The 141,389-nt window shown below is 45.6% G+C and overlaps 4 protein-coding genes, 2 long non-coding RNA genes, 2 other non-coding genes and 2 pseudogenes across 30 annotated transcripts; 5 read left to right on the forward strand and 5 right to left on the reverse strand.

Moving 5' to 3' along the window:
* Nucleotides 1-2,829: 2,829 nt before the first annotated feature.
* Nucleotides 2,830-2,902, forward strand: TRNAM-CAU (transfer RNA methionine (anticodon CAU)). The gene has a single exon. It is a non-coding gene; the product is annotated as a tRNA-Met (tRNA).
* A 4,616-nt stretch (nucleotides 2,903-7,518) lies between these two features.
* LOC138930275 (uncharacterized) lies at nucleotides 7,519-25,266 on the forward strand. 2 transcript variants are annotated; one of them, XR_011446144.1, is made up of 4 exons: nucleotides 7,519-7,593; nucleotides 19,585-19,878; nucleotides 24,080-24,140; nucleotides 24,427-25,266. It is a non-coding gene; the product is annotated as an uncharacterized lncRNA (long non-coding RNA). The 2 variants fall into 2 exon arrangements; XR_011446143.1 differs by lacking the exons at nucleotides 7,519-7,593; nucleotides 19,585-19,878 and adding an exon at nucleotides 13,894-14,146.
* A 17,316-nt stretch (nucleotides 25,267-42,582) lies between these two features.
* On the reverse strand, nucleotides 42,583-55,735 carry SUV39H1 (SUV39H1 histone lysine methyltransferase). The gene is made up of 6 exons (XM_070290122.1): nucleotides 55,440-55,735; nucleotides 53,240-53,385; nucleotides 51,181-51,843; nucleotides 45,200-45,346; nucleotides 44,983-45,112; nucleotides 42,583-44,252 (listed from the first exon to the last, which is right to left on the reverse strand). Exons 1-6 carry the CDS (start codon nucleotides 55,456-55,458, stop codon nucleotides 44,119-44,121), a joined length of 1,239 nt encoding a protein of 412 aa, XP_070146223.1. The 5' UTR covers nucleotides 55,459-55,735; the 3' UTR covers nucleotides 42,583-44,118.
* Nucleotides 55,736-59,983: 4,248 nt separating this feature from the next.
* On the reverse strand, nucleotides 59,984-73,406 carry WAS (WASP actin nucleation promoting factor). 3 transcript variants are annotated; one of them, XM_070290100.1, is made up of 13 exons: nucleotides 73,066-73,406; nucleotides 67,063-67,228; nucleotides 66,569-66,709; nucleotides 65,362-65,448; nucleotides 65,157-65,259; nucleotides 65,011-65,052; nucleotides 64,864-64,917; nucleotides 63,921-64,095; nucleotides 62,906-62,948; nucleotides 62,549-62,702; nucleotides 61,926-62,338; nucleotides 61,552-61,666; nucleotides 59,984-60,292 (listed from the first exon to the last, which is right to left on the reverse strand). In XM_070290100.1, exons 2-13 carry the CDS (start codon nucleotides 67,192-67,194, stop codon nucleotides 60,237-60,239), a joined length of 1,515 nt encoding a protein of 504 aa, XP_070146201.1. In that variant the 5' UTR covers nucleotides 67,195-67,228; nucleotides 73,066-73,406; the 3' UTR covers nucleotides 59,984-60,236. The 3 variants fall into 3 exon arrangements, with proteins under 3 accessions (XP_070146201.1, XP_070146202.1, XP_070146200.1); XM_070290101.1 differs by lacking the exon at nucleotides 73,066-73,406 and adding an exon at nucleotides 72,450-72,617; XM_070290099.1 differs by lacking the exon at nucleotides 73,066-73,406 and adding an exon at nucleotides 72,024-72,326.
* Nucleotides 73,407-77,545: 4,139 nt separating this feature from the next.
* On the forward strand, nucleotides 77,546-77,739 carry LOC138929928 (H/ACA ribonucleoprotein complex subunit 3 pseudogene; annotated as a pseudogene).
* Nucleotides 77,740-86,764: 9,025 nt separating this feature from the next.
* On the forward strand, nucleotides 86,765-86,871 carry LOC138931318 (U6 spliceosomal RNA). Its single transcript, XR_011446560.1, has one exon. It is a non-coding gene; the product is annotated as a U6 spliceosomal RNA (small nuclear RNA).
* Nucleotides 86,872-90,825: 3,954 nt separating this feature from the next.
* Nucleotides 90,826-90,938, reverse strand: LOC138931235 (U6 spliceosomal RNA; annotated as a pseudogene).
* Nucleotides 90,939-115,701: 24,763 nt separating this feature from the next.
* On the reverse strand, nucleotides 115,702-122,495 carry WDR13 (WD repeat domain 13). Of its 13 annotated transcripts, none has more exons than XM_070290133.1 (10): nucleotides 122,378-122,495; nucleotides 121,867-121,946; nucleotides 120,969-121,175; nucleotides 120,115-120,224; nucleotides 119,866-119,996; nucleotides 118,968-119,275; nucleotides 118,113-118,293; nucleotides 117,639-117,780; nucleotides 116,398-116,516; nucleotides 115,702-115,975 (listed from the first exon to the last, which is right to left on the reverse strand). In XM_070290133.1, the coding sequence occupies exons 1-10, from the start codon at nucleotides 122,478-122,480 to the stop codon at nucleotides 115,791-115,793; spliced, it is 1,566 nt and encodes a 521-aa protein (XP_070146234.1). In that variant the 5' UTR covers nucleotides 122,481-122,495; the 3' UTR covers nucleotides 115,702-115,790. The 13 variants fall into 13 exon arrangements, with proteins under 13 accessions (XP_070146234.1, XP_070146233.1, XP_070146239.1 ...); XM_070290132.1 differs by having other exon boundaries at nucleotides 122,291-122,495; XM_070290138.1 differs by having other exon boundaries at nucleotides 120,969-121,209; nucleotides 122,378-122,472.
* A 12,196-nt stretch (nucleotides 122,496-134,691) lies between these two features.
* Nucleotides 134,692-138,634, reverse strand: RBM3 (RNA binding motif protein 3). 8 transcript variants are annotated; one of them, XM_070290147.1, is made up of 7 exons: nucleotides 138,427-138,634; nucleotides 137,760-137,879; nucleotides 137,417-137,523; nucleotides 136,671-136,776; nucleotides 136,462-136,567; nucleotides 135,777-135,843; nucleotides 134,692-135,007 (listed from the first exon to the last, which is right to left on the reverse strand). In XM_070290147.1, exons 2-6 carry the CDS (start codon nucleotides 137,860-137,862, stop codon nucleotides 135,783-135,785), a joined length of 483 nt encoding a protein of 160 aa, XP_070146248.1. In that variant the 5' UTR covers nucleotides 137,863-137,879; nucleotides 138,427-138,634; the 3' UTR covers nucleotides 134,692-135,007; nucleotides 135,777-135,782. The 8 variants fall into 8 exon arrangements, with proteins under 8 accessions (XP_070146248.1, XP_070146252.1, XP_070146253.1 ...); XM_070290151.1 differs by having other exon boundaries at nucleotides 135,777-135,840; nucleotides 138,427-138,579; XM_070290152.1 differs by having other exon boundaries at nucleotides 135,777-135,840; nucleotides 137,760-137,931; nucleotides 138,427-138,553.
* On the forward strand, nucleotides 138,121-139,500 carry LOC138930278 (uncharacterized). Its single transcript, XR_011446145.1, has 2 exons — nucleotides 138,121-138,576; nucleotides 139,096-139,500. It is a non-coding gene; the product is annotated as an uncharacterized lncRNA (long non-coding RNA).
* Nucleotides 139,501-141,389: the final 1,889 nt, after the last annotated feature.

A 141,389-nucleotide genomic window follows, 5' to 3' on the forward strand; every position in this document is an offset into this window, starting at 1 on the left:
CTGCATTAGCAGCCAGATTCTTTACCACTAGTGCCACCTGGGAAGCTGGCAAAAACTGCACATTTGGAACCATTTTTCTGCCTCAGTAACTGGTTCTTTGTCTTTTTCCTTGTGTCCCTCAGCATGTGGGATCAAACTTGTGCTCCCTGCATTGGAAGCATGGAGTCTTAGCCACTGGACCACCAGGGAAATTCCAATATTTGCTTCTTAAATTGCTAAAATGGCAACACTACTGAAAATCATACCTCCCCAAACAAAGATCTGGAAAATCTCTTACAGTTGCTCCTGCAGGTTTGAGGGGGGAAAGACCAAAAAGGGTGACTGAGAATGAAAAATACACACTGCAGAAAGGAAAAGGCTGTTTTGTGGGCAAAGTCTCAAGTTGTGACCAGGTAATCACCATTTAGATATAACTTCAGCTGTGTTCAGGTGCTTGGAAAATCAGCCAGTCAGGAATAGCCTCACCCCAGGGACTATATTTGTGGACTTGGCACATCAGCGACAGGCCCAAGCTTCAAAAAGTGGACAAACCATCTGAACAGGCAAATTACAGAAGACATTACAGATGTCCAATAAATGTGAAAGGCATTCAACCTCATAAATCACAGGGGAAATGCAAATTAAAACCACAATAAGGAGCATAACATAATATCAGATTGTTAAAAAAGAGAGAAAAGAAAAAAATTCAAGGTAATTCTTTGTGCACTGCTGGTGGGAATGTAAAATGATTGAAGCATGTCAGAAAACTATTTGGAACTGATAGGTTGCTGCTGAGCCATGAAAGATGCCAGAAATGTTGGCCTCTGGAGAAGAGGAATTCAATCCATAGCCAGTGACAAGGCTTGATCTCAGAGCTTTTGCATAATAAAGTTTTATTAAAGTATAAAAGAGATAGAGAAAGTTTCTGACATAGACATCAGAAGGTGGCAGAATGAGTGCCTCTCTGCTATTCTTTAGAAGGAAGTTATATACCTACTGAAAATGAAGTAGCTCAGTCGTGTCCGACTCTTTGTGACTCCCGTGGACTGTAGCCTACCAGGCTCCTCCTTCTATGGGATTCTCCAGGCAAGGAAACTGGAGTGGGTTGCCATTTCCTTCTCCAGGGATCTTCCTGACCCAGGGATCGAACCCGGGTCTCCCACATTGCAGGCAGACGCTTTAACCTCTGAGCCACCAGGGAAGCCATATACCTACTAGCAGGCTTCTAATTAGAGAAAGGAAATGTCTCAAAACTCAGAGAGTGGCACCAGGCCCCTCACCCACAACATGCATTTTGAGATAACGTTGCCACAAGGTGAGTCATCCCAGGCCATTCATGATCGACATGAATCTTGAAGAAAGGTGGATTTTCAAGCAAATACATAGACTCATTAACATTGAGTAGGAGAACAACTGTATGAGTAAAACATACTGGTTTCTTCAGCCATTATGGGTTCTGAGTCTTAGGCAGAACCAATTTGAAGAAAGAGAGTCTAGGGTAAATACATAGCTCATTAACATAGCTTAAGAAAAACTCATTGGTTAGCTCAAGGTTTGAGAAAAGTTCAGGTGGAACCAGGTGTCATCATGGCAACATGGAATTTTAAAAGAAACCTCCTTTTAATTTTGTATAGAGAAGGGGAAAAAAAATCTATCACTTGTAGTTTGTTTCCTCCATTTGGGGGCCTCTAGCCTTCCTGCCTGTTACCCTCTCAGAATCATGTAAGAAAGTTGAAATATACGCGTTTTCTGTGATCCAGAAATTCTGCTTCTTCAGGCATATTGGAGAAAGGATAAACAAACTGTGGAATAATACACCCAATCAATTATCCCTGAGTGACTAATGGCCAATACTAGAGTCAGCCAGTGGAAAAATCCTCCTGACTATCAGCCAATCAGAGACAACCCCACGTTTCTACAGAACAGTCAATCAGCAAGTGCTCACTCCCACAGCCTGTTCTAAAGTAGACAGTTGACAGCAGCCTTACTCCAATCATTGCAGGAACAGGCTACAAGTCCAATGATGCTTCCGTATTCTTGCTTCTCATGTCTGCCATCCCTAGATGCCCAACTCCTCCGAACCTTCTCAAAACTCTGGCTTCATTCTGGAAATCTGTGCCTTATAAAGCACAGATTGCCCTCACAGGTAAACGGAAATTTCACCTTAAAAGAACAAAGCTAGTGTAGGTGATGGAATTCCAGCTGAGCTATTTCAAATCCTAAAAGGTGATGCTGTTAAAGTATTGCACTCAATATGCCCACAAATTTGGAAAACTCAGCAGTGGCCACAGGACTGGAAAAGGTCAGTTTTCATTTCAATCCCAAAGAAAGGCAATGCCAAAGAATGTTCAAATTACTGTACAACTGCACTCATTTCATATGCTAACAAGATTATGCTCAAAATCCTTCATGCTAGGCTTCAGCAGTACCTAAACCAAGAAGTACCAGAGGTATAAGCTGAATTTAGAAAAGGCAGAGGAACCAGAGATCAAATTGCCAACATGCTCTAGATCCTAGAAAAAGCACGGAAATTCCCCCAAAATCATCTGCTTCTGCTTCATTGACTACCCTAAAGCCTTTGACTATGTGGATCACAACAAACTGTGGAAAATTCTGAAAGAGATGGGAATACCAAACCACCTTACCTGTTTCCTTAGAAACCTGTATGCAGAACATGAAGCAATGGTTAGAACCAGATGTGCAACAACGGACTGGTTCAAAAGTGGGAAAGAAGTACGTCAAGGCTGTTTATTGTCACTTAGCTTATTTAACTTATATGCAGAGTGAATCATTCAAAATGCTGGGCTGGATGACTCACAGGCTGGAATCAAGATTGCTGGGAGGGGGACTTCCCTGGTGGTCCAGTGGCTAAGACTCTGCACTCATAATGCAGAGGGCCCCTGTTCAAGCCCTGGTCAGGGAACTAGATCCCACATGCTGCAACTAAAGACTGAAGATCTCACATGCTGCAATTAAGACCTGGTGTAGCCAAATAAATAAATAAATAAATAAATTTTTTTTTTAAAGATTGCTGGGAGAAATATCAATAACCTCACATATGCAGATGATAGCACCTTAATGGCAGAAAGCGTAAAGAAACTAAAGAGCCTCTTGATGAAAGTGAAAGAGGACATTGAAAAAGCTGGCTTAAAACTCCACACTCAAAAAAAAAAAAAAAAACTAAGATCCATGGGGATGATCCAGAGAGATGATATGGGGTGGGAGGTGGGAGGGGGGTTCATGAACTCATGTACACCTGTGGTGGATTCATGTCAATGTATGGCAAAACCAATACAGTATTGTAAAGTAAAATAAAGTAAAAATGAAAAAAAAAACACAAAAACTAAGATCATAGCCTTAGGTCCCATCACTTCCTTGCAAATAGATGAGCAAAAAATGGAAACAGTGACAGACTTTATTATCTTGGGCTCCCAAATCACTGTGGACATTGACTGCAGTCCTGAAATTAAAAGACGCTTGCTCCTTGGAAGGAAAGCTATGAGAAAGCTAGACAGCATATTAAAAAGAAGAGACATCACTTGACTGACAAAGGTCCGTACACTCAAATAGATGGTTTTCCCAATAGTCATGTATGGATATGAGTATTGGACCATAAAGCTGAGCACTGAAGAATTGATGCTTTCGAACTGTGGTGCTGGAGAAGACTCTTGAGCATCCCTTGGACTGCAAGGAGATCAAACCAGTCAATATGAAAGAAAATCAATCCTGGATATCCATCATAAGGACTGATGCTGAAGCTGAAGCTCCAATACTTTGGCCACCTGATGGGAAGAGCTGACTTATTAGAAAAGACCCTGATGCTGGGAAAGATTGAGGGCAGGAGGAGAAGGGGATGACAGAGGATGAGATGGTTGGATGGCATCCTTGACTCAGTGGGCATGAGGTTGAGCAAAGTCCGGGAGACAATGAAGGACAGGGAAGCCTGGTATGCTGCAGTACATGGAGTCGCAACAAGTTGGACACGACTGAGTGACTGAAGAACAAAGAGGATTTTGGCTTTGTAATAATTTTTAGTGGTTGCTCTAGGGATTACAATGAATATACCTAACCTTTCACAGTCTTAGAGTTGATATTTTAGCACTTCAGGTAAAATGTGGAAGCTTTGCAACATGTAGTTCCTTTACCCTAGTTCTTCTGTTACATTGTCAACTGTATTACATTTGTATACTCTGAAACATCAAGAGACAATGATAACATTTTTGTTTAGAAAAGTCATTCATATTTTAAAGCATATATGAGGAGAAAAATGGTGTTCTATGTTTACCCAGGTATTTACCATTTCTGTTGCTCTTCCTTCATTCCTGAAGTTCCAAGTTTCCCTCTGGTATCATTTTTCTGGATCATTTCTTGTAGAGCAGGTCTGCTGTTGACAAATTCTCATAATTTTGTCATCTGAAAATGTATTTTGTCCTCAGTTCTGAATGTCATTTTTGCTGATTGGAACTCTGTGTGACTGTTAAAATCAAGATGTTGTTCCACTGTCTTTTGGCCATCATATTTTTGATGAGAAATATGTGGAATTTATATCCTTTCCCTCCTATGAGTAATGTGTGTTTTTCTCTAATTGCTTTCAAGATCTTTTGTTTTTGGCAATTTGATTATGATATTTCTTGACATTATTTTCTTTGAGTTTATGCTGCTTGAAGATCGTTGCATTTCTCGAGTCTGTTAATTTATGTCTTTCACCCAAGTCGGAGATGATTTTCCTATTATTTCTTCAACATTTATCAGTATCATCCTTGGTTTCTGAGACTCCAGTAACATGCATATTAGACCTTTTGATAATTTCCTATAGGTTCCTGAAGTTCTCACAATATTTCCTTTTTGTTCTTCAAATTGGATAATTTCTATTCACCTATCTGCAAGTTCACTGACTCCTCTGTCATACCTATTCTTCTATTGAGACTATCCAGATAATTTTTAAAATTCTAATGTTGTATTTTTGGGTTCTAAAATTTCCACATGGTTCTTTGTTATCATTTCTCTATAGTTTTTACATACTCTGTAGAGTATTTTAAAAAAAATTACAGTCTTTAAAACAGGTGCATGCGTGCATGTTAAGTCACTTTAGTCTTGTCTGACTCTTTGTGACCCTGTGAACTGTAGCCTGCCAGGCTCCTCTGTCCATGGGGTTCTCTAGGCAAGAACACTGGAGTAGGTTGCCATTTCCTTCTCCGAGGTAGCTTCCTGATCCAGGGATCAAACACGCATCTCTTATGTCTCCTTCATTGGTTGGGGAGTACCTTACCACAAGTGCCACTTGGGAAGCCCCTTTAAAACTTATTTCTCTTCCAAAATCTTCTAGCATACCATTCATTTCAGGTGTCTTTTAAAAAGGTTTTGAGAATTCTAACATCTAAATTTTTACATGTTGTTATCTGTTGTCCAGTCTCTGAGAATTGGCTGCATTTTCTTGGTTCTTTGTATATACAGGAAGTTTAGGTTATATCTTGGATATTTTAAAGATTGTGTTGTTTAGACTCTAGGTCTTTTTAAGTTCCTGAAAATAATGATTTATTTGTCTTACCAGACAATCCACTTGTTTAGGTTCAAACTACATGTTTTATCTCACCTTTTGTGGACTGTAGTATTCAAAGCTTTGCTATCCTTATGCACGTACAGCTCAGGAGCAAGCCTGAGACTTGTGTCAGTTTATACATCGAATTAGGGGATTCCTTTCTCTATCTCTCTTCTGTGGAATTTCCCTTCCCATTCTGCAGCCTTTGGGAGCTTGTTTTCTTGGTCCTCTGGCCAGAATGGTGTCATTTCTCTTGGATATTTAGCTGCCTACAGTGCTGCCATATGGTTCTGGAGTGGGGCCACCATTAGGGGCAAACCAAGAAAGAAAAAGAATCCCCAGAGATTCCCCCCCACACTCTTCAAATTATAGTTGGGTACTGTGGTTCTGGGTGAAAGATCCTTATACTGTTGAAAGTTCTTCCTAAAGAATATGTGATCACTCAGATCTTTGGGGACTTTATTTGAATTAGAATTTAACTATTTGGGCACCTGTAGCAAAGAATTTTGGAGAAGGCAATGGCACCCTACTCCAGTACTCTTGCCTGGAAAATCCCATGGGTGGAAGAGCCTGGTAGGCTGCAGTCCATGGGGTCGCGAAGAGTCAGACACAACTGAGCGACTTCACTTTCACTTTTCATTTTCATGCATTGGAGAAGGAAATGGCAGCCCACTCCAGTGTTCTTGCCTGGAGAATTCCAGGGACCGGGAGCCTGGTAGGCTGCTGTCTATGGGGTCGCACAGAGTTGGACACGACTGAAGCAACTTAGCAGCAGCAGCAGCAGCAAAGAATTTGAAAACTCTGGATTATGTGTGAGTGTCTCTGTCCAGTGGGTGACATGTCTTGGAACCATTGGTTTCTGTGTCCAATGACCTGAGTTCCCTAAGTTGTTTAGGGGTATATTTCCAAGTGTTAAGTCTCTGTTCCTTGCAGGGGTGGTGGTATCAGTTCCAGTGTGTGATGTTATCAATTTATTAAAGTAGTTTCCAGTGACTGAAGTCTCTAAGCCATTTATGGACCTGAATCCCAAGGAATGAGCACTCTAAGCTGTTCATAGTTCCTGTATTTGAGTGTGAGATCTCTCAGTTGTTTTGGTGTCCAGATCTCAGAATGTAAATTCTCAGAACTCTTTTGGCATCTGTCTTGCATGGTACAAGGTTCCTGAACCATTTGAGGTACATTTTTAAGCACAATATATCTGTTCTTTTTGGAAAATCTCAATTCCAAGGTTGATCCTGTGTGCCTTATGGTATTTTGTATCTGAGCTCTTTTGGAATGTGTGTCCAGCTGTGAGAGATCTGAAAAATATATGTATTTTTCTCAAGAATTGAAGTCTTTGAAATGTGTGAGGTATTCTGTCCCACGGTGTGAGGTCTCTGAGGCGTTGAGGTGGGGATGTGGGTGGAGGGTGAGGGCTCTGTTCCAAGAAATGAGGTCTCTGAGCTGTTTGAATTATAGTGTCCCTGGGTGTGTTCCTAGTGGCTCAGACAGTAAAGAATCTGCCTGCAATACAAGAGACCCAGGAACGATCCCTTGGTTGAGAAGATCCCCTGGAGAAGGAAATGTCCACCCATTCTAGTATTCCCAACTGGAGAATCCACATGGACAGAGGAGCCTGGTGGGCTACAGTCCATGAGGTCACAAAACTGAGTGACTAAAACTTTCACTTTCACATTGGGTGTGTTCCACAGTGTGATGTCTTGGAGGTGGTTCTATATCTGTGCCCCAGCGCTTGAGGCTTTTGAGTTTCTTTGGGATGTTTGGTAGTGGTACAATGGTTATGAATTATTTTTTAGTCAGGATCCAAGAAATGAGGTCTTTTAACTGTTTGAGGATATGAGCTGTCTGAAGGGTATGAGGCATCTGAGTTCTTTTTGGTGTATGTTCCATGCCATAAAACTCCTGTGTCACTTAGGGTATTCTCACACTTTTGGTGGTTTCTGTGTAAGGGTGTGATATCTATGACTAATAAGTGGTCTGTTAGAAAAAGGATCAGGTTTATGTCTCAAGTTGGAGTTGTCTTTGCCATTTGGTTTCCATGAAGTCTGTGAATCTGTTCGAGATCTGTTATCAAGGTAGGAGGTTTCTGAACAGTTTTTGTTTTGTTTTGTTTTGTTTGTGTTCTGTGTCCAAGGTGTGAGATGTCTGAACTCTCTAGGTGAATTCAGACTCTCTGGATTCAGACTCCCTGGTGACTATGATTAGGCTGCAAGGACTTTCTGGGGGACCTGTAACCCATAGTGTGAAATCTCTGGGATATTTTGGATCCTGGTTCCAACACAGGGGGTCTGTGAACTCATGGGCATCTGTGTTCATGGCCTGACATCTCCATTTGTTTCCTGGCCTCTGTCCAAGGGTTCAAGTTCTCTGAGCTCTTTAGGGTCTGGGTCCCAGGATGTGAACTTTCTGCAGTTTGGGAATCTGTGTTCAGAGTATGAAATCTGTGTGTTTTTTTGGGGGGAGGTTCTGTGTCTCATGATGGGAATTATGAGCCATTTGGGATATGTTTCCAGGTGCATGAAGAGTCTCTTCCTATGGACAATCACTGATAAGGGTATGATGTCTCTGACCTCTGTTCCATTTCTAAGGGGTGGAGTCTGTTTAGTCATCTGTGTAACTGTGTGGTATCACTGTTTGTCCGTGGATTGGGGTTCCAGAGTGTGAGACCTCTGAACTGTTTGGGGTTTTATGTCATGTCCTCTGAACTGTTTTGGAGAGCTGAATCTCAAGGAGATGAGATCGCTGAGGTACTTGCCACTGATGCCCCTAAGTGAATTGCTTGAGCCCTTAGGGGGTTGTGCGTCCCTAGGGTGTGAATTGCCAGAGCTGTCTGGGGTATGTGTTCAGGTCTGAAGGTCTCCGACATATTAGGATTCTATGTGACAGGATGTGAGGTGTCTGCTTTGGATTTTTTCTGAACTCGCGAGGTCTCTGAGGTTGGCCAGGAGTAAGGGGTGGAGAGAGTGGACTCAGTCCAAAGCTTGAGGCCTCAGAATTGTTTTCTGCTTTGCCCACAGTGTAAGACAAATGAGCTCCTTGGGACACTGTGTCTCAGGGTGTGAGGTCTCTGCAGTGTTTCCGTATCATTGTCTCAGCCTATGAAATCTCTGAGTTTCTTGGGAATCACTGTCCAAGGCCTCAGAATCATGTTCTGTGTCCAGCTGTGTGAGGTCTTCATGCTTGAATAGTGTGGTACCACAGAATGAGATTGTTGAGGTGTTCATAGTTTTTGTTGTTGTTGTTGCATTGTCAGTTTTCTGAGCTGTTGGGAGTGTATTTTCTGCATGTGTGTGAGGATTTGTGCTTTGCGGGGGGATGTGGGTCCAGAGTTTAAAGTTTCTTAACTTTGCAGAAGTCTCTGTCAGAGATGTGGGACCTCATAACTCTTATGGGTCTAAATCTTACCACATGAAATCTTTGAGCTATTTGGCAGACGTTTTCACGTGTGAGGTCTTTGATGCTTATGTGGGTCTCAGGTGCAGGAATGAGGTCTTTTTTGTAAAAAAATAAAATTATTGAAGTATAGTAGCCTTATTTTTAGCTCATGGGTTTCCTTGGTGGCTCAATGGTAAAGAATCCATCTGCCAGTGCAGGAATGAGGGTTCAATCCTTGGGTCAGGAAGATGCCCTGGAGATGGAAATAGCAACCCACTCCAGTATTCTTTTCTGAGAAATCCCATGGACAGGAGAGCCTGGCAGGCTACAGCCCATGGAGTCACAAACGTGTTGGACATCACTTAGGGACTAAAACAGGAACATCAACAAAACAACAAATAGTTGTTTAACAATGTTGTGTTAGCTTCTGCTGTACAAGAAAGTGAATCAGCTATATATATACATATATCCCCCTTTTCTGGATTTCCTTCCCATTAGGGTCACCACAGAGCATTGAGTAGAGTTCCTTGTGCTATTCCATAGGTTCTCAAGAATAAGGCTTTTTATTTATTTCTGGGTTCTGTTTGCAGGGTCTGGGTCTCTGAGGTATTTTTGTGAGTGTGTCATGCCATGATGTTACACCTTTAAGGAGTTTCAGGATCTGTGTCCTGACGTGTGAGGTCTCTGAGCTGTTTAGGGTCTGTGTCCAGGGTCTCAGTTTCCAGAGCTGTTCCAGTCTTTGTGTTTCAGGGTGGGAGGTATCCAAGCTCTTTGGATTCTGAGCTCCATATGGTGATATCCTTGAACCATTTGGAATGTGAAATCTCTTTTCCTTTCAGAATTATCAGTCCCAGGATGTGGTGTCTTTATCAACTGTTAAGAGATTACTTTCTTTCTTTTTTTCAATTTAATTAATTTTTTTTTTTTTGGCCACTCTGCACAGCATGTGAGATCTTAGTTCCCTGACCAGGGATGGAACTCATGCCCCTGCATTGGAAGCATGGAGTCTTAACCACTGGATTGCCAGAGAAGTCCTCTTTCTTTTAAAAAAAATAATTCACTTTATTAAAGTATAGTTGATTTACAATGTTGTGTTAATTTTTGCTGTACAGCAAAGTGAATCACTAGATATTACTAAATATAGTAATATATAGATATATATTCTTTTTCATTCTCTTTTCTGTTATGGTTTATCATAGGATATTGAATGTAGTTCCCTGTGCTGTACAGTAGGACCTTGTTGTTTAGCCACTCTCTAGATAATAGTTTGCATCTGCTAACCTCAAACTCCCAATTCATCCCTCCTCTACCCGCCTCCTCCTTGGCAACCACAAGTCTGATCTCTAGGTCTCTGAGTCTGTCTCACAGACAGTCTCATAGATAGGTTCATTTGTGTCATATTTTAGATTCCACATATGAGTGAGATCATGTGGTATTTGTCTTTCTTTCTGACTTACTTCACTTAGTATGATAATCTCTAGGTCCATCTATGTTGCTGAAAATGGCATTATTTCATTCTTTTTAATGGCTGAATAATATATATATACACATACATACATCTGTCAATGGATATTTAGGTTGCCTCCATGTCTTCCATATCTTGGCTATTGTAAATAGTACTGCTATAAACAGAGATTAGGGCTGCATGTATCTCTTTTAATTAGAGTTTTCTCCAGATATATGCCAGGAGTGGGATTGCTGGATCATCTGATAACTCTATTTTTAGTTTTTGAAGTAATTGCCATATCATTTTTCTGTCGTGGCTGCACCAATTTACATTCCCACCAAGAGTGTAGGAGGGTAGGGATTACTTTCTTGATTATGATGTCCCTGCCCTATTTGGGGTCAGTTTCCAAAATTATTTATGGGAATGTGTCACAAAACAGGACATCGCTATTCTCTTGTCAGGTCTCTATCCCAGAATGTGCAGTCTTGGAAATGTTTTAGAAGTCTGTGTCTAGTGTATAAAGTCTGTCAGGTGCTGGGTACCCATGTCTGGAGATCTGTGAGTGGTTTGAGATTCTCGGTTTTAATGCGCAAGCTGTTTGAGGTCATGTGCATCCTGAGTTATAGGATGTCAGATTTTTGAGTAAGCTGAGTTTTGTTTCCAGGCATGAGGTTTCTGATCATTTTGGTGATCTCAGTTCCAGAGACTGATGTGTCTATATTAGGGTCTATGTCTGAACAGTGAGGTCACTGAGTTGTACCAGTGTCCCTTTTCCAAGGCATCTGTGTTTTTTGAGTGTCTGAGTTCTTGAGTATGAAGTCTCATAGGCTATTTGTGGTTTATTTCTATGAAGTCTTCTATTTTTTCATTTAACTTGTGTTGTAAGGTCTCTGAACTGTTTCCAGGTCTGCATCCAAGGTATGAGGCCTCTATGTTGTTGTGAACTTTGTGTCTTGTGTTTTGGGGTACCTGAGATATTTGGGGGCCTTTGTAACAGAGGGTTATATCTCTGCAGTGTTTTGAAACTTCTCTTCCAGGGTGTAGGGGGTCTATGAATATTTGGATGTCGGTGTTCCTGAGTATAAAGTCTCGTTAGCTATTTAGCAAAGTGAAGTCGCTCAGTCGTGTCCGACTCTTTGCGACCCCATGGACTGTAGCCTACCAGGCTCCTCTGTCCATGGGATTTTCCAGGCAATAGTACTGGAGTGGATTGCCATTTCCTTCTCCAGGGGATCTTCCCAACCCAGGGATCGAACCCAGGTCTCCTGCATTGTAGATAGATGGTTTACCCTCTGAGCCACCAGGGAAATCTAGAGACCTGTTTCTGGAGTCACAGGTTGCTGTACTATATTTATTTATTTGGTCATGCTGCATGGCATAAGGATCTTAGTTCCCCCACTAGTTCCTGAACCTGTGCCCTCCGCAGTGGAGGTGTGGAGACTTAACCACTGGACCACTGGGGAAGTCCCCACTATTCTATTTTTTTTGGGACAAGACACCCTGTTTTGTCCCAGGGTGTGAGAGTCTCCTGAGTTGTTTGGGAACTTATGTGCAGGATGTCACCTTTTTGAGCTCCTTGGGGTCAATATCCTAGGGAGTGTGATCACTGAAGTGATTATAATTTGGGGCACAAGATTTGTGTCTGAGTTGTTTCTCTGAGTTGTATGGGTATAAGGTCTCAGAACACTTTGCAGGGCCAGTGCTCATCTCATGTCTTTGAGCATTTTTTTCACTTGCATTCCTACTTGCTTTCCCATTAACAGTATGTCTTTTAAATGGTCCCTCCAGCACCCTCATTCTGTTTGTGTCCAGGCCTCTGAATTGTTTTGTGGTCTATGTCAAGAGCCAGAGGTCTTTGTCTAGATTTTTAATGTAAATCTCAGTTGACAAGATCTCTGAGCTGTTGGGGGATCTGTGTTTGTGGTATGAGGTATGTGAGCTATTTGGGGTTTGTGTCCCAGTGTGAGGGGTCCCTGAGGCATTTTGGTGTCCCAGGGAGTAAAATCTCTAAGATGTTTATAGGAGTCTGTGACCAAAGGATGAGATCTATGAACTGGTTATCTATACCTCATCATGTGAGTTCTCCAAGTTCTTTTGTGCTATGTCCTATGATGTGACATTCCTGAGCCATGTGGGGTATGTTTCCAGTGTTGAGGTCTTATTTTGTCTCACAGCCCATACTCTGTGGTATTGAAGAGGAAAAGTTAAAACTTTACATAACCTCCTGCTCTTTCTGCCTCTGTAACTCAGCTTGCTCCTTGCAAAGTCTGGATCACGTCAGTCACATAGTCTCAGAAAGTGGGGACTTACAATACTAGGAACTGGAGCTTATCTCACTCACCCTTGTCCTGCTCTTTGCAATCGCCCAGTGCCTGCAAACCTGCAAACCCACTTAATCATGCCTGTCCGTATAGAAAACTCTGTAACCCCTTTGGTCACGGCTTAGAGCTTGGGCCCACTCTGGGCCCAACTCCTCTGGGCTCACTGGCATAATAAACCTGAGTTCTCCAACTCTCCAAGTGTGGTGCTTGGTTTCTAGATTACTTTGTTTCTGCAACAGTATGACATCAATTACCCTGCGCCCCAGTTGTGTGTTTCTCATATTCATGTGCACACAAACCTGCGCATGTGTATTTCCTTAGAACGCATATTGAGAAGTGGAACTGCTGGGTCAAAGGACTCAATTTATTCAACCCCCACCCCACCCCTCTTTGAGCACCTACTGTGTACAGGGCACAGTTTTAGGTGCTGTGGGGACACGGGGGAACTAGAAATCTATATACACCCTGGTAGTACTGACATTCTAGTAGGAAGAGGTGTCTTTAAAAAAAAATTATAGATGCTGGCACATAAATGCACACTTCTATCAGTGGCATCAGGGGAACGAATGCCTTTTTATGGGCCAGGGATCTGCAGCAGAGGGTTGGATACCTCAGCATGGCTCTCAACAAGATCACTAGGCTAGGATGCTCTATTGAGGGACATTTGAGAGGGAGATGAGGGATGGAACATGGGCAAGGGGAGGAAGATATGAAAGAGAGAGACAGTCTGTAGTTATGTCAGCGTGAATCCAAGTGTGAATGATCCTTAGAGTGTTGACATAAAACAGCTCTTTTTAGGTCACACACACAAAGAGCGTCAGGTTTGGGAATGAAGTTACTGACGAGACTGCACCTCCGGGACACTCCATCGCGCGACGCAGAGATGGAACAGTCCGCTGTGGGAGGTACCACGGAGGTGGGTAGGTAGTGTACTTTGGAAGAAACCACTTCATATCTGGGGACACGAAATATCCCGCGCGTTTATCGGCCCCTTCCCCAGACTGAGAATAGCGATGCCCTGGCCGACCTTGGCCCTGGGATCCCGGGTAGGGTAAACTCCACCCTCAGCCACCGCCGTGATCTTATGTTTGATCCCGCTTGAGTTGGCTACCGCTTCTAAGCAACAGCGGGGTGGGTGGAGTGGGGTGAAAGGTCGTGGAGTGATGATTGGGTCCTAGATGAGGAGGGCGGGATCAAATCTTGCCCTGAGCTTTGATTGGCCGCCGCTAGATTGCCTACAGAAGCTCTTCCAGGGTACCGAGGTTTTCTGGAATCTCTTAAAGGCTACGAGCCCGGGGTCCACCGGCTCCGGGATGCCATTGGCTGCTGGTTTGGCGCAGGCGCTATGGCTCCCGGGTTGGCGTTCGGGATTGCTGAGGCAGGGCTTTGGCTACTGGAGACTGTAGGTTCGAATCCCATCTAGGAACTTCAGTTTGCGCACCTGTAAAAGAAGCTGGTATTATTGGCTGGCACAGAATGTATTGGGTAATCTTTTCTATTCTCTTCTACCTGTTGTTTCTCTTTTTAGAACAATGCATATTGCATCCCATTATATTGATTTCAGGATCCACTCACCATTCACAACAGCAACTGAGAAAAATTCTTCTCCAGGGTTCCTGACATCACTGTATTAGGCTGCCTTTGTAGGTCTGAGTCCAGCAGAGAAGATTCAAGGCGATCTCATGATCCTCCTCCAAGACATCCCCTCCTCCCCCGGGAGAGGATGACTTGGACGTTTCCTACCCCTTCTGGACCAGGCCTGACTCAGGGTGTGTGGCAGTGTGTGTGTGTGTGTGTGTGTGTGTGGAGGAGTAGGGTGAGGGGCTGGGTCATAAATGACTACAGAGAGATGCATGATTTCACGCTCTAGGACAGAAGGATGTGTGACAATTAAAGGAGAATTTTGAAGGGGAGAAAGACAACTCAAAGGAGTAAACTTTGATGATGGGATTTTAAGCATCAGGCAGGGAAGGTGCTTGGCTGAGTGTAAGTGAGTAGGAGGAAAATGATTTTTAAGTCAGTCGACTTATAATTATTACATGCTGTGTGCATTTTGGAGGACTGTGTTCAGAATGTGAAATCTCGTTGTTTGGAATCTCAGTTCAAGGTATGATGTCTATGGCCCTACAGTGAAGTCTCAGCTGTTTTGAGGCTCTTGTCACAGGGGTTGTGGTTTTACAGACGTTTGTGGATCTCTGTCCCAGGGTATAAAGTCTCTAAGCTGTTTGAGGGTCTTTGTCCTTGGGTAAGTGGGTTTTTTTCCCTTAAAGTTGAATTCCTTTTTTTTTTTTTTTTTGGCATTTCTTTGACTAATAGAGGTGCATAATGTTGTTTTCTGAGCTTGTGGAACCATGTATTTAAGGTTTATAAATTCCTTTCTATGTCCTTTGATCTTTTTTCCTTTAAAAAGCTTATTTTAAAAATAATTTTAGACTTAGAGAAAAATTGCACAAATACTGCAGAGTTCTTGTATACTCTTTGCCCAGCTTCCCCTAATGTAAAGCACTTACATAAAGATGATACAGTTCTAGAAGCAGGAAATGAATGATACTATTGTTCTTGAGCTGTTCACTTATCTGGTGTGTGTTCAAAGCATGAAATATCTGAGCATTTTGGACCCAGAGCTCTCTTAGGTTTCCTGTCCCATACTTGATGTCTCTGAGCATTTGGTTTCTGTTTCTAGATGCTAGGTTTTTCATCTTCTTGGTGGTCTCTGCCCCAGAGAATAATGTTTTTGACTTATTAGGGGTCTCTTGAAGGCATGTCTTCTCTGAGCTGTTTAGGCTTCTGTATTCAGGGTGTGAGGTCTTTGAGCACTTTGGGGGTCTATGTACAAAGCTGTGTGTACTCTGCTACTTTTTATTGGTCTTTATCAGAGATTCTGAGGTTAGTAAGTACTTTGGGGTTCCATGTCTAGGGCGGGATTCTTCAACCTCAGCACTGTTGACAGTTTTTTTTTTTTTTGATATTGCTTAAATTTATTATGTAAGTGAAAACTCAGACCATGAATCTTAAGATTATGATATTCTACGTAAATTTCCCCCAAATCAAGAATAAGTGGATATGTATAGCATAGGGAATTTTACTCAATATTCTTTAATAACCTATATAGGAAAAGAATCTGAAAAAAGAATGAGTATATGTATATGTATAACTGAATCACTTTGTTGTACACTTGAAACTAACACAACATTGTAAATCAACTATACTCCAATATAAAATAAATTTAAATTAAAAAATAAATAAAATGCGTGAAAGGAAAAAACTGTGTTTTAAGCCAATGTGAGTAGATTTCTGTTATTCATAATAGAATTAAATCAACTGTTAAGCTTAAAAATAATAAAAAATAAAGAGGAATACACAGAAAAAATAATAATTGGATAAATAATACATTTAAAATTGAAATATAATTGATCTACAACATGATGTTAGTTGCAAGTGCATAGTAGTGATTTGATATTTCTATACATGACAAAATGATCACCACACACTATTGACATTTTGGATTGGAAAATCCTTTATGGAAGACATTGTAGGATATTGTTTTCATTTGCTAGAGCTGCTGTAAAAACAGCACCACATCAAGGGCAGGAACAGAGACACAGAGATAGAGAACGGCTGTGTGGACATGGGAGTGAAGGGGCGTAGGATGAATTAGGAAAGTAGTATTGACATATATACATTACTATGTGTAAAATAGCTAGCTAGTGGGAGCCTGCTGTATCATGCAGGGAGTTCAGCTCAGTCTGTGATGACCTAGATGGGTGGGATGTGGGTGGGGTGGGAGGGAGGTCCAAGAGGAAGGGGATACATGTGTGTGTATATATGTATATAGCTGATTCACTTCATTGTACAGCAGAAACTAACAAAACATTGTAAAGCAACAATAAAAATTTTAAAATAGTATCAAAACCTCAGTATCTCAAACAACTGACATTTATTTTCTCACAGTTCTAAAGGCTGGAAGTCTGAGATCAAGGTGTGAGTCCAGTTGGTTCTTTGTTGGGGGGTGAGAAGGAGAATTTGTTCCATGCCTTTTTCCTAGCTTCTGGTGGTTTGCTGGCAGTCTGACATTCCTTGGCTTTTGCTGCATCACCCCAATCTCTGCCTTCATCTCCATATGGCATTCTCCCTGTGTATGTCTGTGCCCAAATTTCTTTTTTTATATAGACACCAGTCATATTGCATTAGAGGCTCACCCTACTGCAGTATGACCTTGTCTTATATTTGTAATGACCCTACTTCCAAATAAGGTCACATTCTGAGGTCCTAGGGATTAGAACTTCACCATGTGAATTTTGAGGGACACAACTGAACTCCTAACAGATGTTTAGCATGAGAAAGAAAAGAAAGGAGGGAGAGAGAGAAGGAGCAGTCCCCAACATCCAGAAGTTGTCCTGGCACCCACAGGTAGGCTGTTATTCTCTTATTAGACATAAAAAAATCTCATAGAATACTAACCTCAGACAAGGTTATTCTGAGACCATGCCAAAATGAGACAAAGCCAAGCCATGTTATAATGTTGTCTGCTGCTACTGCTAAGTCGCTTCAGTCGTGTCCGACTCTGTGCGACCCCATAGATGGCAGCCCACCAGGCTCCTCTGTCCCTGGGATTCTCCAGGCAAGAATACTGGAGTGGGTTGCCATTTCCTTCCCCAATAATGTTGTCTAAGCATAGGCAAAAACAAGGTCACTGTGCCATCCACACGATAGCAAACATCCCTCTCTCTTGGTTAAAATGAGTCGGCCCTTCACATCAGGCAGCCAAAGTGTTGGAGCATCAGCTTCAGCTTCAGTCCTTCCAGTGAATATTCAGAGTTGATTTCCTTTAGGATTGACTGGTTTGATCTCTTTGCAGTCCAAGGGACTCAAGAGTCTTCTCTAGCATCACAGTTTGAAAGCATCAATCCTTTGGTGTTCAGCCTTCTTTATGATCCAGCTCTCACATCTGTACGACTACTAGAAAAACCATAGCTTTGACTATACGGACTGTATGGAAGAGCTGACTCATTGGAAAAGACCCTGATGCTGGGAAAGATTGAAGGCAAAAGGAGAAGTGGGTGACAGAGGATGAGATGGTTTGATAGTATCACTGGCTCAGTGGACATGAATTTGAGCAAACTCCAGGAAATAGTAGAGGACAGAGGAGTCTGGCATGCTGCAGTCCATAAATTCACAAAGTTGGACGTGACTAGGGATTGGACAACAACTTGGTTAAAATGAGTGACTGCTACTTTTCTATCAATTTCAGCATTATCCTTACTCTAGGCTGCCTTCCTCATAGATTTAAAGGCTTATTGAGATACCAAATAATAAATCTGCTCTCACTTTCTGACAGCATCCAATCTGGAGTAAGCCTGCAGTTCCTTAGACCCTTCCCCAAACCACTCAACCTAAGCCCAGATTCTATGATTTGTTCTCTCTAACACCCTGTTAACCTAGATGCCCCACGGTTCCCCACATTCTTGCTCACTGCAATGAGTAATAAACCCAACTTGTGTAACTACAGGTATATTCCTGGGGGTGGGGGGTCTTTGGCTAAAGGGCAATGACAAGCAGCATCCTTGATCTCCACCCTCTAGATGCCAATAGCACCTCCGCCCTCCCAACTGTCCCTAGATGTTGTCACATATGGTGGCTCAGACGGTAAAGGATCTGCCTGCAAAGCTGGAGACCCAGGTTTGATCCCTAGGTTGGGAAGATCCCCTGGCAAAGGAAATGCCTACCCACTCCAGTATTCTTGCCAGCGGAATCCCATGGATAGAAGAGCCTGGCGGACTACAGTCCATGGGGTTGCAAAGGGTCGGACATGACTGAGCAACTAACACTTTCACTTACTTTCAGACCCTGTTTCAGAGTCTGGAACTCCTAAGTCCTGGCTGGATGGTAGGAGAGTCTAACTTTTTGAATCATCTTTCTAAACCTTGATTTACTGAAGTTTTAGAAGACTTAGCTCTGAGTCAATAGGACAATATACAGTCCACACACCTACACTCCCTTGACTTCTGAAAGCAGAATTCAGGGGTAGGGGGAGGAATGCAATCCAGGTAAATGCCATCTCTGGTCAGGGGCCAGTGTGGGTCTGAGATTGTCTCAGTTGGAATGTAGGAGTAACATGCATGTATTATTTACTATAAATGTGTGTTGGATTCAAGAAAGAGTAAATAAAATACTCTCCAGAATTGTGTCTCCATCTCTACAAAATTCACAATTGTACTTCACTTGTTCTCTTGAGAACAGACATAATAGACTGTATACCATGATGCAGGGGTGCGCAATGAGGAAAAAACATTTTCTCTTGTGAAAACTATAAATCTGGTTATAAGACAGACAGGTTTGTGCATTTATGCAAGAGGTAGGTTCTGAGCTCTGGAGAAAGGCTTTGGGAGAGGGCGCAGAGGCTTAAGGGGCTTCCCAGGTGGTGCTAGTGGTAAAGAACCTGCCTGCCAATGCAGGAAATGTAAGAGGTGTGGGCTTGGTCCCTGGGTGGGGAAGATCCCCTGGAGAAGGGTATGGCAACTCACTCCAGTATTCTTGGCTGGAGAATCCCATGGACGGAGGAGCCTGGTGGGCTACAGTCCACAGAGTTGCAAAGAGTTGGATACGACTGAAGTGACTTACCACACATGCACACAGAGGCTCAATGAGTCAAAGAAGCCTTAAGACAAATTTTTTTTTAATAGTTTGAACTAAATAAAAATGAAACTAAAACTCCCTAATTTGTGGAATGCAGCAAAGCAATGCTTACTTAGTTGTTGTTCAGTCACTAAGTTGTGTCCAACTCTGCAACCCCATGGACTGCAGCACACGAGGCTTCCCTGTCCTTCACTGTCTCCTGGAGTTTGCTCAAACTCATGTCCATTGCTCAGACTCACATCCAACCATCTCATCCTCTGTTGCCCCCTTCTCCTTCTGCCCTCTAGGGAAGTTTAAAAGGCATTTTGGCTTCTGCCTTGCTCTTTCTGGGATCTCTTGCTTTAGTGGAAGCCATCTACCATATTGTGAGGATACTCAAGCAGCCCCTTGTTGAGACACCTGTACCACATAACTGAAGTATCTCAGCCAAAAGCCAGCACTAATTCATTAGCCATGTAAGTGATCCAACCTGCAAGTGGAGCTTCTGGGTCCACTCCAGCCTTCAGATGACTGCAGCCCAAGAGATCCAAAGCCAGAACTGTGCAGCCAAGCTTCTCCTGAGTTCCTGACTCCTCAAAACTGTGTGAGATGATTAACATTTACCATTGTTTTAAGCTGCCAAGTTTAGGGGTAGTTTGTGGTGTTTCTGAGCTCTTTGAGAGTCTCAGTCCAGGGTTCCAGAGTCCTGAGTTTCTTGTAAACTGTATGCATATCTGCATGTTGTAAGCATTCTGTGCTTCACACTTTCAGGTCTCTGATCTCTGGGTTCTCTCTCTCTCTCTGTTTTAGATGTCTGAACTAATTGAGGATCTAGGTCTAGAATTATGGGAGTTCTGGGATGTTTTTCTGTTCACTTCCAGAATGTGATCATAACTACTTGGGATTTGTGATCCTAAGGTATAATGTCTCTAAAATACCTTGTATTGGGGTCCAGGATTTGAACTTTCTGAGCCCTCTGGCAGTCTGTGTTCTGGGTGTGAGGACATTGAGGCCTTTAGGAGTTTGTGTCTCAGATTTCACAGCCATGAACTCTTTGGAGGATGCATACAGGTTTTGTTTGTTCTTTGAACTATAGGGATTTTTAGGACCCAGAAAGAGATATCACCGAGGTGACTAGAGTCTGCATCCAGAGTACTGGGTGACAGAACAGTTTGGGCCACCAAGTTCCTGGATATGAAGTTTCTGTGGTGTTTGAGAGTCTGTGTTCAGATATTAATATGACTGATTTTGAGGGCAGGGGGAATCTGTGTCCTAGGGTTTCAGCCCCCTAAACTGTTTAAGGGTGTTATAATGTTCCTGTGCTGTTGTTCGATGTATGTCCCAAATGTGTGGGATCCCTGACATGACTGTGGCTGAATGTTGCAGTATACAAGGTCTCTCTTCATAGGTATATATACCAGGGTGTGAGGTCTCTGAGCTCTTTGAGTGTGTGTCTGAGATCATGAGGTCTCTCTGATCTGTTTGGGTGTTGGTTCCCAGGATGAGAGACTTCTGATTTGGTTGTGGGTGTATATTCCAGGATATGAGTTGTCTGATCTGTTTGGGTGTGAATGTCCAGAGTGTGACATCTCTGTTCTGTTGTGGGTATACATCCAGTGATATAAAGTTTTGAGCTGCTTGTGGGTATATATCTCAGGGTATGAGTTCTCTGATCTGTTTGTCATTGTATGCTACAGAATTTGAGGTCTCTCTTCTTGGGTGTATGTCAAGAGTATAAAGTCCTTGATCTATCTTGGGGGCTTATACCCTTGTTGGCTCAAGTAGTAAAGAATCTGCCCAAAAATGCAGGAGACACAAGAGATTCAGGTTTGATCCCAGGGTCAGGAAGATCCCCTGGAGGAGGAAATGACAACCCGCTCCAGGATTTTTGCCTGGAGAATTCCATGGACAGAGGAACCTGGCAGGCTACAGTGTATAGGGTCACAAAGAGTCAGACACGACTGAAGTGACTGAGCATGCACACTTGGATATTAAAGCTCTGATCTCTTTGTAGGTGTTTGTGCCTATGTATGAGCTCTCTGATCTGTTTGTGGTATGTGTCCCAAGATATGAGGTCTCTGAGCTCTTTGTGGATATATTGCCCTGGTTATCATATTTCCCAGATTTTTTGGTGTGGTTTTCTGAGAGTATAAGTACTCTGATCTGTTTGTTAGGTGTGTGTTACATGATGTTAGGACTATTCTAGCTGAGGGTGAATGTCCCAGAGTGTGAGGTCTCTGCTTAGTTTGTGAGTGTGGGTGTGAGATCTCTAAAATGTTTGTGGGTATGGTTCCCAAGATGTAAGTTCCTTGAAGTCTTTGTGGGTGTATGTCCCACAGTATGAAATCTGTCATGTATTTCTGGATGTATGTCCCAAAATGAGGTCTCACTTCTCTGCCCCTGTATATGTCTCAGTATATGAGGTCTCTCTTGATGGGAATATGTCAAGGATATGGGTGTATGTCAAACTCTCTGATATTTTTCTGTTTGTATATTCTGGGGAATGAGGTCTCTGATCTGTGGGGTTTTATTTGGGGGAGAGTTGCATAATGTGAGTTTTCAAGTATGTTTGTGACTGCATGACTTATGATGTGGGTCTCTGATCTCTTTGGACATGTGTATCCTGTGGTATAAAGTGTCTGAGCTCTTTGTTGGTGTATATCCCAAGTGTGAGGTCTCTGATATGTTGGGTGGTATATTTCCAAGAATGTAAGGTCTCTGATCTGTTTGTTGGTGTATACCAGTATGTGAGTCTGTTTTCCTTGGTGTATGTCGAGGCCTGTTTGTGTGTATATTTCCCAGGTTATGAGGTCTCTGATCTGTTTCTGGGTGTATGTCACAGAGTAAGAAGTCCCTGATCTGTTTGTCCACAGAAGTCTCTGTATGTAAGGTCTCTGATCTTTTCATGACTATATTAAGAGTTTGAATTCTTTCATCTCTTATGGTTATTATTCCAAGGTGTGATGTCTGTGTTGTGTTTGTGGCTTTCTGTCTTGGAATTTTAGGTATCTGGGTTGTTTCTGCAATATCCCAGGATGTGATGTCTGCTGTTTCATTGTGTGTGTGGGTCTCAGTTGTGAGGTCCTGATCTGTTTTATGGGTATATTGATCAGAATGGAAGATCTGTGTTATGTTTGTGAGTGTCTGTCCCAGAGCATGAGGTCACTCATTTGTTTGTGCATGTAGGTCCCAGGATCTGAGATCTTCATGTCACTATAATTACCAGTATGTGAGGTATCTTTCATGAGTGTATGCCAAGAATGTAAGTCCTCTGATATGTTTGTGAGTTGAATAAACCTAGTTGTAAGGTTTCTTTTTGTCTGTGGGTTAGGTCTCAGTGTGTGAGGCCCATGAAGTCTTTTGGGGTGTAGGTCCCAAAGTGTGAGGTCTCTTATCTGTTTGGGGGATTGTTTAATGGTTTAAGACTTTTTTAAGGTTATGATCCTTTTTGTCATTGTATGTTTAAGGGTGTGAGATCTGTGACTGTTTGTCATTGTATGTTCCAATATGTGAGGTCTCTCACATGGATGTATGTGAAAAAAATGTAGTCTTTGATCTATTTGTGGTAGTATGTCCCTTGGTGTTCTTGACGTCCCTTGATGTTCTCCTCTATTCCTGTTCTCTATTCCTTTCTCCAGAGAGAGAGGTAAGTTCTCCCATCTGAGCAACAGTATATGGCCTGTGATATGAGGCCTCAAATTTATTTGTTGGTATAGTCCCAGGATATGCACGCTCTCCTCTCTTTTGAATGATGTATTCCAATTTGAAAGGACTCTGCTTTGTTTCTGGATGTTTTTCCCAGTATATGGGGTCTCTGATCTGTTTGTGGTGGATACTGCAGGATTTGAGTTCTTTGGTATATTATGTTTGTATGTCTCAGGTTGTGAGGTTCCTAGTCTCTCTGTGGGTGAACATCACAGAAGGGGTTGTCTGATCTGTGTTTGTCAAGGGTGTAATGCATGATCTGATTGTGCATTTATGTCCCAGGATGTAAGGACCACAGCTGTTTGCAGGCATTTGTCCCAGGATGTGAGGTCTCTGATCCTTTGGGGTATGTTTGTCCAGGGGTAAGATTTCTAATCTGTTTTAGGGTACATATTCCAGGATGTAAGGTCTCTGATCTCATTGTGGGTGTAATTCCCAGGATTTGATTGAATGATTCTCTGATCGTTTGCGAGTTTCTCTACTTTTTAATAGGTGTGCATCCCAGGCTGTCAGTCCTCTGATCTTCTAGGAGGATTATTTCCCAAGATTTAAGATTTCCTTCTTTCTTTTTGGCTGTGCTGGGTCTTTGTTGCTGCATGCAGGCTTTTCTCTAGTTGTGGCAAGCGGAGGGGGGCGCTACTCTCTAGTTGCATTGCACAAATATTTCATTGTGGCGGCTTCTCTTGTTATGGAGTGCAGGCTCTAGGGCACTCAGGCTCCAGTAAGTTGCAGCTCCCAGGCTCTAGAGCACAGGCTTTATAGTTGTGGCTCATGGGCTTATTTGCTCTACGGCATGTGGGATCTTACCAGATCAGGGATAGAACTCATGTCTCCTGCATTGGCAGATGGATTCTTCACCACTGAACCACCAGGGAAGCCCAGGATTTGAGATTTCTATTTTGTTTGTGGGTATATATGAAGTTTTAGATCTCTTAGGGTGTGTATGACCAGAGAATGTAAGGCTTGTGACCTCTCTGTAGGTGTGTTTCATGGTATGAGGTCTATTCTCTGTTCATTCCTATGTTTCAGTATGTGATGTCTGCTCTTGAATTTTTGTCAAGAATGCAAGTGCTCTAATCCATTTGTTTTATATTCCAGGACTTGAAGACTCTGATCTGCTTGGTGGTGAATATCCCAGAGTGAGGTGTCTGAGCTCTTTGTATGTATATGTCCCAGGGAGGGAGGGTTATGATGGGTTTGTGGGTATATATTGTGAGGTTTCAGATCTGTTTAGAAGTGAATTCCAGCAGGTGACGTATCTGAACTCATTTTGAGTGTATGTACCAGGCTTTGAGAGCTCTCACATGTTTGTCAGTATATGTGCTAGTGTGAGAATGCTAATCTGTTTCTAGGTGTGCTACCCTACATGTGAGGTCTCTGAACTCTTTGTAGGCTTATGTTGCAGGATTTTAGGTCTATGATTTCTTTATGGCTATATTTTCCAGGTTTTTCGGTCCCTGATCCGTTTGTGGGTATATAAATCACATATGAGCTCCCTGATTAGTTTGTGGGTGTGTGTCTCCCAGGACATCATGTCTCGACTGATTTATGCATGTACATCTCTGTTCAGCTGAATCCTGGCCCTCAGTAATATCCATGTCTCAGTCCCTAGTGAAAGTGTTAGTCACTGAGTCATGTCTGACTCTGCAACCCCAGGTTCCTCTGTCCATGGGATTCTTTAGGCAAAAATACTGGAGTGGGTTGCCATTTCCTTCTCCAGGGGATCTTCCTGACCCAAGGATTGAACCTGGGTCTCATGCACTGCAGGCAGATTCTTTACCATCTGAGCCACCTGGGAAGCCTGTGACTATGTTAACTTTCTGGCAGAAGGGACTTTGCAGATTTGATTAAGTTAATCACCAGGAGGCTGGGGGTTTATCCTGGATTATCCATGTGGGCCCAGAGTAGTCACTAAGGTCCTTACGTGTGGGAGGCATGATGGTGAGAGTCAGAAATGACACTGTGACAATGCAGGCTGTCTAAGAAGGTGATGTAATGATGGAAGCAGAGTTGGAAAAGGAGATTTGACAGCTGAAACAGAGAGAAGAGAGATCAGAGAGACATTTGAAGATGAAACGCTGCTGGCTTTGAAGATGGAGGAAGGGGCCATGAACCAAGGACTGCAGACAGCCTCTAAAACTGGAAAATGAAAGGAAGTGCATTTTCCTGGAGCTTCCTGAAGGGAAGTAGCTCTGCCGAAAACTTGACTTTATCTCTGTAAGACTCAATTTTAGGTCTCTGACCTATAGAAGTGTACGATAATAAATTAGTGTTGTTTTACAATACCAAGATTTTAGTGATTTGTTATAGGAGATGAACAGTGTCCTGGCTTGTGATGTCTCTATCTGATTGTCAGTGCACATCCCAGGATGAGAACTCCATTATCTGTCGGTGAATGTGTGTCAGATGGTGTGAGGGTGTGCCCCCAAATTTTTGGTCTCTGAGCTGTTTGTTCCTGTATGTCTCAGAATGTGAGGTCTCCAATCTGTTTGTATGTTTGTGTCCTAGGATATGAGGTCTTTGAGCTGATTCAGGATGTGTGTCCAGTACTTGAGGTCTTTTTTTCACAGGGGGGTCGTGCCACTTATGGGATCTTAGTTCCCTGACCAGGGATTGAACCTGGGCTTACAGCAGTAAAAGCACAAAACCTATAACCATTGGACCGTCAGGGAATGCCTATAGTATATGAGCTCTTTAATAACATATCTGGGGTTTGCATTCCAGGTTATTAGGTCTCTGGTGTATTTCAGAGGTATTTCTGATGTTAATGAACTTTCTGCTTTTCTCAGTGATATATCTACCATAATATGAAGTCTCGAACCTATTTTGTTATGAATATCTAGAGTGCGAGATTTCAAAGAGCTCACTGTGAGTTTATGTCGCTTGGCTTGAATCCTCTGATCTCTTGTGAGTACCTATGCTTGGCTTTGAGCTCTCTGATCTCTTTGTGGGTATATGTCACAAGATATTTGTTCTGTCATCTGTTTCTGGATCTTTTTCATAGCATGTCTTGTCTCTGATGTTCTTGTGAATATCTGTTGCAGGATTTGAGATCTCTGATCTAGTTGTGGTTGTATATGGTCTCTGAAGTGTTCTGGAGTATATCCCATGATGTGAGTCCCCTGATCTGTTTGTTGGTATATTTCTCAGAGTATGAGGTCTTTGGTCTCTTTGAAGGCATAGACTGCAGGGTTTGAGGTTTGTGGTCTCTGTGGTTATGTGTCCAGGTTTTGAGGTCTCTAATCTGTTTGTTGAGGTATATCCCAGGGTGTGAACTCTCTGATCTCGGTGTGTGTTGGATAGGGGGAGCAGTACATGTCTAATGGTGTGAAGATTCAGATCTGTTTTCTGGTAAATGAACCAGGTTGAAAGGACTCTGATGTGTTTGAGGGTGTTTTCCCAGGACGTGAGTTCTTTGATCTGTCTCTGGACACAGATCTTAGGACATGTGGTCTCAGAGCCCTTTGTGGATATACATACCAGGTGTGAGTTCCCTGAGCTGATGGAGGCTATATATCCCAGGGTGTTAGGTACTGATATTTTTGGTGTTATTTGCAAGCATATGAGATTTCTGATTTGATGCTTTTGAACTGTGGTGTTGGAGAAGACTCTTGAGAGTCCCTTGGACTGCAAGGAGATCCAACCAGTCCATCCTAAAGGAGATCAGTCCTGAGTGTTCATTGGAAAGACTGATGTTGAAGCTGAAACTCCAATACTTTGGCCACCTGATGTGAAGAGCTGACTCATTTGAAAAGACCCTGATGCTGGGAAAGATTGAAGGCGAGAGGAGAAGGGGGTGACAGAGGATGAGATGGTTGGATGGCATTACTGACTCAATGGAGATGAGTTTGAGTAAACTCTGCGAGTTGGTGATGGACAGGGATGCCTGGGATGCTGCAGTCCATGGGGTTGCAAAGAGTCAGACATGACTGAGCAACTGAACTGAACTGAACTGATGCTAAAACATATGATGGGATGAGAGGTTTATTATGTGTTAAAGTATGTATATCCAAGGTATGAGGTTTCTGAGTTCTTTTTGAGTGTATATCTCAGAGTTGAGGTCTCTGATCTGTTTGCAGGTATATGCCCCAGGATTTGAGCTCTGTCATCTCCTTGTGGATATATGTGCCAAGATATAAAGTATCTTTAATCACTCTGGGAGTATGTTCCAGGATATGAGCTCTCTGACATATTGTGGGTTCTTATTGTTGAGTTTGAGGTCTCCAAACCATTTTTGATAGTATTTCTCAGATGAGGTCTTTGATCCATTTGTGTGTGTATCATGGTAACTGAAGTTTTTTTCCTAGTTTCTTCTGCTTATTAGGCAAAGATATGAGGTCTGTTTGAGTGGGAGTATGCGTTCCCAATTTGTGAGGTTCCAGACCTGTTCCATACACCTGTTTGTGGGTGTATGTCCCATGATGTACATCTCTCTGCTCTCTTTAGATGTCTGTCTGAGGGTCGGAGGATCCCTCTCTAGATGTGTGACTCTGGATGAGGGATGTGAACTATTTCTGGTGTATGCCCCAGGATTTTAGGTCTCTGAGCTTTTTGTAGGTGTGTGTTTTGTGATATGACGTCTCTAATTTTGAATGTCTGTCTCTGCTCCGCTGACTTAAAGCCTTCTAAAGATGTCTAAATCCTTGTCCAATGTCTTCAACCTTGAAAACTATGAAAATGTGACCTTACATGTTAAAAGGTACTTGGCAGATATGATTAAATTAAGCATCTGCTTTTTAAAATGTATTTTTAATTGAAGTATAGTTGATTTACAATGTTGTGTTAATTCCTGCTGTACAGCACAGTGGCTCCGTTACACACATATATACATTCTTTTTATATTCTTTTCCATTATGATGTATGCCAGGATATTGAATATAGTTCCCCATGCTGTACAGTAGGACCTTGTTAAATTAACCATCTTGAGATGGGGAGATTTTCTTAGACTGTCTAGGTGGGTCCAATGTAAGCACAACATCCTAAAATGAGGGGATTGTTGTTCAGTGGCTAAGTTGTGTCCAACTCTTTGCAACCCCATGGACTGCAGCACACCAGGCCTCCCTGTCCCTTTCCATCTCCTGGAATTCACCCAAGTTCATATCCGTTGAATCGGTGATGCCATCCAAGCATCTCATTCTCTATCACCCTCTTCTCGTTTTGCCTTCAATCTTTCCCTGCATCAGGTCTTATATTCCAGTGATTTGACTGTTTGTGTCAGGTGGCCAAAGTTTTGGAGCTTCAGCTTCAGCATCAGTCCTTCCAGTGAGTATTCAGGGTTGATTTCCCTCAGGATTGACTGGTTTGATCTCCTTGCTGTCCAAGGGACTCTCAAGAGAGGGACAGAATGGTTATTGTCAGGAATGGAAATGACAAAAGCCAGATCAGACACAGTGATCTGATGTGAAGATGTTTGTGGGTATATGTCCCAGCTTATGAAGTCTTTGAGTTGTTGATGGGAGTCTGTCTTAGGCTGTGACATCTCTACTTGTTTGTATATATGTGTCTGGGCAACTAATAGGCCCCAGCAAAGGGCATGTGCCAGGGAGCCCTAGTCGAGGAGGAAATAATGAGAGAAGCAGAAACAGAGAAGGAGATGTGATGACCCAGGCAGAGATCAGAGAGATTTGAAGATGAAGTGCTTATGGCTTTGCAGGTGTAGGAAGGGGCCCAGGACCAAGAATGCAGGTGGCTCTGGAAACTGGAAAAGGCAAGGAAATGGATTCTCTTTAGAGTCCCCAGAAGGAAGACAGCTCTGTTTACATCTGATTTTAGGACTGACTGGAAGACCCACTTTTGGGTTTCTGACCTACACAAATGTAATAAAATAAATAAATGTGTATTTTTTCATGACACTAAGATTGTGGTAATTTGTTAGAACAGCAATAAGAAATGGATACAGTGTCCTGGGTCACGACACCTCTATCTGGCCATCTGAGGATGTGAACTCCACGGTGTTTGGGAGTGTATCTGATGGCAAGGGTCTTGGATCTGTGTGTGTGAGTGTGTGAGCCCAGGTGAGAGGTCTCTGACCTGTTTGAGAGTGTGTGTCCCCCTAAAATTATGGACTCTGAGGTTTTTGTGGGTGTATGTCTCAGAACATGTGGGCTCTGATCTGTTTGCGAGTGTGTGCCCCAGGACATGAGGTCTCTGTACTGATTATGTGTACATATGTGAGGTCTCTGAGGTGTCTGTGAGTTAAGTTTAGGTTGCTAGGTCTTGGATGTTTCATAGGTGTTTCTGAAATAGGAGATTTCGGATTAATTTGGTGATGTACGTATATATACTTATATATACACATGTATATACACATGTAGATGTATACGTATACATATATGTATGTATCTCTGATCTATTTCAGTGTGTATTTCCAGGTGTGGGGCTTCCCTGATGGCTCAGCAGGTAAAGAATCTGTCTTCAGTGCAGGAGACATAGGAGAAGCTAGTTTGATCCCTAGGTCAGAAAGATCCCCTGAAGAAGGAAATGTTAACCTATTCCAGTATTCTTTCCTGAAAAACCCCGTGGACAGAGGAGCCTGGCAGGCTAAAGTCCAAAGGGTTGCAAAGAGTTGGACATGACTGAGCGACTAAGCACACAAGCACACACATCCAGGTGTGAGGTTTGAAGCTCATTATGGCTGCATTTTGTATGGCTTGAGGTCTCTGATCTTTTTGTGGGTCTGTGTCCCAAGATATGAATCCTTGGAACTCTTTGTGGGTGTTTTGTGAAGATGTCAGGGATACAATCAGCCTCAAGCAGTTTTTCCTAGAATGTGAGGCCTCTTCCTTGATTGTGGGTGTGTACTGCGGGACTTGAGAGCTCTACTATGTTTGTGAGTGTATGTCTTGGGTTGCAGAGAGTCTCTCCTCTGTGTGTGGGTACATTTGTCATCTGAGGTCTCTGTTCTGTTTTCACCTTTCTATCACAGACTTTGTTTCTGGTTCCTTGTGTGTGTTTGTCAAGGATGTGAGCTATCTTCTATTTGTGGTGATATGTTTCAGTTTGTGAGGTCCCTGCTTTGTTTGTGGGTAGATGATGTGCACAGAACATGTGCCTCACTCCTCTTTTGGATGTATGGCCAAGGGTTGGAGATCTCTCACCTCTTTGAATTATATGGAATGGAATGTGAAGTCTTTGAGCTACTTATTGGTGTATGTCTCAGGATGGGGTGTTTTTAATTGGCTGTGGAGGTATATGTGGGGTTGTTGGAATAAAGGTCCCCGAAAGATGTCCATGCCCTAGTCTCTGGAACAAGTCAAAAAGTCCTTTGTAGATGTGAAGTAATCATCTTGAGATCAAGGAGGTTATTCTGAAATTTTCCAGGTGTGCACAAGGTAATCACAAGGGTCCTTACAGGAGAGAGGCAGAACAGTCAGTCAGGGAAGATGTCAGATGTAATGACAGCAGTAGAGATCAGAGAGAGAGATTTGAAGATGAAATGCTGGTGGCTTTGAAGATGGAGGAAGGAGTTACGAGCTAAGGAATGCAGGCATCTTTAGAAACTGGAAAAGGCAAGGAAACATTTGATTCTCCCCCTCCAGGAGTGACACAGCTCTGCCAACAACTTGGGTTTAGCCCTTTGAAACCCATTTTTGGCTTCTATAATAAATGTGTGCTGTTTTATGACACTAAGATTGTGACTTGTTACAGCAGCAATAGGAAATGAAAACAATGTCTCAGGTTGCGCTGTCTCTATGATTGTCAGGGCACATCCCAGGGTGTGAACTCCATGATCTGTTTGTGAATGTGTGTCTGATGGTGAGAGGTCTCTGATCTGTGTGCGGGTGTGTGAACCATGTTGAGAGGTCTTTGAATGTTTGAGGGGATGTGTCCCAGAACTTGTGGTCTTACAGCTGTTTGTGGGGATATGTCTCAGGATGTGAGGTCTCCACACATTTTTTTGGTACGTGTCCTTGCATGTGAGGTGTCTGACCTGATTTAGAGAGGACATTCCAATATCTGAGGTCTCTGCAATGTTTGAGAGTTGCATTTCAGTTTGTTAGGTCTCTGATATGCTTGGGGGTATTTCTGATGATATGAGGTTTTTTATTTGTTTGATCATGTGTTTACCAGAATGTTAGATCTCTGATTTATTTAGGTTTGTATGTCCAGTGTGGGGGGGAGTCCAGAGCTCTTTGTGGGTGTATGTCCTTGACTTGAGGACTCGAATCTGTTTGCTAGTATGTCTTAGTATATGAGCTCTCTGATCTGTTAATGGATCTATGTTGCAAGATGTCAGGTCTCTGCTAGTGTTTTCTTAACCTGTAAGGTCTCTGATTTGATTGTGGTTGTGCATTGCAGGATTTAAGGTCTCCATTTGTGGGTCTCAGGTACCTATGATCTCAACATTGTTTGTCAAACATATCCCAGGATTTGAACTTTCTGATCTGTTTGTTACATATGAACCAGGGCTTGAGGTTTTTGATCTATTTGTGGGTGTGTGTTGCAGAGTTTGAAGTCTGTGGTCTTTTTGTGATTTCATGGGAGGGTTGTGAGGCTCTCATCTGTGTGTGGATGTATATCCTAGGATCTCAGGTCCCTAATCTGTTTGATGATGTATGTCACATGTGAGGCCTCCAAACTGTATTTGAGGTCTCTGATCTGTTTATGGCTACATGTCCAGGTGCTGATGTCTGTAATCTCTTTGTTGGTCTGTGTCCCAGGATGTGAATGCCCTGATCTGTTGGTAGGTAGCATCTGATCCTATGAAATGTCTGATGTGTTCACTGGCCAGTGAACCAGAGTGTGAAGTCTCCGACCTATGCCAAGGTGTTCTTCCAGGATCTTAGTTCTCTGACCCATTTGCTTTCAGCATGCTCTAGGAAGTATTCAATCTCTAAACTCTTTATGGATATTCATTCCAAGGATATGAGTTCTCTGTGCCGTTGGTGTGTGCATGTTCCAGGTTGTCAGATTTCTGAGGTTCAGGGAGGATACTTCCAAGCTTATGAGATTTCTGGTTTGTTTGCCTAGATAGATAGATAGATAGATAGATAGATAGATAGATAGATAGATAGATATCTGTGTCTATGATGCAAAGAGCTGACTCATTTGAAAAGACCCTGATGCTGGGAAAGTTGAGGGCAGGAGCCGAAGGGGACGACAGAGGATGAGATGGTTGGATGGCATCACCGACTCAATGGACATGGGTTTGGGTGGACTCTGGGAGTTGCTGATGGACAGGGAGGCCTGGCGTGCTGCGGTTCATGGGGTCACAAAGAGTCGGACACGACTGAGCGACTGAACTGACTGACTGACTGACTGATGTCTATATCTATATACTTATCTGATCTGAAGGTATGTACTTCCCAGGTGGCACTAGTGGTAAAGAACCCATCTGCCAATGCAGAAGACGTAACAGACATGGGTTCTATCCCTGAGTCTGAGTCAGGAAGATCCCCTGGAGGAGGGTGTGGCAACCCACTCCAGTATTGTGGCCTGGAGAGTCCCATGGACAGAGGAGTCTGGTGGGCTACAGTCCATAGGGTTGCAAAGAGTCAGACATGATGCAGAGTTGGACATGGTTGAAGTGGCTTAACATATACACACATGTCTATGTCTGTGTACTTATCTGATCTAAAGGTATGTGTATCCAGGCTGTGAGGTTGCTGAGCTCTCAGTGGGTTATTTCCTTTGTTTTGAAACCTCTGACCTGTTTGGGAGGAAGCTCTCTGACCTTTTACATGGTATATGTTGTAAGCTCTCAGGCCTATGACTGGTTTCTGGCTCTTTTTCCCTAGCATACAAGATCTCTGGGCTTCCCTGGTGGCTCAGTGGTAACCGAACCCACCTGCCAATGCAGGAGACACAGGTTCAATCCCTGGGTCAGGAAGATCCCCTGGAGAAGGAAATGGCAGCCCACTCCAATATTCTTGCTTGGAGAATTCCATGGACAGAGGAGCCTGACAGGCTACAGTCCATAGGATAGCAAAGAGTCAGACATGACTAAACAACAGAGCAAACAAGCAAATGAGGTCTCTGACTTGATGGTGGGTATATATTGCAGGACTTGAGATCTCTGATCTGTCTGTGGCTGTCTGTCTCAGGTTGTGAGTTCTCTGATCTGTTTGTGGATGTGCATGTCAAGGCGCCATGTCTCTGTACTCATTCTGGTTGTATTTCCTGTATGTAAGGTAGTTTCATGCTGCAGGATTTGAGGGCTCTGGTCTCTTTTTGGTGGTATTTCTCCTGTAAGGTCTCTGATCTGTTTGTGAGCATTTATCACAGTATGCGAGTGCCTGAGATGTTTGTGGAGGTTTATCAAGGGTGTGAGATGCATTTAGCTCGCTGCTACGTGTCTTGTTTGTGGTTTATGTCTCAGGATGTGTTTCTCTTGACAATTTGTGTGTGTGTCCCAGATGGTAAGTTTAATTCCAAGTGATTGAGGACACTGAGCATTTTGGTGGGTATGTGTTCCAAAATGAGTGTCTCTTTGTTCTTTTTGGGTGGATATTACAGGGTGGGAGGTGTCTCATCTATTTGGAAGTGTGTGACTCAGAGCGTGAGGTCCATGAACTATTGGTGCATGTTTGTCTTTGGTGACTGAATAAGAGCCCCTCTAAGAGGTCCACTCTCTCTATACTTATGTTTGGAGAAGGCAGTGGCACCCCACTCCAATACTCTTGCCTGGAGAATCCCATGGACGGAGGAGCCTGGTGGGCTGCAGTCCATGGCATCGCCAAGATTCGGACACGACTGAGAGACTTCACTTTCACTTTTCACTTTCCTGCATTGAAGAAGGAAATGGCAACCCATTCCAGTGTTCTTGCCTGGAGAATCCCAGGGACGGTGGAGCCTGGTGGCTGCTGTCTATGGGGTTGCACAGAGTCGGACACGACTGAAGTGACTTAGCAGCAGCAGCAGCAGCATACTTATGTTACTTTGTATGGAAAAGGGGGCATTGCAGGTGTGATTGTGTTAAGCACCCTGAGATGAGGAAGTTATCCCAGATTACCCAGGCAGCCCAGTGTAATCACAAGTGTCCTTCTAGGAGGGACACATGAAGGGAAGAGTCAGAGAGCACAGTGTAGTGACAGAAGCAGAGTCAGAAAAGGCCACATGATGACATAAGCAGAAATCCAAGGGACACAGAGATACAGATAGACAATCAAAAGAGAGAGATCTGAAGATGAAACACTGTAGACTGAGGATGGGAGGGAGGGGCCAGGAGCTTGGGGACACAGGCGGCCTGGAAGAGCTAGTTCCTCCCTTCGGAAATCCAGGAAACCAGCTCTGCTGCCACTTAACTTTGACCTTGTAAGACTCCTTGCTAGTCTTTTGATCTGCAGAAATGTAAGATAACAAACTTGTTTTATGGCAGTAGGATTGTGGTGATTTGTTACAGCAACAAGTTCTGAGAAGATGAAAGGCCTGCATCTTCCAGAAATGGAATAGGGAATTCCCGGGTGATCCAGTGGTTAGGACTCCATGCTTTCACTGCTGAGGTCCTGGGTTCAATCCCTGGTCAGGGAACTAAGATCCCCACAGGCTGTACAATGTGACCAAAAAAACTTAAAAAAAAGAAATAGAGTAAATGTAGCCTTCTCTGGAAGGAAAGAAAGAAGGAAGGAAGGTAGGAAGGATGAGAGGGAGGCGGGGAGAGAGGGAAAAGAGAAGAATACAACGTCCCAGGTTGTGATGTCTCTGTCTGGTTGTTAGTACACACCCAAGAACGTGAACGCCATGATCTGTGAGTGTGTGTCTGCTGATGGAAGGTCTCTGGTTTGTGTTCGAGTGTTTGAACCAGGGTGTGAGGTCTCTGTTGTCTTTGATGTTGCATGTCCCAGAATTTGTGGGCCCAGCTGTTTTGGAGTAAGAGAGGAGGCCTCTGATCTGACTTTGTGTACAGGTCCCAGGATGTGAGTCCTCTGAACTGTTGAGGTATGCATGCTCAGGGTGTAAGGATGCTGAGCTCGTTGTGGGTAGATTTCCCTTTGATTGAAACCCCAGATCTGTTTCTCAGAGTATGTTCCAGGATGTGAGGATTCCTGATCTGTTTTTTGTCTCAGTTTTGTGTTGAGAGGCCCCAGTATGTTTACTGGTGAATGAAGCAGGGAGTTAATCCAGGTATATATGCCATCATGGGAATTCTTTTGTGTGTACTTGTCTGATAGTGTAAAGTATCTGGTCTTTTCACGGGGGAATGAACAAGAGTGTGAGGTCTCTGATGTGCCTGACGGTGTTTTCCCAGGAGGTGAGTTCTCTGATCTGTTTCTCAGTGCATGTCCTAGGATATGAGGTCTCTGGTGTTTTGTGAATGTATAATACATCCCAGAGTGTGAGATCTCTGAGCTATTTGTGGGTATTTATTCCAGGTATCTGATGTCTTATGGGTATAATTTAAGCATTTTTTTTACTTGTTTGATGGCATATATGCCATGAAGTGAAAGTCTTATCTATTAAAACCTATCTATATCAATATTCATATCACTATATATAGATTAAAGTGAAAAGTGAAAGTGTTAGTCACTCAGTCATGTCCGATTCTTTGCAACCCTTAGGACTATAGCCCGCCAGGCTCCTCTGTCCATGGGATTCTCTAGGCAAGAATACTGGAGTGGGTTGCCATTCCCTTCTCCAGGGGATCTTCCCAACCCAAGGATCGAACCCAGGTCTCCTGCATTGCAGGCAGATTTTTTACCATGTAAGCCACCAGGGAAGCCCAGATAGACAGAGATATATCCAGGATGTGAGATTTCTGAGTTCATTCTGGGTGTGTGTTTTGGGATGTGAGGCCTCTGATCTATTTGTGGGCGCATGTCCCACATTGACAGCCCTCTGAGGTGCTTATGGGTGTATTTCCATGCACTTGTTTCAAGGAGGATCTCTGTAGGTGTGTATCCCAGGATCTGATCTCTCTGACCTCCTTGAGTCTGTGTGCCCAAAGATTTCCAGTGTTTGTATTTATCTGGGTGCATTTATTAGCACGTGAAGTCTGTAACCTGTTTGTCAGTTCATGTTGCAAGATTAAAGGTCTCTGGTGTGATTTGCGTTGTATTTATCAGACTGACTATTTGATATTTTGTGTGTCTATGCCACATGTGAGTGTGTCATCTCTTTGGGTAGGTTTGTTAAAGAGTATATGAAGTCTGTTTGATTTGAGGTTATATGTCCCAGTTTGTGAGATCCCTGACCTGTTTGTGTGTGTATGTCAGAGAATGTGGGCTTTTTTCTGCCCTTTGTGTGTGTACATATCCCAGAGTCAGAGGGGCTCTATTTGGGTGTCCTAGAATGTGGGTCCCTCTTTGTGGGAGTTTATCCCAGGATGTCAGGTCCCTTTTTTTGGGGGGGTGTATGTCCCAGAGAGTGCATTCTTTTATGTCTTTGTGGGTCTGATTCTCAGAGTGTGAGGACCCTAAGCATTAATTGGTGAATGTTCCAGAATATCCAGCTCTCTAATCTTTCACAAGTATGTTCCCAGGGTAGAAGGTCTCTGAGGTATGTGACTCCAGATGTGAATTCTTTGAGCATGTCATGGGTGTATGTACTGGGATGTGAGGCCTCTTTTTGTTTGTGCATGTATATTCTCTTTGGTTGAATAATAGATCAATGTCCTCACCCCACTCCTAGAACTTTTTGATGTGTTATCTTACCTGGAAGAAGGGACTTAGTAAATATGTACTAGTAAGCATCCTGAGATTGGGGCAGTTATCCTGGATTACCTTGGAGGATCCAGTATAGTCATCATATGATCTTTATATGAGGGAGGCAGAACCTTCAGTATCAGAGAGGATGAAGTAACTGTTTATTGAGACATGGAGGGCTATGTGATGACAGAGGAAAGTCACAAAAAGTGATGTGATGGCAGAAGCTGAGGTGAGAGAGATTTGAACCTACACATGCTTGGATCCTCTGTCCTCTTTGTGGGTTGTGCTACAAAATGTGACGTCTACAATCTTGCGTATTTGCTGGATGTATTCTTCAGCACATGGAGTATCTAACTTGATTGTGGATGGGTGTTTCAGGATTTGATGTCTTTCTTTGTTTTATATGCTCCAGGCTGTAAGGTCTCTGATCTTTTTGTCAATGTACACCCCAGGACTTGAGCACTCCAATCTATTTGTGGATGTATTCCCCTGAATATAAGGACCAGTATGTTTCTGTATGTGATTTATAGGTTTTGATGTCTGATCTGTTGGTGAATGTCCAAGGATGTAAAGTCTCTGAGGTGTTTGTGGGTGTATTTCCCAATACATGACTTTTGGGGGAGCTCTTTGTGGATGAGTATTCCGGAATGTGTGTCTCTATCCACTTTGTGTGTCTATCTTGCTGAATGGAGGTCTCTAATCTGTTTGTTGCTGTCTTCCCAGAATTTCAGGTCACTGATAGGTTTTGGATGTCCGTCTCAGGATCTGTTATCTGTATCCTTTTTGGTTGCAGGCATCAGATGAGAGGTCTCTGATTTGTTGTATATTCCAGGATACAAGGTTTGTGAATGGTTTGTGGGTGTGTTTTGCAGGATTTCATATCTGTGATCTGTTTGAGTGTGTGTTCTAGGATGTAAAGTTTCTGATCTGTTTCTGTATTTCCTAGCATGTGAGGTCTGTGAACATTTTGTTACTCTATGTCCCAGGATGTGGTAGCCCTGATATCTTCATGTGTATTGTCAAGCATTTGAAGTCTCTTAATTTGTTTCTTGCTGTTTGTTCTAGGATGTGAAATCCCAAGTTTTTTGTGGATATGTGTCCCAGGCTGTGTGGTCTCTGATCTGTTTTGGGGTGCATGTCCCAATGTTTGAGGTCTCTAGTCTCTTTATGGATGTGTTTCCCAAGATTTTAAAGCGTATTTCCTAGCATGTGTCTCTCTCTGGCCTTTTTCAGGGTATGTCCCAGGGTGGGCAGTATCTGATCCCTTTGCTGTGTACATTCCATGGTATATGCTCTGTGTGATGTTCTGTGTCTTAGGGTCTGAGGTCTCTGTTGTGATTATGGGCGTATGTCCAAAGACATGAGTTATCTGACCTCTTTGGGGTTTATGCCCCAGGATGAGAGCTCTTTCATGTAGTTCTGTGTGTATTTCCAGCTTTCAAGGTCTCTTACTTGTCTGCAGGTATATGTCCAAGGGTGTGAAGTCTTTGATCTATGTGAGGACCCATGTCCCCAGGTATCACGTTTGTTTGTGGGTATACTTCAACAGCTCTAGTGGTGGTGTGTCTCAAGATGTGAAGATATATTCTAGTATGTCCATCAACAGTGTGTGGTGTCTCATCTGTCTGGGGCTCTATGTCCCAGATCACAAGGTTTTAACCTGTCTTTCTTGTCCTAGCATGTGAGGTCCCAGGGTGTTTTGGGTTTGTGTTTCAGGATTTGAGTCTCTGGTCTTTCTGTGGGTGTGAATCTCTCATCCATTCTTTGGTTTATTTCCCAGGATATGAGTGCTCTGATCTGTTTGTGGGTATGTATCCCAGGGCTTCCTTGGTGGCCCAGCAGAAGAAGAATCTGCCTGCCAATGCAGGAGATGGGGGTTCGATCCCTGGGTCATGAAGATCCCCTGGAGAAGGAAATGGCAACCTACTCCAGTATTCTTGCCTGGAGAATCCCATGGACAGAGGAGCCTGGTGGGCTATAGTCCATGGGGTTGCAAAAGAGTCAGACATAACTTAGCGACTAAACACCAAATGCCAGCATGTGGCATGCCTGTATGTTTATGTGCAAATGTTGCAGGGATTGAGGTCTATGATGTTTGTGGTATATGTCCCTGAATGCTGTTTCTCTGAAATACTTGTGTGTATCTCAGCCTGTGTGGTTTTTGATCTTTTTGTGAGTATGTCACAGGATGTGAGGTCTGGTCTTTCGGGGCTTGTATTTCCTAGAATTTGAATTCTCTGAGCTGTTTTTGTATGTATGTCCCAGGGTGTGAGTTTCCTGATTTGTTTGGGTGTGTGCGTCCTGCGATTTAAAGTTATTCAATGTTCTACATCTAGCGTATTTTCTTTGAATTATATTTTAGGGTCTATATCCTAAGTCTCAGAAGGATTTCTGAATTCTGGATTTGGGGGTTCTGAGCTCTTTCTGGTCTACATTCCAGGGGTGAGTTCACTGTGTTTTTTGGGTGACTGTCCTAGAGTCTGTGGTCCCTGAGCTCTTTTGGTTTGAGAGGTTCTTGACCTGTTTGGGACATATTTTCAGGCCTCTTCTTTCTGGGAGGCCTCAATCCCAGGGTGTGAGCTATCTGACTCATTAGGGATTTGTTCCCAGGTCAAGTTCTCTGAGCTTTTAATGGGGGGATGGGGGTGCTGGTTAGTGAGTTTTCTGAGCTATTTGGAAGTCTTTACTAGGTGTGTGCAATCTCTCAACTCTGTGGTAGTTTCTGTGCAGAGTATGACATTTCTGAACCATTGAGAAGTTTCTGTTTAGGGGTGAGGTGGCTGAGCTGTTTTGGGTGTCACCCCCTGAACTGTTTTGAGCCCACGTCCCAGGGAATGAGTTCTTGCTGATGTTGGGGGTTTTGTCTTTGGGTGCGATTTTGAGGGGCAGTTTCTGGCTATGTTTCCAGAGTTTGGGGTCTTTCTAATGCCTCAGGCCTCAGAGGTGCTTCACTCTCTGTGTCCCAGAGCGTGAGATCTCTGAGCTCTGTATCCCCTTGCTGTTGAGGTCCCTAACTGTTGGGGTGTGTTTTCGAGAGTGAGGTAACTCCTGTTGGAGGAGCCTCCATCCCAGGGCATGGGATCCCTGACTTACTAGGTTTCCAGGGTTTGAGGTCTCTACGAGGTTTGTGGTTCTTTCAGCAGCTTATGGTGTCTCTTGGGTGTTTTGGGGTCCATGTCCTAGTTGTTATGTTTCTGAGCAGTGTAGGGATCTGTGTCATAGGGCGTGATGTTCATTAATTTTGAGCATTTTGGCATTGTGTATCTGATATGTGAGGTCTCTGAAGAAAAATTATGACCAACCTAGATAGCATATTGAAAAGCAGAGACATTAATTTGCCCACAAAGGTCCGTCTAGTCAAGGCTATGGTTTTTCCAGTGGTCATGTATGGATGTGAGAGTTGGACTGTGAAGAAAGCTGAGCACTGAAGAATTGATGCTTTTGAACTGTGGTGTTGGAGAAGACTCTTGAGAGTCCCTTGGACTGCAAGGAGATCCAACCAGTCCATTCTAAAGGAGATCAGCCCTCGGTGTTCTTTGGAAGGACTGATGCTGAAGCTGAAACTCCAGTACTTTGGCCACCTCATGTGAAGAATTGACTCATTGGAAAAGACCCTGATGCTGGGAGGGATTGGGGGCAGGAGGAAAAGGGGACGACAGAAGATGAGATGGCTGGATGGCATCACAGACTCGATGGACGTGAGTCTGAGTGAACTCCGGGAGATGGTGATGGACAGGGAGGCCTGGCGTGCTGCCATTCATGGGGTCGCAAAGAGTCGGACATGACTGAGCGACTGAACTGAACTGAACTGGCCTGTTTGCAAGTCTGCTTTCCAGGGTGTGAGGTTAATGAAGTCAGAGTTTTTGTCCCACAATGTGAGTTGCTTGTTTGTGGGCACAGGGAGCCAGGATGTGCTGTGTCTGAGCCGTTTTTGTGTTTGTCTCCCAGCATAGAAGTTCTCTGATGCAAGGTCTGCAAGATGTTGTGGGTCTGTGTCCCAGTTCTGAGGTTTCTCTGCCATGTGTGGCCGACTTTGCCCAGAATGTGAGGTTTCTGGGCTGTTTGGTGATCTGTGTCCATGAGGGTCAGTGTCTGAAGTCTTCCTGGATACAAGTACAAAGTGCAAGTTCCCTGAGTGCTTTTGAGGTCTGAGTCCGGGGTGTGCTATTTCTCAATCATTTGGCAGTCTGTGTTTTTTTGTTGGGGATGTTAGCCTAGGGTGTGAGGTTTCTGTTTAGGGTCTGTGTCTTGAACGTGTGACCTCGGAGTTTTTTGGGGTCTGTATCACAGGACATGAAGCCTAAAAGCTGTAGAGGATCCGTGTCCAGATTTTCAGGTCTCTGAGCTCTTCTATGAACTAGAACATGAGGCCTTTGAGCTGTTTGCAGACGTGTCTGTGTTGAAGGCTCTGATCTGTTTTAGGGGGAATCTCTCTCCAATTTGTGACATGTCTGAACAGGAATCTGTTGAGTGTGAGGTTGCTGAGCTGGTTTAGTGCCCGTGTCTCAGCAGATGTGGTTTTGGTGTGCCCTACCATCATGTTTGGGATATGAGGTCTCTGAAATGTTTGCCCATCTTTATTCCAGTTTGGAAGTTCTCTGAGAAGTTGCTGGGTCTTTATCCTTGGTTGTGAAGTCTGTGAGTTTTGTGGGGACCTGAAGTCAGACTTTTGGGTCTCTGAGCTCTTTGGGTGTGTGGGTTGCAAAGCATGAGGTCTCTGAAATGCTTCAGTCTTTCCTAGGATGCCCTGACTTGAACTGTTTAGAGGTCTGTGTCGGAAGTTGTGGAGTCTCTGAGCTGTGTATAGAAGTTTCCCAGGGTCAGAATTCTCTGAACAGGGTCTGTTTCTGGGCCATGGAATCTCTGAGTTCTTTGGAGTCTGTGTCCAAGACATGAGTCTGAGTTGTTTGTGGCACTATATTCTAGGGAATAAGGCCTCTGGAATGTTTAGTGCTCTGTGTTCCAAGGTGTCTCAGTAACTCAGGGGTGCGTGTCTAAAGTATGAGGTTTTAGAACCAGTTAGGGATCTGTGTTCTCTTGGATGTTTGGGTGGTCCATGTCCAGGGTTTCACAGCTCTACTGTTTGGGGTACAGGGGTCTGTCTGAGGCTGTGAGGCCTCTGGGCGGTTTGGGAATAGATGATCAGGGGGTGAAGGCTCCGAATAGATTGGGGAACAGTATCACAGGTTGTGAGGTCTTTGAGATGTTTGTGAATCTCTATCCCAAAAATTGGATGCAGTGTAGCAGGGCAGCATTTGCAGCCTCGGGGTTCTTTGGAAGTCTGTGTCCCCTAGGTTCAGTGCAGCATGGGTTATATGGGGTTCATGTCCAGGTAGGATTGCAGAGCTGTAGGGAGATGTGTCCCAAGGTGTGAGGTCCCTGAGGTCCAGGGTCAATTTCCAGGGTATAAGGTCTATGAGCTGTTTGGAGGTCAGTGCTTAGGTGCCTAGAACTCTTGAGTTGTTCAGGATCCTGTCGCCTGTGTGCAAGGTCTCTGAAATATTTGGGTACCTGTCACAGCATGTGTGGTCTCTGAGCAGAACCAAAGGGCATGGGTTCACATTCAGGTTGAGTGATGATGAAGGCAAATATGTATACTTGAAACACCATCTCTTATGTTTTATACCCTGGCACATATAGGTGCTCAATAAATATTTGCAGAAAACTTCCCCCAGCACATACAGACTTTTCTCTTTGAATGTAGTAAGCAGGCTTTGGGCTCAAAAGTTTGAAAAGCATGGAGGATCCAGCTAGAATTGTGTCATATGTATGGCCAGTGATAATGCTTTGTCCATTTCAACAGCAATGGATTTAGTTTGCTTGTCCAGTGTATGATAACTTTGAAGTATAAAGCAAGCTTATCTTAGGTCAGCATGTATGCAGACGGTGGTGCAAGTGGTGCACTGCAGGGAATTTAAATGGCTGAGGTTGGAGGACTGCATTCCTGGGCACCCCTGCTCCCAGCCTCTCATCTCCCCAACCCCCACCTACACAAGGTCTTCAATCCCCACACCTTGGTTTTTTCAGCCAATAACCTGTTTTATTGACGCCCATTCCCAGACTGGGAGGGCCAAGGGGATATACAAGAGGAGAATCAGATTCAGTCCAAGCCTGAAGGTCAGTCTGGGGGTGGGGAGCACAGACACACAGATGGACACAAAAACAGACACACAGATCTGGCATCTGCTGGCAGGGCACAGTCTCACGTGGGAACACTGCGCACAGGTAGTCAGGGAAGGAAGGCTTCCTAGAGAAGACCTCACAGGGGAAGCAAGGGACGAGGCAGCCATCAGCGCCTTCACCTTTTATACATTTGTGGGCAGGGAACTGAGACCAGAGGACCCAAGGTGAGTGCAAAGGGCTGGAGGGCTAGGAGGTGGCAGGGGCTTCCCCTCACCTCGCCACATCCTGGTGGGTAAGCCAGCCCCACCCCATTCTTGGTCTGTGCTTTGCCTTCTGCCACCCAGGCCCTTTCCTGGGATCCACCTCCACAGTTTTCAAGGCTTCCCTGAGACGATCCACGTGGACCAGGTGCTCAGCCCAGTGCCTGGCACCTCCTCAGCACCCCATCCATGCACGTTTTGTCTAAGTGCTGTCTACAGCCTAGCTAGGTCTCAGGTCCAGCTCTGGGTGCTATCAGCAGTCCTCACACCACAGGTTAAGGGCTCCCAGAATCCTTTGAACTCAAGAGCCCTGGGCACTTTCTAGCTGTTGCAAAGGCAGAGCTGAGTCCCAGCCCACCTTAGTGAAGTGAAGTTGCTCAGTTGTGTTTGACTCTTTCTGATCCTATGGACTGTAGCCTACCAGGTTCCTCCGTCCATGGGATTTTCCAGGCTAGAATACTGGAGTGGGTTGCCCACCTTAAGGACAGGTAAAGTCTGGGCTGCCTCTCACTGGCCAACAGGCTGTGGGCATCCACTCTCCTCTAGTGGCATGTGGGTGTCTGCTTCTCAGAGGCACAGCTTTGAAAAGGAGACCCTACAGCTGTCAGGCCAACACCAGCCAGCATGCAAGCATGAGCAGGACCCAGCCACAGCCTGCAGCCCTTGAAGACCGCCCCGCTTCTTTCACTAGCACATTTCTGTGGTAGGGGAGGCGAATGGGCTGGGAATCCTGGGCTCTGGGGTCAGCCTGTCCTGGGAATGCTTCCTCACACCCTTGGGGCAGCCGGGAGAGGGCCTGCAGCAGACCCTTCAAGCTCTGGCCAGAAGCAGGTGCAAAAACAGACGTTTCTACTTTGGGTATGGGCTGGGGCTCAGCCCTTGGACCGCCTTGCTAGGCCATGGATCCCAACTGCAGAAAGTCCTGGTGTTGAAAAATCACTTCTGAAGGTGGGCAGGGGTTTGTAAGTGCAACCCATGGATGGGGCTGGGACAGGGAGAGGGGACTCCTGGAGTCCGCCCTCCCCATGGCCATGCAGCCCTGAGCAGGGGGCAGGCGGAGGCAGGCAGGAGGGCCTGGCAGTTGTTCTTCAACAGGAGGGCAGCAGTGGGTGGGTGGGGTGGGCTGCTTTTTAGCCCCCCCCTGGTCAGTCTGGCCTCAGACTTCATGGGGCTAGAAGAGGTATTTACGGCAGGATTCAGTCCCACACTTGCATTCGATGCGGACCCGCTTCTTGGGAGAGCCGGGGAGCCCAGCCAGGCCAAAGTTGGAGTCCATGCGTGTGCTCTCCATGTCCACGGGGTCCACTGTAGAGTCACAGCCGGAGGGGGGTACTTGTTAGACAGAAGGCCAAGATGGAGGGGTCCCGCTGCCCTTTTTACCACAGGACCCAGGAGTCTGAGGGGCGGGGAGGTCTGAGATGAGAGTCAGGTAGCGGGTCATAGGGTTGGTGGTTTCGGGTAAGGGCCAGGGCTTCCACTAGAGGGGTGTTCAGGTGTTAGGAAGATGGCCAGGGAGTGAGGGTTCTCGGAGGAGGCAGGGAGCTGTCGGGGTGACCGAGAGGGTTGTGTCAGACAGGGGTCAGGAATGGAGGGTCACCTGGGCATCCAGAGGGGCATCTGAACTCTCCTGCCAAAGATTCCCCTCGAGTGTCTCAGAGGTGGCTAGTTTGTCAAGAAAGGGACTGGCTGGAGGCCACAAGGGTGTCCAGAGTCTTGGAATGAGGAAGGTCAAAGGGGGTTAGGAGCAGTGAAGGTTGGGGGACTGGGGAAATTCAGACAAGATTGCAATCAGGAGGAGTGTCTCAACTCTTGAGCCAAACATCCTCCCCCAGGAGCCTCAGGAGAAGTTGGTATGAGGGTCTCAGGCTTGGGGTCCAGTGGTTAGGAATGAAGGGATCCCCAAAGGGTAGGCATGAATCCAGGAGTCCAGATAGGAGCCTGGGAGTGAGGAAGAGCCTCTTAAAGCTCCTTGGGGAGGGGTCCTCATGTCCCATGTCACTGTATGTCCCTGCCCCCAGTCCCCTGCCACCCCCACCTTGCATGTTGTAATCAAAGGTGAGCTCCTCGCCTGCCCGGATGGTTCTGGTGGCAAAGAAAGCAATGCGGGGCAGCCGCTCATCAAGGTTGTCTATGAAGACGTTGTACACCTGGAGGTTGGGGTCACACTGGGCAAAAAAACAAAAAATGGCAGGAGGGTGAGGAGGGGCCCCAGCCTGCTCCTCCCAACCCCCTGCCCCCCTGCGGGTACCCACACTGTGGTTGACAAAGTGGGAGATGTTGCCATAATAGGCGGCGTCCACAGTGTACACATCCTCCACGTAGTCCAGGTCGAAGAGGTAGGTGGCACCCTGGCGGTCATAGATCTGGCCCCGCCGCTCTGCCTCCTCTGAGGTAATGATCTGGGGAGAAGGTCACAGGGGAGAGGAGGTTGGCCCAGAAGGTTCAGGAAAGCCAGCACAGCTCCTGACCCCCATCCTGGCCCCCTGGAGGAGAACAAGGGAGCAAGGAGGCACCCCTGTGGCTAGCTCAGCAGGGACACACAAGGGCTGGTAGCCCTTCTCAGGCCTCTGGATGGTATGGTGAGTCTCTCAATGGTAGGTGGAGGCCGGCCACAAGGTCCAGGAGTGAGAGAGAAACCCCCTTAGTGAGAGACCCACATCAAAGGTGAGGAAGAAAAAGACCCAGGGCTGAACAGAGAGGGGCGGGGAGAGTGGGAGTGAGAGGCTGATCCAGGGCAAGAGAGCCTGAGGCACTGAAGGACCAGCACAAGAGAATCAAGCCAGTACAGGTCGGTGTGTGCACTGTGTTCTCAGTCATATCCAACTCTTTGTGACCCCAAGAACTGTAGCCCACCAGACTCCTCTGTCCATGGTATTCTCCAGGCAAGAATACTGGAGTGGCTTGTCATTTCCTTCTTCAGGGGGTTTTCCCGACCCAGGGATCGAACCCACGTCCCTTATGATTCCTGCACTGGCAGGTGAATTCTTTACCACTGTTCCACCTGGGAAGCCTATGCAGGGCAGTGCAGACAGCAAAAAGCATATAGTGAGCATGAGAGGCCTGGGGAAAGGGAGACTGAATGAATGAGAAAGAGACTCAGAGGCCAGAGCCAGAGGCAGAATTAGACGCAGAATCTTAATGCAAAGGTCCCAGGTTCAGAGAAAAGGCCACGACCCCAGAGAGTCTGATAGCACAAAAAAGAGGTGGAGGCCAAAAACAGACAGAGAAGGAAGAGGAAAGTAAGGAGACCACAGCACAGATGAGACCACCTCACTCAGGCCTAACACTGTGCACTGCCAACAGCTGGTATTTAAGACGGCAGGAGGTGTATCCTCCTCCCCAGCTGGGTCCCCGCCTGTCCGAGTAACCGGAACACTATCCTAGCCCAGCCTGTCCTTGCCTCCCAAGTGCTGGTGACGGACTCCCCACCCAACCCCCGCCACACACCACCCCTCCTCTCTATCCCTCGTGTCCCCTCTTCCTGGTCAACCACAGCCTTCTGGTAATCCCCGACCATGCTCCCTCTGGGTGAGGTCCCACCAGTAGCCAAGACTTCCCCTTCTCAGCCTGGGTGCCCTTAGACCAGGGCCAGCCTCATTCTCCACTCCTGGGTTCTTGCTGCCCATCAGCCACAAGTGCCAGCGCAGTACGCCGCTGACACGCAGTAGACACCTGTCATGTGTATTCCGCCCTCTAGCTCGGAGCCCTGACCTCCGTCCAGCAGTGGTCCTAAAGGCAGCTCAGCTCTCTTCTTGCCACATCCCATCTTCCTTCCCTCTCCCTCTGTCAGAGACTACCGCCCACCACTACCCTCCTGCCACACTGGACATAAGCCTGAGACACACCCCAGCCTCATTTCTTGCTCATTCTCATGTCAGCCCGTGACCAGCCTCTGTTTTCTCTAGCCTCTTCCTTGCCTCCTCCATCACCACCTCCAGCCTCTGTTCTGTGCTGAAGGCTGATCAACAGCCCCCTTAGAAGATGCAGGCTTATCCCCTGGGCCATGCTGCTCACTGCCCCTTACTCCAGCTCCATTTGTTGAGGAACCTGGCTTCCCCATAGCAATTTGTTTGTTCGCTCATTCATTCAGTGGATTTTCATGGGGCCTACCCTGTGCCTGGCCCCAGTACTCAGGGGTCACAGCTGGGTGGGGGAGACACAGGACCCCCTGGCCCTTGGGGGTCACTGGCGGGAGAGCACAGGGACCAGGCCTGGGCTGGCCTTCATGGATCACAGTCTAGTTAGTGCTTAGAGCTTGAGGGGCAGTGGAAGAGAGACACCATCTAAAGGGAACTGCAGATCACAAAAGGGCTTTGACCAGACTGAAGAGTGGGGACTCTCTCCTGTGGGACAAAACAGGAGTCACAGAAGCATTTTAAGTAGGAGTACATCAAGGTCAGCCTCCCTCCACCTCCCAGAGAACACACCCTTCCTTCTGATGTCAGCTCTCACAGATGTCACTTATCTGTGCAGCCTTCCTGAAGCTCCCGCTCCCCACCCACCACCCCCTCTAGAAGCCTGGGATCAAAGGGCAGCTTCTCCTGGGCTCACGAGCAGACCAGGTAGTGCCTGGGCTGGTTTTTCCCTTTGGGTTCCTCCCCAGCCAGATGGAATGCCCACCTCCTCCCCAGTTTCTATTTTCCTGTCCATTCTTCCCCTACCTGCTCCCTCAGTCTCCCCATGAGTGAGTCACACTGCAGACCTTGCAGGGTACAAATGGTTCCTTCTGGCTTCTTTTCAGCTCCACTGTGTAATGGTTGGTCCACCCCCCAAAAAACCTGAGAGCAAAACAGTCCATGTCCCCGCTCCCTACCAGAGTGACTGGGGAAGATAGATGGGCTAGAAGCTGGCAGCCGGGAAAGGATTTTGATGGGAATGGGAACCAGAAGACTCAGAAGCCAGTTGCTGTTCTGCCCCCTCCCGGATATGGGATCCTGAATGTTCTCTCCCTGTGCCTGTTTTCTCAGCCAAATAAAACAAACAAACAAACCCAAACCACAACACTCCACCAGGTCTGGCAGGACACTAGTTTTAGACATCCGGGCCCACTTTACTAGCATGGTGACTCTGAGCACGTTACCTCTCTGTGCCTCAGTTTTCTCATCTGTAGAATGGAGATGACAATAATCTCAACTTGACAGGGGCTGTTGTAAGAATCCAACAAGCTCAGATACGTGAAAGGGGTTTCTGTTTGTTTTCATGTTAGGAGTGGCTGAGTACTGTAGCTTGTCAAAATCTAACAGGCTCCCTTCTTTTGTGTGCCCTTTCTCAAGAAAAACTTCTGCTAATTAAATGATGATATGCCATCATTTAATTAAACTAATTAAAGTGAGGTTCACTTTCATTTCAGAGTTGAAAAAAACACGAAGAAAGTGCATGTTTCAGAATTGATAAACTAGGCTACGTTCTCTGGTGGGTTAGGATGGTGATGTTCCGATGAACGTGGAAGCACAGCTGGTGTGGGGACTGACAGCAGAGACGGAGAGTGAACTGGGCTCCAGAGTGGAGGGGGTCAGGGGTATGCCCCCGATTATGTAACATGCAGTAGGCCAGCACCACATAATCACGTAAGTTAATATTTCTGCAAAATGACGAATATGCACACCAAGTGGGATAAACAGATTACAAATAGGCATATATCTGGTCTGGTTGCCTTTTGTAGCCAGGCAGGCTACAGAAATTTTTGGTTTCTGGGCATTTTGGATGTTCTGAATTTTGGACTATAATGGCTAACGTTGTTTGAAGACTTACTGTGTACTGAACACCAAATGCTTCACACATCATAACTCACTTTAGTTCTTGGAACAAGTCTATGAGGTGGGTGCTATTATCATTCCCATTACACAGATTAGGAGAATAAGACACAAACAGGTTAAGTGACTGCTGATGAGTGGTGGAGCTGGGATTCAGCCTCAGGCACCCAGACTCCATCCTCCTGAGCCCTCTGCCATGCTGCCTTGTCAGAGTGGGATGCGGGGGCGGGGGGGTAGTTTTGGACCTGGCAGTGTTTGGGGGCCTGTGCTGCCATCAGGAGGCCCCGCAGGTCTAAGGATGTCAGAGGTGGGCCTGGAAGTCACTGAATGTGGCAGGAGGGAAGCCAAGAAATACCTTGAAGAGAATGTGGGAAGATTGGGAAGAGTGAGGATAGGGAATGAGAGGGTCCCCAGTTACTGCCATGTTTATAGCATGGAGGAATAAGGACGCTAAGGAAGAATGGTGTGAAAAGAGTCGGGCTTGTGGGACCTTGGAGTGCCAATGAGTTGAAGACTCTTCCTCCTCCTCGCCTGTCAGCATCTTCCTGTGCTGCTGACAACTCCTCCAGAGACGGCCAGTGTGGTGAAACTAGGTACACCCCTGCTCTGGACTTCCTTAGGACCGCTGACTCCTGTGGGTGTAGATGCCTCCTCCCCTGCATAGCTACGACCCCTCTAGGCTGTGACATCTCTTCCACACTGTTGCTCTCCCTCTAAGACCTGAATATCTCCACTGGAGTGTCAGGGCTCTGAGGGTGTGGACACTCCCTCCAGGCTGTCAGAGCCTCTTTGGTGTACACCTGAGCTTCTTGACTGTCACTATCCCGCTGGGGTGAGGACACTTCACTTTCCTGTCAGGGCAGCGTGAGCGTGGATACTTCTTAACTCGGACTGCCAGGGTCCTCTGGAGAGCTTGCCCTCTTCCTTGAGTCACGCTGGGACATAGACACCTCTTCCTACAGACTATCAGGAACCCTCTGAGCTGTGGCCGCCTCCTCCTTCCTCTGGACTGTCAAGTCCTTCGACACGTGGACATTTACTCCACCCAGCCCCCAGGATTGTCTGGGGTGTGGATATCTCTCTGTTCAGACTGTCAGGGTCCTCTGCTGTGTGGACTGCTCAATCTCTAGACAGTTTCTGTTCCCCCGCCCCCTGGGGCTATGACCCTCTCTATAGTTCCCCAGGGCTTTCCAGGTGGTGCTAGTGGTTAAAAAAGAAAAAACCCCACCTGCCAATGCAGGAGATGTTAAGAGACATGGCTTTGATCCCTGGGTCAGGAAGATTCCCTGGAGGAGGGCATGGAAACCCACTCGAGTATTCTTGCCTGGAGGATCCCGTGGACAGAGGAACCTGGCAGGCTACAGTCCATAAGGTCGAAAAGAGTCAGACACAACTGAAGCAATTAAGCACACACACATAGTTCCTCAGAACAGGAGCCTCTCCTCTTCATCACTGTTATCACTATAGCCAATGCTGTCACCTCCCAGCTGTATCACACCCCTAAGAGACCCACAGAAACACAGAGGTGTTTGGGGCTGTCTCTGTGACAAGGTACACTCATGGATTTAAATGGTCATGGTCCAGGGATGTTAAATGTTCCCCAATGCATGAGGCGTTCCTATGTAACAAACAACTGTCTCACCCCAAATGCCCACTGTGACCCACTTCAAAACTTGCTGTTGCAGACACCTGCTAGTTATTCACCCAACCCCCTTTTGTTTTCCATTTGGGCATATGGCTGAATCATGCTTTGCAGCTGCCTTTGAACTGAAGTAAGGCCCATGACTTGGTCGCAGCCAATAGGTGTGGGCAGACATGATATGCACCATATCCTGGCCCAGCCCATTAGAGACCTCCCCTTCTGCCCCCCAGCAGCCCACCCGCCAGGCAACACTGAGGATCAGAGGCAGCTCTAAGCCACGGTAAAGGCACAAGAGGGAAAGAACCTAGGCAGCCACACCATTTGGGTGGAAGGATACCAGCTTTGCCCCAGTGTCCTGCAGTGGCTAGAGGAGGAGGTAGCCAACCCCACCCCTGCTTCCCGCCCAAGGCAGACTGTGTTCTTTTTGTGCAGATTAGTAAAAAAAAAAAGTACTCCTGGGCAGACACTGACTGGTGATAAGCTGGACCCTCATGAAATGAGAAGAGGAAGTGCCTTTTCAGATGATGCAATCCTGTGCAGGCCACGTGGTCTGTTAAAAGGAATGCTGCCTGGATTTCAGTTCCCGCTTACCTCTTTGCTAGGTACCCTTATGAAGTCAATCCAGTTTGAAAGCATTTCAACGTGCCTTTAACTACCAGCGTGGAATATGTGCCCCTGCCAGGATGTCCCTCTCACACTCAGGTTACCCCCTCAACACCTTCCCCCCAGGGAAAGCAGGGGAACTTCAGGCATACAGTAGGGAGAAAGAGGCAGGCGCTCAGGGTGGGAACACACAGTGGGGAGAGCCATACACACCCGCCAAGCCCTGTCTCCCTACCTCGCCCACGTACTCCATGACGAAACTGTTCTTGCGGATCTTCTCCAGCGTGCGGACACCCCAGCCACGTCCATCATCCGTGCGGAAGATGCAGAGGTCGTAGCGGATGCCCTTCTGTACCACTCGGTTGGGGCAGTCATAGCCACAGCGGCAGCGGGAGTTGCACTCGTAGATGGGCAGCCCGGCTCGCAGGCGCACCTGGCCCTGGTCATTGTAGGCAAACTTGTGCAGTGATGCCCCAGGGCAGCAGCCTCCAGCCGGTGCCCACAGACAGTCCTGGCACTCGCAGCCCACAGCCACCTGGTTGAGGGTGATGCCCTCACCAACACGGTACTCGTTGATGTACACAAAGGCCCGTGGGGGGCCATCCAGGTCCACTTCGTTTTCCACGGTGATGCGTCCCAGGTGGCTGCGCTTGGCATTGAGCTCCTGCTCCCAGCGCTGGAGTGCCCGCCTCTGCTTGGCCTTCTGCACCAGGTAGTTGGCCAGGCTTGGGTCCAGGTGCCGGGGTGGCTTTGACCGGTGGTGCCGCCGGAGCAGCTCCCTTTCCAAGTCCTTGTGGAACTGCTTGAGAATGCGCACACACTTCAGATTCTGCCGTGGTTCCCAGGTGCTCTCGGAGTCTGGGTACCCACGCCATTTTACCAGGTAATACTCCTGTTCCTGGGGGGGTGGGGAAGGGGTGGGGGCACTGTAAGTGACAGACGAGACCCTTGGGCCAGCTCTTGTGGCACTTCCATCCCAAAGGCTGTGGGCAACACCCAAACCGCTCCTTTCCTAGAATGACTCTTTGCAGTGATAAAAAAACATAGGCTCTCAGAGTGAGGCTCACTAGGTTCAAATCCCTCTCTTCCCCTTACTATCTGTCTAAATCCAACTTTTATCTCCCAAATCTATCCCCTCCTGCTAGCTGTTCAGCCTCTCCTCTCAGAGTCATCTTTGACTCCTTTTTCTCACACTCCCCATATCCACCCTCTCACACTCCCCATATCCACCCTCAGGAAATCCTTCAAGCTACATCCAGAATACTACACTTCAAATCTCTGTCACCACCCTCATTGCTCGCCTGGAGTGCAGCAGCAGCCTCCTCACTTGTCCCTCTGTTTCCACCCTCATCCCTAGGTCTGTTCTCCACACAGCAGCCAGAAGGATCTTTTCTTGCCGAGAGGCACTATAGGATAGAGTTTAACTACACAGATTCTACAACTAAACACGTTGGGTACACATCCTGAATCTGCTGCTCCCTAGTAATGCAAACCTAAACTCAGGCAGTTATTTAACTTCACTGGGCCTCAGTTTCCTCATCCTGTAAATAAGAAAAAAAAGAGCAGATGTTTTTCTAGCATTCATTATGTAGAAGGTATTGTTCTAAGCAACTTATATGTATTATTAGCTAATTTAACACTTATGACTCTATATAAGGTAGATACTGCTAATTATCCCCATTGTATAGATGAGGAAAATGAAGTACAGAGAATTGGTGTAAGTTTTCCAGGGTTACACAGCCTGGATGTGAACTGAAGTATGCTGGCTCCAGGCTGTTCTGTTAACTGTCCTGCCATTATCTCCTCGGGCAACAGTAACAGTTGCCATTTTACAATGTTGCTGGTGGGATTAAATTAGTTTCTAAAAGAAAGTGCCTCGCACTGCAAAGTGCTCAAAACCATTCAGTTCAGTTCGCTGAGTCGTGTCGGACTCTTTGTGACCCCATGGACTGCAGCATGCCAGGCTTCCCTGTCCATCATCATCAATACCATTAGTTATCATTATCTCCACTCCTGGGCTCAGCATCTCAATCTTTGCAATTGGTTTGTATTCAGAGGGAGGTGGGAGGAGAGATTTATTTAAGGATTCCTTCTGGCTCCTGCCCCTCTCAGAAAGCCACTTGGTTTTCCCACCTGTAAAATGGAAATGATAAGAGGGCCTACTAATCCTACGTTTTTAAGATCAGAGGAGAAAACTGCTTTTGGAAACAGATGTGGGTAATGGGGGAGGAGGCGGGCAGGAAGCCAGCTTCCTTGAGTCACCTCTGCCCTGGCCACAGTCACCCCAGACTCACGCGGATCTTTTTGTAATCACACAGGTACTCGACTTCAAAGTCATAGAGGTTCCTCTTGGAGATGCCAAGGGCAGGGCAGGAGAGCTTGGCCAGGCGGCACAGGTCCTGTAGCTGATTCCAAGAAGATTTGCAACACACACTGCAGCCTAGAACAAAGAGGGCCAGAAAGAACTATTGCTGAGCATCCTGATGAGGCCAGGGGTCAAAGAGGACCCCAAATCATCCCTAGGAATTCCAAAGGACTACCTCAGAGGCAGTGAAATTTAATCCACAGGCTTTCCCAATGCTAAGACCCTTCAACAAAGATGTGCCACTTCCATCTACCCCAGTGCCCACTGTCCAAGGCTTACCCTGGAGCAGCAGACTTCCAAGTGGTTTCTGCTGCACGGATCGTCCTAAAGGAATCGATTCCCCACCCCTCCTCCGGAGCTTTCAGCTCCCTCTATACCATTCTTTAAACTGCCTGCAAACCTCCTTGGAGTTCAGGACCTAATTGTCCTTCTCCCCACTTTGCAAAAGAAAGAGAACAACCCCCATCTCAGTAGGGTGCACTGTCCCAAGGTGGGTGGGTAGGGATGGGATTAAAGCCTCCAGGGCACCAGACAAAGGCATTAACTGGAAAGACTGGTCCACAATCTCATCTGTAACTCCTGGTGCCGGATGTTTTAGAATCCAAATTCCATTGGGGGGATTTTACAAGTGTAGTTCTAGGTATATCCCCTACATTCCCTAACACAGCCCTAGTGTGGTCAAGGGTATCAAGCCATAATCACATTAATAGTTCTGCAGAAAAAGTGAATTTTCACACTGAATAAGAGAAAGATGCAAGATAGTGGCAGTGATAGCCTAATTTTGCCACTGAATGACACCAAATTTAAACTTTCAGGGCTTTTTGGATTTTGGAATTAAGAATAAGAGATTGTGGAGTGATATTAGATTATAGGAAGCTTCCCCAAATGATTCACGTGAGTGCCTTAAATCCATATTTTTTCAGGCTGCATTTTGATTTTCTGTCTCATTCATATTTCTCTGAAGGGTAAAGCTCACCCAAAGGAGTGTGCTCTGAATTCAAGAACAGACAGAACAAATAGGTTAGTTGTTGGGGGGGGGGGGGAGGCTACCAAAATTTTTCAGGACAGATTTTTTAATTTAAAAGGCATCTTTTGGTTCAAGGCATATTCTTAGTCGCTGTGCTTTAGAAGCCATTTTATCAAATCATTTCACAAAACCCTTGTTCCAAATGTAATCAGTCAGTCCTCATCCTGTTTCATCTTTTAAAAATGTTTAATATTTTCTACCTTCCATTACAAAAACTGAAACTCATGGTGAAATACTCTAGATGTCAACCTACAAATGTACAAGAGCTTTGCAAAATCATTACGTGTGCATTTCCACCCCTCCTCTTAGACAGGCCTAGTGGAGACTCGGCCTGTGCCCACGCCTTCCTTTCCCTATGCCTCTCCCTTGCAAACTTACATTTGAAGCCCCAACTAATGTGATCCCAACTCAAATATGCTGCTGTCTCCGCACTGACCGCAGGTGGACACTCCTACCCTCAGAGCTCCCCTTCACACCTGTGGAACCCATCCCCCCCGCAGCTTTCCTCATCCAGAGGGGCCCACCTTCCTCAACACTGAGTCACCCCTCTTTGCCTGCGCGTCAGGGAGCCCAGCTCTCCCATTAGGGAAGTCTTCTTCCCCTCTTCCTGGGGGAGTTCTCTCTGCCTCAAATCCTTCCCCCATCACGCTGCGAGCAGATATCCTCCCCCTGATGATTCCCCTGTCCCGCAACGCTGAAAAGGAGGTCCGTCCCCTTCCCTCCCCTCCCCTTCCGGCGTCTCGCGTGGACACCGAGAGGGTAACGGTCACCGGCGGCCAATTTTCCCGCGCGCGGGCGCGGCCTCCCCCAACAAGCCCCCGCGCGTGCGCGCGCCGTCAGGTCGCAATTTGCGGCGCGCGCCCCCCTCTCGCGTCCCCACTTAGCCCCGCGCCCTCCGTGTTCCAAGGCACGCGCCCCCTCCCCTCAGCCCCGCCCAGCCCCGCGCGCCAGGCCCGCGCGCCTCGAGCCCCAGCCTTTTGGCGCCGACCTTCCGGCTCCCGGCCCGGTGGCCTCGGACGCCGGGGGCCCCGAGTCCGCGACGCCACCCCTCCAGCCCACCCAGCCTGCCAGCGGGCCCGCGTCGCTGCCGCCACTGCTTCACCTTTTAAATTTTCCGCCATCTTTCCCCACGGCTAACGACATTCGGGCCTAACCGGCCTCGCGAGAAGAGAGCTCGCGCGGGCGTGGCCGAGAATGCGCAGCCTATTGGCCGCGCCGCGCAGCGAGCAGCGCCTGCGCGGACCAACCGGCGAGCCGTGACGGGACCCCTCCCGGCCACCCGGCTCGGTCCCGAAGGCGGGTGCTCGCCAGTGTTTTGCGAGAGTGCCTCTGGGGGGCGGCCGCGGCAGCAAGGGCGGCTGAGGTTGCCGGAGGCCCTGCCCGTACGCCGGTCTGTCTGTCACGCTGTCAGCCAATCACGTTGTCAGCTAGCCGCAAAAGGGGATTCTCCGTCCTGTCAGACCCCCAATTACCGCCGTCAGTCAGTCCGTCACCAGATTTTAACTCCAAGCAGTCCGTGACTCCCCAGGTGGACTACCGCCGCATACAGCTGCTCGGGCAGTCACCCGACTGAAATCCATCACCACTACCACTGTCTCATCAGACCCCCGCCCGCCATTCACTCTGTCAGTCTGTCAGCAGCAGCATCCATTCTTGCTTTCGGGCCAGCTGCGAGGCCCCCGAGGCAGACAAACGGCGCTGACAACAGCTATGTTGCTGTAAGCCAGCCTGCCATTCCCTTAGATTGTCCCTTCATCACACCATCAGTCTGTCCAGTAGCCAGGCTCTCCATCTACCCTGGCCCTGGAAGCAGCTCCGAATCCTCTGGGGGAAATCACCTCACCACTGCCCAGGAAGCCAGCTTGGGCCCTCTGGCTGGCTGTGATTATGTCAGGACAGACTGTCATTGTCAACATCGAATGTAGCCCTGTCGTGTGGGCTACACGCTCCACTGTCAGCTGGTCACTCCATAATTCTCTCAGGTTCCTCCTCATTCATGCCGTGATCAGGCAGTTTATTTCCCCAGAGCACATACTCACAGCAGCTAAAGCCTCCAGGCCACCTGTCAGTGGCCAGCAATCTGTCATTTCTCAGGCAAGGCATACCCTCCATTGGTAGGTCAGTCAGCATTCTCTGACCCCCAGGGCCCTTTAGGGTGGATGTGGTTCTGTCTGTGGACAGCCATGGTTTCAAGTGGCTACACTGATTTTTCAGTGGGCCAGCTGGCCTGTGACTCATTCAGTCTGCCCCTCGTATCAGTCAACTAGGTAGCCATTCTCAACATCTGACTGAGCACACGGTCTGTCAAGTACGCTGTGATTTGTTCACAGTAGACAGTCAGTCACTAGATATGGTTGCCTATCAGGCAGGCACAGATCTGTCCATCAGTCAACCTGAAATTCCCTCAGGGTAGACCTCCTTTAGGGGCTTCCCAGGTGGCTCAGTAGTAAAGAATTTGCCTGCCAAGGCAGGAGATACAGGTTTTATCCCTGGGTTGGAAGATCCTCTGGATTAGGAAATGACAACCAACTCTAGTATTCTTGCCCAGAAAATTCCATGGACAGAGGAGTCTGGTGGGCTGCAGTTCATGGGGTCGCAAAGAGTAGGACACAACTGAGCGACTGAGCAGATCTCCTTTACACATCCCCAGACAGTGTAACATCCACACATACTCTCCGGCCAGGTGTGATTCCTAGCAATAGTCAGCCATTCACAACATCCGGCTACCCAGGCAGGCAGCAACAGCACGGGTCATCAGTCAGTCAACCTGTAAGTCCCTCAGGAGGCTGCCTCTCTTTTGCAGCATCAGGTCATCAGCCCCAGCCAGTCCCAAGCAGGCTGTAATTCAGTTAGATTTTAAGTAGCTCACAGTGTCAATAACCCACACTGTCATTTCCTCAAATTGCCCCTCTCCCTGTTGTTCCATACTTTATGTAGTCAACCAAATGGTTATTCTGTGCCTGCCAGTCCAACTGTGAGCCAGCTGGAGAAATGACTGGTCAGGATGAGGTTCCATTAGCCCCTGCTTGCCATGGGTGGAACAGTTAACAGTGGAAGTCTCACTGTGAATTCTTCTCTCCCTTATTACTTCTAGAACAGTCAGATGCTGGTCCTCACATGACCCCAGTCTCCCCAGGCAGGCAGGACCTTCCCACTCCTAGGAGCCAGGAGGCCTGTCCAACCCACAAAAGTAGTTTAAGGCATGAGCTCTTTCTTTTTCTTTTCTTTTTCTTTTATTTGGCATGACCTCTTTCTGCCTGAATCTGGGGAAGATGTAGTGGTTTACAGGTGTTGGGGACCATCCATCAGTCTTCCCCACATAGGATAGTATAGTGGGTAAAGGCTTGGATTTTAGAGCCCAAATACCTGGGTACAATCCAAGCTCAACCCTTCACTAAAGTGTGGGACCTTAGGCAGTTCCTTCATCTGTAAAACCTTGGATGAGTGACCTTGGGGTGGGTATCTCTTGCTCATCTGGAAAATGAATCTTTCTGGGATAGCACCTTTTTAGAAGACCTCAAAGTAAGAAACGACCCTATTATTGCTGTGTCCTACACCCAGCTGTTCATCTGTTCACTCAGCATTAATTCAGTGCATACTCTGCTGTAGACTACATCTCCCAGTGCAGGGCCAATACAAGATCTTATCCTTTCCAAACTGCGCAAGTTTGACTGGCTTTTAATATAAACCTAACATTGGAGTGTACCACACATACAGAAAAACAAGGAGACCATGGGTGGTGACCCCGTGTAATGAGTTTCACAAATGAACATACATGTGGAATCAGAATCCAGATTAAGAAACAACATTGTCAGCTAGGGCCCTAGAAGCACTTAATTGTTTAATATCTCCAAAGTCAGAGTGTCTTAAAAGCACTGATAGGTTATAACTTAACTGGAAGTACTTTTCTTTGGTCTTTTTAAGTGATATATAGAATAATGGTGCATTTTATAATCAGTGATGACTCAGGATCAGCGACACCCAATAATAACAATAGTAACAACAGCAGAAACAGCATCTCAGGTTTATAAATGCCTACAAGGAGCCAGGAACTTTGCACACACCATCTACTTTCATTCTTGTCACTACCCTGTGAAGTAAGCATTTGTATCTTCATTTTAAAGACTGAAGAAACTGAGGCCCAGGGAGCTCAAGCAACTTCCCCATAGTCAACTCTTTTACCCCAGATCTGTGCTTTCTCTAGCCAATGCTCCTGGGGATTCAGAGGTTGTGTGATGTAATGTCTTTTCCAGGACAAAACCTGCCCAAAGGGTTATGGAATTCTGGGTTTGGTGGGGGTAGAAGTGATATGACAGGCCCTTCCTAGACTCAGTGCTTGCCATGGGAACCCAACCAGGGTGGGGTGGGGAGTGGAGTAAAGGATGAAGAATAATGAAAAAATTAAAGGGAACCCAGGACTCCCTCCTTCTCCAGCTTCCATGGCTGCAGGGAAATTCTTAAGGGGCGAAGCCAGCTCCTACTCCTTATACCTCCACCCTCCTCTAACCCCTTAAGCTGCCCTTGGATGGTTCAGAAATTCTTGCACTGATCTTGCAGATGGAAGAAGTCTGCCCCCTTTGAATTCCCCCTCACCTTTATTTTCCTCCCTGCTCTCTTACTCCTCTGAAGGTATGAAACCTGAGATCTTGTATCCACCAGGTTTCAGAAATGGGAAGGGGTAGGCCCCTCTATTCTAGGCTTTGATGTACAAGAGTTTCTAATTACCCCCTTGGAAACAGCTTTGACACCAGGGACAGTTTTGAGTTGTGCCTTTTTCCCCCTCTGGAGAGCAAGTTCTAGAGGAGGAGGGTGACCCAGTGGGATCCAAGTTGGAAATAGGTTATATATTGTTGCCCCCATTGTATAGATGAGGAAACTGAGGCTCAGAGGTGAGGCATCTTGGCTGTGATCTAGAGCAGATCTATGGCCTCTTTCATTGCCATTGGCCAGGACTTAGATTGCACTGGGAACTGGGCAGAATCAAATTTTAGCATTGTGTGGGAGTTGTGTGCATGGAGAGTGGGAAGTCTGATCATTGAGTGCTCTCTTGATCTAATACTGTGTTGATCGCACTTTTTTTTTAATGAGTGTACAAATAACTCTCTCACTTGTTCACCACATTCAGCCTCACACCAAGCTTTTTCCCACCTCAGGGTCTTTGCATTGGCTATTCCCTCTGCCTGGAAGGCCCTTCCCTCTAAATATTCACATGGTTGAATCCTTTCTCTCTAGATTCAGCATAACTGTCACCTCCTCCAAGTGTCTTTCCCTGAACTCTACATCTTACCATCACTTCCTCTCAGCACAATATAGCTCTTACCATGATCTGTAACTCTTTTTGTTTTTATTTAATTCCTTGTTTCTTGTCTACCTCCTGCCCTAGAATGTTGACCTCACAAGACCAAGAATTTTTGTTGTTTGTTTCCCATTGCTTTATCCCCAGCCCCCAAAGTAGTGCCTGGTAATAAATATCTGTGGAAAGAAGGAAGGGCAGAAGGAAACAAAGAAATATAGACTAAATGACCAAGGGAACAAATGAATAAATAAATATACATATGTATGGCTAAACAAATGAAATAGGAATAAAAGGAACTTTGGGGGAAAAGGACCCCAAATTCTCACATTTGGTAGGTAAAGAAACTGAGATTTAAAGAAACAAAAAGACAGTTATTTTATTTTTTTAAAAAAATCCTTGAATGAGTTGAACTGAGACATTTTATATAAAAAGGTCCCTGGCTATTGCTAGGGTGAGTGTGTGTGGGAGGAGGCCAGTCAGAGATAACAGCATAGGAGGGGTGGGTAGGAAAGAAAAGGGGCTTGGGGGCCAGGAAGTTAAGTGGAGGGTGGCGAGGAGGGCTGCCAGGGGAGCCCAGCACAGAACAGCAGAGGTGGTGGTGATTCAGTCGTCCCATTCATCATCATCATCATCATCCCCGGCCTGGTCCTCCCCTTCGTCTGGAGGGAGAGAGAAAGAGTGGAACTCAGGATGGGTAGGAGGGTTCAAAAGCCCTGGAGAGAGGAGTTACTAGGGTCTAGGAGGTTGGGATACTAAACCCTGGGGGCTGAGATCTCCCACTTGGAAGTTAGATCTGAGGTTTGTGTGTTAGATAAAGGGACCTCCTAAGAGGAGGGAGAGTTAGGGAGGGGCAAGATAGGGACTATAGCTGGCGTCTAGGTTCTAGTTGGAGTCGAGGTTAATATTATAAAAAATATGTGGTTGGTTGGGATATTATTGTCACACAAAGGGTTACTGTTAACAGGCTTGTCACTCAATGGAGTGGATTTAAATATTAGCAAAGGTGGAGGAAGTTACAATGTTGTTTTTTCATAGTGGGTTAATGTTCACATTGTTGACACAGAATGGGGTTAGTGATGATATCATGGTCAAAAGAGGAGGTTTGTTATAATTCTGTCATATCATGGATTCCTATTGATCTGTGAACAGACTCCTGGGTTGATGTCAGTGTTATTGTCGAAGCCGAACTTTAATAATATTATTGTCACACAGTAGGTTGAGGCTAATACTCTCTCTTTCTCTGCTCTCCTCAGTCATGTCTGACTCTTTGCGAAACTTTGGACTGTAGCACACCAGGCTCCTCTGTCCATAAGACTTCCCAGGCAAGAATACTGGAGTGGGTTGCCATTTCCTCCTCCAGGGGCTCCTCCTGAATTAGGGATCGAACCCGCGTGCCCTGCATCTCCTGCATTGGCAGGCGGATTTTTTATCACTGAGCCACCTGGGAAGCCCTGAGGTTAATAGTATCCTCATATAATTCTCATATAATGACAATGCTGTTGATACATTAAGGGACTAACATTAACACTATTGTAAAAGATTGAATTAGTTATAATATTGTCACTTAATGAGTTAATCTTTTGACACATGACATTTGAGTTAATATTAGTGTCAAAGAAGGGGTTCTTTATAATACTATCATCACATAGTGGGCTAATGTTAATACTATTGAACATATGGGGTTAATGTTAATATCATTGTCAAAGAGAGTTAATCATATTACTATTACATAATGACAGTTAACACTGTCAAAAAAGAGACTGCTACAGATTCATGTTCATTCTCACATCAACAGATGGGACTAATTGCTGGTGGCTGTTGGGGGTGTTTTTAGGTCAACACTAGCTGGGAACCAGGGCCACAGGTCCTGGCAGGATGGGCTCTGAATGGCAGGCTCACAGGGAGGGTGCACTCTCACCAGAGGAATGGATGGCTTTGCTTCTCTTCTGCATCACGTGCATCAGGGCACCCACCAGCCCCTCTGAGCTCTGAGGTGGTGGCTGCAGCGCTGAGCTCTCTGGGGCCCCCGGGGTCTGCAGCAAGCAGGATCCAGCACAGAGGGCTCAGGGCCTGTGAGAGGAGCACTTCTCCCCACCCCTTCATCATTCTTTCTCCTCCCACACACTCTAGTCGCCTTGAAACTCACCTCTCCCCACCAACCTCCCAACCCTATCAGTGAACCCCCAAATCGTGGGACCCCCATCACTCTCAGGCCCAGCCCCCTACCATCCTCACTTGCACAGCACACCCCAGAGTCCCAGTTCCCCAATCCTCCATCACACTGGTTCTCACCTTGTTCAGCTGAATTCCCTGCCGGATTTGATCCAAAAGTGCCCCCCGACCCCCACCAGGGGCCGGGCCCCCCACAAGCCCCAGAGAAGGAGGGGGTGGGGGAGGGATTGGTCCATCCCCAGAGCTGGGTGGTGGCGGTGGTGGTGGTGGTGGTGGCGGAGGCATGGGCGGTCCACCCCCAGCTCCAGGGGGTGGAGGGGGCGGTGGCACAGAGCGTCCAGTGGCTGGAGGGGGTGGTGGCGGAGGGCCCCCTCGGCCCGGGGGTGGGGGTCCCCGGGGAGTTGGTGGGGGAGGAGCACCTCCCGAAGGTACAGGGGGCAGAGGGCCAGAGCGACCCTTGTTACTCCCCACAGTTGGGGGCCGGGGGGGCTGGTTCCCTCCTCGGGATGGCGGTGGGGGCGGTGGAAGTGGCTCTGAGGGGAAAGACAACACATAGCTATTATTATAGTTTCCTTCAGAGCCTCAGTTTTGCTCACTTGTAAAATGGGTACCCCAACCGACCAACTCCCAATTCAAGCAGTATAGGGGTTTCTATGAGGACTGAGAGCCTACGGGGTATCTCTTAGAAATCAGCTACCAGGGTTGGAGAAGAAGAGGTGGTCCAGAAAGTGGGGGGGGCTCACCCTGGCGCCTCATCTCCTTCCGCACAGCTTCCATCCCACCCTGGTTCTCAATGAAGTCATAGATAAATTTGGAGGTCTCAGCATCGGTGAGCTGGGCATCACTGATTCCCGCCCTTGAGAACAGGCTCCGCAGATCTGGGTCCAGGTTGTTCACCTTCCCAGGAGGAAAAAGGCCCCGGCAAGGGTCGGGGAATAAGGTGGGGAGGGGAGGGGCACAGATTATCATGGGGTCCACCCCAGAGAGGGATCTGCGAGGAGAGTGGGAAGGATGGGGTCTGGGGGGTAGATCTGGAGCTGTGGACTATGGAAGGGTAGGCAGGAGTTGAGTGGAGTCCAGGGGACTCTGGAGTTACTCACGTCAAATCCATTCTGGGGGTCCCACCCCACGTGGCTGACATGTCTGAGGGAGGTGAGGAGACCCCAGTGAAGCGCCATGGCCGTTTCTTCCCTCCCTTCCTAGTGAAGCTCTCTTGCCCTCCCCTGCCCAGAGGGACTCTCAGGAGCCAGAATTAATGAATGAGTCTTAAGTTAATGAATGAGTGAGAGTAGTAGTTATGGAACTAAAGAGGGTTCACAGTTTGTGGTGCCCATCTGTCTGCCCATCCCTCTTTCCACCATCCATCCACCCATCTATTTGTCCACCTGGGTGTTCACATTCACCTGTCAGACCACTGATCTATATATATTTGTCTCCCATTCATCTGTCCACACACATTTATTTACCCATTTGTCCACCAATCTGTCCTAACCCACACTTGTCCATCCACCCATCCATCTACCCATATGCCCATCTTTCCATTCATTCACTCACTTGACTTCCCATTCAATCACACACTTCTATGTAGCCACTGAATTGTCCTTCATCCACATATGTGGCAACCTGTCCATCCCCATCCACCTTGTATATGAACCCATTGGCTTGTATATCATTCTGTCCACATACTCATCCACTCACCCACCCATCTACCTACCCACTTCCCATTTACCATCCATTCATTCTCCAACCCAACCATTCATTCATTCATCCATCTATCTACCCATCCATCCATTCCAGCCTAACCAGGGAGGGACTAGGTTGAGTGTAATGCCTAGGGAGCAAAATTTAAAGAGGCACTCACTCTTGGAGTCATGGATTATAGTTGGGTGATGCGGTAGAGAGTGACTGCCTCTGTAAAATTTGCAATCTTGGTGCCTTTGGTATCTCTTCCTGGTCCTAGCTTTGCACTCCCCCCCTCACCCATCCACTCATTTGCCTACTCTCTCACCTACCCATCCATTTTTCCATCCTTCCATTCACTCAGCTCTCCTCCTATCCACCTGCTCTCTGCTCCCCCACCCCCAGGATCCATGGGCCCACTGGAGAGGTTCTCACTTGAATCCACTGGGTGCACCAATATCAGACTTGCTGATCTTTTTCTTCCCTGAGCGTTTCTTATCACTTGGGCCAGGCCCAGGTGCTGGGAGCGAACGGTATCGTGAATTCGTGATGTCTGGGTTTTGGATGTCCACTGTTACCAGCCCCAGAGACACTGGGCTGGCTGCTGGGCCTGTGGGGAAAATGGGTGACTGGGCCATTGACCCACTTACCTACCAACCAGAACATAAGAGTTAGAGACAGGAAGACAGTTGGGGGAATCAGTGTGTTAGATGGTCATGGAAGGAGTGGGTGAGGGGTCCAAGTAGGTTTATGGAGAAGTGGGTGGGTGGGTCCTGCATACCATCCATACATTCACTGATTCATTAATTAATTTACTCACACTTACGTATTGACTCATTTATTCACTGGCTCATTGACTAATTTGTTAAATTATTCATTCACTCATTCAATCATTGCTTTCTCCACTGATTGAAATTTTGTCACTTATCCATTTATTCACTGTTGAATTCATTCCATCACTCATTCATTGATTTACTCAATCATCCATCCATCTATTTATCCACTCACCCACATACCCATTCACCTACATCTATACACCCACCTGTACATCTACATCCTCCCATCAATTCGTGCCCCCATTTAACCATCTGTCCACCACCAATCCATCCACCCACACATCTATCCACCTATTCATTCACCTATTTATCACTGCACCCACCCATCTACTCATTTATCTGCCCACGCCCCACCTGTTCCATGACCATCTAACACACTGATTCTCCCAACCGCCTTCCTGTCTCTCTTATGCTCTGGTTGGTAGGTAAATGGGTCAATGGCCCAGTCACCCATTTTCCCCACAGGCCCAGCAGCCAGCCCGGTGTCTCTGGGGCTGGTGATACCTGCCCACCCAGAGACACAGGGAATATTCAGCACTCACCCCCTTGGTCTCCACCTGGGTGCGGGGGCAGGGGTGGGAGCCCTCCTCTTCTCTCTGGGAAGATGGAATGGATAGAGAACTATCACAACCCTGCCTCAGTTTTCTGCGCTAGCCCCTTATTACTCCTCCTTGCACTAGAGGACTCACCTTCACTGGCTGGCACTGGTGGAGGCGGGAGCTGGCGCCTGTCTGTGGAGAGACAGGGAATCAGAATCAGGAGAGGGGCTTTTCCAGCTCCCCACTCTTGCCCTCACTTCTTCTCAACCTCTTTCCCTTCCCCAAGGCCTTCTTACCCCCGCTTTGCCTCTGATTCCGTTTTTGTATCTTCTCCTGCACCAGGTTCCGGAAGGCCTGGGCCTCGCCCTCGTCTGCAAAGTTCAGCCCCGCTTGGCAGTCCTGCACATGCCTGGGGGGTCAGCTGCCTTCCAGACCTCCCCACACCTTTCCCCTCTCCTCCTTGTACCCCAACTGAGGCCCAGGGTTTAGGTGGTCACTTACATCTCCAGCAAAGGTGTGGAAAAAGGGGGTGGGAGCAGAGTAGACCAGCTGTGAGTACAGCTCCTGTTCCCACAGCAGCCGGCCAGCCTGGAGAGGGGGGAGCACACTGGCACCGAGGCACACCCTGGGTGGAGGGCCTCTGTTTTCCAGATAGGGAGCATGGTATACAAATTTGGGGCCCCAAAATCTGATTTGGAGAATTCCAGCTCAGAACTGAGGAGCTGGGAATCTAGGAGTCAGATGTGGAGGATTAGGGTACAGTATGGGAGTCAGACCCTTCAGCGAGAAACTTGGATTTGGGGTCCAGATGTGGAATAAGGGGACTTGAATTTGAGGATTTGGGACTCTAGTTCTAGGAAACTGAGTCCATTCAGAGAATCTGTCCCAAATCCCCCCCTTATGTGGGGACCTTCATTAGGTCAGGTAGGGTTCCAGTATTAGGAGTTGGGATTGAGATTTGAGGTTCAGAAATACAGACTTGGGAAGGGTTTTTGGAGGGGGTTGAGCCAATTTGAGATTTGGAGAGCAGAGTTATAAATTAGGAGTTTGGTCAATATTTGATGACCCTGGGATCTTGATGCGGTTCTACTGGGTCTATCTTTATCAGTTTAATGGGATGAATTGGGGGTTTATGCTTGGAGGATTTAGGTTAAGGGTTTGTGGAATAGGTTTTTGACTTATGAGCTACTGCAATACTTAGGTGATTAGGGGTTTTCATATAGAAGTTCTGGGATCCAATGCTGTGGGCTTAAAAGGACAGATTTGGAGTTGAAGATTCAATGGCATACTTAGGTTTGGGATTTGTGGAACATATTTTTGACTTAGAAGCTAGGCAAAATTCTGGAGTTCAGGAGTACCGATGGGAGGTTTCTGAGACCTAAAATGTGGAGTTTCGAATAGACATGAGGTTCAGGTAAAAATATAGTATATGTGTGTGTGTGTGTATATATATATATATGGAGTTTGTGGAACAGATTAGATTTAGGGGGTATACTAATATTGGGGGTTACAGATCTTGACACAAAGACTCTGGGGTCAGTCATCACAGGCTTAGAAAGACAAACCAAAGGCTGGCATCTGGATAAAGTCTTTGGTTCTAGAGCTCAGGGGGTTCACTGATCCGTCTGAGGGCTCAGGGCTATGGATACAGATCTGGGTTTATGGGTTGAAAACTGGATTGTCTGTCCAGTGGTGGGGCGGGGATCACCTGAAGGCCATAAAGGCGGATGAAGTAAGACTTCTTGGGGTTATCCTTCACGAAGCACACAGCTCCACAGTGTCCCTTGGTCCAGTGCTCGGCTCCAGGGGGCAGCGCCAGGTACAGCTGAACAACCGCAGTGGCCAGCGTCTGAGAGGGGAGAGTAGGACTCGTTGGAATGCGGTCAGGGGCATCCAGAGGGTCTGGGAACCAGTCCTGGCCCTTTCTTGCCTGTGGCCATCATGGCTCCAAAGGAAGAGCCACAACCAGAGGGAAAGTGAATGAACATTGAGTTCTTCCTGGGATTGGTGAATGGGGGTAAGTGGATTCTGAAAGGAGATGATGGAGAGGAAGAGGAGGAGAAGGAGAGGAGGATGGGAAAGATGAGGAGAGAGGAAGGGGAGGAAAGGAGGAGAGGGAGAGGATGGGAAAGATGAAGAGGACGAAGAGGAGGAGGAGAAGAGGAGAGGGAGACAAGGAGGGCCAGAAGGTCCCCAGCTCACCCAGCACTTTCGTCCGAGCATCTCAAAGAGTTGTTGGTTCTCATGGTCCTGGAGGAGGGTGGACGGGATGTTTTGCTGAACCCCTTGTCCTCCGCGGCCCCCAGGCCTGCCTCCTGAAGGGCCCCCACTCATGGTGCCTCCTGCCCTTGTCCTCTCCGGCTGGGCTCTGAGTGCAGGGTAAGAAGAGGAACTTCCGCAGTGAGTGGGGGAACAGGAAGTGCAAAAAAACCACAAGGGAAACAAGTCCTCTAGGGGCCCCTCGGTAGGCCTGGCCTCCTCCTTTAGACTGAGGCCCTCCTCCATTTGACTGGTTAGATCCATCTTTTGGACCAGCTTTTGTCCTCCTTTCTTACTCTCTGGGGCCCATCTCCCTCTGACTTCTTGGACCCTCCTCCCTTTGGTTGGCTGGCAGTGAGGGATAGGCCACTGCAGCATTTCTGCAGTGCCACGGGGGGCAGTCATGGGCTGAGCGGCCTTCTTCCTCCCCAAAGCATCCAGTTACTCTGGGCCCAAGGTCCAAGGCTCTGGTGCTGAAGGGTTATTGCAGTACAGATTTTCCTTTAATTACATAGCAAGCACCTGGGACCCCACCTCTCTCCTGAGACCCCAACTCGCTCACACCTGGCTCAACTTCCCCATCCCTACCACACCATCGCATTTAGTTGCTGTTGCTTCTGAACTTTTGAAAGTGTGTAATCTTTGGAGTCTCTTCTTTTCCCCCACTCAATACTCTATATTTTATTTTATTTACTTATTTAGGCTCTTTGCGATACACGGGCTTCTCTTGTTGCAGTGCAAGGGCTTCTCCTTGTGGTGTTTGGGATTCTCTTGTGATGCGAGTGCTTAGTTGCCCCTTGGCATGTCAGATCTGAGTTCCTCAACCAGGGATCAAACTCACGTCTCCTGCATTGGAAGGCAGATTCTTAACCACTGGACCACCAGGGAAGTCCCTCAACATTCTATTTTTATCTAACTAATATTCATGTAGCACTGAACATGTGTGCCAGGCACTCTTCTGACCTCTTTGTAAATATTGACTCGTATAAACCCTCCTATTGGCCTGGGGGAAACACGCTATTTTTGCCATTTGATGGAGGGAAACTGAGGCCCAGAGTGGTTACATGATTTCCCCAGTAGCTCCAAGCTAGCATGCCAGGCAGGTTGGTCAGTGTGCACTTTTCATCAAGATGCTCCACCGCCCGCTCTGTTACTAAGATTCATATTTGCCAGTAGCAGTAGTTGTTACTGCTATATAGCATTCTATTGTGTTACTCTGCGTGTGTGTGCGCATGCTAAGTCGCTTCAGTTGTGTCTAACTCTTTGTGACCCTTTGGACTGTAGCCTGCCAGGCTCCTCTGTCCAAGGGATTCTCCAGGCAAGAATACTGGAGTGGGTTGCCATGCCCTCCTCCAGGGGATCTTCCCAACTCCCCCAGGGATCAAACCAGCATCTCCTGTGTCTCCATTGCAGGAGACATTGCAGGCAGATTCTTTACCGCTGAGCCACCAGGGAAGCCCACATTGTGTTACTAGACAATTTGTTTATTCGTATTCTCCTGTTAACAGATATCTGAGCTGTTTCTGTCTCTCGAGGTTGGCAGCAACGCTGCCTTATTTGCTCCTATACGCATCTCCGGTTCCAAACAGGCAAGCACACTCTCAGGAGGGGAATTGGGGCATTGTAGGGCTTGCATAGCTCGAACTTTGACAGACTGTTTCCCCAAGAGAATGGAAGCTTGGTCCGTACCCCTCCCTGGACCTATTTCCCATTTGGAGATGTGAAGTTTTCAGGTACACATACAGCAGCTTGAGGGGAGCTGAGCATATCCGGGGTGTGTCTGGCATTCCCATATACCTGAAGGGAAACAGCACATGTCAACTTGTGACCCACAGTCCTACCTGAAAACCTGTATGGCTCCCATGCCTGCGGTGCCAAGCTTCTCTCCTAAGCCAAGTCTCAAACCCACTTGTATTAGTTGCCCAGTCATGTCCAACTCCGTGACCCCATCCATGGACTGTGTAGCCCGCCAGGCTCCTCTGTCCATGGAATTCTCCAGGCAAGAATACTGGGAGTGGGTAGCCATTCCCTTCTCCAGGGGATTTTCCCAACCAGGGATCAAACCTGGGTCTCCTGCATTGCAGGTGGATTCTTTACTGTCTGAGCCACCAGGGAAGCACCATCGAAGCCACCTCTGTTGTGGCAATTTCTCTGCTCACCAACTGGCATATGGTGCTTCCAAGTCACCAGGCAGTTTCATACCTCCTGGTCTGGAGTCCCTTCCAGCCTGTTCATTAGGGCAAGCACCTGTTTTTTCCTTAGAAAGTCACTGCATTCATTCATGTTGACATTGTTTGTTGAGCTCTCACTGTGTGCCAGGCACAAACTAGACACTCAATAAATGTTTCTTGAAGAAATGAGTGAGGGATTCATATCTAATTTGATTTAGTGTTTTCTGACATTTTTCTGAGTGCCTCATACTTACGTACTTATTTCACATGCACAGACAACCCCAGGCGGTGAGAGCTTCAGCTGTTTCCATTTTACTGATAGGGAAGCGGTGGCCCAGAGTAGCTTAGCTAAGTTGCCCGAGATCACACAGCTTGTGAGAGTTGAAGCTGAGGCCAGTTTTGTGAGAAATGGTTCCTAAACTCTAAAATGCCACATGGGGCCTGGGATGAAATTCTTCTGCTACTTCGGTCTTTTGTTTTCCTTCTTTCTCTGCTCTTAGATCTGTCCCCTTTAAGTCTATTTCAGGGGGTTTTAAACCTCTGCTACGTTTGCTGGTGATTTTGTAAATTAATATGTAAAAGTTGTATATTTCATGTTCTTACTTCTAAGGAGCAGACAAGTTTAAAATTTGTATTTTTCTCCAATTAAAAAACCTAAGTAGATTTATTTTTATTATTTTTGTCCCTAATACAATGAGTTTCCTCAGCCTGGAATACAGTGATTCATTAATCATTTTATGATCATTTTAAATCTTATTCAGATTACTGAATTGCTCTGTTGGCCTGCATTAATAATTTGGAGCTGGTTTATTTTACTGTTATGTGTTCTCTTCGACACTTGCTTCTCTGCACTGGATGACAGTATTTGGTGAGGTGATGACCTCAAAGGTAATTTGCTCACCTGGGACTTCAAATAGATTTAAAAAAAAAAAAAACCAAAAACCCTAATCAAGCTTTTCCAGTTGTTCCCAGCAGGAAAGCGGATTGAATACTTACCACACAAGTCAGTCTACTGCAGCAGGGAGCAGACATTCTAACTTACTTCTCAGTAATCCAGTGAATACCCAGGAACCCCCAAGAAGCATGATAAGCCCAGTGACTTGCACTCACCTGATGCTCTCCCATCAATCCCAAACTCTGCCAAACTCCCAGGGATCACCATATGGAAAGATATTTCCTGTTTATATCTTGTGCATATTTTACTTTATTTTGAGGGGATATTGATTTTTTTAAAGATTTTTTTTTAATGTGGACCATTTTAAGTCCTTTTGAATTTGTTACAATATTACCTCTGTTTTTTATGTTTTGTTTTTTTTGGCCAAGAGGCATGTGGGATCTTAGCTCCCTAACCAAGGATTGAACTTGCACCCCCTCCACTGGAAAGTGAAGTCTTAACCACTGAACTGCCAGGGAAGTCTCAAGGCAGGGGGAGCGGGGGGATCTGATATTGCTTAAAGATCCCCATTGCCATGCCTAAGTCCCGAGTAGGTAATAAGACACTGTCAGTGAAAAGACATGAGGGTTTTCTTCCACACCCTAGTCCTTCTTCTCCCCTTTCCTTCCTGCCCCTTGTGGTCCTCCCTACCCTTGACTGAGGGGTGTTTCCTGGGACTAACTTAAGGAAACAGCAGTTCCCAACCCTTGGATACAATGCACCCTTTCCATAAGAAACATTTTGGGAAGCCTCTTTTTACCACCCTAGAATGACATTCATGGATGTTACAAGTCTTGGTGGTGTGGGGCTGTCCCCCAGCATCTCAGGACCCTGCCTATTCAATGCCAAAACATCACCATCATTGTGATAACCAAAGTCTGCCTACCAGGAATTCCCAAAACACACTCCTAGGGCAGGCAGGAACCAGACTCTTGTCTGTCTTGTTCATTGCCACATCCCCACCACCTAGCACAAGACCCTACATGCAGAAGCTCAATCAGTATCTGTTGAATAATCACTGTATGGTCTAGTTACCTATGATGTGACCTATTGCTCTCTTCTCACTGCCCCTCCCCCCCTCTCTTCACCTCCCTGCCTGGGGGGAGGGAAGAAAAACAGCTTCTAGTGTGCAAGAGCCAGACCCTCCCACAGAGATATCTACACTGTTCACTGATGCTACAGCCAAAGGGATGTTTTAGGAGAGGGGCTGATTTCTAGTCCTGGTTGGGGTTGATTGAGGACAGGGCGTGCATAGAAAAGCAGAGATGCCTGTAGGGATAAGAACTGCTCAGTGGATAGAGCCAGATTCTGGAGGCTTACAACCTGGCTCTGGCACTTATCAGCTGTTTAAAGTCTGGTAACCTCTCAGTGCTTTAGTTCTCTCATCCATAAAGTGGATAACAATAGTAGTTAAGACTGTTGTGAAGATTTAAATGAGATAATTCATGTCAAGTGACGAGGACAGAGCTAAATATGTTATAATTATGCGTTGTTTGTTTTCATGAAATGGCTGAATAACTTGGATAAAGGCACTATCCTTCCTTCAGCCTAGCATTCTCCCCATTCCTGCTCCAATCCTCTTCTCACCCTCCTCCATTAGACATTCAAGTCCCACCACCATTGGTGGATATTTAGAGACCCAGAACATGGCCACCTTCTCTCTGCCCTTTCCCTACTTTTCCGTGCTGCAAAGTCCATCTCGGAGATCCATTGTGTGGGCCCAGTCACACTCTTCTAGGGCCCTAACCCATCAACCTCGGAGGTCCCACCCACCACGTTTCCTGCCCTACTCCTCTCACCTGCATGGGAAAACACGGTGCCATCCATCTCTCTCCTTCCCTTCTAGGTTTGCGCTACTCATCTCGGACCAGCCAGGCAGCCAAAGGTCCCCTCCTAGTCCCTACACTGATCACAGTCTCAGAATCACCACCAGCTCTCCCTAAATGGGTCCTTCCTAACCCCTACCCCGATATGTGACCCCAACTGTCTATTTCCCGCTCAGTGACACCAGAAGGGTCCACAACCGAGTCTGTGTGAGACTCTTAAGAGAGTCCACCTTCTGATCAGTGGGTCCCAAGGGCCGCCCACACCTTGACAGTGTGAGCCCAGGAGGGGTTAGCGCTGCAGTCTGGAATGGACTACCGCGGGAAAGGGGAGGAATGCAAAATGGAGCAGTCCGTCCAGGATCGTACCACTGTGGAGAGGGTGGCCGTCTTGCAACATACCATTTTGCTTGTGGGGGAGGGATACGATGGCTGCCTCGTTCCCTAATGGAGAGTGGAGTGTCGCAATCCTGCTAGTCCCAAGAGCTCCTGATTCTCACCCACTTTAGGCGAGCCTCTCTCTGGGGTCTCACCCTCAGCCTCTCTCATATCAGCCATCTTAACTACTTTCACCCCCCCGCTCCATTCCTTAATTTCGTAGCCGCTTGCAATGCACCGGAGCGGTAATTGGCCTACGGGTGGGGCGAGCAGGACGGCCACGGGCTTTGATTGGTCGATGACCGAATTCTCGTCCTTGCTATTCTTTGAAGCTGCACGGGGTCAGAGAATAACATGGCCCCGCCTCCGGTCCCGCGCTCAGGGCTCCCATTGGTCATGGTTCGGGGACATGCGCAGTGGATGCCAGACCAGTGTGCCGAGCCGCTTAAGCCGGCTTTGAGGATTTCGGGTGGTGGGTTCGAATACCTCCCCAGAGGTTCAGATTGCTCAAGTGTAGAAGGGTAGAAGGTGGTGTTTACTGCTGGAGGGTTAGTAAGATCACACATCAGGACGCCTGCTGCACTGGGTGATACAATCATAAATTCTGTAACTCACCCACTGGGGTTTTGCATAGGCTTACCTCAGTAGCTCAGTTGGTAAAGAATCTGCCTGTGATGCAGGAGACCGCAGTTCGATTCCTGAGTTGGAAAGATCCGCTGGAGAAGGGATAGGCTACCCACTCCAGTATTCCTCGGCTTCCCTGGTGGCTCAACTGGTGAAGAATCCGCTTGCAATGTGGGAGAGCTGGGTTCGCTCCCTGGGTTGGGAAGATCCCCTGGAGAAGGGAAGGGCTACCCACTCCAGTATTCTGGCCTGGAGAATGCCATGAACTGCATAGTCAATGGAGTCACACGGACATGGCCGAGTGACTTTCACTTCCAGGGTTTTCAGTGTGTGTACCAAGTGGTTCTGCATCCCTTTATTCTCTGCTGCTGTTGCTGCTAAGTCGCTTCAGTCATGCCCAACTCTGTGTGACCCCATAGACGGCAGCCCACCAGGCTCCCCCATTCCTGGGATTCTCCAGGCAAGAGCGCTGGAGTGGGTTGCCATTTCCTTTTCCAATGCATGAAAGTGAAAAGTGAAAGTGAAGTCGTGTCCGACTCTTTGCGAACCCATGGACTGCAGCCTACCAGGCTCCTGCATCGATGGGATTTGCCAGGCAAGAGTACTGGAGTGGGGTGCCATTGCCTTCTCCCTTTATTCTCTAGTTTACTCAAAATAGAAAGCGTTCTATGGGTTTAGGAAAACTCTCAGAAGTTACTTTAATAAAATTACGTTCTGCCACAGTGGGACGGGTACAGTGGGGTGTCTGGCTCTCCCAAGACTATAAATTGCAGAGCGATATCTTGTAGTTTTTGAACGTGATGTACTAAAATCATTAACTTTACTCCTGACCAAACCGGTACAAAGTTTGAAACTGTTCAAGCCTCTGTGGCCTTGTCTTTTGAAGTAAAATGCTGACTTGAGTAAATGATTGGGAAATGTGAAGATTTAGAAACAAAGGATAGCTGTTGGGCTAAGGAACTGGTAACAATGTAGACTATAATTCTGCCACATAACAGAATCACCCGAACTCCCAGTTCCCTGAAGGATATAGATAAAGGCCTGATACACATTCCTAAGTTGTTTTTACAGGAGGCAGACACCCTCTCCCCCAACCAGATGAAAACTGCTGACCGCAAGAACACAGACCCTAGACTGGCTGAAACCAGAAGGTTGATAATGCTTGAAATGTCACCTTGGTGCCAAGAACTGCCCACGAGCTGATCATGCCCTGCTCCTTGAACACTATAGAACTCCTTACTACCCTCTCCAGGCTGGGTCACAGGGTCTTCAGGGCATTAGCCCACTGTGGCCCCCTTTGCCTGGCAAAGCAATGAAAAACTATTCTTTCCTACTTCACCGAAAACTCTGTCTCCCTGTTCCTATTTGGCACTGGTGAACAGAGGCTGAGTTTCAGCAACAAGTTTACAGCAGTTACAAGCCCTAACAGCGAGGCTTTTGACAAAAGGTGTTTAAGAGAATACACTTTACCCAGTATTCAACGTGCAAAGTGATGGTTTTGGAGCATTAGGCCTTCTCAGATGGGACAGGATTGCTATGATTGACGTATTATTTAATATACATCATAGGCAGTATAGCCAGTTACCTACTTTAAAATCTGCAATTTTTACATTATATATGTAAATTAAGGGCTTCCCAGGTGGCACAGTGGTAAAGAATCCACCTGCCAATGCAGGAGACACAGGACACGTGGGTTCAATCCCTGAGTGGGCAAGATTCCCTTGGAGGAAGAAATGGCAACCCACTCCAAGATCTTGCCTGGAAAATACCATGGACAGCAGAGCCTAGTGAGCTACGGTCCACGGGGTCTCAAAGAATCAGACATGACTGAGCGAGCATGCACACATATAAATTAAAATATAAATATAGATTGGTGGTTTAGTCACTAAGTTACACACATTATAAATATATATAATATCTATAAATGAATACATGGTTCATAAGGGTATAGATATGGATGATATAGATGGAGTAGTGAGGCCCCAGTTCACTGCTCTTGGTCAGTCACATGCTGAAAGAGAAGGGACTGTTTTTATGTTCTTTATTAATAAGTTTATTTTTTTGCTGCACTGAGTGGCTTGCAGGATTCCCTGGCTAGGGATTGAACCTGGGCCCTTGGCAGTGAAAGTGCAGAGTCCTAACCACTGGATGACAGAGGAATTCCCAGGAGAAGACTGTTGCTAATTTTACATAGTGCTCCCAATTTTAGGAAGGCTGAGCTCTGAGTCCTCTGCTTTCACCAAATAGGACAAATTTCCCTTAATTTGCTTGGAAGCTCTAAGTCTATGTCCAGCACTGCCTCCACTGCTGAAAACACAAGCTGGCCTTTGTATCTGTTCTGATCCTAGAAAGATTGTTATTTTAAGTGTGTGTATGGGTGTTTGGGGTGCTGGGTAGAAAAATGAAAGGGTTGGTTGAAGTGTGGGCATTTGGTCATCCCTGAATGCTTCTTTCTGATGGCGGCTGGATTTGTAATATATGCACTTCAATTTAGTATCTCCACTCAGGGTCCATAGTTAGTGATGGGTGCATTGTCTTTGTTTGGGACCTTGCAGTAATGGTATAACCCAACATGTAATAAACTATATAGTCTCTATTACAGAAATGTACCCCAAAATGATATAATTAAAGAAGACAGAGATCTTTAGCTTATGAATAAAAGGATGAGCCTATTTGAATAAAATAAAATGCCTTTTTATTAAAAAAAAACTCCAAAAGTATAGCATGCATTATGTCTATAGCCCTTTAATTTTTCCAATTCCATCATTATCAACTCGTTTATACCTTGACTACAGGCAACTTGAAGAGAAAAGCTTTTGTTTTTTATTTAATTGGCTAAGTTTGGCAACTATGGGAGAACCCAATGTGTGTGTTTACAATCTTATGATCAATAGAGGGTTCAGAAAATTGGGCGATAAAGATGCACATATGCACAGTGTTAGCATAGCTTGTGTGTTAGAAGTTGGACGGAAGCTTTAAAAAGTTACTCATTACCAACAATGGTCTTTCGAAATCAAAGCAAAATCTTTTTTTGTTGTTGTTTTTGGCTGCCATGCATGGCATGTGGGATCTTAATTCTGCCACCAGGGACTGAACCCACACACCCTACAGTGGAAGCATGGCATCTTAACCACTGGACTGCCAGGGAAGTCCCCACTAAATCTTTTAAAGAAATAAAGCTTATTTTCTTTGATTTATGACTGAAAGGTACTTTGTCAATGTTTAAAAATATTTAGGCAGCTGGGTGTGGGGGCAAGTGGAATGTGGGGGCAAGTTGTAGGCCCAGGACACTGTTGGGGCAGGGATTAAAAAGAGAGAAAAACACTAATCTTTTCAAAGTTTTTTCCTAATAACTAGTAATAGTCTTATCAAAGATAGATGAACTCCTTGTGTAAATTTTTAATTATAAAATAATTACAGCAGTGCCAGATATTTGGCAATGAGGGAGACTGGTTGCTTAACAGAATCTCTCCTCCCTCCATAAAGTTCTGTCTGTGATACCCTGAAGGTCCTGTGTGCTTTGGCACTCAGTTCAGTTCAGTTCAGTCGCTCAGTCATGTCTGACTCTTCGCTACTCCATGGACTACAGCACACCAGGCCTCCCTGTCCATCACCAACTCCCAGAATCTACTCAAACTCATTTCCATTGAGTCAGTGATGCCATCTAACCATCTCATCCTCTGTCGTCCCCTTCTCCTCCCGCCTTCAATTTTTCCCAGCATCAGGGTCTTTTCAAGTGAGTCAGCTCTTTGCATCAGGTGGCCAAAGTACTGGAGTTTCAGCTTTAGCATCATTCCTTCCAAAGAAATCCCAGGGCTGATCTCCTTCAGAACGGACTGGTTGGATCTCCTTGCAGTCCAAGGGACTCTCAAGAGTCTTCTCCAACACCACAGTTCAAAAGCATCAATTCTTCAGTGCTCAGCTTTCTTTATAGTCCAAATCTCATATCCATACATGACTACTGGAAAAACCATAGCCTTGACGAAACGGACCTTTGTTGGCAAAGTAATGTCTCCACTGTTTAATATGCTACCCAGTCGTGTTTTATTCCTAAGCACGTGCACGTGCTAAGTCACTTCAGTCATGTCCGACTTTTTGCAATCCCATGGCCTGTAGCCCACCAGGCTCCCCTTATCTATGGGATTCTCCAGGCAAGAATACTGGGGTGGGTTGCCATGCCCTCTTCCAGAGGATCTTCCCCACCCAGGAATCGAACCTAAGTCTTCCACAATGCAGGCAGACTCTCTACCATCTGAGCCACCAGGGAAGTCCCCAGGGAAGCCCACAGGGAAGATCCCCAAGGGAAGCCTCCCTGAAAGTCCTAGCAGTTTAGATTTCACAAAGAGTAAAAAGAGATGCCAGGCTACAGTGCAGTTAGTGGCCAGACAACTTCTGAGCCTCATCACAAAGATTTATTCTCCCAAAAGGAATAAACCATGTTGGGAAACAAAACAAGTAAATGGAGAGTTAGAGGCAGCTCATGCTTTGGTGCGGTCATGTGTCTCCAATATTACTTCAACGAGCAGGGAGACTGGGTCTACCAACTGATAAATCTTGACCCTATGGGACAACAGATCTGCTCAGCCCACTTGGCTCAGCTCTTCCCAGACAACAAATACTCTTGACACAGAATCACGATCAACAAATGCTTCAAGGTGTCAGGACCCAGCAACTGCGCCCCGTCCTCTAAGGATCTCTTGAAATTTCATGTCTCTTCTGCTGCCTGCTAGCCCTCAAGAGACTTTCTGAAACCAAGCTCTTCAAATCTTGAGCCTTGAAGCCTTCCTATGGCCCTTGCTCCTTGAATCTGGTCTCATCTTTGCCTCTGGTCATGCTTGTTGTGAAGCAGTCATGGAAGCATCCCCTTTAAAGGGAAGATGTTTGAATCTTTTTTCCCTACTTTGAATTACTGCCGTATTAAAATGATTTGAAGGAAAAAAAAAACAGATAATTGGAGTAAAATACCTTGTAATTGGTTTGTAACTCAATGCATTGAGTAGACTGTTTGCAAAGATGATGTTATGGACCCAATTGTGACTCTTCAAAATACATATATTAAAGTCCTAACCTCTCAGTTCAGTTCAGCCGCTCAGTCATGTCCAACTGTTTGCAACCCCCATGGACTGCAGAACACCAGGCCTCCCTGTCCATCACCAACTCCCAGAGCTTGCTCAAACTCATGTCCATCGAGTCGGTGATGCCATCAAACCATCTCATCCTCTGTCGTCCTCTTCTTCTCCCACCTTCAATCTTTCCCAGCATCAGGGTCTTTTCCAATGAGTCAGTTCTTCCCATCAGGTGACCAAAGTATTGGACTTTCAGCTTCAACATCAGTCCTTCCAATGAATATTCAGGACTGATTTCCTCTAGTGTGACTGTATTTGGAGATGGGGCCTTTAAGAAGGTAATTAAGGTTAAATGTAATCTTAACAGGACCCTAATCCAATAGAACTGGTGTTTTTATAAGAAGAGGGAGAGACACCAGAGATGCATGTACACAGAGAAAAGGCCATGTGAGGGCACGGTAAAGAGGCAGCTATCATTAAAGGAGGCAGCCTTTCAAGGAGAGAGGACTCAGAAACCAAACCTGCCAACATCTTAATCTTGGACTTCAAACCTCCAAAACTGAGAAAATACATTTCTGCTGTTTAAGCCAACTAGTCCATGGTACTCCATTATGATAGCCCAAGCAGATAAATACAGATGGCTGCCAACATTCCTCCTTGTCTGTTGTTATGTCCTCTGGCAATGGGACTTTGCACCTCCCCATTCAGAGGTGGAGTTTATTTCCTCACCCCTTGAGCCTGTGCTTTGGCCAACAGCATGCAAACAAAACTGCCATCACATGAAATCTAGAGCCTAGGCCTCAAGTGACCTTGCAGCATCTGTCTTGGCCCCAGTGCAATGCTGTACTGAGCCCTCCATGAACCAAAGCACCCCTGCTGACAGCTGGCACCAACGCCAGACATGTGATCAAGGCCACTGAAACTTCCAGCCCAGCCTATCCTCCAGTTCACTGTGGCAACATGGTTGAGCAGAGGAAGTCTAAGAGTGGAACCACCAGCCAATCCCAGCTCAAATTGCCTACCTACAGGATTGTGAGCAAATACACTGTTGTAATTCAAAGCTGCTATGTTTTACAGTCCTTTGCTTTCAAATAGTAACCAAGCTGACACAGCATTCTTCTCTCCCTGGCTATGGCTGAGTGAACCCGACGATATTCCTAAAGGGCAAAGTCTGTTTGGGCAGCCAAAGAACCAGTTCTTGTCCCTAGGCCAGAGAGCTCCCACACACAGGCAGAGAAGACACTCCAGGCTCGTGACTGGGAGCTTTCCCCAGATCCAAAGTCAGTAGTCTATCACTACCCCTGTCTCTTAATGTTTTTGATTATCAAGATAATTTTACATATTACTGAAGTATATAATCATATAGTATTTTGGTTCATGATGAAAATCAATCATGCATTTATTAAATTTTTAACAGAAAATTGCTTTATAATCCTACAACTCTCAAACAACTCACTGTTTATTATTATAGTCACTCATTATTATTTTAAAACACACAAATAGGGAGTTCCCTGGTGCCTGTGGTTAGGATTCTGGGCTTTCACTGAAAGGGCCTGGGTTCAACCCCTGGTCAGGGAACTGAGATCCCACAAGCTGTGCAGCACGGCCAAAAACAAAACAAAACCCCACAATCAGCTGTTATGAAAAATGCACAAAAAATTGCCTGGGTATTTTAATATATTTGCTCAAGCTATTACAGAATTCTTCCACTGCCAAGAGCAGTCAGATTTTTCACTTGATTTTAAACCAAATCCATATTGTTAATCTCCATCAGCAATTTGTTGGCATTGTGTGAGAGGAAATCCCTTCGTATGACTTCTGCTGAACTTTCAAAAACATTCTCTAATGAATGTTATTAAAAAGGTCTTTTATTTCTCTGCCCAAATGAGCCCTGAATTTCAGGCTAGGATTTTTCCATGTCATATTTTGATTAAGCAATGAATAGGTTTGTTTTTGATCAACATAAAGGCTTACATGCTAACAATACTGTCTTGAGATATAAACTCTCAGCTTCCAGGCTTTAGATTCCTCAAATTTATGCCCTGTGGTCAAGGGACATTTTTCAATCAGGAAAGTGATATCATAGTAATCCTTGTAAAACCTTCATTGAAATAGGAAACTGAAACACATTCCCACTTGACAGAGGAAAAGCTGAACCACAAGGATAAGAAACCTCCAGAAACTCAGCTAATGCTATGAGACCTTTATATGGCTCTTCTCAGACAAACATGTGTGTGTATATACTTTACAGGCACACTCACACAGATAGATGTGTGCATATTTGCGCGAATGTAGAACCATAGATTGGTCAGGGGCCTCAAGGAGTAAAGCCTAATTTTGTGGACTTATCAAAGTGATTGGACACCCCATCCTAGATACCAAATTATTCTTTTAAAATAATTCAATGAGGACACACAAATAATTGTGTGTCTTTTCACACAATTGTGTGTCTTTTCACACAAGAGTTTGAGATTCCATCTTAGGCAGGAAAGGAACACCTGTAAAATTTATAGACTGTATTAGATCTGTCCAATCAGAATTCATTTATTCAGGAAACATTTTTATTAACATATAATTGACATATAACATTATATTATTTTCAGGCATACAATATAATGATTGGATATTTGTATACATTGAAAAACGATCACCACAGTAAATCTAGTTATCATTTGTCACCATATAAAATTATGAAATGCTTTTCCTTGGGATGAGAAATTCTAAGATTTACTTTTAAGATTTTACTTTTAGCAACTTTCAAACATGAAATACAATATTATTGATTATAGTCACCATGCTGTACATTATATCCCCATGACTTATTTATTTTATAACCAGAAGTTTATACCTCTTGGCCTCCTTTGTCCACCCTCCAACCTCCAGTCCCTTTGGCAACCACTTATCTATTCTCTGTATCTGTGGGTTTAGTTTGGTTTGGTTTGTTCATTTTGTTTTTCAGACTCCACACATATGGGAAATCATCTAGTATTTGCCTTTCTGTCTGACTTTTTTTAACTTAGCATAATACCCTTAAGGTCCATCCATGTTGCTGCAAATAGCAAGATTGCATTCTTTCTGGCTGAGCAATAGTCCATTGTGTATCTATGTACCACATCTTCTTTATCCATTCATCCATTGATAGACACCTAGACTGTTTCCATGTCTTGGCTATTGCAAATAATGCTGCAGTTAATAGAGGCATATATATATATCTTTTCAAATCAGTGTTCTCGTTTTGGAATTGCTGGTTCTAAGTTTTTGAGAAACTTCCATATAATTTTCCATAGTGGCTGCACCAATTTACATTCCCACCAATAGAGCACGAGGGTTCCCTTTTTTCCACATCCTCACCAACACTTGTTCTTTCATGTCTGTAAAATTTTTTGTGTGTGTGTGGGATCTTAATTCCCTGATCAGGGATTGAACTCATACCCCCTGCAGTGGAAGGACAGAGTCTTAACCACTGGACTGCCAGGGAAGTCCCTATTTCTTATCTTTTTGATGATAAGCATTCTGACAGATGTGAGTGAGGTGGTATCTCATTATGGTTTTGATTTGCATTTCCCTGATGATTAGTGATGTTGAGCATCCTTTCATGAACCTGTTGGCCATCTGTATCTCTTCTTTAGAAAAACGTCTATTTAGATCCTCTTCCCATTTTTAAATTGCATTGTTTGGTGTTTTGCTATTGAGTTGTATAAATTCTTTATATATTTGGGTATTAACCCTTTATCGGATACGTAATTTGCAAATATTTTCTCCCATTCCATAGGCTGACTTTTTCATTTTGTTGATGGTTTCCTTTATTGTGCAGAAGCTTTTAGTTTGATGTAGTCTCACTTGTTTATTTTTGCTTTTGGAGTTAGATCCAAAAAATCATTTCCAAGACTGATGTCAAGGACCTTTGTTTTCTTCTAGGAGTTTTATGGTTCCAGGCCTTACATTTCTTCAATCCATTTGAGTTAATTTTTGTGTGTAGTGTAAGATATTGGTCTAGTTTCACCTTTTGCTTGTGGATATCCATTTACTGAAGAGACTGTCTTTTCCCCATTTTATATTCTTTGTTCCTTTGTCATGAATTAACTGAGCGTATATGTGTGGGTTTATTTCTGGGCTTGCTATTCTGTTTCATTGATCTATGCATCTATTTTATACCACAATCAAGTTAGGTAACACACTCATCACCTCATAGAAGTTACCCTGTGTGTGTGTATCTGTGTGTGGTGAGACTATTTAAGATCTACTCTCTTAGTAAATTTCAAGTATTACAATACAGTAGTGTTACTATAGCCACCACACCACTGTACATTAGATCTCTAGAACTTATTCATCTCATAATTGGACATTTGTTCCCTTTGACCAACATCTCCCCATTTTTCCCAGTGACCCTTCCCCTCCCTCTAGCCCCTAGCAACCACTATCTCATTCTAAAAACATCATTACAGCATTGTGTCTTTTCAAATCCAGTTAATGGAACATCCCTGATGGTCTAGTGGTTAAGACTGCATGCTTCCAATGCAGGGGGCTTGGGTTCAGTCCCTGGTCAAGGAACTAAAATCCCACATGCCACGTGGTGTAGCAAAAAAGAAGAAGAAGGCAAGTTCTAAAATCCAGTTAACTATGTTTCCTAAACTCAGCTATCTCAGCAAAAATGAGAGATTTCTGAGTCTCAATAACTTGATTCTGTTTTAGGCACTGAATTGAGCATTTCCCTGCTTGAGTAGATCTGATCTGGTCACTTGCACACAGGGAAATTTAGGACCTTAAATACCAAATCTGCCCTTTTATTAGAACATGAATCTTCAGCCAGTGAGGGGAGGTGATAACTAAACCAACCAGAGCACCATCAGCCTCACTTTCCCAAGTCTCATGGTAGAGGTTTCTGGAGTGCATCCCTGTAGCCATGAATTAGAAATTTCAGGATGAGTTCCCCTTTTGGTCATTTCTGAAACAAAATTATTTGGCATCTGATGGCCTGCAACTATAGTTACCATCTACTGGTTTGGTCAGTTGTCACCGATAGCTGAACACTTGATGCCTTCTTGGTTCACCCTTAGTTGACTCAAGTTTGCAGAGCCAAAGTGAATTGGATCTCAGACTGAATGTTTGCCCCCATATAACAGCTCTGTCCCCGCTTTAATACAGGGGATTGAGCTGATGAATTACTCAGACATCTCTACTCCCTGAGATGTCCCTTGAACATTTGTTGTTCAAAGTGTTCTGCCTCATACGTTATATACATTCTCTCCTTTTACCCTCACAACCAACCCACAAGGTAGCTACTTTTGTCCACATATTACTAATGAGGAAACTGAAATTCAGAGAATTTAGGGGACCGGTTTGCTAAAGGTCACACAGCCAGTGCAAATAAAGCTGAGCAGTGTCTTATAAAATGAACTGACCCAGTTCCCCTATCCCCTCACCTCATTCATCTATCAACCTCCTATTGATCCTTTGGATTTTAGCTGAAACATCTCTTTCTTTCCTTGACACTGTGAGTTCAGCTTCTGTGCTTCTCCTGTGGGCTCCCGTGGCCCCCAGACTTACCCCATCATCCCTCCTCTGTAATCCCTAAGTGGCCAAGAGATTTGTGGCTTGATTTCACAGTTTTAAGCATGTAGGAGATGTTCAAGAAATAGCTGTAGGGACTTAGAAAACAAACTCATGGTTTCCAGGGGGAAGGGATAGTTAAGGACTTTGGGAAGGTCATGTGTATATTGCCATATTTAAAATGGATGGTCAACAAAGAGCTCTTGTATAGCACAGAGAACTCTGCTCAATGTTATGTGCCAACCTAGATGGGAGGGGGCTTGGGGAAGAATGGATACATGTGCATGTATGGCTGAGTCCCTTCCCTGTTCACCTAAAACTATCACAACATTGTTAATCAGCTATACCCCAACACAAAATGTTTTTAGTTTTAAAAAATAATAAAATAAAATTTAAAAAAACAGGAATGTGAAAAAAAAAAGAAATAGCTGTGGGATGAGTAAATAAATGAATGCATGAGCAGGCCAATCCCCAGGTTTCCACAAAACCCCATCATCTCCCACAAGCTGGTAAGCCCAGTGCTGAACCCTCTAGGGTAGGGGGAAATGCATGGAAATTAATGAGTTATGCCTTTGTGGCTTTACTGCTAGTTAGACAATCCAGAAAACAATGATTGGTAATGCAGTGTCCTCTGAGCTAGAGGTGGAGTGGATAGAGGCCAGCTGAGGCAGGAAAATCAACTTATGTCATTGGCAAAGAGGCAAATAGAAGTCTGGTTCATCCAAATTCATTTCTCAGTCCAAATATGAAAAGTCACATGACTATAAAGTATGAACTTGGGGGGTGGGGTTTTCTTGGTGGCTCAGTGGTAAAAAGTTTTCCTACCAATGTAGGAGACACAGGTTCAATCCCTGGTCTGGGAAAATCCCACATGATATGGAGCAACTAAGCCCATGCACCACAACTATTGAACCCACAGTCTACAGCCTGGGAGCTGCAGCTACCGAGCCCACGTGTCGCAACTACGGAAGCCCATGCGTGCTAGAGCCCATGCTCCGCAAGAGGAGCCACCACGGTGAGAAGCCCCGCTCACCACAGTGAGAGAAAAGCCCTCACAGCAACAAAGACCCTGCACAGCCACAAATAAATAACAAGTTTACAAATATTGTAAAAAATTATGGACTGGGGAATCAAGCCTTTATAGTCAGATGTACCTTTACCATCAGATGTGGATGAATAGGCTGAATACACTCTTACCTGTGAGTGATATATTATCTATTGTACGGTGTGTGTGCTCAGTCATGCCCAACTCTGTGCAACCCCATGGACTGTAGCCCGCCAGGCTCCTCTGTCCATGGGATTCTCCAGGCAAGAATACTGGCGTGGGGTGCCATGCCCTCCTCCAGGGGACCGTCCCTGACTCAAGGATCAAATCCGCTTCTCTTTAGTCTCCTGCATCAGCAGGTGGGTTCTTTACCACTAGCACCAACTGGGAGGCCCTTATCGCCCACACAGATGAGCAATTCTTAAACTGTCTTTGATGGTATTTGTTTGACACAAGTAATTCTTGTCATTCAACATTTTTTCTTTCTTTTTTTCTCTTTTGGTTCTTTGTATGGGCAAAGAGGAGACATGAAGATTACCCCAGACCTGACCCTAGCCTGCTGGTGAGATGCTGGCTTTCTGGGTGACAGCTGCAGATAAGTCTCACTGCTTGCCTCCTGCTTGCCAAGCCCTATGCCCTTCATACTACAGTAAGAGAGAAGAAATCAGCGCCTCTGAGCCAAAGCTGAAGCTCTCTAATTTGCAACTGTCATTACCTTTTTCAGAGTGACCTCCTAATAGGTGCCTCTTGGCAATGCTTGGGCTTAAGAAGAGATTCCTGCTGCCACCTTCTGGGAAAATGAATAACCAAACTCAGTGTTTGATTGGAATTCAAGGGGAAACCGAATTGGGATCTTGCTGAAGATTCATCCTTTTGATTAATTCCTTTACTCACCATCGAACCTTTGTTTGATATCTTCACAGTAGAAATAGCATCCATTTCAGGCCTTAATCAGCCACCTCATTCAACCTCTCAGTTCTTCAATGATTCTGAAGAGATTAGAAGTTGCTTTCCAAAATATTTATTAAATACCTTTTTGCACATGCCAGTTTGCCAGGCAATGCAGAAGGATAATGAAACAGGCCTGGCCTCTCTTCTCCAGAAATTTCTCATTGAGAAAAGGGCACAGAGGTACAAGATATAGGACAGAACCGAGGTGAACTGATACAGGTAGAAAGTTATTTCCCTTTAACATATTATGACCAGAGACACATATATTTTGAAAACAAGGTGAAGAAAGGGTAGAAAGCAAGGAACGAGGCCACCAGAAAACAAAATTTAATGGAAGCAGTTGAGGTGAAATCCCATGTAGTTCATTAAACAAGGCCCCCTTAGGCAAGAGTCCAGGTTTTCCTACATTGTGTTTTTTCTGTCATCATCATCATTTCTTTTTACTGTTACATTACATGTTATTTACTTCTTGGCAGCTGCTGCCTAAATAATGTCTTGGTAGCTGCCCCTGGCTCTGATTCCTCTGTATCCAGAATTATTGTTCCTTTTTGTGTATGGGGAAATAGGACACAGGACACAGGAGAAGGATAACCCTGGGCTACATAGCTGAAAATAAATTGAACACATAAATTCCACTTTCTTAGAAGTCCCCTCAGTCCTGGGGGGGAGGTTGCTGCCGCCCCCAGGACACCTTGGTAGGGCGCTGGGTACCTCCTAGCTCAATTTCTTCTTCTTCTCCCATTTCTTCTTCACTTCACGCCTCCAAGATTGCCTTTTGTCATTTCATTTAAGCAATGTCACAAAACCAAACTTTCAGCTATTATTTTTCCTATTGTTCCTTTAGCAGAATCCAGCCTTCTGCAAAGTTTGCCATTTTTTAGACACAATATGGAGACTATTGGTGACTTTTTAAATAAATGTTATCATTTATGATAAATTTTATGTACATTTTAAAGTATAATTTAAATATATAACATGGACTCTAGTCAAATTTTTGATGGACTAATGAATCTCCTCTTCCCCTCCCCCCAAAATAGGTATGGCCATGTATGTACACATGTGAGAGGGGGTAGAGGTTGGCCAACTTTCCATTTACCAAGTTAGTGCTTGCTTTGGCAACACATATACTAAAACTGGAATAATGCAGAGAAGATTAGCATGGCCCCTGCTCAAGAATTACATGCAAATTCATGAAGCAGTCCATGTTTTTTTCTTGTATGTGCCATTAAACCACCTCCAGATGAGATGGGGGAACACTCCTTCTTTAATTTTGAAATTGTATTTGGAATTTATTGTTGCTGTGTACTAAGAACTTGGCCTAAATAAAATCTTACAAGGTATGTTCACACACACACAAAATTTTTTACCAAGTCAGAACCTTAGCAATCTGACAGAGCCTCAACTTCGAACTATTCTCACCATCTTTTTGTGAAAAAAGCAAAAATTTTCACATTAGAAACAAAAGGAGAAAGGACCTAATCTCAGAATCTAGTCATGTCATCCTCTGGAGTTCCAGAGACCCAGAGAAGGAAGCGAGAATGGGGGTGAAGATGTCAAAGACTGAGCAGGAAGGAGAGAAGAAAAGTAAAGAAAATTCCACTTTTCCAGATCTTGGAGTACCAGATCATCTGCTAGAAAGATAAAAGAAATAAGGCTGGGGGGTAGTTGTAAAACTTTGGAAGATCTTTTGAGGGAAATGGGAATTTCTTCCCAAAGGTAAACAAGAGGTCTTCTGGATAGTATTAAGGCCCCAAAGTACCTGTGATCCCTTCTTGTTTAAGAAATTGCTGCGGCTGCACCTCTCTACGGAGAAGGCAATGGCACCCCACTCCAGTACTCTTGCCTGGAAAATCCCATGGGCGGAGGAGCCTGGTAGGCTGCAGTCCATGGGATCGCGAAGAGTCGGACACGACTGAGCGACTTCACTTTCACTTTTCACTTTCATGCATTGGAGAAGGAAATGGCAACCCACTCCAGTGTTCTTGCCTGGAGAATCTCAGGGACGGGGGAGCCTGGTGGGCTGTCATCTATGTGGTCGCACAGAGTCGGACACGACTGAAGCAACTTAGCAGCAGCAGCACCTCATTAGTTATCGGTGATGATTTGGAGGGAAACAGAGAGCGCAGAAACCATGGCCTGGAAAAGTCTGATTTCAAGTCAAGAAAATGAAATATTTTGTTGTGAAGAACCCTAGAAGAGCATCTCACAATGCTAATAGCAGGTCCTTGAGGAAGTCACTAGTTTGGGTCAAGAGAACTGTGGTGGCTGCACCATGCCTTCAGCCCTGGTTCCTCATCCGGTTTATCTTCCAAGCGCACACTGTGGTTGGTGTTGCTATGGCTGCCAGGGCAAGATAATAAAGCCCGTCTGTCTCCTGAGTTTGTACATGTATTTTATAGCTTCATCAAGGTATAATTTACATATCATAAAATCCACCCATTGTAAGTATACAATGATTTTTAAATAAATTGACAGACTCATACAACTATCACCACGAACCAGTTTCAGAAGTTTTTCATCAAATCCAAAAGTTCCCTCAAGCCCACCTCTAGTCACTTTCCACTCCTGATCCCCAGCCCTAGGCAAGTCCCTGTGGATACCTTTTCTGGACATTTCACATAAATGGAATCATACAACGTGTACCCCTTTCTGTCTGGCTCCCTTCACTCTGTATAAGATTTTTGAGGTTCATCAATGGGAAATAGATGGGGAATCAGTGGAAACAGTGTCAGACTTTATTTGGGGGGGCTCCAAAATCACTGCAGATGGTGACTGCAGCCATGAAATTAAAAGACGCTTACTCCTTGGAAGGAAAGTTATGACCAACCTAGATAGCATATTCAAAAGCAGAGACATTACTTTGCCAACAAAGGTCCGTCTAGTCAAGGCTATGGTTTTTCCAGTGGTCATGTATGGAGGTGAGAGTTGGACAGTGAAGAAGACTGAGTGCCAAAGACTTGATGCTTTTGAACTGTGGTGTTGGAGAAGACTCTTGAGAGTCCCTTGGACTGCAAGGAGATCCAACCAGTCCATCCTAAAGGAGATCAGCCCTGGGTGTTCATTGGAAGGAATGATGCTAAAGCTGAAACTCCAGTACTTTGGCCACCTCATGTGAAGAGTTGACTCATTGGAAAAGACTCTGATGCTGGGAGGGATTGGGGGCAGGAGGAGAAGGGGATGACCAAGGATGAGATGGCTGGATGGCATCACCGACTCGATGGACATGAGTTTGAGTGTACTCCAGGAGTTGGTGATGGACAGGGAGGCCTGGTGTGCTGCGATTAATGGGGTCGCAAAGAGTCGGACATGACAGAGCGACTGAACTGAATGTTGTAGTATGTATCAGTATTTTGTTCCTTTTTATTGCTGACAGTAATCCATTGCTTGGATATACCATGTTTTGTTTATCCATTCACCAGTATTGGACATATGGATACTTCCTAGATTTTCATTATTACGAATCAGTTCAGTTCAGTTCAATTGCTCAGTTGTGTCTGACTCTGCGACCCCATGGACTGCAGCATGCCAGGCTTCCCTGTCCATCACCAACTCCTAGAGCTTGCTCAAACTTATGTTCATCGAGTCAGTGATGCCATCCAAACATCTCATCCTCTGTTGTCCCCTTCTCCTCCCACCTTCAATCTTTCCCAGCATCAGGGTCTTTTCCAGAGTCAGTTCTTTGCATCGGATGGCCGAAGTACTGGAGTTTCAGCTTCAGCATCAGTCATTCCAGTGAATATTCAGGACTGATTTCCTTTAGGATGGACTGGCTGGATCTCCTTGCAGTCCAAGGGACTCTTAAGAATCCTCTCCAACACCACAGTTCAAAAGCATATTTATGAATAATGCTGCTATAAATAATGGACTTCCTGGGTGGTCCAGTGGTAAAGAATCTGCCTGCCAATACAGGGACACAGGTTCGAACCCTGGTCCAAGAAGATTCTGCATGCCACAGGGCTGTTTGCCATGACTAGAGAGTCCTTGAGCAGCAATAAAACTAAGACTCAAGGCAACAAAATAAATAGTAAAAAAAAAAAAAAAAAGTAAAAAATATTAACATACAAGTCTTTGCATGAACATATTTTTATTCTCTTGAGTAGATTCCTAGGAGCAAAATTGCTGGGTTGTATGAGGGTAGCTCAGCTGGTAAAGAATCTGCCTAGAATGCAAGAGACCCTGGTTCGATTCCTGAGTTGGGAAGTTCCCCTGGAGACAGGCATGGCAACCGGCTCCAGTACTGCTGCCTGGAGACTCCCCATGGACTGTAGCCCACAAGGCTCCTCTGTTCATGGGATTGCAAAGAGTCGGACATGACAGAGTCACCAAGCACAACAACAACATGATTAGTTTATTAATAAATTTTCAAGAAACCTGTCAAACTCCTTTCCAAATGACTGTACCATTTAAAATTCCCATCAGCGATGCATGAGGGTTCTAGTTTTTCCACATTTGTGTCAACACTTGGCATTATCTGTCTTTTTGGTAATAGCCATTTGGAATGTAGTGACATCTTATTGTGGTTTTAATTTGCATTTCATTTCCTTAATGATGCTGAGTATCTACATTTTCATTTGCTTAGCCATTCCTATGCCTTTTTTGGTGAAGTGTGTACCCAAATCCTTTGCCAATTTTTAAATTGGCCTGTCTTCTTACTGAGTTTGAAGAGTTCTTTGTATTTTTCAGATATAAGTCCTTTATCAGACTTGTGATTTGAAAATATTTTCTTCCAGTCTATGGTTTGTCTTTTTTTTGAGAAAAGTTTATTTTTATTTTATAATATTCATTGGAAATACACTGGAAGAGTATATATCAAGTCTTCAACAGTGGTTATTCTGGGGCAATAGAAACTTTAGGTAGCAAACTTTTTACTCTTCTTGCTAAATATTTCTGTAATTAACTTTTTTCATTTTAATAGGTATTACTTTTTATTTTTTAAATTTATATTTAATTGGAAGATAATTGCTTTACAATGTTGTGTTGGTTTCTGCCATACAACTACATGAATCATTTGTAAGTATACAGATGTCCCCTCCCTCTTGAACCTCCCTCCCAATCCCCACATCTCACCCTTTTAGGTTGTCACAGAGCACAGGGTTGAGCTCCCTGTGTTATACAGCAATGTTATTGCATTCCCATTAGCTAGCTAACTTTTTTTTTATTTGTAAAAAACATGAAATGCTTCATAAATTTGCATACCATCTTTGTGCAGAGGACATGCTAATCTTTTCTGTATTGTTCCAGTTTTACTATATGTATGTGCTGCTGAGGAGAAGGCACTGGCGACCCACTCCAGTACTCTTGCCTGGAAAATCCCATGGACAGAGGAGCCTGGTAGGCTGCAGTCCATGGGATCGCTAAGAGTCGGACACGACTGAGCGACTTCACTTTCACTTTTCACTCTCATGCATTGCAGAAGGACATGGCAACCCACTCCAGTGTTCTTGCCTGGAGAATCCCAGGGATGGGGGAGCCTGGTGGGCTGCCATCTATGGGGTCTCACAGAGTCGGACACGACTGAAGCGATTTAGCAGCAGCAGCAGCAGCAGGTCGAGTAGAAATGGAATTCTAGAAGATGTGTCATCAGACTTTACAGCTTAGACTTCAGATTTATTTCAGATTCATCAAAGGAGAAAGATGGGCTGTACTGCCGCAGTGAGCGGGTTTCCCGCAAACACCGCAGCAGGCAGCTTCCTTCCCAATCGCCAAAGGGCTCTGCTGCGTTTTTTCAGACGCGAAAGGCGGGCGAAGAGGCAGTGTAGGTGAGGGTGGGGGTGAGGAATTAAGGGCTTCTTGGCATTTCTGGAGCAACATTGCCACCAAGAGGACAATGTAACAAAGCCTCAAGCCATGTGAGCAAACAAAAGGAGGCTGTTGTTCAGTTGCTCAGTTTAGCGACACACTAGGTTCCCCGTCCTTCACTATCTCCTGGAGTCTGCTCAAACTCATGTCCATTGTGTCGATGATGCCATCCAATCATCTCATCCTTTGTTGCCCCCTTCTCCTCTTACCCTCAATCTTTCTACAATACCAGAAAGAAAGGAATGCTTTGGTGGAACAGAAAATCCAGAAGTCATGAGTGACTGACTCAGAAGCCAAATTGAAGATAATCCCAGTGATTTGTCGATGGGACAATTTGAGCATCAACAAGGTTGCAATGGTTTGAAATACATGAAATATAAACCTGGTTTTTTTTTTGTTTTGTCTTGCTTTCCCCCCTGCATCATGTGGCCAGTGAGTATGTTTTTCCACGGGGGAACCTGTGGTCCCTGCTGTGATTGTATGGAGTCTTAATCGCTGAACCACCAGGGAAGTCTTGGAAAACAGCTCTTTATGTTGGAAACTGATAAATACAGGGAAAGAATCAAGTATCAAGTATTGATCCTGTTTTTCTTATACAAGCAAAGAGTTGGGGGGGGAGATCCTTTTATAAATATATTTGGGCTAATAAATGCAAGAATAAGACAATCAAAATATTCTACTTTGTCACCCCCTTGTAAATAAATGGGTCCAGTCACTGCCCATCAATGGCTGGTGACATCATAGAAAGAGACAACCAACAGTATGTGCCTAATTATGGGGGCACAACTGTCCACACTGACAAACCTAGACAGTGTGTTGAAAAGCAGAGACATTACTCTGCTGACAAAGGTCCATATAGTCAAGGCTCTGGTCTTCCCAGTGGTCACATACAGTTGTGAGAGCTGGACCTTAAGGAAGGCCAAATGCCAAAGAATTGATGCCTTTGAACTGTGATGCTGGGGAAGACTCCTGAGAGTTCCTTGGATGGCAAGGAGATCAAACCAGTCCAACTAAGGGAAATCAACCCTGGATATTCATTGGAAGGACTGATGCTGAAGCTGAAGGTCCAATATTTTGGCCACCTGATACGAACATCTGTGGTCATCTGATACAAACAGCTGACTCACTGGAAAAGTCCCTGATGCTAGGAAAGATTGAGGGCAGAAGGAGAAGAGGGCGTCAGAAGATGAGATGGCTGGATGGCATCACCGATGCAATGGACATGAACTTGAGCAAACTTCAGGAGATGGTGAGGGACAGGGAGGCCTGGCATGCTGTAGTCCATGGGGTCGAAAAGAGTTGAACACGACTGGATGACTGAATAACAACAACAATAAAGCATCCATACGAAGCCATCCTGAATATATATTAAAAAAAAATCAGGGTAATGTGAAGGCTGAATGGATATTTGAAACTATTTAGCATTTCTTATTATTTAGATGAGAAAAAGGTATTGAGGTTAGATTTTCTAAAGATTCCTTATCTTTCAGATACACATACTGACCCATTGTACATTAAAAAATGTCTGAGATTTGCTTCAAAATAATCTGAAGGGTACATAGTAGATGGGATATATAGATGCTTGGCCATGAGCTTATTAATGTTGGAGCTGGATGGTGGTACAGAATGTTCATTTTGCTGTTCTCTAGACTTTTGTGTAAGTTTCTAATATGTCCTAATACACAGTAAAAGTAAAATTAGATTGCTGGAATTATGCCTTTTATAAGCACAGTGCCCTTAATTCAGATCTAGCTTTGAATACACTCTTAGCATATATTCTATTTATATAATTTGTATACATACAGCTTGTATGAAATGGGACTTAATAAAGTTTTAGATGGCCTAGTTTCATACAATCCTGAGTCATCTCACAATTTATGAGATTTCCAAAATCCACAACACCTAGCAGTTCAATCCATGTTTAGCTTTTCTTTTTCCTGGTAAACACATGCATGAATTCACGTGGTACTGCATTTTATATGTATTTAATACATGGAATTATTGTATGTACATGAGGTCTAGTAAATACAGTCAGAGGGTCTCAGCTTGCCCTGATCCATTTCATAGTGAATTGCATGTCTGAAATCCTTGTTTCTCCCACTTGTGAGAAATGAAGCTTCTCTCAATCAGCAGTGTTAGCTGTTAGTGTTACTTAAAACCCTGCAATGATTCCCCACTAAATAAAGGACACATTCTGTCCTTTAACTGTAGGGATGCCTTCTGCTCTTACATCTACTTCTGGTTTCGTCAGCTGTGACCAGGCTGGCAGGAAGGCACTCAACACACAGTGAAGGAGTCATCGTAACCTGGACCACAGCACCAAATGGAGACCACTTCCTCCCTGGACATTGGTTAGTGTAAGAGACTGAATTGTGCCCCCATCACAAATTCCTGTGTTGCACCCCTTCACCCAAAGTGAATGTATTTGGAGACAGGGCCTTTAAGGAGGTAATCAAGGTTAAATGAGGCCAGAAGGGTGGGGTCCCACCACCTAATGAGGCCATAAGGGTGGTGTCCTTAGATGAAAAGAGACCCCCGAAATTTCTCTCTCTTGGTGTGTGCACAGATAAAAAGCCATGAGAGGGGCTAGCAAGAAGGCAGCTATCTACAAGCCAGGAAGAGAGTCCTTACCAGAAACTAACCCTAGTGGCACCTTGATCTTGGACTTCTAGCCTTCAGAACTGTGAGAACAGAAATTTCTACTGTTTAAGCCACCCAGTCTGCAGTTATCCCGTACAGCAGCCTGAGCTGACTAATATAGCTGCCATTTGGGAACTCAGATTTTGGGAGAGTTCCCAGCACTCTCTAAATGACAAGTAGGTGACTGTGCTTAAATAGTTTGGATAAATTCTGTGGTTTATGCCCAACACCTGCTTTCCTTCTGGGGATCTACCATTTTGGTGCCTGTTAACCAGAGGGTACCTACATGACTGGCCTCTGAGAAAAATCTTAGACTCTTACCCCAGGTGAATTCCTCTGTAGACAGCATTTTGGCTTTGTCACTGGTCATCGCTGGAGGAATTAAGTGTGTCCCATGGGACTCCACCAGGACAGGAGCCTAAGAAGCCTGTTCCTGTTTCCCTCCCCACTTCACCTCATGTGCCTTTTCCCTGTGCTGACTGTGTTTTGTGTCCTTTCACTGTAACAAATCATCACCGTATGACTCCAGAGTCCGGAGTCCTCAGAGTGAATTATCAAACTGAGGGACTTGAGGCCCAGAGCCTCTTCCCTACTGTCTCAGGCCATCATTCTCAGAGCCCCTTTGTTCATTGCTTTGTTGTTGTTCAGTCCCTAAATTCTGTCCAATTCTTTGCGACCCCATGGACAGCAGCACGCCAGGCTTCCCTGTCTTTCACTATCTCACAGAGTTTGTTCAAATTCATGTCCATTGAGTTGATGATGCCATCCAACCATCATCCTCTGTCTTTTCCTTCTCCTCCTGCCCTCAATCTTTCTCAGCATCAGGGTCTGTTCCAGTGAGTCAGATCTTTACATCAGGTGACCAAACTATTAGAGCTTGAGCTTCAGCATCAGTCCTTCCAATGAACATTCAGGGTTAATTCCCTTTAGGATTGACTGGTTTGATCTCTTTGCTAATTTCCAAGAGACTCTCAAGAACCATCTCCAGCACCACAGTTCAAAAGCATTAATTCTTCAGCACTCAGCCTTCTTTATGGTCCAACTCTCACATCCATACATGACTACTGGAAAAACCATAGCTTTGGCTATACCAACCTTTGTTGACAAAGTGATGTCTCTGTTTTTTAATATGCTGTCTAGGTTTGTCATAGCTTTCCTTTCAAGGAGCAAGTGTGTTTTAATTTTATGGCTGCAGTCACCGTCCACAGTGATTTTGGAACCCAAGAAAAGAAAATCTGTCACTGTTTCCACTTTTTCCCCATCTATTTGTCATAAGTGATGACTGGATGCCATGATCTTAGTTTTTTGAATGTTGAGTTTTAAGCCAGCTTTTTAATCAAGAAGTTCTTTAGTTCCTTTTCGCTTTCTGCCATAAGGGTGGTGTCATCTCCATACCTGAAATTGTTGAGATTTCTCCCAGCAATCTTGATTCCAGCTTGTGCTTCATCCAGTCCAGCGTTTCTCATGATGTACTCTGCATATAAGTTAAATAACCAGGGTGACAGTATACAGCCTTGACATACTCCTTTCCCAGTTGGGAACCAGTCTGTTGTTCTATGTCCAATTCTAACTGTTGCTTCTTGACGTGCATACAGATTTCTCAGGAGGCAGGTAAAGTGGTCTGGTTTTCCCATCTTTTAAGAATTTTCCAGTTTGTTGTGATCCACATAGTCAAAGGCTTTAGCATAGTCAATGATGCAGAGTAGATGTTTTTCTGGAATTCCCTTGCCTTTTCTATGATCCACCAGATGGTGACAGTTTGATCTCTGGTTCCTCTGTGTTTTCTAAATCCAGCCTGTACATCTGTCACTTTACTGCTTGTATTGCTGCCAGCTCCTCAGATGCAGAATGCTTAGTCATCACTGTATTCTCAGTGCCTATAAAAGAGTAGGGTCCCAGTGTCAGTTGAATCATTGGTGGGGAGTGCTTAAAACAACACAAATTTTGGGAATTCCCTGGCAGTCCAGTGGTTAGATACCCATGCTTTCACTACCAAGGGCCCAGGTTCAATTCCTGGTTGGAAACTAAGACCCACAAGCCATGCAATGCTGCCAAAAAAAGAAAAAGAAAAAGAAAAAAAAAGAGAAAAAAAAAACCCAGAAGTTATTTTATAGTTCTGGAAGTTAGAAGTCTGAAATCGAGGTGTTGGTGGCAGGGCCCCCTGAAGGCCCCAGGCGAGGGTCCTTTCTTGCCTCTTCCAGCTTCTGGTGGGTTGCCAGCAACCCTTGGTGGTCCATAGCTTGCAGACCTATCACTCTAATTTCTGTATCCATTGTCACATGGCATTCTCCCTGTGTGTGTATCTCTGTGCCTCTTCTCATCAGGATGCCAGTGATTGTATTCAGGGCTTGCCCTAATCTAGGATGACCTCATCTTAACTTACATCTTAATTACACCTGCAGAGACCGATTTCCAAATAAGGTCACATTCACAGGTTAAGACTTGAATAAACTTGGGGGGCGGGGCAAGGGAACACAATTCAACCCACACCACCTTGTTTCAGCTATACCAGGATGCTTCGTCAATGCTAATGATTACTGACAATAATTTCTAATTTTCCCTGAGTACTTGTCATATTGTGGGCACTGGGCTAAGTATTTAATGTGCATTATTGCATGTGATTCTTTCCCTCCACCATAGACACTATTATTATACCCGTTTAATTGATAAGGAAACTGAGGCCTAGTGAGTTGGAGCAACTTGCCAAGTTTCTCATTAAGTTAGAGGTAGATTATAATTTCCAAAATTATGGAAATTATACAGGTGGTAGATTATAATTTTCAAAATTATGAAAATCATACAGATTTCTCCAGACCACCTTACCTCTCTCCTGAGAAACCTGTATGCGCGTCAAGAAACAACAGTTAGAACTGGACATGGAACAATGGACTGGTTCAAAATTGAGAAAGGAATACATCAAGGCTGTATATTATCACCCTGCTTATTTAACTTATATGTAGAGTACATCATGCAAAATGCTGGGCTGGATGAAGCACGAGCTGGAATAAAGGTTGCCTAGAGAAATATCAATAACCTCAGATATGCAGATGACACCACGCTTATGGCAGATAGCGAAGAGGAACTAAAGAGCCTCTTGATGAAGGTGAAAGACGATAGTGAAAAACCTGGCTTAAAACTCAACATTCAAAAAACCAAGATCATGGCATCCAGCCCCATCACCTCATGGCAAATAGATGCGGAAATAATGGAAACAGTGACAGACTTGATTTTATTTGGCTCCAAAATCACTGCAGATGGTGACTGCAGCCATGAAATTAAAAGATGCTTACTCCTTGGAAGAAAAGCTATGACCAACCTAGACAGTGTATTACAAAGCAGAGACATCACTTTACATACAAAGGTCCTTATTGTCAAACTACGTTTTTTTCAGTACTCACGTATGCATATGAGAATTGGACCATAAAGAAGGCCAAGCATCAAACAATTGATGTTTTTTTTTTTTTTTTAATTGATGTTTTTGAACTGTGGTGTTGGAGAAGACTTTTGAGAGTCCCTTGGACTGCAAGGAGATCAAACCAGTCAATCCAATCCTAAAGGAAATCAATCTTGAACATTCATGGGAAGGACTGATGCTGAAGCTGAAGCTCCGATACTTTGGCCACCTGATGTGAAGGGCCGGCTCATTAGAAGAGAGCCTGATGCTGGGAAAGATAGAAGGCAGGAGGAGAAGGGGATGACAGGATGCGATGGTTGGATGGCATCACTGACTCAATGGACATGAGTTTGAGTCAACTCTGAGAGAAAGTGAAGGATAAGGGAACCTGGCATGCTGCAGTCCATGGAGTTGCAAAGGGTCAGACAAGACTGAGCAACTGAACAGCAACAACATAATTTCCAAAAATGGTCGCAGCAATATTTCTGGCCCCATGTGCCTTTCCAGAACCTTGTCACTCCCCATCAAGAAGCAGAACATTTTTCTTCTCCTTCTGAACCTGGGTAGGACTTTGTGACTGACTCAATGAATAGGGTATATGGGAAGTGACACTATGTAACTTCCAAAACTGGTCATCAAAGGTACAACTTCCACCTGCCTCCTTGGCCTTGGAACCCAGCCATCATGCTGTGAGGAAGCCCAAAGCAACCACATGGAGAGGCCTGGGCTACAACCAGCATCAACGTCCATCCATGTGAGTAAAGGAGCCTTCAGATGACCCAGGCCCTAGTCGTCAAGTCTCCACCTGGGGTGCAGACAAAGAGGAGCAAAGACAAGCCATCATCACTGATGCTACCCTATGGGGCTGTCCCAGAGCTCTGTGGCTAGTCCCAGGGTGGGGGAGTTGGGGACAGGGCCTGGCAAGTAGATTCTACTGCTGGCTAGTGTGGCATTTCTTTCATAGGATCTTATGAGACTAGGACAGCAGAATGGTGGCTACAGGCTGATTTGGGCTGACTTTCAGTTGTGTTGTTTATAGGCCAAGTTCAAGGCTCCTGGCCTGAGCATTCAGTGCCAGCCCTTGTGCTTGAGCTGCATGTGTATCAGCTCTCACCATGACCTTTTCATGCCTCCAGTCTAGGGCACCTAAAGGTACAGAGGTGGTGGCAGGTGCCTTAGCATCCAGGGCAGTCATTCCCTCCACAGGCTCTGCGCCAGGTATCAGGCAGTGCTCTGGGCCATGTCCACTCCCTCTAGGAACTTTCAAGACAATTGCTTCACAACTCCAGTCAGGTCTCTTGGATCATCAATGTGGTGACATCATGCTCCCCCAGGTGGGTCTCAAGCCCTGCCAGATGAAGAAAATGGCAACCCACTCTAGCATTCTTACTGGAAAATTCCATGGGCAGAGGAGACTAGTGGTTTACAGCCCATGGGGTGGCAAGATGAAGAATGGACATTCTTTAAAAACAAAACAAAACTTCCCTGATGATCCAGTGGTTAAGGGTACATCTGCCAGTGCAGCTCACACAGGTTTGATCCCTGGTCCAGGAACTAAGGTCCCACGTGCCATGGGGCAGCTAAGCCTAAGTGCCACAACTACTGAGCCCATGCACTCTAGAGTCTGCTCTGGAGCAAGAGAAGCCACTGCAGTGAGAACCCTGCACACCATAACCAGAAAGTAAACTCCACTTGCTACAACTAGAGAAAGCCTGCTCCCAGCAATGAAGATCCAATGTGGCCATAAAAAAATACAATTCTTTTAAAATGAAATTTATGGATTATTATTATAGATTGTTTTTATTTATTTTTGGCCACGCCATGTGGCATGGGGAATCTTAGCTCCCCGCCTGGCGATTGAAGCCGTCCATGCCCTGTGCATTGAGAGTGTGGAGTCCTAACCGCTGGACTGCCAGGGGAGTCCAAGAATGGACATTCTTTCTGCAGCTGAAACTTCTCGCTCTGCCATGGGCGCCATGCTTTCCTCCGCCCTAGTGGGGATGTGTGGAAGGTAGGGGTGCAGTCAAGTTTGCAATAGATCTCATTCTAGGAATGCAGTGATTATTGTTGAAAGAGTTCAAGAAAAGACATGGCTAGAAGTTTCCCTGTTCTACATTTACAATATAAAATTCCAAACAGAAAATTTAACATGACCAGGAAATGAAGTATTTTTGTTCACATTTCCCCATGTACTCAGTGTAAGGTTTGCTGTTGTGGGTCTAATCAGCAAGACACAGAAGTATGAGGAGTCACTGGAGGCTGGGATTTATGGGCAGCCCAATGTACGATGCGATGTCCCAAGTAAGATGTAACCAGCATTAAGTAAATGGTATTAGGAAACTGCACAGGCAGGAGCTCTATATTTTCCAGTACAAACAGATTCGAAAGAGCCACAGTATTGTGAGTAATAATGGCGTTGCTACCTTCTTGTGGTAGGAGATGAAATTAGCCAGGAGTGGCACTGTGAGAAAATAGAAAATATATATTGTTTCTGCCCCTGATTCCTGACACAGAGCTCCTGAACCCCTGAGCACTAGCAGCCATATATCAACATGAATCAGCCATAGTTATACATGTTGATGTATGACAGAAACCAATGCAACATTGTAAAGCAATTATCCTCCAATTAAAAATAAAAAAAGAAACAGCACTAGCAGCATCTTTTATTCTATTGAGTGACTCTAGGTGGGTCTGGATGGCTCCTGGATGCTGGCTGGTCACCAGAAAGACCACACCATAGTTAGAAGGTTGAAATTTTCAGCCCCACCTCCCATCCTCCAGAGAGGGGAGAGGGCTGGAAATGAAGTTAATAATTGATCATGCCTACGTAAGGAAGCCTCCGTAAAATCTCAATAGCGAGAAGTTCTGGGAGCTTCCTGGTGGGTGAACCATCCACATGCCAGGAGGGTGATGTACCCCAGTGCCACAGGGACAGAAGTTCCTGCACTAAGGAGTCTCCCAGACCTCACACTAGGTATCTCTTCATCTGACTGTTCATCTGTATCCTTTATCATGTCCTTTAATAAACTGGTAAACGTTAAGTAGTCTCCAGAGTTCTGTGAGTTGCTCTAGCAAATTAATCTATCTTGAAGAGGAGATCGTGGGAACCTCTGATTTGCAACCAAATCAGACAGAATTTGTGGGTAACCTGGGGACCTACTACTTGCAATTGGCATCTGAAGTGGGGTGAGGGGCAGTCTCGTGGGGCTGAGCCCTTAACCTCTGGGATCTGATGCACTCTCCAGGTAGATAGTGTTGGAATTGAGTTAAATTATAGGACACCCAGCTGGTGTCATAGAGAATTGCTTGATATGGGGAGAAAAACCCACACATTTTGGGTCAGAGGTGGTGTGAGTGTTCTGTGTGAGTAGTATAGGAGACACATCAGAAAGAGAAACACAGAAGCAGGTGAAAAACTTGGTTTTTCCCTACATGGAAGGTGAAGGATTTTTTTTTTCCTTTTTAGGCACATTTGACCAAAAAAAAAAAAAAACAAACCATAAAGAACATAAGGAGATGGCTCCTGGACCTGAAGAGGAAGAGATGGAGACTGGAAATACAAGGATTATTCAGGTGTATTGACTATACAATAAACAGATACCTAAATATCTCTTCTTGGGAACCTGCTATAGAGCACAGGGAACTCTATTCAGTGGCTCGTTGTGACCTAAATGGGAAAGAAATTTAAAAGAGGGGCTATGTATATATGTATGGAGGATTCACTTAGCTGTACAGCAGAAACTGACACAGTAGTGTAAAGCCACTATATTCCAATAAAATACCTCTTCTCTACACTTTTTTTCTAAATCCTCATTAATAAATCATAATACCACATATGAACCCATGATTTTCAATACATTTTAAATTCAAACTATTCATATAGATGGAGACCCCGCAAAAATATTTGTCTGTGGCCCCAGACACCTTACAGGCAATGTGGTAGGCAGCCTCTGAGATGGTCCCCAATGACCCCTGCCTCCTGGGGCTCATACACTTATATCATCTCTTCCCCTTGAGTGTGGCCTAGATTTAGAGAGTCACTTCTAACAAGTAGAATTAGGCGAAATGATGAGGTAGCATCTCTGAGGTTAGTTTATAAAAAGACTGCAGCTTCTGTCTTAGGTACACTCCTACTGGCTTCCACTGTCCCTGCTGCCACCAATTGCCTTTTCCCTCCCTCAACTAGAGCTCAGCCAATTATATAAAGAAGTACTGGCTATCCTGTGAAGGCAATGTGGAGGAGAGAGGCCTTGGAGGGGCTAGCTGTAAGAGGTACAAACTAACACGCCAGATACTCTGTGTGGTCTCTTGCCCAACCTTCATTCATTCACAGAGGCCCCCAAATTGTCAGATCATAAAGGCAAATTCCCAATCATTGCCGCCACTGATGGACAGTAACTTGGTTACAGTAAGCCCAAAACAAACATTTAACAGCCAGCAGGGCACGCAGTATGGCCTGGCCTTGACTATTTTTCTTTTCATCCCTGCAAGAAGCAGGGTGATATGGGCTAAAACTTTCTTTTTCCTGCACTTTTGTTATTGACTGCCACTGGAATAGCCTTTCTATAACGCCACACTTATCTCTGTGTTCTTCTCAAGAACGCACAGTGGCTCCCTCCTTCCTGTTATCACATGGATTCAGCTGATCATGTCCTCCTCTTCTATGCTAGCCAGCCATCTGTCCGAATATGCATCAAGGCCACGGCGCTCACCGGGCATCACAATCATCAAAAGCAAGGCCAGGGGTGACCTCTGTTCTGAGTCTGCATCACTGCATGGGTTTTAGAGGTCACCAGGAAGGCTGTTTTCCTGAGGGCAGAGGTTTTATCTGTTTTATTTCTTGTTAAATCCTGCTGCAGTGCCTTACACAGTGTGAAGGCTCAGATAGTACATGTCAAAAGAATAAATGAACTGATTCCCTAACCTTCATCTGGGTCGAGGAAACTGACCCACAGAGTGGAGAGGTGACTGGTTCAGGACCATGGATTAAAAACCTGGGTCCTCACTCACTCACCCAGTGGCTACCTGTTTCTTTCCCAGCCCTCTCCCTGCACCGCCTAGACCCCGTTTCAAGGAAGCCCTGGCTGCAGTTGTCAGCTCTGCAGGGTGGGCCTCAGGTGATGAGAGCCACCTCCCCAAGGTCAAGTCCTGCCTTGGCCAGCCCACATCTGATGACCCATCAAGGCACAGACATAAACCCCTATGGTTTCCTCCCAACAGGGTCACTCTGATGGGCAGCCCTGGCTCCAGAGCTCCTCTTTGGGACCACCCAGACTCTGTGGGGCCCTCATCACAGATCAACTGGCCCTTCCCCCAATTCCACTTCCTCCTGCTTCCCCGCCCAGGAACCAATCCCTAATAAACATGTTATACCCAAACTCCATCTGAAATTCTGCTTTCAGAAAACCCACCTTCTAACACTGACTATTCTCCAAGGGCCCAATAAAATGCCCCAGTGATCCCAGGGGCCTTAACACTGCCTCCAGTTCTACACCAGTTTGGGGGAAGCAGGTGAATAGAATAGCTACCTCATTTATCAGCTAAATGTAGATGTCTAACTAGTTGAAAAAGTAAATTTATTTAAAGTTCACCTGAGAATACTGGAGGCACATGATGCAAAACAAAAGGTGCAGGAGATGATAGTGTGTATTTCACTGGTGCCGAGTTGTATTAAACTCAGTCCAACACAAGCAGGCAGGTGGGATGGAGCATGAAAACACGGGGATGGCTTTTATTCAGAACACATCTCCATGTGGTTCTGAGGGAATTGAAAAAAATCTAAAAGCCCGAAGGAACAGCAGATGGACTGCATTTTTCTGGATCTGGGAAATGTCTTCCGAGAGCTCCTGAAACATGTTAACATGCTGTGTAGCTCAAGAATCGTGTCAAACAGGTTATTTTAGCTTAAGACACACTCAACAATGAGGAGTAGAAAGCAATGATACTTGATGCTTGAATAATCTCTCTGATGCAAGAATGAATAAGACCAGATCAATCCTGTCAGTAAACTAGAGCATCACCCGGGAAAGGTGGAGGAAACAGCCTCAGAGAATTTAGCCCAAACCGCATTTCGGGTGGTGGGAAGACCCTGATGTCTTCGTTTTTAGAACTGAGTGCTAATTTCTAATCACTATTGCATCATGGTGGAGAAGGAAATGGCAACCCACTCCAGTGTTCTTGCCTGGAGAATCCCAGGGACGGGGGAGCCTGGTGGGCTGCCGTCTATGGGGTCACACAGAGTCGGACACGACTGATGTGACTTAGCAGCAGCAGCACTGCATCATGGTCTGAGAGTATGGTCATTGAAAGTTATGTTTTTAAATAACTTGAGGGTTTCTTGTGGTTCAGTAATAGAGTAGTGCACATCTTTTTTATTCAGACGCGGTTGTGAGGTAGAATTTGACCACAAGTGACTTCTCACTTTGAATAAAACCTGAGAATGGACCTGGAGTGGGGGATGTTCATAGATACAGAGAGCAGATTGGTGGTTGCCAAAGGTGGGGTGGGGGCAATGTGAAATGGGTGAAGGGAGTAAAAAGGCACAAACTCCCAGTTATAAAACAAGGGGATATAATGTATCACATGGTGACTATAATACTGTAATATAATAATACTGTTAATAATACTGTGTTGCATATTTTAAAGTACTCTTAAAAGTTCTCATCACAGAAGAAAAGTTGTAACTATGGTGATGGATGTTTACTAGACTTATGGTGATCACTTCACAATATATACAAGTATCAAATATTAATGTTTTATTATATTTACATCTGAAACTAATATAGTATGTCAAGTATACCTCAATTAAAATAAAGAAAACAAACAAACATAGGACTTCCCTGGTAGTCCAGTGGTTGAGAATCTGCCTTGCAGTACCCGGGACTTGGGTTCAACCCCCGGTTGGAAAACTAAGATCCCATATGCCACAGGGCAACTAACCCGCAATAAAAGATCCCACATGACATAACATAAATTCCCCTGTGCCACAACTAAGACTGACACAACCAAATGAATAATAAATACATATTCTTTTTTTTTTTAATGGGCCTAGGGTAGTCAAGAACTAACACGAACATTAAACATTATACCTGTGGCCACTCATAGTCACTGTAAGAAAGAACACCCAAGGCCATGAGAGTACCCTTCTTTGAGTCCAGAGGTGAGAAAAACACGTAGACCACTTCCTCTATTTTGCTGCATTTTCCACTAAACCTAACTGCAGACCTATTTCATTTTTAAATGTCTAATGTGAACACTGTTCAACTTGATCTAGCCATATGGATTAAGTTGGCAAGGATTCAATTGGCTGTCTTCTAGTTCTTTAGCTGACGATCTGGTCTGTTATATGGACTATAAAAATTCGTGACTACTATACTTTCAATCTTGATCATGCTCTGGATCAATATAAAGGGTCCTTTTTGACTGCTTCATGCTGTTTTCCGTAATTTTATCTTGAACTTATATCGCGACTACTATTTTCTCTGTCTTTACTTTTCTCATACATTTTTACTTACTGTTTAAAAAAATCTGCGGGGGGCGCTCCGCAGAAAGAGAGAGGCAGTGGAACCTCCCTCAACAAAGCCAAGGAGTCCCGTGGGGAGGTGAGCCTGCTGTCCACCAACCCAGCCCCCCCCGCCCCCCCCGCCCCCCCCGCCCCCCCCGCCCCCCCCGCCCCCCCCGCCCCCCCCGCCCCCCCCGCCCCCCCCGCCCCCCCCGCCCCCCCCGCCCCCCCCCGGGAGCGAGAGACGACAATCACACGCCACAGACATTCCACCACAGGGGTTTTGTCTAAGCAGTTCAGCTTTATTGCCACAAACTCTTGGTTTATATAGGCAAGCAAGGGGGTTTTGCGAGGGACTTTCTATAGTTGCACCAATCACATTAAAGGTCAAATCATCATGTGCCATAATTGCACCAATCATGTTAAAGGTCAACTCATAATATACCATAGTTGCACCAATCTCGTTAAAGGTCAAATCGTCATGTGCCTTCATTATAACAGGAGTCTATGGTGATCATGTGCTGTCCACGTGCACAGAAATCAAGAGAGCCAATCAAAAACTGTAACATAGACCACGCCCCTATCTCTTCCGCCAGGCGCCATCTTAGTTTCCAACCGCAAAGCTAACCCACCTTTTTTAAGGTTTCCCATTTAGGGCCCCACAAAAATCCTTCTGAATTATTTTAATTTAGACATTATTTGATTTTTTAATTTTTACTCAATCTGTGTGCCCAATCTGCATGCCCTTGTCACTTAACATATGGAATTTAGTCCATTAATATTTATCCTCAGAATTTCAATTCTGTATTGTTTTATGTTTTCAGTATTTTTTATGCTTTCTTGGTATTTCCTTCTTGGTCTACCTTTTGTTACAGAATCATTTCTGTTTTTCAAGTGATGGGAAATTTCTCTCTTCTCTTTGTAATTCAACTTATGACTATCTCTAAGTCTGTTTAAAAAAAAGACTGTTGAATCTACCTTTATCTAATTATCCACAACAGAAATGAAGGATATCTATTCATTTCTTATCTCCTTTGTGAATGGAATGTGAACACTCCTATGGTCATACAGACATGAGTTTGAATGTTCTGAGTCACACAGACTGGGTACAGGCACATCTGGGGTAACAGCTGGGATGTGGAGTCCCATGAGTCACACACAGAATAATTTAGAAACAGGTCAGACAGACCAGGCGTAGACACTCCTATATAACACAGGCTGTGGTATGAACACTTCTGGAATCATATAGACTAGGGTATTGACATGCTCAGGTCACAAAGGCTAGATGTGGACACTCCTCAGTACATATATCCTGAGGTAGGTACCTCCTGCAGTCACACAGACTGGACTGTCGACACTTTGGGGGTCTACAGACTGGAGTTTGGACACTTGTGTTCATAAAGACTATGCTATGGAGACTCCTTGGCTCACACACACTCAGGTATGCATGATGGGAGTGTCCATATTCCAGCCTGTGGCTTCACTAGAATCTGCATTTAGCTCTGTGAACAGTTCGGTGCACATTGCAATCTCCCACCCCATTATATCTGATTGTAGCCTGTATTTCATCAGTAGTAACCACCTATAAGAAGTCCTTATAAGTTTAGCAGTTTTTATCCCCAATATTTGAATTCAGACAAGAAGGCCACTAATGCTAGAGTATTTACCATAAGTCCTGGTTTGAAGTTTTACCAAAGGGGCACAGATGGTGAAAGACATAACAATGATCCAGGTTCAAGGTCAGAAAACAGGGCATGGATGATAGACTAGTTACTAGTCTGTGCTCTAAAACAAGAGTGTTGATGGTAAAATGACTAACTGTGTTTAAGGTCAGGCCAGAGAGTCAATAACAGTAGTTTCCTTATCAGAGGCCCCAGTGGAAGGCAACATCACCAGAGGGGAATTGACAGTGGAAGAAGTAACAGGGACTGTGGTTCAAAGTCAGATAAGAGGAGTGTTGATGGTAGAAGAGTTAACACACAGAGTTCAATAATAATAATAGACCAGAAAAGCCACTGATGGTGGAATAAAGAGACCCAGATTTAGGGTCAGATAAGAGAAGCTAGGATTTTTTACATTAGCTAACAATCATTCTGTTTGATTATATAGACAGAGTGGTGGTAATGTTAGACTAGTTAGCAAATGCTTGAATTCAGACTAGACAGGCATTAACAGTTAACAGAGGCCCTGGTTTAGGGTCAGTCCAGAGAAACAGAGATGGAGACAACTGAATAAATATCTGGGTTTGAGGTCAGTCAAGAGGGGAATTCTAAAATAGTTCACAGAGCCTGGGGTTTGAATTCAGATTCCAGGAACACTGATGTTGGAAGAAATAACTGTACCAGTTCAATGACAGACTCATAGGGCAGTCATCAGAAGATCAGGTTTGAGGTCAAGTCAGAGGGGAGTTAATGGTGGCACATGTAACAGAGGTTTGAGGATAGGCCTGGTGTGGAGGGATTTAAATGGCTGTGTTGGATAGTTAAGACAGTAGATCATTGAACCTGGAAGAGTAAACATTAGACAGATGGAAGAGCAAGGATAGTAGAAAAGCTTTGATTAGGAAGCAGGATGACATTGAAGATGGAATGACAATAAAACAGGCCCTGTTTTGAGAACAGACCAGGACACTGTCACAGAAGTTAATAGTGGAACATGTCTGAGGTCAGACTAACGGAGCATTTTGACTTGTGTTAAAGTGGCCTGGGTTCAAAGTCAGATCAGAGAGGTTGAAGGTTGAATAGTTCAAAAGAAGCCCAGGTACAATTAAGGTAGGAGTCTTAGATGAAGAATTAATAAGACATCTGGATTTGATTTGATACCAGAAGGGCCTCTCAGTCAGAATATGAAGGCATAGGTTTGTTAGGGACCAAACGACGGGCTCTAGGACCTGAGTCATGTTTACCAGAAAGAGACAGGATATGCGCTCATCTTGCCTGGCCAATCATGTAATGCCAGCTACTCCTGTAACTGAGACAAAGAACTGCCTGTATATAAGCCGCCATACTCCTTTGTTCGGGGCTCTTGTCGGATTCCCTTGTGTGGGATGAGACTTGGGCCCTAGCACGCTAGGAATAAACAAACTCCCTCCTTGTGTTTGCAATACTGTGGTGGATTTGCTCTCTCGGTCAGTTCAGAGATACGGGCTCGGAGCATAACATCTGGGGACTCGTCCGGGATCTCCATCCCGCCAGGGAGGACAACTCCCCTGGAGAAGGGAAAGGCTACCTACTCCAGTATTCTGGCCTGGAGAATCCCATGGATTGTATAGTCCATGGGTTGCAAAGAGTCGGACGCGACTGAGTGACTTTCACTTAGAAAATAATGACGAGTATAATTAAGAGAAACTCTTTCAAAGCAACAAGCAGGGAGCATACCCAAGTAAGAGCTCTGATAAATGAAACGCCAGGAATGTTTTCAAGTCATGTACTTGCTTATCATTTGCTGACTGTTACTGGCTTCTCTTTCACAATTTATCAATCCGACTGTTGTCTATTTCAGTATGTGTCGAGTCACTGACCAGATTCCATGATCTAAGAGCATTCGTACGGTGTTGACATGTGCTATCTTCATGGTCCCCTGTGATAAAGCAATTACACCCTACTGGTGTTGTTAAGAATTAACAGCCCCAGATGCCATGTTTTCCTTGCTTCCCTACAGAGGAGCCCTGTAATGGGACATGATGTATAAAAGTCACCTCACTTCTTGCCACTGGAAGGAACACATGCATTCCAAATAAAGAGGCATTATCTTTCCGAAGAGTAAGAATGAAATCTAATGCGGTTGACTTGGGTGCTAAAATGTCCTTTTAGGCTGAATTCCCCTTCAGTGAATAAGAGAGGGACTAGCCCAACGGAAACGAGAACGTGAGGCTCAACAAAGATGGTTTGAGTCTTGGTTTCAACAATCCCCTTGGTTGACCACCCTAATCTCCACCTTGCTGGGACCCCTGCTAATACTTCTACTGATGCTTACCTTTGGCCCATGTATTATCAATAGACTTATAGCCTTTGTAAAAAAACGCATAAATACAGTACAGCTGTTTGTGCTTCGACAACAATATCAAACTGTGTCTCAGGACCGAGAGGAAGATTCCTCTATATGGTCTAAGGACAGGGGGGAATGTTAGGGACCAAACGACGGTCTCTAGGACCTGAGTCATGTTTACCAGAAAGAGACAGGATATGTGCTCATCTTGCCTGGCCAATCATGTAACGCCAGCTACTCCTGTAACTGAGACAAAGAACTGCCTGTATATAAGCCGCCATACTCCTTTGTTCAGGGCTCTTGTCGGATTCCCTTGTGTGGGATGAGACTTGGGCCCTAGCGTGCTAGGAATAAACAAACTCCCTTCTTGCGTTTGCAATACTGTGGTGGACTTGCTCTCTCGGTCGGTTCGGAGATACGGGCTCGGAGCATAACAGGTTCAGGTCATGTCAGAGTAGCGGTGATGGTAGGATACTTAACAGAGACTTTGTTAAGGTAGACCAGAAGGGCACTGATGGTGGAACTGTTAACAGAGGAGGTCAAACCAGAGAGGCTGGCATCTTAAAACAGTACAAAATTAGATCAGAGGAATTCATGTTGGAATAGTTAACAGAATTCTCTACTCACAGTCAGACCAGAGGGCTGATGATGGTCGAATAGTTTATAGAGGTCAGGCAGCAGTAGAATAACTAACAAAAGCTCTGGGTTTTGGTTGAATGTGAAGCCTATCATGTTGGATTAGTTAAGACATTCTCATGTGGTATCAAAGATAGTCTTGATGCCATGAGAGCCAGCAGAGTCTGAATTTGAGGTCATACCAGAAATGCCTTGACGATTCTAGAGTTCAAAAAGGCCCAGTCAGAGCAGAAAGCAAGGGATGGTGGGATATTAACTAGAGGGCTACATTCAAGTTTGAACCAAAGAACAGTTGGCAGAATTTCATTTCCAAATAAGACCAGAGGGGTACTGATGGTGGCGTGGTTAAGAGTTCCAGATCTGATGTCAAATCAGAGGCACAGTGATGATGGACAAGTTAACAGAGGCCCAGGTTTGACTAAGTTAATTTTTTATTAATTGTTCTTTAATTTCCCCTTAGATTGTAAGTCAAGAAAATCATGAAGATAAATTTAAAACAGAATGTCAACTCTATTACTTCAGAATTTCGCAAGGAGAAAATCCCCCAAGTCATGTATAACAACATCCATGATCAGTCATCTTGAATCCAGATGCAATAAAGAACATGAAAAATGTGAAGAAAGGAAGGTGCTAGAGGAAAATGAGGTTCCCCCAAATGATGTTGAGGTTGACTAATCTTAGTTGAATCTGAGCATCTTTTTGGTGCTTCATACTATGCAGGAAAGAGCTAGCATGGAAAGGCCTGCTTCAATGGGGGTCCTTGGCTGGCATCTGGAAACTTCCGGGCAATTTCCACCACTCTCTTAACTGAGTGAAACTGAGTGACTTGATGTGCCTGAACTGTTCACCCAAGCACTGCGGTTTATGCTAAATAGCTGCATTCTTTCAGGGATTCTGGAAGTTGGCTATGTGCTAGGCAAGAGGGCACCTATGTGACCAGCCCCCAGTAGAAACCATGGATGCTTCCCTGGTTGATAATGTTTCACATGTGCTATCACACCTGAGGGAATTGAGGATGTCCTGTGAGGCTTTGCTGAAAGACACCTTGGAGGCTTGTGCCTTGTCTCCTCTGGACTTGACCCCTGTGTGCCATTTCCCTTTGCTGATTGTGTGCTGTATCTTTTTGCTGTAAAAATCATAGCTGTGCATACAACCATATGCTGAGACTGAATGATTCTAGCAAATCACTGATTCTGTGAACAGTCCAGCTCTCTGGACTATCACCACTACCACATTACCATTTACCTTAAGGTCTGTCAGATGGAACTACCAGGTGCAAATGCTTCTGGCTGCAAGTAACCACACTGTCTGGTAACAGTGGCTTGGATGAACAAGAGGTTACTTTCCTCCATCAACAGGACTGTGGGTGTTAGTGCAGCAGTTCAACTATGTTGGGCCAGGCTGGGGTCTCTGTGACTCTGTGGACTGAGCCTGAGGTCTCAAGGTGGTAGCTACACTTCCCATTGATGCACCTGGCCAGCAGCCTATGAAGCTAGAGGGAAGAGAGCAACTGGAACAAGAGCCTCCTTGATATTATAGAACTTTGACATTTTCTGGGTGACTCAGGTCATTGACAAGAGATTTGGGTTATCAGTCGCCCTGCCTATACCCCAAAGTTTCTCTCCTCATTCAGTGCTCAGTAGCTCAGTCATTTCCAACTCTGTGACCCCATGGACTGTAGCCTGCCTGCCAAACTCCTTTGTCCATGGAATTTTCCAGGCAAGAATACACTCAGGGCTCCTCTCAAATACTGAACATTACTCTGTGGTCTCTGAGCTATTCCAGGCCCTGAATTTGGGCCCTGGGTGGGCTTTGGAGGAGGTGGGGGTGGACTGGGGTTTCTCTGAGGTGGAGAGAGATTCCTCATCCCCTTCCTCCCACAACACGAACCATCACCTCAGCCTTGGGGTCCATGGTTGCTCTGCACTGCCTTGGCGTTCTCAACACCTCTGCTCCCTACTTGCAGAAAACAACCAATGCACCAACAGGTGTGGGGCTCACAGAGTGGCTGCCCCAAAGGTGGGGGGAGCCTAGGAACCATAGCCTCTCTGAGGAGCAGGCAGAGTCCTGCAGACTAATAGGATGAAACCTCTGTGGTAGAAGCCAACATTCCCTACCTTAGGCCCTCTGTTGCCACCACCCCATCACTGCTTGCCTCAACTAATGCAGGGTCTCCTGACTGGCCCCCCTGCTCCTGCTCCCCTGCCTCAGTCTGTTTTCTTCACAGTGCCCAGAGGGATCCTCTCATAATGAAGTCAGTTCATTCCCCTACTGTGCTCAAAATCTTCTGGGAACTCACCCCTCACTCAGCAAAAAATGTTCAAGTCCTCACGGTGGCTCCTAAAGTCCTCCAGCATTGGACCTGTCTAGCCTTATCTCCTACCAAACCTTGATCCAGCTATACTGGCCTCTATGATGGTCCTTCTGGCACACTCCAGCCTTGGTGCATTTGCACTGCCTTTTCTAAACCTATAATATTCTTCTCCCTCACACACAGTGGCTCTCTCTCTTCATTCAGGTATTTGTATAAATTTCACACTGTCAGAAACTCCAGGCTTCCCAGGTGGCTCAGTGGGTAAAGAATCCACCTGCAATGCAGGAGATGCAGAAGATGAGGGTTCAATCCCTTGGTCGGTAAGATCCCCTGGAGGAAGGCATGGCAACCAACTCCAGTATTCTTGCCTGGAGAATCCCATGGACAGAAGAGCCTGGAGGGCTACAGTCCATAGGGTTGCAAAGAGTTGGACACAACTGAAGCAACTGAGCACGCACAGCGATCCCCAGATAGCCAAAGCAATCTTAAGAAAAAAAAATGGAGTTGAATTAGGCTCCTGACTTCAAACTATAATACAAAGCTACAGTAATCAAAACATTATGGTACTGGCACAAAAAACAGAAATATAGATCAATGGAAAAGGATAGAAAGTCCAGAAATAAACTTACATGCCCATGGTCAATTAATCCATGACAAAGAATACAATGGAGGAAGGACAGTCTCTTCAATAAGTGCTGCTGAGAAAACTGGCCAGCTACATGTAACAGAATGAAGTTAGAACATCCTTTGAAACCATATATAAAAATAAATTAAAAATGGATTATAAACCTAAATGTAAGACCAGATTCTATAAAACTCTTAAAGGAAAACATAGGTAAAACACTCTTTGACATGAATTGCAGCAGTATCTTTTTGGATTCACCTTCTAGAGTAATGAAAATAAATAAATGGGACCTAATTAAACTTAAAGGCTTTTTACACAGCAAAGGAAACCATAAACAAAACAAAAAAGACAATTTTCTCCCACAGAATGGGAGAAAATATTTGCAAATGATGCTATCAACAAAGGATTCATCTCCAAAATATACAAACAGTTCATGTGGCTCAATATCAAAAAAAAAAAAAAAAAACAACCAACCCTTGGGATTTCCCAGGGGGTCCAGTGGTTCCACACTTATCTCTCAGGGGGCATGGGTTCAATCCCTGGTTAGAGAACTAAGATCTAGCATACTGCATGGTGCAGCCGAACAAAAAACAAACAGGCAAAAATGAGCAGAAGATCTGTCAGGGAATGTTTAACAGGAGGATTCCTATGTGCTGTTTCTCATAAATTCTCTGTTCCTTATCAGTTCCTATTTAGGGAACGAGTAGAACTGCATCCAGCTCTCAGGACTGAGATCATGAGAAACGGTATCTGCTTGGATTCCTTTCAGTAACTCCCTTCAGTGACTCTTTTCAGCATCGGCGACCTTGTATGTATTAGACTATCCATATTGTGGCTATTGATAAAATTTCATCCTGTGTAATAGCTGAGTAATCATCTTACTAAAGATATATAAGCCTGCATTTCTGCTAATAAAATACCTTTGTTCCATCAGAGCTTGGGTTCCTGTGTCTGTCTGTCTTTCTCTCTCTCTCTCCCTCCCTCTGGCTCTCTCTTTCACTTTCTTATCGTTGACTCTGGATCACCAGGTTCCAGTCCATTAAAGGACCCCAACAAATATCTAAATAGACATTTCCCCAAAAAAGACATACAGATGGCCAAAAAAAGCACAAGAAAAGATGCTGATCATCACTAATTATTAGTGAAATGTAAATCAAAACTACAATGAGATATCACCTCACTGGTCAGAATGGCTATTATCAAAATTCTACAAACAATAAATGGTGGAGAGGATGTGGCAAAAAAGGGAAAGCCCCCTACACTGTTGGTGGGAATGTAATTTGGTACAACCACTATGGAGAACAGTAAGGTTCCTTAAAAAACTAAAAATAGAGCTACCATATGGTCCAGCAATCCTACTCCTGGGCACATGTCCCGAGAAAAATGTAATTTGAAAAGATACATGCACGCCAGTGTTCACTGTAGTGCTATTTACAATAGCCAAGACATGGAAGCAATCTAAATGTCCATCAACAGACGAATGGATAAAGATGTGATATACAGAGTTTCCCTGGTGGTCCAGTGGGCAACAGTTCACCCTGTAATGCAGAGACACCAGTTCAATCCCTGCTCAGGGAAGATCCCACATGCCACAGAGCAACTGAGCCCTTATGCCACAACTACCAAGCCCACACTCTAGAGCCCATGAGCCGCAATTACTGAGCTCACACGGTGCAATTACAGAAGCCCAGGTACCTAGCGCCCATACTCTGCAACAAGACAGAAGTCCCCACAATGAGAAGCCTGCACACCACAACAAAGAGTAACCCTCACTCGCTCCACTAAAGAAAGCCAGCCTGCAGCAATGAAGACCCCCATAGCCAAAAAATAGAATTAATCTTTTAAAAAAAGATGTGATACACATATATGATGGAATATTACTCAACCATAAAAAAGGATGAAATAATGCCATCTACAGCAACACAGATGGAGCTAGAGATTATCACACTAAGTGAAGTCAGACAGAGAAAGATAAATATCATATGATATCTCTTATTTGCAGGACCTAAAAAACACACAAATGAATTTATTTACAAAATAGAAACAGACTCAGACTTGGAAAACAAACTTATGGTTACCAAAAGAAAAGGTGGGAAGAAGGAATATTAATAAATTAGGGGTTTGGAATTAACATACATATACTTCTATACATAAAACAGATAACCAACAAAGACCTACTGTACAGCACAGGGAACTTTGGTCAACATTCTATCACAACCTCATGGAAAAAGAATCTGAAAAAGAGTAGATACATGTATATATATAATTGAATCACTCTGCTGTACACCTGAAACTAACACAACATTGTACATCAACCATACTCCAATATAATATAAAATCTAAAAAAATACATAAAGGTTTCCCTGGTGGCTCGGGGTCAAGAATCTGCCTGCCAATGCAGGAGACAATGGTTCGATCCCTGGTCCAGGAAGATCCCACATGCCACAGAGCAGCTAAGCCCATGGGCCACAACTATTGATCCAGTGCTCTAGAGCCCAGGAGCCACAACTACTGAGCCCACGTGCTACAAATACTGAAGCCTGTGCCACAAGAGAAACAACCTGAATGAGAAGTCTGCACACTGCAATGAAGAGTAGCTCCTGCTCACCGCAACCGAGGAAAGACCACACAGCAACGAAGACCCGGCACAGCCAAAAATAAATAAAATTATTTTACAAAATACATAAAAAATAAATTTTACATGGTCAGGAACATCTGTGATCATGATACCAAAAAAAGCCCAATCCTCCCCACGCTCTTGCAACTCTATCCCCTATCCTTTCTCCTTACAACACTCAACTTTAGCTGACCCATTATATAGTTTTGTCTATTATCTACCTGACTCCACTAGAATGTAAGCCTCACAAGGGCAGCGATTTTTGTCAGTTTAGGTCACAGCTGTACCCTCAGTGCCTAGAACAGTTACTGGCATACAGCAGGTGCTCGATAATGTCTGTCCAATGCATCACTGTGTAAAACACGTGAAGCAGTGCCTTTGACATGGCAGATGTTCATAAATGGTTGTCGAATGAATGAATGAATCAATGTACGAAGGCATGAATGAGGAGGTGAACCTCATCCCATCTTGGGTCCTAGAGCTGCCCTATCCCCCATCTCGCCCCCTGCAGAAGTGGAAGCCAATCATCAGCACAACCACAGGAACTTTATTTACAAATACAAGACTGGGGCAGGAGGTGGGTGGGAAGGTGAACAGTAGCAAGGCTGGAAGTCTCCTACTTCTGCTCCCGCCTCCAGACGATAACCATGCCACTAGCGTCGCTCGAAGCCAGCAGGCTCTCGTCACAGTTAAAGCTGACATCCAGCACGGGCGCACTGTGGCCCTGCAGCTTGTTGACGGCGGCCTTGGCTGCTCGCTCCACGTCAAAGAAATGCACGCACATGTCCTCACTGCCAGTCACTGCCCAGATGAGAGGAGAGACCATCAGGAGGTGTCACAGGAGGCAGCAGAGTGCCCTGCGTGTGGAGTCTCTGAGGTGTCTGAGGTGTTGATGGATTTATGTCCAAGGTGTGAGGTCCCAGGGCTAGGGTCCCTGGGATGTACCAGCCCTAGATGGGAGGTCACCTAACTGTGTTGGTTCTGTTTCCAGAGTATGAGGTCTCTGTGTTCTTTGTTGGTGGGGGTGAGGAGGGGTTGTGTCTCAGGCTATGAGGTTTCTGGGCTGTTTGGGGGTCTATGTTCAAAGTGTGAGATTTCTGGGAGTTTTTGAAGCCCAGAAAGTCAGGGCATTAGGGTATCCTGATATTTGAGCTAGAACAGCACCACCCCTGGTCCCTGCTCCTCCCTGGCCACCCAGACACCCCCAACCCCATGGGACTCACCCACACAGGCCCCCTGGCGAAAGGACATGAGAGGGCAGAAGATGCTGCGCACAGGGTGTGAGCTCTGCTCAATGGGGAAGCTTCTCTTCAGCTGCAGGGTCCCCTCATTGTCCACCACCCTGAGAGGAGGAGAAGAGTGGTTCAGGGGGCAGCATCAGCCCCGGGGGAGACAAATGATGGGCTAGCTCTGTGTCCCCACCCCTACACCCAAGCTCCTTTCAAGGTTCATGAAATCTAGTTTTGAGACCACTGCATAAACATATAAAGCATAGGCTAGAGTGCAATAGTGACTGTTTGGAAGCTGTATCTGTTGATATATGTGGGGAACCACTGCTGTTTAATTCACTAGTTCCTTTCTCTAAGGATCCCTAAGAGATCCTGGAGTTAGGACATGCACAAAGAGAGGAAATGGCTGACCAAACTACAGGACCCCTGCACTGTGGAACACTGCATGGCCATTCAAAGGAATGAACCCAAGCTACTCCAGGGAGTCTGGGGCATTTCCACGGCAGTTTGGTAGGGAAACCTTTCTCGCATGCAGCCTAGGCTGAGAACTGCATTTATGTCACATAATTGTGTGGAGATAGTAAAACTCCCTGCTTTAAAAAGAGAAAAAAAAAGGCAGGAAAGAAAGCAGGCCACAGCTCTAAAGGCATGCTAAGTCACTTCAGTCGTATCCAACTCTTTGCGACCCCATGAACGGTAGCCTGCCAGGCTCCTCTGTCCATAGGATTCTCCAGGCAAGAATACTGGAGTGGGTTGCCAGGCCCTCCTCCAGGGGGGGTCTTCCCAACCCAGCAATCAAACCGACCTTTCTTACATCTCCTGTACTGGCAGGTGGGTTCTTTACCACTAGCGTCACCTGGGAAGCTCTAAGGGGGCTCTAACATATTTTACGGCTCAGTTTGCTCATCTACAAAATAGACGTGTAAATAGCACCCACCTCATATGGTTTTTGTGAGGATTAAATGAGGTGATATGTCCAAGGTGCTTTGAACACAGCCTGGCCCCAGTAATTGCTATGAACATGCTAACTACTGCTATTACTATTACTTCTCCTTTTGCATTACTGCTCCTATTGGCGCTGCTGTTATCATATTATCAGGAGACCAGGCCTCCACCCTCAAGGAAGTTAATCTCCACCCTCCATGGCTCAGTCTGTTGGGAAGAGAAGGCTCTCACGCTAGTCTGACAGAGGGGACAGGCTCCCCACCTCCAGGTGGCACAGAAAGGAGACTCACCTGTAGAGCAGCAGCTTGTTGAGGCAAGCGTTGATGAGTAGTGAGGGGTCCCGGGCCTCACGGCTGACCCAGGAGCGGGCAGAGATGCTAGTCACAGGGCTGCCCTCGTGCACCACCAGTCGCTTGGCTTTGGTCAGCTTCCCTGTGGCAGCAGAGAGAGAGAGGAGGCAGAGGTGAGGGCTAGGGCTGTGCACTGGGAGGGTGGGAGTGCAAGCACCCGGATGCAGGCTGGGGGCCTGCCTGTGCATGCTAAGTTGCTTCAGTTGTGTCCAACTCTTTGCGACCCTATGGGCTGATCCTGCCAGGCTCCTCTGTCCATGGGATTCTCCAGGCAAGAATACTAGAGTGGATTGCCATGCCCTCCTCCAGGGGATTTTCCCAACCCAGGGATGGAACCTGCATCTCCTGCAGCTCCTGCATTGCAGGTGGATTCTTTTCCACTGAGCCACCAGGAAAGCCCAGGTGCCTGCCTACCTGTGGCCATGTCAAAGAGGAAGGAGAAAACACTGCCACGGTCATCACCCGCCCAGAGCAGCCGGCCAGGGGCATCAAAGGACAGAGCGAGGACGCGGCCCGTCAGCTTGCTGGAACCACCCTTCACTTTCTTGCCCGTGGAGATGTTCATGACGTGCACATTGTGCTTGGCATTCCCCACCTGTGGGTGAGACCCAGGCACCATCACCCTGCTCCCAGCTAGTCCTTCTTGAGGCTGCATTTGATGGGATTGGCTAATCCCTGTGCCCTCTCATTACAGGAGGGTGGGTCAGTAGACTGCAAGGTGACCCAGGCCGGTAATCCTCCCCAGCTGGTCCCTCTTGCAATTTGACCAGAACAGACAGCTGCTCCCAGAACTAAAGGGAACTGCCTGGTCCTTCTTGGAGTCTTCGACTATTCTAGGACAGCAGCTGCTGCTGCAGCTGAAAGGATCCCAGAGCACAGGCTCATGGGGCCAACTCCCCCTACTCCCTGCTCAGGGCTGGGCTAGACTTTTCATTTCCTTCCCCTGCCCTCTGACTCTCCATCCAGGTCAGACCACCAAAGAGCTGCCACTGAGACAAGGTTTCCAACCAGTAACCCTGCTCCCCAGCCAACAACCGCCACAGCTGGCAAATGGTAGGACTACTGCTGATGGGGTCGTGACCCTCATCCCCACAGTGAGCCCACCCCAGTCCAAGAACTGAGACCGCAGTCCTGCCTTGTTTCCCTCTGAATCTGGCCAAAGGAGGATGGAGGTGATGGACTAGAGGGGACTCCTTATCCCCATTCCCTGAGACACGCCCTCCCGGCCTGGCATCCCTCCCTTGGCGAGGGGGCGCCCTGGAGCCTGACCACGGTAAGGTTGTTGTTGACTGGCTGGAAGGTGCAGCAGAGCAGTTCAGCGCCGTCAGGGTCAGGGATCTCCCGGATGCAGCGGCCATCTTCAGAGGCCCAGATGCGCATGGTGGCATCAAGGGAGGTGGACACAAGGATGTCATTGGAGAGAGACCAGGCAAAGTCGGAGACCCCGCGGGTGTGGCCCCGCAGCACTCGGAGCACAGTGGGCGGGGCAGGTACCAGCTGGCACAGTGAGATGCTGCCATCAAGTGAGCAACAGGCCAGGCGATGCCGGTCATCATTGGCGAAGCGCACCCTGGGGACTGCAAGGCCAAGGAGCCATTTGGTAGAGTCAGCATGCTCACTGAGTGCTTTCATTTATGGAAGCTTCTGACCTGTGAGCTGGGGGCCAGGAATCACTGCACCAGGCACAGTGGCCTCAGCAAAGGGCTTTCCTTGGCTGAGAAAGAGTTGGAACCCGGAAGGCCCTCTGCCAAAAACTCCCTAAATCTTGGCAGGTACCTTATGGACTGTAAATGACTTCTGTAGTGTGAAGTGGCTTCTACATCTCAGTTAGCACTTTCTAATTACCAAGGTCTTGGCAGTTTGCAAAACCCACTCTGCCCTTTGCAAGGGGATTTCTCTGCAGCAGAAGCTTTAAGCTCCTTCAAGTGACCCACAACCCCAGAAGCCAAGTGCTCTTTTAAGCTGCACAGTCCTTTTATGGTAGATAAAGTAACCAAGGCTTTGCAGATCACTTTGCAGAGGGATTTTAGGTTTGCGAAAAGTTTGATGTATGGGAACTGCCCCATCAGAGATGGGCCCAAGACTCTGCATTCCAGAAAAGGAGGCACTGGGTTGCTGTCAGTTTAGGCAAAGGCATGGTGATGGGACCCGCCATCCACTGGCTCACCTGCCTCATCCACGTGCTGGTCGAAAACATGGTACATGCCCGCAAAGGCATAGTTCTCACTCAGCGATGTGTCCCCAGCCATGGCTCGACTTGCTTCTGCCGCTGAGGTGGGCACCACGCTGCCTGGGGGCCTAGGCCCCAGTAGGAGTGAAGGGTAAGAGAAAGGAGGTACTAGCGTGTAGCCTTTCATTGTCCTATGGCCCCTCCCCCCCTCACAAACCTCTTCTTTCAGCTGTCCCTGGTGCATACCTGTCCTCGTAGACAGCACGGTTCATCTGTGCTTGCAGTTGGTAGGAGCCTCGGCTGACGGAGCGGCGGTGCCCACGGGCCCCCAGGGCCCGAGGATCATCTTCGAAGTCCTGGCAACAGAGGGTCAAAGTGGGCACACCTTGCAAACAGCCCTCAAGAACCTATAAGGTCTAGGTCTTCAAAATATATCCAGAACCATGGGAACTTCCCGGCAGTCCAGTAGTTAAGACCACACTTCCACTGCGAGGGCATGGGTTCAACCCCTGGTTGGAGAACTAAGACCCCATATGCCAGAACCAGATTCCTTCTCACAGCCACCACTGCTGGCACTACTGTGGTGGCCTCTGCATTAGTTCCCTTGCTCTTGCCCCACTCAGCAGATATTCAACAAATGTTCTTTGGACAAAGAATGAACACTTTTCCACCAGAAAACCACTTGATTTAGTCTCTTGCCTCATTCAAGTCTCAGCTCAATTGTTACCTCCTCAGAAAGGCCTTCCCTGATCATCTCCACTAGAAACAGCTTTTTTCTGTCCCCTACACGAGTCCCGTTTCATTCCCCAAGTCTGCTTTATTTTTCCACGTCAGCACTCCTCACTACAAGCCATGGTAGTTATTCATTTATCTGGTTTGCTACGTTTATTGACCTATTTATTTCATTTATTGCCTGTTAATCAACCTATTTACCTTATTTGTATTTGTTGATTTATATCATACATTGTCTCTTTTTGCTTTCTGCTCATCCTAAGAGCCTAAAACAGTGCCTGGCACATAGCAGGTGCTTGACAAGTCTGTTGGATGAATAAATATGGAGGCAGGTAGTAAACACAGCAAGTGCATGGGGAGGAGCTCACCTCCATGCGGTCAAGGGTAGTGCGGCTGCTGCGGACGATGCTGTTACTATAGGCACGAGCACTGCCTGGCTCAGAGAGGGGCCCGTAACGCTGGCCCAGCAGCTGCCCACGCAGCCTCAGGTACTGCCGACGCAATGCTGGAGGGTGCCCAGCTTTGGCATTCTCTCGCAGTAGCTGGCTGCGCCGTCGGATATATTGCGTCCGAAACTGTGGAAACGTTGGTGTGCGGTACGCGTTGTACCTGCGATGGCAGGAGGCAAGGCGGGCAGCAGGCACAGGACAGAGGGAGTCAATCAACTCAAGGGATAGGGAAGGAGAATGAGGTGTGTGTAAGGATGGCAAGTGGTCAGAAGTGGTGATGGGAGTCTCTCTGGTGCTGTAATGAGGGTGAGTATACAATAGTAATGGGCATGGCAAGAAGGTCCGTGTGGGTACAATGGAGGCAGTCTGCAATTTTGCTGGAAGTGGTATGGGGTGACCGAGTCAATGTAGACAATGGTAGGGGCCAATCTGACATGTGGGAGTTAGTGTGGGGAATGGTGGGGGTCAGTATGGGATGGCGACTGGGTCAGGCTGGGGAAATGATGGTGGTAAAAGAAGTCTGGAGGCAAAAGTGGGAACAGGATGTCACTAGCCTGGGCTCTAGCACCCCCTCCCAAGGTTCTAATACCAGACGCTTTGCGCATGCCCACATGTGACTGCATTCTCCTGGCATGCTCTTTAACGACCCTCTCCGGCCAGTCATTCTCTCAAGCCCCGCACGCTACTACTGCACATGCTCACCTCCGGCAAGCCCACTCAGCCGCAAAAGGCAAGTTCTCTGCCCAGCCTCATTTACTGCCACTGCGCATGCACCACAATAACTTCCGCTCCCACGAACTCCGACCCCACGCCTCACCTCGCGTCTACTGCTAAGACCTGCTGCCACACCGCGGCCATTCCCTGGCCTCCTCTTCCGGCGTGTCCGCCCGCGGGAGCCTGCAGGACAAGGGCCTGGAATATCAGCGTCTCAAGTGAAGAGATCTAGTTCCGCCCCTTCCGCCAGGCGATCGTTGCCATAGACACAGAGTCCCTCCAGTCCACGAAGTCGCGAAATCCCACCCGGCTGTTAGCATGGTCACCACCCCAGTCCTGCCCTTCCCCGGCAGCGCCCGGGTGACTCATAGCGACGATTCAGATCTGACCCCGCCCTTCCCGGTCACCATAGCAACGCCCCTCCCCCACCTAGTAATCCTTGTCGGCACTCCCCAACCATCTTGCCCCCTCCCACCCCACGCATTCCCTTCCCAGGTCCAAGAGCAGGACCCGGGATCAGGGACCACCTCCGGGGCTGCCTCCCGTTCTTGAGGCTCCCGGGGCGGCCCTGAAACCAGTGTCACCCTTCTCTCCTCTCTCTCTCTCTCTCTCACAGGCTCCAGTAAAATGGCCGCCTGCTGCCAGGAAGAGCCGCCGAGCGCGGAGCAAGTCGATAGGAATCCTCCCCAGGGCGTGGGAGAAACCACGCAGGCGCATTAAGGAAGAGGCGCTTTTGGCACAAGGATGGAGGCTCCGCCCTTTTAAGGTCTATTCACCCCCAGTCCCTAATGGCATTTAGGTACACAAGAACAACGTCCAGGGAGGACTGGGACAGGGCGAGTATGCGAATTACCCATTAAAAATCAGAAATACTACTTTTAAAAAAGACTTTCTTTTGAAAAGAGTGGCATAAGCTGCTTTTCAGCAGTACAAGCTTCACCAAGCAAGATTAGAAGTGCAGAATAAAAAATTGTCACACATGCAGAGGCCCCTAGAAAGTTCTCCAATTCTTAGGTGACTGATGGGCCTTCAGACATGCCCAGAGTAAGAAGAGTACTTTCTGTGTGTCTGTGATGGAGTGGTGGGGTGGGCTTGGATACTCCCAGGAAGCTTGGTCTGGACGTCTCTAGAGATGGGAGACATAATTATGTACTACAGGCTTTGGGGTTTGGATCCCAGGAGGCCACCTGAATCATCTTTATTTCAACTGCAACAGGAAGTTGCATCTCTATTCATCTTAACGTGATCAGGTTGTACAGTGTATGGAGTTGGACTACAATGTTTAGTAGCTTCCTGTTGTTCAGTCGCTCAGTCATGTCCAACTCTTTGAGACTCTATGGACTGCAGCACTTCAGGCTTCCCTGTCCTTTGCTATCTCCTAGAGCTTGCTCAAGCTTATGTCCATCGAGTCAGTGATGCCATCCAACCATCTCCTCCTCTGTTGTCTGCTTCTCCTCCTGCCTTCAATCTTTCCCAGCATTAGCCTCTTTTCTAGTGAGTTGGCTCATCACACCAGGTGGCCAAAGTATTGGAGCTTCAGCTTCAGCATCAGTCCTTCCAATGAATATTCAGGGTTGATTTCCTTTAGGGTTGACTGGTTTGATCTCCTTGCAGTCCAAGGGACTCTCAAGAGTCTTCCGCAACACCACAGTTCAAAAGGATCAATTCTTTGGTGCTCAGTTTTCTTTATGGTCCAACTCTCACAGCCACACATGACTACTGGAAAAACCATAGCTTTGACTAAATGGACCTTTGTATGCAAAGTAATGTCTTTGCTATTTAATATGCTCTCTAGGTTTGTCATAGCTTTTCTTCCAAGGAGCAAGCCTATGTAAGGGCTTAACAGATCTTAACTGATACAGTTCTCAGAAATGTTGTTCAGATTATTGTTTGTTATAAAAGTAGTGTTATTTTCACACTATTTATTTAATACAATAATCTGAACAGTATTTTTTAAAGCAACCTTAAATGCTGCTGCTGCTGCTGCTGCTGCTAAGTCACTTCAGTCGTGTCCGACTCTGTGTGACTCCATGGACTGCAGCCTACCAGACTCCTCCGTCCATGGGATTTTCCAGGCAAGAGTACTGGAGTGGGTTGCCAGTGCCTTCTCCAAACGTTAAATGAGACAGAGCCAAAAACGTCTTGCCCTTTGTGTTATAACAACCTCCCTTGTCCATGTAACTAAGCTATCTGTGTTCTTTTCAAGATGTTGAACACCATTTTGTTTCATGGTTGCTAATTAATAAACTATTTTGCTGCACAAATGTGTAACCACTAACATTTATTGGACAACATGCTAGATACTGTTTAAGGTGATTTATATGTATTAATCCACTTAATCCTAATAACTGAATGTTGTGGGTCCCTTTACTATCCCTATTTTACAGCCAAGGAAACCCAAAGACCAAGGGTGACATTTTGTTGCACCAGACCACTATTTGTGGCCAGCATTGGGTTTACAGTTGGCCCTTGAACAAAACAGGTTTGAACTGTGTGGGCCCACTTATATGTGGATTTTTTTTCAAGAAATATTACAGTATTATGTCATCTCTGCTTGGTTGAATCCATAGATGCATAACTGTGGATACAGAAGACCAATTATGGGACTTGAGCATCTATGGATTTTATTATCCATGTAGGTCCTGGAACCCATCCCCCACAGATATGCTGCCAGTTTTTTTTTTTTTTTTTGCCATAAAGGATGATACAACCAATGCCTTTCCTATTCTCCTTGACCCTCCCTAGACAGAACTCCACACCTTTGTCCCACCATTCAGCTTCCGTAGAAACGCTGTAGGAAGAAATCACAGGAGAGTCAGGGATAGCAAGGAGATCTACTGTCTCCCTGCCAGAATTGTTTTGTTCTTGTTGCTTTTACAATTCATGTTAAAATTTCATAAATTATTTTAGAACTTCATTCCTGATACTAGATAAAACCACCTAATGACAGGGTTGTTATAAATTAGCTATTTATGTGTAAAACATGTTTATAAGGACACCTGTTGTGAGAACATTTGCTGTCATTCCAGGAATTAGTACAGTACTTTTCAGAAGGCACTACAATCTGGCCACCACCACAGTCTCTGACAACTATGTGATCTTGGGCTTAACCTCTATGTGACTCAGTCTCCTTATCTGAAAATAAAAACTGCCTCTTAGAGTTAGTGAGAGGACTAAATGAGTTAATATTTGTAAAGCTTAGATAAGCATCTGGAATAGAGAATATATCCACTGAATGTTGACTATATTTAAAAGTTGTTTTAAAAAACTTTTCCCAATAAACAGATCCATCTGCCAGAGGTAAATCTGATGCAAAAATAACAAGAATTAGAATGACCCTGATTACCTCTTGTATTTATCTGCTCTGCATTTTTTCAACTTTTGTTTTTAAACATTTACACACTAATACTAGATAAAAAGGGGCTTCACTGGTGGCTCAGCAGTAAAGAATCTGGCTGTGACACAGGAGGAGTGAGTTCAAACCCTGAGTGGGTACAATCCCCTGGAGGAGGGCATGGCAACCCACTCCAGTATTCTTGCCTGGAAAACTCCATGGACAGAGGAGCCTGGTGGACTATAATCCATAGGGTTGCAGAGTCAGACACGACTGAAGTGACTGAGCATGCATGCACTAGATTAAAAATTGGTTTTGAGGGGCTTCCCTGGTGGTATAGTGGATAAGAATCTACCTGTCAATTCAGGGGACATGGATTTGATCCCTGGTCTGGGAAGATTCCACGTGCTATGGAGCAAATAAGTCCATGTGCCGCAATTGCTGAGCCCACATGCCCTAGAACCTGAGCTCCACAAGAGAAGCCACCACAGTGAGAAGCCCACACACTGCAAATAGAGAGTAGCCCCCACTTGCTGTAACTAGAGAAAGCCTGTGCAGCAACGAAGACCCAACGCAGCCATAAATAAACTAATTAATTTTTAAAATGGGTTTTGAACAACAAGCTGGTAATAGAAGGCACTTTCAGTTTGTTAGGGGCTTGGAGAGAAAGGGGCAGAATTTACGTACATGAATGGCAGGCAGGTCAGTGGGTAGGGAAAGAATGATCTAGGGCCTGGGGGTATCAAGTCACCAGGAGCAGCTTCTGGAGGTTGTAAGTGACCTTGGTTACAATCATGGCATTTAAAAAAGCTCAAGTCCAGGGTGGACCACAAGTCCCACCCACTCTAACAGAATCTGGAGCTATTTCACTGTCAGAGTGACAGTTGAGGGTCCTAGCTGAAAGAATAAACAAAAACAGTTTGACAGAAAAGACAGGTAAGCCAGGCTGTTTGAAGGTAACACCACATCACAATAGTAACTTAAGTAATGGCAGAAACAAGCAGGGGCCATGTCTTTTTTGGACTCCTTTCTTCATGTGCCTCCTGCCTATTTGGCCCTCAGAGTTTATAACTGCAAAGGCGAGCACTGGACCACACTGGTTGTGCTGGCTTCTCATTACACAGGCTGAGATGAAACCTGAAGTTGGACCTCATCCTCAGGAACTAACAGAAGCATGATTTGAGGGAAAGCCTAGATGGCTGGGGGGTGACAAGAGTGTGCTGAGAATCAAAGCCAGAGAATGAAATAGGAAGACCATGGAGATGACATGTAACATGTAGACCCGGAGTTCAGTAAGAACTCTATCTCATCCCTGAGGTTTCTTCCTAAATTGGACAAGTGGGGGTTGGGACACAAGATCATAATTTAAATTTGACCATTTCCTGATGGGAAAATATTTGCCCCTGAAGCCAAAATTCTCACAATCACCAAAGTCTTAATGGTGATAACTCCCCAATGCCTGAGTCAGAAACCAGATTCCTACATTTGGGAAAAGTCTCACAGACCACTTGAGCAGCCTCCAGCAAACTGCAATAGCCAGTTTTCCAACAAATAATTATCAAGCCCCTACTAGGTGCCAGCCACTGGAAAAACAGCAGTAACTCAGATAACTGGGCTCCACTCTCATGGAGCGGCCATTCTAGCTAGAAAGATAAGTGATAAATAAGATCATTTTTCAAACTGGTTTTTACTATCATTAAAATAGAAGCTTAGTTAGTGCTTCCCTGGTGGCTCAGATGGTAAAGCGTCTGCCTACCATGCCAGAGACCTGGGTTCAATCCCTGGGTCATGAAGATCTCCTGGAGAAGGAAATGGCAACCTACTCCAGTATACTTGCCTGGAGAATCCCATGGACAGAGGAGCCTGGTAGGCTACAGTCCATGGCGTCGCAAAGAGTCGGACACAACTGAGCAACTTCACTTCTCACTTTTGGTTAGCATTACTGAGCAGTGGGGGAAGGAGGAAGGAGTGAGAAATAAATTTAAGCTGGTCACAACACTGTAAATCAACTACACTTCAATAAAATTTTAAAAATAAAATGACCAAAAAAGTTAAGCTGGAACCTGAATGAAAAAGCAGCCTGATACATGAAGCTCTAGACAACAAATGTGTGGATAAAGCCAGTGAGGCCAGGCAGTGACTGATTCAGAGGAGAAATCACTTTACGGGGCTAAAACTGGAGTCACTCTGCTCTTATGATCTCAATTCCCTTTACCCAGTGGTGATTCAGGGCCAGACTGGGGGCCTGAGCAAGCCTGGACCCTGGATTTGGTACCTCAGTCTCAGGTGATAGAGCTACATGGGCACAGCCATTGATTTGTCCCACTTTTTTTTCCTGTTAATACACTGACCTACATCTGGTTGCTTTTCAAATATTAAGCTATTCTTGCTTGGTTTTGGTGACAGTCTGCATTTACCAAGCTCTTACAGCATCCATCTTATAGAACTGTCACAACAGCCCTAATGAGGTGCAACATTTGGCCCCACTCTGAAGATGAGGAAAGTGAACCCTTGGATGGATTTACTGCCCATGGCCACAAGTGTAGAAAACATTAGAGCTAGCATTTGGAAGCAGGCAGGAAGTAGAACTGGACTAAGTTTCTTATCCAGGATACTAGAAAGCACCACCCCCCCGGTAACCAGCCAGCAGTGTTGACAACAGCATCCCATCCCTCTCTACTTCTCTGTATGTCTCCCTACCCCCACCCCCATATCAAGTCCCAAATCAGTTTCTACTCCTGTCTCTCTTCTGATCTTCTGCACTGGTAGATCAGCCATGAAATCTACAACAGCTTCCAACTGCTGTGAGAAGCTGACCTCTTAGGCCTCCTCCCCAACTTTATCCTGTGTTGCTCTCACTCTTATCTGGTTATGCTCCAGTTACCCTTGCTTTCTCAATTTAAAATTGTACAAATTGTTCCTGAGATCTAGAACACTCTCTTCTGTGCATGCAAACACTTCTACTCATCCTACACTAATATTACTGATAGCAAGCACTTTGTGCCAGACACTGTTTCAAATATTTTATACAACAACCCTCTGAAGTTGGTACTATTATTATCACGTCACAGATCAGGAAATGGAGGCAAAAAGATGAAGTAACCTGCCCAAGACAGCATAGCCAGTAAGTGATGGAGTTTGATTTACACCCAGGCCACCTGGCTCCACAATCCTTGCTCTTAACCACTACACTAACACCAATTCCCAAGTTACTTTGTGTGACGTCCTCCAGCGTGGATTCATAACAATTGCTTTCTCTCATCCCACCCCCTTTGTTTGATCTCTCAGCAAGTTCTGTCAGTTCTACTTTCAAAACATATCCAGAATCTAACCTCTCCTCTCCATGTCCACTGCTGCCACCACCATTGCTGGCTTGGACTACTGTGGTGGCCTCCTCACTGCTTTCGCCCTTGCTTTCTTCCCCAAGCCTGTCCTCCCAGTACTCAGAGGATCCTGTTACAATCCAAGGCAGCCCACGGCCCTGCTCTGCTCAGACCCGTGCTCCATCTCTCTCAGAGAAAAAGTCAAAGTCCTCCCTGTGGCCAAGGTGGCCCTATAGGACCAGGCTCTATCACCTCTCAGAACTCACCTCCTGCCACTTGCCCCCTTGCTCACTCTGTTACAGCTGCATTGACCTTCTTGCTGTTCCTCACACACACCAAGCAAGCTCCCACCTCAGGGCCTTTGTGTGTGCTTGCTTTTTCCTTCTGCCTCTAGTTCTCTTCCAGATGCCAAGAAAAGGCAAGGCTGAGATATTTGGCTGGTAAGGAAATGTGTCCTCATTCAATTCAGATGTTTGCTACTTACATAGATAGCAGAAGCGAGAAGAGCCACAGATGCCAGCTCATGTCCCTTGTACAGGGTAACACAGAAACAAAAAAGGGGCCAGATGACTGCAGCATGAGTGTAGGACATTGTGGTGCCAAGAAGATAGTGCATGCTAAGCAGTTCTATAACCTTAAATCAGGGGAGGGAAAGAACAGAAAGCCGCATACCTCATCAGAACCTTGGAAGAGGAGAAACCGTCTCATGGCAGCCTCCTTGGTAGACAGCAAGGTTAGTGAGAAATGGCCTTGTAGCTTCTTGTGCTCTGTGTTCCGAGGATCACAGGGCGTTCTGCCAATACTTAGATGAGCTTGCCTACGTGGCCTATGTGGAGACGTGCTAAGCAGTCAGAGTGCCATGCAGAACCATTCCCCTACCATTCTCCAATTTTGTCTCTAATGTAAGGTCACTTCCTCTGGGTCACCTTCCCTAAAACATCTTGTGTAAGACCCCATCACTCTTCATTCCCTCTGCTTTATTCTCAACACTAGCCACTTTCTAACATTACGTCACGTACGAACTTATTACTTTATTATCCATAGGCCCTAATATGTGATTCCTAAGCAAAGAAATTTGTCATAGCTGTTGCTGTGTTCCTACAATTAGTATCTGGCACACATAATAAACACTTGCCAAAATTTACTGACTATACCTAACTACCAGACACTGGTAGGTGTTTCCCATGTCTGGACTCATTCACTGGGGATAATCCCCATCTTTCCACTGAGAAGACAGGTTTCTAAGAGGTCCTGGGTTTTGAAAGAAGGCAGGAAGAACCTGTGGTGCTAGGCAAAGGAATGGTCCACCCACCAGGAGAAGCCAGAGGGGTCCTGAGAGCTGGGATTGGGGAAGGGGAGCAGGAAGGGGTTCCAGGACCGGTAGCTTGTGTTTTTTGCTATTTTTGGCTGTGATGCATGGCACGCAGGATCTTAGTTCTCCAATGAGGGATCAAATCTGTGCCCCCTGCAGTGGAAGTGCAGAGCCCTTACTTTACTTTAAGTAAGTGCAGAGCCCAATGGACTACCAGGGAACTCCCTAGGACCGGTATCTGGAAAATATTAATGTCAGATGTAAAGAAATAGAAGCTAGCATTTCAGGGTTTCTTGAGGCCCTTGGAATAGAGATGACTAACTATTCAGAAGGCTTTGGGGAACAGGGCAGGCCAACAGAAAATAGCTAACTAAATAGATGACTAAAAGTCATCCACTTCCCACACCAATGTGAAGGTCTTACAAACCACACCACTCAGTTTTCTTTTGAACTTTTTATTATGGAAAATCTCAAACTCACAATGCATTGATTTAATGTACTTCCACGTACCTATCACCCAGTTTCCACAATTTTAAACACACTGCATTTTCTAAACTGAAGGTTCCATAAGCATTTGAGTGGTTTGAAGCCAACGGTCTTTGTTAAAATACAACAAACTAGGAAACATGAGGGCATTTTGCACATTTAATTCATTAAAACTTTCTTCCACTTAAATATTTAAGACAAATGGCTGGACTGTATTCCCCCCTCTCCAAAATGTACTTTTTAAATGCAAAATGTACTTTTTAGACGCAAAGTTTAAAATAGAGACTGCAAGTTCTGTGCTTGAACAACTATTAAGTAGAAAGAGTAAAGAAAACTTCCTGAGTTTTACTTTAAGGAAGCTTGAAATTGAATTTAGAACAGCATATTAGAAATCTTTATGCAGAACATGCTACAGACTGTTTTCAATTTAGAAGCCTTAACATTGTGCTTTCAATGGTATATTATTAAAATCCACATCCCATAGACTCTAGTGTAGTTCTCCATAACCAAACGCTAGTATTTCTGCAGTATATTGTATGCATATTCACACTGAATGGGAAAAACAAAGATTATGAAAACCTTCAGATCTTGTCACAAATTTTGAGAAAAAAACCTTCTGTTTTTTAGATCTCTGAGCACTTTGATTATAAGGGATCATGGCTCCTTAGCCTGGAGAAGTGCAGTAGGTAGAAGAGGAATGCAAATATGCAGGAACTGTGCATGTTTTGTCTCTTTTTAAAAGCAGGAGGGAGGAACACTGCACAGTTATCTAATCAATATGCTTTCTAACATACCTTAAGTATTTATAGCAACTTATTTTTAAAACCTTTTAAAAAGTATTTGACTGCCCCAGGTCTTACTTGCAGCATGTGGAATCTTTAGTTTCGGCATGTGGATTCAAATGAGATATACCCATTTGAATGCAGAGTTCCAAAGAATAGCAAGGAGAGATAAGAAAGCCTTCCTCAGTGATCAGTGCAAAGAAATAGAGGAAAACAACAGAATGGGAAAGACTAGAGATCTCTTCAAGAAAATTAGAGATAACCAAGGGAACATTTCATGCAAAGATGGGCTCAATAAAGGGCAGAAATGATATGGATGTAACAGAAGCAGAAGATATTAAGAAGAAGTGGCAAGAATACACAGAAGAACTGTACAAAAAAGATCTTCATTGGTGGGATCACTCACCTAGAGCCAGACATCCTGGAACATGAAGTCAAGTGGGCCTTAGGAAGCATCACTATGAACAAAGCTAGTGGAGGTGATGGAATTCCAGTTGAGCTATTTCAAATCCTAAAAGATAATGCTGTGAAAGTGCTGCACTCAATATGCCAGCAAATTTGGAAAACTCAGCAGTGGCCCCAGGACTGGAAAAGGTCAGTTTTCATTCCAATCCCAAAGAAAGGCAATGCCAAAGAATGCTCAAACTACCACACATTTGCCCTCATCTCACACGCTAGTAATGCTCAAAATTTTCCAAGCCAGGCTTCAGCAACATGTGAACCATGAACTTCCAGATGTTCAAGCTGGTTTTAGAAAAGGCAGAGGAAATAGAGATCAAATTGCCAACATCTGCTGGATCACAGAAAAAGCAAGAGAGTTCCAGAAAAATATCTGTTACTACTTTATTGACTATGCCAAAGTCTTTGACTGTGTGGATCACAACAAACTGTGGAAAATTCTGACAGAGATGGGAATACCAGACCACCTGACCCGCATCTTGAGAAATCTGTATGCAGGTCAGGAAGCAACAGTTAGAACTGGACATGGAACAACAGACTGGTTCCAAATAGGAAAAGGAGTACGTCAAGGCTGTATATAGTCACCCTACTTACTTAACTTACAAGCAAAGTACATCATGAGAAACGCTGGGCTGGATGAAGCACAAGCAAGCACAAGATTGCCAGGAGAAATACCAATAACCTCAGATATGCAGATGACACCATCCTTATGGCAGAAATTGAAGAACTAAAGAGCCTCTTGATGAAAGTGAAAGAGGAGAGTGAAAAAGTTGGCTTAAAGCTTAACATTCAGAAAACTAAAATCATGGCATCTGGTCCCAAAAGCATCTGGCAGGCTTTTATTTTGGGGGGCTCCAGAATCATTGCAGATGGTGACTGCAGGCATGAAATTAAAAGATGCTTACTCCTTGGAAGGAAAGTTATGGCCAACCTAGACAGCATATTAAAAGGGAGAGACATTACTTTGCCAACGAAGGTCTGTCTAGTCAAAGCTATGGTTTTTCCAGTGGTCATGTATGGATGTGAGAGTTGGACTATAAAGAAAGCTGAGCACAGAATTGATGCTTTTGAACTGTGGTGTTGAAGAAGACTCTTGAGAGTCCCTTGGACTGCAAGGATATCCAACCAGTCCATTCTAAAGATCAGTCCTGGGCATTCATTGGAAGGACGGATGTTGAAGCTGAAACTCCAATACTTTGGCTACATGATGCAAAGAGCTGACTCATTTGAAAAGATCCTGATGCTGGGAAAGATTGAGGGCATGAGAAGGGGACAGCAGTGGATGAGATGGTTAGATGGCATCACCAACTCAATGGACAAGAGTTTGAGTAAACTCTGGGAGTTGGTGATGGACAGGGGAGCCTGGTGTTCTGCAGTCCATGGGGTTGCAGAGTTGGACAGGAATGAACTGAACTGACCCGGGATGGAACACAGGCCTCGGGAGTCTTAGCCTCTGGACCACCAGGAAAGTCCCTATAAAAGGTGTTTTGAGTTTCTTACACCCCCAAAACCAGAATGTAGGGAAGGTGTAGGGTTATTACCACAGACCTACTCTTCTCTAAGTATGTCACCTCCAGTACCACTCAGTGAGGTCGATAGTACTATTCCCACTTTGGAGACACAGAACCTGAGGCACATAAAACTAAGCTAGGAAGCAGGGTCAGTGACTTCCATGTGGGGTGAGGGGAAAGGTTTGGGATTTCTTCTGGACGTCAAAATGGGCAGGGGGTGGGTATCTGTGAAAATGTTTCTGTCAAAATTTGTGGAGAGGGTAGGCATGATCCAGGGCTTGAAAATACAAATACTTGTAGACCAAGGGTCTGGTCTTCACAGGTTCTCAAAGCACCTTTAAATGTGAGTTCAAGCCTCAGTGGGTTCTTGGGAAACATGCACACTAGTGAGATTCTGGTGAAACTGAAGAGGACTAATAAGCTTTTAATAAGGGTTTTGAGTCTCACATCTATAAATTGTATTGTTGAGTGATACAGTGTCAAAGAAAACTGTCTCCTAGGCCCCTTTCCTTAAAGCAAGTAAATCAGAGACTGGGCAAGACTGGATTACTCCAAGTGTATGCTCAGTTGTGTCTGGTTCTCTGCAACCCTATGGACTGTAGTCCACCAGACTCCTCCGTCCATGATTCTCCAGGCAATACTGGAGTGGGTAGCCATTTCCTCAAGGGGATCTTTCCAACCCAGGGCCGCCTGGGAAGTCCAACACTCCTACACAGCACCTCAGGAAAGGCTATTTATAGTTTTTACATCACTTAGGGGATCATTCTGTTGTAGAAACTTTGTGGTTACCAGACCCTGTTTCAGGCCACACTGGGAAGACACTATACTTCCTGAGACTTAGGGGGCAGAAGTGCTCCCCACCCTAGGCAGTAACAGTGGGCCTCCTGCCAGATCCCACTGCCTTAACTTCCTGGAGCCCAGCACAGAATGCCCAGTATTCAACTGGTAAGGAGTAGCTGTAAGGCCCCTTTATCTGGTCCAGACAGGTCTCAGAAATTCCCAAGTCTCCATCCACCCAGCAAAGCAAATCCATGGCTGAGAGAAATGGTCCTGGGCACTGTCCCAGCTAGCTGGGAGGTAGAAGAGACAGGTCATCAGTACTGCAACTTTCACAGTACAGTGACCCATGTGGTGTCAGCTTGGATTGCTGTTTATTAACACCACTGAAATAAGTAGAAAGCAGCAGAGCCTGGGTTTGAACCCTGAAATCAGAATCCAGAGGCTGTGCTCCTAGAATCCTGTTTTCAAATCAGGCTTGTCCTATCTCACACCAAGATGAGTTTACTATACCTGCGTCCACCCCCATTATTTCAGGAGGAGCAGTTGGGACCACTATGACAGAATTTAGTCTCCCATTCTCAGTACAATCTCCTAAGGAAGGCACCTAAGATGCTCGGAGGAGACAGGGAGATCAAAACTCCAGCAGCCTTCCCAAAGCTGACACTGAGATCATCACAATGGGACCAAGAGATCACGTCAGGAAACCCAATTCCAGCCACAAGAGAGTTTCACTGAGATTCCCCACCCTTCCCACAGGCCTGATGCATGTATACCCAAAGCAATCCCAAACCCAACCAAACTTTGAACTCAAGGTCTCTACCCTTTTGGCAGTCCTTGCCCACCTAACTGTATCCTTTTCTCAAAATCTCCCTCTTGGCCTTCCCCTTTGTAGTAAGCCTCTATACCTTAATTTGAGCAAGTAAAAAGCACTTCAATATCGATTTGTTTTCAGGTTTCATCTTTTTAATCAACTCAGTGAAGGACATCCTAAACACTACATGAAACAACAGGATTTTTTTCTTCCAGTTTAAAAAAAATGACATACACAAGTATTTCTTAGAAACTTCTATATAATCAAGGCAGAGATCTTGAGTAAAAAACATCTATGAGTTATCATGCTCTTTATTTCTTACAGTTGGAAACCGCTTCCTAATCAGGATTCAACGTTGTATACAGTTTTTAAAAATGTTTCTAGATACATATTAGTAAAAGAATCTGGCCAAACATTTCTTGTCAGAATAATCCTAAGAGTTGGAACTAAAAAAAAAGAAAAAAAAAACTGGTAAAAAAGGAAGAAATACTCAGACTCTACAAATATCTTCAGACTTTGTCTTTAAATGGGAGAAAAATTTTAAAACAAACAAAACAAACATGGAGCTTTCTGAAAGATCTTTAATAAGGTACCTTGGGAACTCAATTAAAAAAAAAAGAAAACCAGGTTGGTTTAACTATTACAGATGTTTCAGTGCAGCTCCAAAAGTCTTTATAAATACAGTCATTTGGAGAGGTGGTCCTGGTCCTGGATCAGATTATTCCTTGTGTTTCTGAGAACAGTAAGAAGGGGAAGAATTGTGATGTTGGGAATACGCTGCTACTGCTAAGTCACTTCAGTCGTGTCCGACTCTGTGCGACCCCATGGACTGCAGCCTACCAGGCTCCTCCATCCATGGGATTTTCCAGGCAAGAGTATTGGAGTGGGTTGCCAGTGCCTTCTCCGGGGAATATGCTAACATGCTTAATTCCCGGGGTTGACGAGGATGCTGAAAGGCTGGAAACCCCTCCATCTCTTACATGCTCAACAGGAGTAGATGATTATAGACAAACAGGTGGCCCCCCACCCCTACTTCCATCAAAGCAGGCTAGCCTTAACAGGCACCTGAAAGCAAGAGAGGCCTAGGAATGGTTGTCAGGTGGGCCTGTTGAGGTATGCACATACAGGAAGAAAGTGAGAGGAACAGGGAAGACTGGTGGACAGAGGTCTCTTAAATGGCAACATAGAAGCCTCACTTACGTTAGGTGTGCATACCTTATCTCAGTTGTCATAATTGTCCCTGTAATTTCCCCCTGAGTAGCGGTCATAACCACCCTGGCTTCTGGGAAAAAAACATACATAGTAGTATCACAGGAATGTATTATATATTCTGCAGTATTACTAAACACCATGGTAAGTTAAACACGAGTATCAAGTAAAACTCACTCATATGGTGTATAATATACCATATTAAATATTACCACCATACATAATCAAGACAGTACAATAAACATGTCACCATCTACCGCACATTGCAATTACATGACCTAACAAATTATTTACCAATGTTATACTTAACCCAGAATATTGCTTCCTACTTGCTTTATAACTTCATTACAATTTGCAAACACTATTAGCACCACAGCAAGGTATGTATGAATACTCAGGCAACTGAGCTTTTTATATTTTTGAGCAAAAAAACTGAGTTAAAAAAAATTTTTTTAAGTTTATTCATTCATTTCCCTGTGCTGGGTCTTAGTTGCTACACACAGCATTTTCAATCTTTGTTGTGGCACGTGGTGTGGCATGTTGAGTCTAGTGCCCTGACCAGGGATTGATCCCAGGTCCCCTACATCGGGAGTACAGAGTCTTAGCCACCGGATCACCAGATAAATCCCTAAGATGAGTTCTTAGCGAGAGGGAAGAAGCACCAGCATACCCTAACCCCTTGGCTACCCACCTGCCACCATAGTCTCTGGACCTTCCATATCCATATCCGTATCCAAATCCATATGCTCCAGGTCGATTGTCGTACCTGCCACTTCCATAGCCCTGGTCCCCACCACCTACAATAGGGAAAAAATATTCTGAATGGCAATTGTCTAGACATAGAATGCTAATAGGCAACTCTCCTCCGCACCCCATGATCAAACTTACCAAGTAACTTACCTCTAGGGTAGCCACGACCACGTTCATAGCTCCCAAAGGCACCCCCTCGTGATCCCCGGGCTGACTTGCCAGCGTGGTCTACACGGATCTGACGACCATCCAGAGACTAGGTGTGGGGAGACACAAGGATGGATGGGTTGGTGGTCAAACAGGGCAGGGGTGAGGTAGGAGTGGGCTGGGCAAGTGGGCGAAAGAGCCCAGAAATTCCTGCTGGGCACCAGGTTCTGGGTGCCATATTCCAGAACAAGCTCCGTTGACCCAAATGGTTTTATCTGGAGCTACAGAATCCCACAGAATTACCTGAATCCACCATGTTTCCCCTGCTACTACTTACATCTTGACCGAACTCAGGTTGAATTCTCCTCCCCACTCCTCTAAGCTGCCCGACTATTAGGGCTAGACAGACACCTCTCTTGGTCTGAGGCTTCAGAGTCCATCCCAGAAGACTCACGAGGTCCTCTCCGGGCCAGGCCCGCAGGTCTGCAGACTCTACTACCTAAGCCCAGAGCAGGTCAACCATCCACAGGTGGCTTCTCGGCCTCATGCAGGACCAGTCGTCGCCTCCCAGGCAGCCCGGCTCTGTCTGCCGCTGCCCTCCACCCCCTAGAACAGAAGGCAGTCACGCTCCTGTGAGTGGGCACTGCGGGGCTTGGTGGCCGCGCTGCCCCAAGCAGACACAGAGGGAAAAACAGAATGGTCCAAGTGACAGATGGACGCAGGGCCCCTATGCAGGCAGGAGACCTCACCTCTCCATTCATGGCTCTCATGGCATTTGAGGCATGCTCCGGATTGGTGAAGGTGATGAAGCCAAAACCCCGGGATCGCTGAGTCTCCCGGTCCTTGACGACCACCACTGGGAAAGACAGGGGAAAGAGCTAAGAGGACAAGTAGTAAACGGTGTTAAGAATGAATCTTTATTCCACTAAAACTCAATGGAAACTTATTGGGTTCTTCAGTCTAAGGCCTAGGAACAAAGGCAGGAAAAGGGTAAGGCCTGGGGTTCTAACCTTTCTCTCCTGTTTCCTGAAATGCATGGGACCCAGACTTTCTTCCACAATCCCCCCATCACGCACCTGGCCCATTTCTCACCCTCAGAAATAGGTCCGAAGCTGCTGAAGTGGTCTTCCAGAGCTCGCTCATCAGTGTTGAAGTTGAGCCCTCCCACGAAGAGCTTCCCTTCTTCAGAAGACATGGCAGTAAATTCAAGTCCTGTGTTGAGGATATGGAGAATAGGAGAAACTGTAGAGATGGGAGAAAGAGGCTGGAGAAGTGAGAAAGGATGAAGGAAGAGAGAACAGAGGAGACAAAACAAGCAAAAAAAAAAAAAATACGGGGTAACCAAGCACAGACAAAGACCAAAAAGACAGAAACCTCCGGAGCCGGTGCCCACACAATATCCCCTACCCGACGCCCGTCATTTTGTACACCTGCGCATGCCCAAAAGAACCCTGAACAAGATGGCGGCGGTCACATGCAAAAAGAGCCCCCTCCCCCCATCCGCCTTCGCCGTCGCACGATCACGGCTGCCACCCACGCCGCCAGCCATTCCCGGCATTTCCTGCACTCAAATATAGCGCGCCAGCCTCGCACCAACCAAAAAGTGTCACCTCCAAGCACGGAACCCACCCGATCCAGTGAAGCCCAAGCCTATGTGTCAGAGGCCGTTACTTCTCACTCGCGCACCTCGCTCTCAACCGGCGCATCAAACGTCAGTGAGACGAGGAACAGCCGCTCCGCAAAAATATATGCTACTTACCTGCAAACTAACAATAACTCAAAAGAGATCCACCACGAAGGAGCCGAGACTGGGGAGATTGCCGCGCGGCAAGACGCTAATAAAGGGTACAGAGGGGCTACGTCACGGAACTTCCGCCATGCGTGCCGCCGTGCGCGCTCATTGGCTAAGGTCAGTAAGGCGGGGCGGGAGGAAGGGACAACAGCTTGAAGGGAGGGAGGAGCTGAGCACGATTCCGGAAAAGGAGTGGTTTGTGATGATGCAACCTAACATCACATCTGCCCAGCCATCTTCATCTCTTATGCTCTCACACCCGTTTCCGTCTCTGACATCACCCTTATCACCCTTGATGTCATTTCCCTCATTGATTCTGACGTCTTTCTCTAGGTTCCTTGAGGACATAATTACTGCCCCCTTTCACCTTCTAGTCCTCCGAGCTCATACCCCCTCCAGGGCCCGATGTTTTATCTCCCTACTGACCCTGACGGCATCACCATTCACAGTCCTTAACATCAGACATTCCTTCGTTTCTTAGCCCCTGACCCCGATCCCTGCATTTCCTCCTCTGCCCAACATCTTAGCCACCTGTTATGCAACTCCCCTGGCATCGTTTCTTCTCATTTATAACCTCAGCCCTTATCCTTAACTGACAACTTCCTGAAGCCAGTTTCTCGAATTCCCCACCAACAGACCACCTGAGGTGCCTTCTACAAAAGAGGATGCTTCAGTCTTCAAAAGGAGTAAATCCTGATCCAACAGAATGATTTCTGCTGTCACTCAGAGTTGCTGAACCCTTGATCCACGCAGAGGACTTTCACAATAAGTAAGGGACAGAGTGTCTGAGCCCACTGCCCACAATTTGTTCTTGTCCGCCTTCTGAGTGTCTGAGCTACCTTTACAATGAATGGATTTGACAGAATTTTTGTTTCTGAGCTCCCCATCAAAGAAGAATGGGTTAGTTACCCTCAGAGACTTGAAATATGTCATCCATAGAATGGACTCGTCCAGCCTGTTAAGGATCAGCACCCCAAATACAGAGTAGATCTGTTAACTTTTGGGATACAGTATGGTGAAAAAGTGAAAGTGTTACTAGTCTCTCAGTTGTGTCTGATTCTTTGCAATCTGATGGACTAGCTTGCCATGGGATTCTCCAGTCAAGAATACTGGAGTGGGTTGTCATTACCTTCTTCAGGGGATCTTCTCAACCTATGCGTTGAACCCAAGTCACTTGCACTGTAGGCAGATTCTTTACTGTCTGAGGCACCAGGGAAGCCCCCTTACAGAGGACAGTTAGAATAGATTTACCCTAATTCCTAAGAGCCCTGGGATTTTTCAGAATGCTCAATGAGCATTGTCTTCTTTCTTAAAGTTACCAGTTGCATTAGCCCCTAAAAGAGAGCCAGCTTGTCCTTAGAAACTTTCAAGTCAGTCATTGAATTCTCTAACAATGAAAGTACTAGGTGGGATCTTCTTTTGATATAAAGCTGTTGCATCTACCGTGGAAATCTGTTGTTTGGTGTAGCCACCTTTATTAGTTATTTTAACTAGATCTGGATAAGTTGCTGCCACTTCTACATTAGCACTTGTTACTTCAACTTGCGCTTTTAGGTTCTGGAGACAGTGTTTGTTAACACTCATGATCCAGCCTCTGCTAGATTCAGACTTTTCTTCTGCAGCTTCCTTCACCTCTCTCAGGCTTAACAGGACTGAAGAGAGTTACGGCCTTGTTATGGTTTAAGCTTTGGCTTAAGGGAATGTTGTGGGTGGTTTGATCCTCTATCCAAACCACTAAAACCTTCTCCATATCCACAGTCAGGCTGTTTCTCTTTCTTATCATTTATGTGTTCACTGGAGCATCACTTTTAATTTCTTTCAAGAACTTTCCCTTTGCATTCACAACTTCAGTAACTGGTTACAAGAGATCTACATTTCAACTTGCCTCAACTTCTGATGTGCCTTCCTCACTAAGTGTAATCATTTCTAGATTTTTATTTGAAGTGAGAGACTCTTCCTGTCACTTGAACACTTCGACGCAATTCTAAGTTTATCAAGTGGCATAATTTCAATATTATTATGTCTCAGGGAAAGAGAGGCCTGAGGAGAGGGAGAGGGACAGAAAGTAGGGCAGTTTGAACACACATTTGTCATTTAAGCTTGTCATCCTAGAGTCATGGATTATTGGTAACATCAAAGATCACTGATCATAGATCATCATAACAAATACGATAATAATGAAAAAGTTTGAAATATTGCAAAAATTACTGTAATGTGACACAGAGATAGGCAGTGAGCAAATGCTACTGCAAAAATGGTGCCAACAGACTTGCTGAATGCTGAGTTGCCCACAAACCTTCAATTTGTTAAAAAGAAAAAATAAAACCCATGATACAGAAGGAGACTCATAGACACAGAAAACAAACTTAATAGCTACCAAAGTAGGAGGGGTTATTTGGGAGTATGGGATTAACAGATGCACATTACCACACATAAAATAGATAAACAACAATGACCTACTATATAGCACAAGGAACTATATTCAATATTTTGTAATAAACTATAATGGAAATGAATAAAGAAAAAACTCACAATATCTGTAAAGCACAATAAAGCACAATTAAAATGAGGGATGCCTGTACTAAGAGTTGGGGGAAGTCAGAAGTGGTTTGCAATACTTCCCTGGTAAGTTGGCTGGTAAAGAATCCACCTGCAAAGCAGGAGATGCCGGTTCAATTCCTTGGTTGAGAAGATCCCCTGGAGAAGGGATAAGATACCCACTTCAGTATTTGGGGGCTTCCCTGGTGGTTCAGACAGTAAAGAATCTGCCTGCAATGCATGAGACCTGGATTCCATCCCTGGGTTGGGAAGACATCCTGGAGGAGGGCCTGTCAACCCACTCCAGTATTCTTTCCCGGAGAGTTCCCATGGACAGAAGAACCTGGTGGGCCCCAGTCCATGGGGTTGCAAAGAGTCAGACATGACTGAAT

This window comes from Ovis canadensis, chromosome X (genome assembly GCF_042477335.2).
Source record: "Ovis canadensis isolate MfBH-ARS-UI-01 breed Bighorn chromosome X, ARS-UI_OviCan_v2, whole genome shotgun sequence".
Taxonomy (NCBI): domain Eukaryota; kingdom Metazoa; phylum Chordata; class Mammalia; order Artiodactyla; family Bovidae; genus Ovis; species Ovis canadensis.

Excerpts from the sequence above, each read along its gene's own strand:
- SUV39H1 (XM_070290122.1), bottom strand. Across the intron at positions 45,347-51,180 it reads TCATGGAGTACGTGGGCGAG|ATCATTACCTCAGAGGAGGC; the intron begins GTAGGGAGACAG and ends CCTTCTCCCCAG. Across the intron at positions 45,113-45,199 it reads CCCACTTTGTCAACCACAGT|TGTGACCCCAACCTCCAGGT; the intron begins GTGGGTACCCGC and ends TTTTTTGCCCAG.
- WAS (XM_070290099.1), bottom strand. The coding sequence starts at position 72,085 with ATGAGTAGCGCAAACCTAGAAGGGAAGGAGAGAGATGGATGGCACCGT. Across the intron at positions 65,260-65,361 it reads TCCACACCTTTGCTGGAGAT|GACTGCCAAGCGGGGCTGAA; the intron begins GTAAGTGACCAC and ends AGGCATGTGCAG. Across the intron at positions 65,053-65,156 it reads GAATCAGAGGCAAAGCGGGG|ACAGGCGCCAGCTCCCGCCT; the intron begins GTAAGAAGGCCT and ends GTCTCTCCACAG.
- WDR13 (XM_070290132.1), bottom strand. The coding sequence starts at position 122,480 with ATGCGCCTGCGTGGTTTCTCCCACGCCCTGGGGAGGATTCCTATCGAC. Across the intron at positions 119,997-120,114 it reads CGTGCTGTCTACGAGGACAG|GCCCCCAGGCAGCGTGGTGC; the intron begins GTATGCACCAGG and ends ACTGGGGCCTAG. Across the intron at positions 119,276-119,865 it reads CCAGCACGTGGATGAGGCAG|TCCCCAGGGTGCGCTTCGCC; the intron begins GTGAGCCAGTGG and ends TTGGCCTTGCAG.
- RBM3 (XM_070290147.1), bottom strand. The coding sequence starts at position 137,862 with ATGTCTTCTGAAGAAGGGAAGCTCTTCGTGGGAGGGCTCAACTTCAAC. Across the intron at positions 137,524-137,759 it reads CTTCGGACCTATTTCTGAGG|TGGTGGTCGTCAAGGACCGG; the intron begins GTGAGAAATGGG and ends TGTCTTTCCCAG. Across the intron at positions 136,777-137,416 it reads TGAGAGCCATGAATGGAGAG|TCTCTGGATGGTCGTCAGAT; the intron begins GTGAGGTCTCCT and ends CCCCACACCTAG.